The 144,179-nt window shown below is 35.9% G+C and overlaps 9 protein-coding genes and 1 pseudogene across 12 annotated transcripts in view; 7 read left to right on the plus strand and 3 right to left on the minus strand.

Moving 5' to 3' along the window:
* Positions 1-209: 209 nt before the first annotated feature.
* Positions 210-8,690, plus strand: LOC127800374 (lipoamide acyltransferase component of branched-chain alpha-keto acid dehydrogenase complex, mitochondrial). The gene is given in 9 exon segments (XM_052334956.1): positions 210-610; positions 1,335-1,481; positions 2,369-2,494; positions 2,974-3,371; positions 4,892-5,139; positions 6,276-6,364; positions 7,581-7,749; positions 7,752-7,807; positions 8,361-8,690. Coding segments are annotated over 9 exon segments (1,551 nt in total). The 5' UTR covers positions 210-406; the 3' UTR covers positions 8,475-8,690.
* A 250-nt stretch (positions 8,691-8,940) lies between these two features.
* LOC127800373 (protein GAMETE EXPRESSED 2) lies at positions 8,941-23,038 on the plus strand. 4 transcript variants are annotated; one of them, XM_052334952.1, is made up of 17 exons: positions 8,941-9,238; positions 9,330-9,653; positions 10,125-10,463; positions 10,923-11,249; positions 12,965-13,171; positions 13,256-13,341; positions 13,417-13,558; positions 14,756-15,064; positions 16,221-16,345; positions 16,809-17,026; positions 17,150-17,377; positions 18,707-18,939; positions 19,264-19,502; positions 20,686-20,842; positions 21,428-21,591; positions 21,887-21,981; positions 22,478-23,038. In XM_052334952.1, exons 1-17 carry the CDS (start codon positions 9,151-9,153, stop codon positions 22,617-22,619), a joined length of 3,423 nt encoding a protein of 1,140 aa, XP_052190912.1. In that variant the 5' UTR covers positions 8,941-9,150; the 3' UTR covers positions 22,620-23,038. The 4 variants fall into 4 exon arrangements, with proteins under 4 accessions (XP_052190912.1, XP_052190913.1, XP_052190914.1 ...); XM_052334953.1 differs by lacking the exons at positions 19,264-19,502; positions 20,686-20,842 and having other exon boundaries at positions 22,478-23,037; XM_052334955.1 differs by lacking the exons at positions 8,941-9,238; positions 9,330-9,653 and having other exon boundaries at positions 10,307-10,453; positions 22,478-23,037.
* Positions 23,039-23,540: 502 nt separating this feature from the next.
* Positions 23,541-30,987, plus strand: LOC127800532 (probable acylpyruvase FAHD1, mitochondrial). The gene is made up of 7 exons (XM_052335191.1): positions 23,541-23,809; positions 23,931-24,096; positions 26,393-26,445; positions 26,796-26,858; positions 27,438-27,488; positions 27,599-27,716; positions 30,539-30,987. Exons 1-7 carry the CDS (start codon positions 23,576-23,578, stop codon positions 30,652-30,654), a joined length of 801 nt encoding a protein of 266 aa, XP_052191151.1. The 5' UTR covers positions 23,541-23,575; the 3' UTR covers positions 30,655-30,987.
* Positions 30,988-31,084: 97 nt separating this feature from the next.
* LOC127800531 (uncharacterized) lies at positions 31,085-36,429 on the minus strand (annotated as a pseudogene).
* Positions 36,430-47,771: 11,342 nt separating this feature from the next.
* On the minus strand, positions 47,772-49,273 carry LOC127800141 (uncharacterized). Its single transcript, XM_052334589.1, has 2 exons — positions 48,745-49,273; positions 47,772-48,662 (listed from the first exon to the last, which is right to left on the minus strand). The coding sequence occupies exons 1-2, from the start codon at positions 48,829-48,831 to the stop codon at positions 48,195-48,197; spliced, it is 555 nt and encodes a 184-aa protein (XP_052190549.1). The 5' UTR covers positions 48,832-49,273; the 3' UTR covers positions 47,772-48,194.
* Positions 49,274-51,746: 2,473 nt separating this feature from the next.
* On the plus strand, positions 51,747-53,141 carry LOC127798787 (RING-H2 finger protein ATL2). The gene has a single exon (XM_052332390.1). The coding sequence runs from the start codon at positions 51,850-51,852 to the stop codon at positions 52,714-52,716; it is 867 nt and encodes a 288-aa protein (XP_052188350.1). The 5' UTR covers positions 51,747-51,849; the 3' UTR covers positions 52,717-53,141.
* A 64,676-nt stretch (positions 53,142-117,817) lies between these two features.
* On the plus strand, positions 117,818-119,827 carry LOC127800493 (exopolygalacturonase-like). The gene is made up of 5 exons (XM_052335119.1): positions 117,818-118,185; positions 118,258-118,566; positions 118,673-118,962; positions 119,191-119,410; positions 119,528-119,827. The coding sequence occupies exons 1-5, from the start codon at positions 118,009-118,011 to the stop codon at positions 119,750-119,752; spliced, it is 1,221 nt and encodes a 406-aa protein (XP_052191079.1). The 5' UTR covers positions 117,818-118,008; the 3' UTR covers positions 119,753-119,827.
* A 3,648-nt stretch (positions 119,828-123,475) lies between these two features.
* On the plus strand, positions 123,476-126,574 carry LOC127798859 (multiple organellar RNA editing factor 3, mitochondrial). Its single transcript, XM_052332495.1, has 4 exons — positions 123,476-123,896; positions 123,995-124,092; positions 125,685-125,750; positions 125,875-126,574. The coding sequence occupies exons 1-4, from the start codon at positions 123,514-123,516 to the stop codon at positions 126,147-126,149; spliced, it is 822 nt and encodes a 273-aa protein (XP_052188455.1). The 5' UTR covers positions 123,476-123,513; the 3' UTR covers positions 126,150-126,574.
* The window catches only part of LOC127798860 (ethylene-responsive transcription factor RAP2-3-like), a 69,024-nt gene continuing 49,392 nt past the window's right edge, over positions 124,548-144,179 (plus strand). Inside the window, exon 1 of the mRNA XM_052332496.1 lies at positions 124,548-124,566. The gene's annotated coding sequence lies outside the window, so the exon portion shown is untranslated. The remainder of the gene's footprint in view (positions 124,567-144,179) is intronic.
* LOC127799197 (acetylajmalan esterase-like) lies at positions 127,538-129,132 on the minus strand. Its single transcript, XM_052332993.1, has 5 exons — positions 128,865-129,132; positions 128,502-128,714; positions 128,250-128,398; positions 127,856-128,129; positions 127,538-127,755 (listed from the first exon to the last, which is right to left on the minus strand). Exons 1-5 carry the CDS (start codon positions 129,130-129,132, stop codon positions 127,538-127,540), a joined length of 1,122 nt encoding a protein of 373 aa, XP_052188953.1.

The following is a 144,179-nucleotide window of genomic DNA, read 5'->3' on the forward strand; positions in this document are numbered from 1 at the left end:
AATTGCATTACTTTTTAAAATCTAAATGTCAAAATTTATTTTAGGTGTAATTATATTGGTTGAAAAATATTTGAAAATATAATAGATTTATTATCAATTAAAATAAATATTTAATAATAAAAATAAAAATATTATTTAAAAATAAACTACATTTATTACATGCTAACAATGATTAATTTCCCTCGCGGCGCCAGCGCCATCCTTATCCTCGTCTCGCATATCTTTTTCCCTGCTGCCAAACACTGCTCTAAACTCGGAATTTCTGTTCGTTTCCTATCCCGGCGCGGTCAGTGTACTCGGACTGCATCCTCCGGCTGGAAAACGGCCCTCTCCCCTCGCCTGCTATCAACTGGAAAGCAACCGATAGTCCAAGCTCTGAAACTACGTCGCAAACGCCGGGTTGGCGATGATTTTCAGGCGGCTCTGGCGTCACGAAAAGCAATGGAACTGCGCCCGGCGCTGGTGGTTTTGCTCCTCCTCCGGCGCCGCGCCGTCTCTGCCGATGGCCTATCTCCAGAAGTCTCGGTTTCTAGGGTTTTCTTCTCAAGCAGACAACGCTAGATGGGTATCGGTGATGTTACCTTCTTATTTAGCCAATAGGCACACTGAGGCGAGTCTGAGCTCAAAAAGTTGGTTTGGATATGCAGTCTTGTTTTGTTGTTCACATGCTGTTTTGCTAGTAATTCAAACTGTGCCGAGAAAAATTTTACTCTAACAAAGAAACTTTTGTAATTGATGACAAATTTTCCAGTTTGGAGATGATGAGACCTCTGTGACCATCGGGAATACTGGAATTATATTCTTGTGCTATTTTTCTAAACTGGGGGTTACGTAACAGATCGATCTACGCCACGGGATGTTATTAAGCATTTGCTGAAAAATTTATCATACAGGTTGTGCTTGTGCAGAACCAAAAAGTGAGCTGTTATGAGAAAATTGTCTCCCTATGAAAGAATGACTTTAAAAACAAAATATACTAAAAATGCATGGTCAACCTACTCCTATCCCATTTTGAAACTTCAAACTGGCATAGTTTGCCTAGTTCAAGTTGACCATGATCACATAATATTGGAGTAGTGTTAACAAGGCGAGAAGTGCTATTAAATGGACATAAGTGCTAGTCTTAAAAATAATGGGACGTTGTTAGTTGTTTCAGAACTACATGTTCATGCTCTTCTTGTGATTTCTGAGGTTTGTCCTGCAATTATGAGAGCATGGTAACCTATTTTAAATGGTGTATAATTGGTGCACTTTACTTGGAGAGATGTCTTTGTGGATTTGTAAATTTGTAATCATGGCATGTTAGTCATAATGTTTCATTTTTACTTGTATAGTTGTACATTCCCTGTTATATGAAGCAATGTTGCTTTTCAACTCAAGCTTTGGCTGATGTACCAGTTGGCGGGATAGTTGATGTGCCTTTGGCACAAACTGGTGAAGGTATTGCTGAATGTGAACTTCTGAAGTGGTTTGTACAGGAGGTAAGTAGGCTGGTTTACTAGGTTCATCTCTACATCTACTTATGCATATTCACTGTTCCAGCCTCTTTTAAGTTTATGAACCTTTTGGTGTGTTATAGGTGTTTCCCTTTCCAAACTGCATTGCTGGATTTTCTGCCAAATACATATTTAACGGTTATTGCTTTTGCTTTCCTTTTTTTCTTTTTCTTATCATGTGGTACTTTTTAGATATAACCTTCAAAATTACCTAGATGTCCTGATATAATATTTCTTTCCTCACATTCATTGAATAGTCTGGAGAAATAATCATTCCATCTCTCTTTGATTGCCTACTAATTTACCAACACTTTCTTTGCTTCCTCTTTAACCAAACTATCCATAGTCAAATTTTCTTGTTAGGACAAGTATGCAAAGTTTTGTATATAAGCTCTCTTCACAAAGCAAGGGTAAGGTTGTGTATAAAAAACCCCCTCCCTTTATCCTTGCATATTGACAGGTGTTTTGCGTTAGGACGTCCTCACTCACTCCACCGCCATGACTCTAGTTTGGGGGTTTTCCTTTTGACTCCTTTAGAACAGTCTTTACTGTGTTTTGAATAGCAATAACCATCACACTTAACATTGAATTAGCCTCACTTTCCACAATATAATCTTTTCAGCTGCATGCTTTGATCCACCATTCAACAATGTAACAAAATTGTGTTTCTTGTAGTTCCTCTAAAATCTTCATTTGCTTGACGTAGCAGTATCACTAATAAAAAGCATTTGCCTATTATGTTAATGTACTCCATATCCTCGTAGTTTTAGTTTTTTGATGTTCTTAACATATCTGTATATTCCATAAATGAAAGGCTGGATTTATATCCTTGAGATGTAAATAGAATCGAGTAATGATGAAAATTTCAACAGGGGGATGAAGTTGAAGAGTTTCAACCACTTTGTCAAGTTCAGAGTGATAAGGCAACTATAGAAATAACAAGTCGTTACAAAGGAAAAGTTTCACAGGTTCTCCATGTTCCTGGCAACATTGTACAGGTAAATCATTCTAATCACCTTCAAAGAGGTAGTGCTTTTGAGGAATGTGATATGGCATGCAAAATTAGTTACCTCAATAATTGTTCAATGCATAGTTGCGGAATTAAGATTGAGTATGGGTGACAATGTTGCATGAGAAAGGAGGAGAATAAACTTGGATTTGGGATGGTACCTAGTCTAGGAATTATTTTAAAATCTATGTCAAATGAAATAAGGATGTCAATGTCAGTGGCAGAAGTATTGAGATGGTTTCAATTTGGGCAATTTATTTTCTACTTTTCCATTTCCCGAGTAAGATTTATCTCGTTTGTAATCATGTGACTTGGTTGAAGTTTCAAGACCTTTTTTAGTTGCTAGATAACTTTCTTTTACCTACTAATGATGTTGAAATATGTAGGAGTCGGTACTGTTACATTTGTTATTGTTTTTATTCCATTAGCTCATAGAGTGTAATACCTGCCAAGTTGATAAAATTATAGGTTGGAGAAACTCTACTTAAGATGGTTGTTGGAGATTGTTCTCTTCCAACTCAGGAAGGTGTTACTTTGGAAAAGATGAAGCCGGTGAATTCTGAATCATCCATCTCAGATGGTCAAAGTTCAGTGCTAAAGAGGAGTAATGTGGGTGGAGTTCTGTCAACACCTGCTGTTCGCAACCTTGCAAAGCAGTATGGTATATGCATAAGTGATGTCACTGGGAGTGGCAAGGATGGAAGGGTATTAAGAGAAGATGTCCTCAGATATGCTGTGGACAAAGGAATTCTTAAAGTTGCTTCACCAAGTGATACTTCTAAAGAACAGTTGCTGGGAGAAGAGGAATTCTCATATGCCTCATCTGCATATGGATGGGACTATGAAGATAAGACAATTACGTTGAGGTAATATTGAACATAAATATAAACTTGGAACAAATCAATAAAATCTAAATCTTTGTTAGGTAATCCTTTCCTGTCAGACTTGGGATATCAAAACAAATAATATGATTGATGATTGCTAGTTTGGCATATCTTATAAATGAACCATATCATGTTGTTAACAAGAATTTTAAACTTAGGGAGCCATGATGTTCTCAGCTTTTTACCCTGTTTTAATAACTTGTATTACATTGGCATTTGAGCATGAGCCGTACAGCTATGGTCTAAATTGATTTTCCATGTAAGTACAAGATTGAGGAGAAAATGGGTTTCTGTGTTATCAAGGAGGATTCTCTTAATGCCATGCATGCTGCAGACTTTATGTAATAGTAGGGTGTCACTTCCTTTCTTCTTGTAACGTGAGTGGAATATATTTTATCAGGTTCACATTCCACTGCCGGTTATAGTTGTCAGATGAACTTCCTTGTAAAAGAAGACAGGAAGTTACTATCCACATCTCATTTTATGAGGTGAAATTGAAGCTTATTCATTGGAACTGTTGGCTTCATTTGAATCTTAGCAGTTATGGAACCATGAGTGAACCTAACTGTTTGGTATATTGAAGTGTTTTATACTTCATTTACTTGAACTAAGCACAGGTACTTCCAAGAGGTGTTGTCCCATACAGAGTTCCATGTTAGATATCAGCACTTACTGGACATTCCCAAACATGCGTCACACATCTATCTTAGTGTATTCTATTATTTTTAAATTGATTTTAAGTGGAACTCTGTAAAAACACTTGGAGGCAAGTTTGCTCATGCCAACTTTTAATTGCTTTAATATACACACCAAACAATTCTAAGTTGACAACTAAAGATTCTACTGATAGAATAAGAAAATACTGGGTTGTACACCAGAATCTGTTTTCTCTTGGACTTCTTTTAACCTTTAAGATTTTTAAGACAACTTCTGAGAAATCTATCTAAAATAAATATTGCTGTTTTTTCATTCACTACATGGTTTGCAGTTTGCAGAAGAATGCAAAAAATATTTTTGTACTACTTTTGATGTAAATGTATTAATAATGAAAAAAATGAAGAGATTGTAAGATTGTAAGTTTTGTATACACATGTATGTTGCAATATATCTTTATCTTCTGTTGAGTCCTTGGCTTGCCATGTTCTAATATTTTTGAAAATTATGTGTTTGCATATTTGTGTTGGTTATTTGGCTTCCATATCCTTGCTTCCTAGTATATAATTCATATATTCCCTGTATATTTTTTAGTTTGCATATCTGCCACTTAACTTTTTAGTGGATCAACTTCTTCACTGGCAAATAATCTGCAGTGCTTCATTATGCTGCATAAGCACATATAACTTTGACTAAAATGCCTGTTATCATCTCTGATTTATTCTGAGAAATTGTTAGTGTTATGTGGTATGGTTTGTGATGCATGCACTTCATGGAGAATGCTATTCAGCACGCAAGGTTCTTCAAAGTAAGGAGCTCATAGATTCACAGATGTTCCTCTTTTACAGAGGATTCCAGCGAGCAATGGTTAAATCAATGACATTGGCTGCAAAAATTCCACATTTTCATTACGTGGAAGAGATCAACTGTGATGCACTTCTGGATCTTAAAGCATCTTTTCAGAATGAAAATTCCAATCCAGATGTCAAGCACACTTTCCTTCCGGTTTTGATAAAGTCACTCTCAATGGCATTAAGCAAATACCCCTTTTTAAACAGTTGCTTCAATGAGGAGATGCAGACAGTAACCCTAAAAGGTTTTTACTTTTTAATTCAGTCTTTTGGTGCCTCTTTGAGTTTTGTGTGGTGCTTCTCAAACTTGAGAAGCACAAAACATGTCACTAATTGCTACTTTTCTTGGTTGCTTCTTTAATACGTTATCTGCTTCAAAATGATGATGGGGAAACAGTAGGAAGAAGAAAATGATGCCAAGTAACTCTCCACCCTGCTTGGTCTTATATTTATTAATTGTTATTATTGTTGTTGTAATGGGGCTTCTTTTCTTCTTAAAAATCACAAAATGCTGCTTATTCTCTACATAGGGACTCTTACTGAAGGCTGTGGCATTATGTTACTACTTACTAATGGTGGACGCATATGTTGGCTTTTGCCTAAGTGGCACATCTAGTCATCTTCCTGCTAGTGATTGACTCCACATATGACTCCATGTGCCAGCTTTACAGTGTGGTATTAGTGGATCTACATAATCCCTTCCTTGGGGGATTGAGTGTAAATTCTAGATATCGCCATCACCACAAGGACTCTCAGGACACCTCATTAATTCAGTGGACCAAACTCTTCATCCGATGATATTTATTGGTTAGAAAATGGATGGGCGCCAGATATACAAGATTCATTATAAACCGTCTGTTTTTTGGGTAGTTTTTATTTTTGAAATTGACAGAGACAATAGACTTGTTGAACATAGAAAGTATAAAAGCTCCATGACATTTTCAAAAACATATTAGAACTCCTGGAGTGATTGAATGTTCATGGAAAGTTCGAAGGTTTACTCAAAAGTCTCATCTACTTGATAAAGGCTACTTAATGTTAGTATATCTGTAAGTTCATGGTGATGGTAATTCCTGGTTCTAAAGTGAAGCCTTTTTGAGTAGGATACAGGTTTATATCTTCTATCCCTTGTTCATATGAAATGGAAAAGAAACATAGAGGATGCTATCCACATTTGTAGGTGTTTTGCTTGAAATTTAAAAGTTTACTCGACTTACAGAAGTAAAAGGTCCTGTAGTGTTGGCCTGTTGGGTTGAATAGATGGGTTTCAGTCTTCTATTGCTCACTTGTTTTGTGTATGTTTTCATATCATAAAATAAGAAAAACAATGAAAAAGAAATACAAGAAAAAAAAACCTTATTTCTATTTATTTCTAATGTAGGTTCTCATAATATTGGTATTGCCATGGCCACTCAACATGGTCTGGTTGTACCGAGCATAAAGAAGGTTCAATCTCTATCCATCTTGGAGGTTAGTTCTTTTTACTACTGATCTGTGTATTTTCTGTTTTGTCATTGTTTAGAATTTTGGTTTATCTTGTAATCCTTTTTCTCTATTCGGAAGAAGAAAGCAAAATGAAAGTGAAGATGAATTTTATTGAATCTGCGCTTTACATAGGGCATGAAGCATTCTCTTTTCCCCAAGGCATCTTTTTCAATAGCATGTTTTGCTCGAGCCTCTAGTATCTTTAATTGCTTTAGGGGTAAGAGAGAAAACTTAGGGTTGCATTTACAGCACAGTGCTCTTGCAAGTTGCACATCATTTTGGGTGATATCTTTTTCATTGTGCTTTATTCTTTGGAGTTCTAATGAGTTTTCTGTAGAAGTGTTTCAAGAATAAAGTACTGGCTGTGGGAAAGAGAAATAGTAATAAATGCAAATTTGCTTTTGGGGTGACAATCAATCTTACACCTAGAGATTATAAACTTAATTTCCTTAACAATAATGAAGATATTGCGTTCTTCAATTTTGGCTCACTTATTGTGAAACACTTATTAATTGAGTTTACCCTGCTACATGTGTTTTAAAAGGTTTGAGAGTTCAATGTCTCTGTTTGTTAATACATGTTCATTTCATTTAATGAACTGGAGCATGATTGCTTGATTGGTGATGCGGGAAAGAAAAAGAGTTACAGAAGGTAGAAGAAGAAGAAGAAGAAGAGAGAGAGAAAACCAGAGAAAGAAGAGAGAAAAAAGTTGGTGAAATGGAGGAAGAGGAGAAGCTGAAAAGTAGGGAGTTTATGGGGAGAGAACTTTATTCAAACTGAACTGTATCAGTTGTTTACATTAACAATGCCTATTTACAGACTAAAATCCCATCAGAAAAGCTATCAAATTCAAATTACAAAAGTTCAAACAGAATCTACTAAAATCCTTTTACAAAAGCTGTCAGATTAAAAGTAGAAATTAAAATTTAAGATTCTAATACCAGAAATTAAAATTTTATAATTAAATTTTTTTATCAATTGGTTTATTGTTTGGAATGCTAATACTTTGATTTCTTACATTGCATTGGTTTCTCCCTGGACATTCTCTTACTGTAAAAGTAGATTAGCAAAATGTTGCTCTTTGTAAATACAGTCTCAGTTTTTTTACATACTTTATCCGCTCCTTTCTTCTCTCTGGGGATTATCTACATTGTCTTTGAAATGGAGGAGTTACTTTAATTGTTGTCTTTCGTGCCATTAGATTACAGAGGAACTGTATCGGCTCCAACAATTGGCTTCAGCAAACAAACTTAGTCCCAATGATGTTTCTGGCGGGACTATAACGTTGAGCAATATTGGATCAATTGGTGGAAAATTTGGTTCACCCCTCATCAACTCGCCCGAAGTTGCTATTATTGCAATTGGTAGAATCAGAAAGTTCCTCATTTTGCTGATGATGGCAATGTGTATCCATTGTCAGTGATGACTGTAAGTAGCGATTCTTTTTATTTGTCACCAGAAGATCAATAATTCAAGCTGTGAAATCAGCCTCTTTGTGAAAAAGCAAGGGGAAGGCTGTGTGCAAATACAAGCCTCACAAAGTGAGGAGCCTTTGTCCCGGGGATGCCCTATTACACACATCTTTCATATACAATTTTTCTTTTTCTTTTCCTCTTAAAGAAATAAATCAGAGTTATCTTTTTTTTTTCTTTCTTCTCAATAGAGAAGTTAAAACTATGTTTCACTGAAAAATGATATTAACATAATCGTAAAAATTCCTCAGACCCGCGCCCTCCCCCCCCCCCCCCCCAAAAAAAAAAATCCTCATTGTATGGAATCAATTATCAACTAATCTCTTCCTCCGGTATCCTCTTCGTGCCAACAATGGGTTCCATTTGTACGAGGTGACTCTGGGAGCTACTTTGGCTACTTGAAATGCAAATAAGAGAACTGGCATAATACTGTCTTCTAGTGTGCAAACCGTATGGCAAATTATCTATTAGACCACCAAGTTTTAGTGTGATTTCTTCTTTCTTTTCAGGTAAATATAGGTGCTGATCATAGGGTTTTGGATGGAGCAACGGTCGCAAGATTTTGCAATGAGTGGAAGCAATTTATTGAAAAACCAGAGCTGCTCCTGTTGCAGATGAGATGACTGGCGGTTTAGTAGTTTGGAATCAAGTTTCTGCAGTATTTGCTTTTGGCTTCTATGCCTCGTGTATCTCTCTGTTCATATGGAGGATTTTTAATGATGATAAGAAGCCCTAAATGAAATTCAACTGCCAGCAGCAGCAGCAGGCAGCAGGCAGCAGGACCTGAATACATCCCAGTAATGAATGGAAAAGAGTTGGCATTGGCAGCTTCGCCACTATAGGAAGATCACTCACCGAAGCTTTACGTTGCAAACTTGCAATGAATTTGGCATAACATCTATTTCTTTTCATCGAATTTATTGTCACTTCACAAGAATGAACTTCAAATCTATATATGGTCTGTGTCGTTATTCTTTCTAAGAAAAAAAAAAATCAAAGAAATCATCAAATGCCTCGTAAAGTTACATAAAGTGTTTGGGATAATCAAAAGGTTTAAAAATGTTTTGTATACTTATTTATTTAAAATATTTTATATACTTATTAAAAGAAAAATATGAAGATATTTATGCTTCAACCGTCAATTTACAACCGCTTTTAAGTCTCCAAATAAAAAAAAAAAAAGAAGAAAGAAATTCCATTCAAACCGTTCCCGCCTCTATACCGTTGGATCCTCCCACAACAAACCTTTCCTTCATAACTTCCCATAGAAACTGAGAAATCCATCAATGTCTCACAACAATGGCGTCTCAAATTCTCCTTTGCACGCTCATTTCACTATTACCCATGTCTCTCTCCTCACCTGTTGGCCCTAAACTCGTAAATTCAGGTATTTTGCTCTTTCTCGCTTCTAACCATTCATACGTTACACATTATTGTCCTTGAATTTGATGACACGAGCGGTTTTGTAATTTTTGCAGAAAATGTATCGATACCCAGTTTTGCTTTCGGTTGGTCCGACGAGAAAGACACGTTTGCTGCTGGTGATATCGCGACTATAAAGGTTAAAATACTGGGGAATTATGAGAGAGACAAGTATAAATATACCTTCCATCCTAATATTACGGTGAATGGGAAGATGGGCAATAGTTCATTGGTATCTGGGGTTTCTTTGAACTTTGATGGTGAGCTCAGTGACTGGAGGATTTCGTTTGTTCCGATTAAGGTTGGTTTGTTCAATGTGCTGGTTACTGATGAGCATTTCAACGTTCTGGACTCGTCGCTGCACTTTCAAGTCACGCCAGGTTTTGATCTCGTGTTCAATTACTAAAACTGATTGGTTGTAGCCACTATACTGGAGTTATTTCAGGATAGTTTGGGCCACCATTTTTGGGAGCATGTTGAAATTCAGTTTATTTAGAATGTAAATTGCGTTCCAGAACACGGCTTCAAGGTCTTAAAATTCCAATTATGTTCTCAAAATGTGTGTTCATGCAGCACCTTAAGAGTCTGACTTGGATTGGGAATTAAGTCTAAGAAAATTGGATTTGGGAAATAAGTATTCAAGTTAACTCGGTTTTGAGAATGTTAACTCTTACACAGCAATTTTATCTTTTGTTTTGTTTCTTTGATGCTTACTTTTTGAATTTATGTTCGATGAATTTCTGCTCTGGGAGTTGGTTTTCCATGCATTGGTTGTTGGTGCAATTTCTTTAAATATTTTCAACATCGAATAATGAAATGTTGTTAACCCTAATGCTGCTGCCTACTTGAAGGGAAAATATATCCAGCAGCTTGTGTTGTTTCCTGGATGGGCCAGATGGATGAGCTTGTATCTGGGACTAAAGCTACAGTTGTGATACTGCCTAAAGATGCATTTGGGAATACTATCACTTCACCTAGTGAAGAATTAAGTGCTTTAAACTTTATGGTGTCCGCATCTTATGTAAATGGTTCTAGTGCAAATGTGCTGAATATTACCCACATGGGATGGGATAAAGTTGGTTATTATAGCATTGGTCTTACTGCAGCCTCAGCTGGAAACCTCTTGCTTCATGTTGAAGAGAAAAACCAAAGCTTGAATGGCTCTCCACTGCCATTCAAGGTGAATCCAGGTGCTCTATTAAGATATTCTATGACATGCAAGGCACTAAGTTAATAGCATTAATCTCTTGATATCACACACCATATTTGTGTGCACTTTAAGAAAGTGTGGTTTTCATTTCAGGTTGTCTGCTGCATGGTTTGGTTAATCAAATATCTAGGGTTTATTTTCTCCTTTACATGCTGTTTCCCACAAATGTAGTTTCCTATGCATTCTAGTGCCTTCGTATTATCTGCCATCAATGCTTGATATCCTATTGAAATAAGGGGAAAAAAACTCATGGTTTCCATTCTGTTTCTCACAATGATACTTTTCTTAGGGACCACTCTTGTCTATAACTCATAACTGGACCTATTTCATGAAAATATTTCTTTTTTTTGTGTTGCATATTTCAGTATGATATTATGTGCCTCTGTCTTTTCTCTGGGGGTTCTAATTCCTGAAGTTCATTTTTTTTTGTTTTAAACAGGAGCTTTGGATGTCTCTAATTGTGAGGCACATTGGGATATTGACACAAAATTATTTCAATTGTTCTCTAAGATGGAATTTTTCATACACCAGCGGGATCAATATGGGAACTTTGTTCCAGGATTTTATCAATTTGATGTTGAGGTTATTGAAAAGGGGACAAATTTGTTCATGCCTGTAGCAGACTTGAGCTCCAGAGAGATAGTACCGGGCATTCAGGTGTCTTCATTCAGCCTGGAGGAGCCAGGAGACTTCATGCTCTTGATATCTGACAAGGACCAGAGCAAAGCCATATCCAACATGCCATATAATTTTACTGTCTTTATAGGTGTGAGGATTTTTGTTTGAAGCTTTTAATATTTATAATTTTCTATTTTCTAATTTCATCATTCTGAGATGATCTTATGATTAGAATTAACTGCTTCTGTTATCGAGCACAACCAAGACTGAAGCCAGGACTAAGAAGTTCATGTGTTTTTTTTTTTTGTGTTTTTGTTTTTTCAGGGAGTGTTCGAATGACAAGACTTAGTTTTGCAAGAAGTAGAAAAATATTAGAGAAGAAATACAAAAGAATGAATCAATTTCAGTGGAAAGAATAGCTTTGTGTTTTTTAGAATAAATTCAGTATTTACCCGAGTAGTCCATAACAAAAGATTATTTATTTACTTATTTATAATTTCCTGTAGAATACTTGCTTAACTAACTGCAACGTGATTTTACATTCTGACATCATTAAACATTGTTGACTACATTTCTCCAATATAAACAATCAAGTTGTCAGTCACCTGTTGATCTTCATTATGTGACCTAGTGGTTTTTATTTCAATGAAGAAAGATGAACTGACTATTTAGTGTTCTAACTATTGGAACTCTCCTAACTAATTTTGGCACTTTTCAGTCCCTAATCCAAAATATGAAGTAATCAATTTAATTTCATGGCCTTCCTCATGAAATCATGGTCAATTAGGCTGTTAGATAAATAAGAAATTAATTCTATCAGCATGTTAGGACCCTTAAAAGTTTAAAATGCTCAAAATCAAGAGTTGTGTACTGTAAGCAGTTAGTCTTTACTATTATATTTGAAAAAAAATGTCAGATTGCAGTGACACAAACCAGCGGAACAATCATTTTATTTGACTGATGGGGTCAAGAAGTTAATTCTAACAAATATAAATGTATATAAATAATTCTAAATAATAAATAAACATAATCCTCTTTTATTTGAAATGTCTACTGATCATCAACCAGCTATGTGCTTTAATATAATTATCAAGAGTAGCCTCAATTTGGAATCTCCCTACTGATGAATGGACCTGCTCTCCACTGTTGGGACATAACTGTAGCTCATGAAAGAATATAGCAACACTGCACAAGGAGGATTAACCATAAAATAGTAATCTACAAGGACTCTTTGGTTGGATTAACCATTGGCTTTAACCTTAGGTCACAAATGTGATGAGAAATTAACTGTTTAAATTGAAATTTTTATATGGAAAAGGTTATAATTTATGATTATTTTAATAGTAAGAATTTAGCAGACTTTATTTGTCAAATACCTTGCACAAAGCTTTAAAATAAAAAAGCTACTTACGGTTTTAAAAATTGATCTCAAATTTTATGTTTTCTTTTGGTATGCAATATCATTTAGTGATTTTGGAACTTCTAATATCAAATCCACAAAAGATCATTTTCTGAATTTGTATTCAGAAATGATTATAGTTGATATATTTTCCTCCTGCCAATTGTTCTGCCATTATTTGCATGAACTGGTTGCCCATAGAGTCTCAATGCTTGGCTTGTAGAGCATCTGTACTTGTGCCAAGAAATGTTACTCGAAGCTTTAACTATTACAGAATCATTATACATGAAATTTTTAATATGTTTTATTACAAATTTACAGTTTTAAATTTTGCCACTGAATGATGAGTTAAAATGGAATCCATATTGTTTTGCCAGTGGATGATGATTTATTAAGAATCTGTTTAATAATGTTTGTTATAGGTTTTATGTTTGGACTCAACTTTAATGCTTGAATTTGAATAGGTTATTGTGATGGTGTGAACAGCATCATCAGTGGATCTGGTTTAAATGATTCTGTGGCTGGTGAAGTTGGAAGGTTTTCAGTTCTTCTGAAAGATGCTTATCAGTATCCTGCTCCAATTGACTTAGAAAAGCTTCAAGTGCGGATAGTGCATGAATTTGATTCACATTTTGTACAACCAAGAATATACCCAGTGCAGAATGTAAATGGTACAAGCGTGAGCATTAATTCTGCTGTTTTGGACAATAATTTGGAGTTATTTTTAATAGGGGCATAATTGATCAAAAAAACAGGTAGTCGGTCCAGTAGAGAACTGAATTACAGTGTTCTCACCGGCTTGGAAACTGCTTCTGCACCATCTGTTGGTCCAGTTAACAATGTAGGTGATACATATGCATATTTCCTTCAGGATTATTTGATCCTGATACTAATAACACTTTCATTCAATGTTCAGTCAACCGAGCACAGGAAAAGTTGGGCTAGCTCTTTTGATATCATTTACACAGCTGAAAAAAGTGGGATATATGAAATTACTGTATTTTGTGGAAATATTGCGTTGAATGGGGGTCAGCCATTCAGAAAGGAAGTAACTGCAGGTACCTTTACGTATCACATGATTCTTTGGTAGAAGAAGTTTGATAGGCATTGCTTCAAATGTTATTGTCTCTTCCAACCATGTCCTCTTCTCCCATCAGCTGTTATACCCATATTTTCAGGGTTCATGACCTCAGCCTTGTTATGTTATAGACGAAAACATGAACACACCCATACTAAATGTACCAAAATTGACATCTATTACTGCAGTGTTGATATAAATGAAAACGAGTGAAAGGGGAAGATTGATTATAAGCTCTATTCAATGTTGGCCAGATGTTGCAACAGACTACTTTCTGTGCAACCCTTGCATTAAACTGTTCATGATTATAAGGTTTGGACTACCATATCTATGATCCATACTAATGAAATTCTCTGATATCTGTTTCAAAAATCTCTCAAACTTGTGCTGCTTATTTGCATCTGAGGAAATTTTCTGTATGCTGCACCTCGTAGTAATTCTCTATTATTTTAAAATTCATAGATTTGCGAACAATTCTCACATTCTTCCTGAAATTACTGAATTATTGTTATTCCAGACTTATGCCATAATTATGAGCCTAAATTCAAGTTGTGTTAGAGCATTTGTTTAGTCAATATATATTCAGCCTAAATACAAGGGAGCCTAAAAGTCACATAATGCCACATAAATGGTATTTTCATGGAATGAGTTTACAGTTTACTTTTTAAACAGGTAGTGAGGTTGATGTGGCCAACTTTTTTCTTTGTGCCTTGGCATTTCCTAGTGTTAAACTCAAAGGTCATTCATAATTGTTATCTAAATTTTTCCAAGATGATAGAAGAAGGAACCTAAAGCACACTGCAGCTCTATTTGTGGTTTGGCTCATTGTTCCCTTAGCTGTTCTAAGAGGGAAGCTCTTCAGTTAAAAGTAGTTCATTTTTACTGCTTCGACCAAGTCTCATGTTATTGTATCTCAAATTAGATGAAGTTTGTTAATCCTGATAGCATATTTCTGTACTCCATCTTCAGTTGATGCTTGGTAATAGATGATTGCATATATTTCTGTAGGTTCTTATTTCTGTCTTTTCATTTTCTTCTCATATGTTGTGATGCTTTTGATAGGCTGAAATTCACTGTGATGACTGCATGTGCTCTGAGTTACACACACTGCATCTCAATAATTTTAACCCCTATGTTATTGTAAAACCACACAGATAGTTTCATTAACTTTCTGCAGGTGAGGTGAATGCATCCCTTTCTGGAGTGGTGCAATATGCACCAAAAGTTCCAAAGATGATAAAGAATGAAATAGTTGTGCAACTCATGGATTCCTTTTCTAATCCCATCTTGTTCCAAGAGTCAAAGCTAAACCTAGAGATGGCTTCAATCAACAAATCCCGTTTCTCTACTTCGAAGTTCGTCAATGACACTGATGGCTTATACATTGGCTCATATTTGGCAGAGGAAATTGGTACTTATGAGATATGTGCTTCGTTTGATGGCAATCGTTTCCTGCCCTGTCCCTTTGGCGTGAATGTCTATAGTAGTAAGTTGAAATGGCTTTGAAATGTGTATAATATATTTGTTCTCCACTTGTTAGAAATGACGATCCTATGCCACTTCTTGATTGGTGGGCTTCATGAGAATCTGAAATTTGGTTCATGTTCATTGGAGCGGTATGCACTAGGTTTGTTTTTTTTTATCATAGCCTGTAGCCAATATCATGAATGCATGAAACAATTTGAGCTCCTAGGAAATTAAGAAAGTATAATATGACCATTAATCAGTTTTGGGACCATCTAACTTAGTGATGGTGTACAAGTTAAAATATGAAGTAGCTGCCCTAGTTATGACTTCATGGAAGATTGTGAGTCCTTCTCACACACTATTGAATTATGTAGTGATATTGTGAACTGCAATGACTGCAAGAATTTATCTTAACACAACTTCGATGCCACAAATAATTCTCTGGGGGAACTTGAGAATCTAACAATAGAGTGGAAGGTGCACGATTTTGTATCTCGCAGCCATAATATTTCTGTATTCATCTCAATTCATATTGTATTTTATTTTACTGACTGATCATATCTTGAGCTACCAACATTTGCTGCCAGTCTCAATCTTTGGAACATGAGGGTTTTTATGTGAAAGTCACATACAACTACATTAAACCAACAAAATCAATGTGCATGAAGGCAATTACTTGGCATGACTTGATGATCTGAATGACTGAAGGATCTGTAACTATTGACTACAAATATTGGTATAAGGAAATACAGATAAGATTATTCCTCCAAATTGAACAATTCTGTTTTTGTCCAAAGTTTTCTGTAGAATTCATCTGCTGACTACTTTAAAAGGGTGTGTACAAGCATGCTTGTATACAACACATCAGGAATTTTGTTGAGGTAGCAGCAGCTGGCATGAAGAGTTTTGTGTTTGGCAATCTAGGAACCCTGATAATGAAGTAGTCTATATCACTGAGATTCTTATGATATGTGGCCTGGTGACATGTTAACAGTTCCATTGGCCATATGGTTCGCTTTGATTCTTATTTAGTTGGACTGTGATTGTAGACAAATGAAGTAACAAAAAAGTTTCCATCTTTACATGATGTGCTTGAACTGATATATTTGATCTAGATATCCTTATTCAATTTACCCTTTTGTCTTTTGATGATTAACATTTTTTATGTTCTTCAGGTGAATATTTTCCTAAAGCCTTTGATGATTCAATATCAGTTTCGGAGGATGAGTCAATTGCGTTTGATGCTCTAGAAAATGATTACTTTGCTGGTGGCAATGCAAGTATTCTTGAATTTTCAAAAGTAAGATTAGAAGCCTGAAAATTGTCTCTAGGACCTTAATGCAAACTGCCAGATGGGGAAATTGACTAAAGCTGCATCAATAACAAGATAGAGATTCTGTCAATGTCTTAGATTAAAACTTATTTGTTCTTATTACTTGAATTTGTGTTGACTTGAAGTTACAGAAAAATTGAGGTCTTTGCACTGTGCTCACTGTTATTTATTAGAACTATATTTATAATTTAATTTTAAACCTCAAATCAAGAAATATTTTTTTAAACAAATTTATTTAGAAATACAACTATACTTCTATGACTGCCCTCAATAAATTACCACCCAAATTGGCTATAGTTTATTAGCCAAAATATTGACTCTTTTGTTAACTGCAAAGTCTATTTCTTCCCTTCACAGATAAGAGTTTACACCAATACTATGCGGAGGATTTTGTTTGGGGCATTACTCTGATATGTTATTATCTTGACAGCCAGGTCATGGTTCACTGCTGCAATACGGATGGCTCTTTAGGTATACACCATACGAAGGGTTTGCCGGAAATGATTCTTTCTCATACACGATATCTGATGCCAATTCCAATTTTGCTTCTGGTGCTGTAAATATATCTGTACTCGGCATCCCACCACAGTTTATTTCCTTTCCAAGTCAATTACAAGCAACTGAAGACATACTTAGTCCCAGGTTTGGGTAAGCTACTCTTTATACCGTATTTTGAATGATAAAATTTGGTACAAAGACATTTTTTTTTTTGAGAATTTCGTTCTGATTAACCAGGAAATTTCTTTTTTATTGTAAAAAAACTGTTTGCAGTGGCTTTCCTGGCATTGAGATAATATATTCAGATTTGATGGAAAACATTTCTGTTTCTCTCATTGCATGCTCTGGAGCTCTCTTTCTCTCTCCTATGCTGATGCAAGTTTGGCAGCCTATCTGGAGTGAGCTTTCTGTGAGCAGAGGGGAGGGGAAAGCTAAAGATCTGATATTACAGGGCCGTTTGGAAGTAATCAATTTTGCCCTTCAGTCAATCCAATACCTCGGGTATACTCACTAAATGCTTATTTTTACTGTTCTTTCAAAGAATTATAGAGATTGGCAGCCTAAGTTGTCCTGAAGTATTGGTAGTCAAATCTAAATCCAACAAATATTGTCAAAATCTTGACGACTAATTAATGTACAGACATCTAATTTATGATATTGATCCAACCCAACGTTGCTGAGTCATAATTCTTAAAGCACTGAATTTTGTCATACATCCAGCTCAATATTATGTGAAATGATTTGTTGTCTATTATTCCTAGGCCAATGGAAACTGGACCAAAGAAATTACCATGTAGTAAGAACAGGGTCTATATATAAAAGAGGAAACATGAAAGTTGTGAGACAAGTCCTAGAATTGAGTTGCCATGTAGGATGGCTCAAGCGTTTCTAGAGTGTTCTTCTGGACAACTTTACCCATGAAACCTGAAAGGAAACATGATATAAGGGATTGAATGTAAGCTAAGACAACATACTTTTTAATATATATACCACTGAAATCGGAAAGCCAAGATAATTTTTTAAAAGACAAGAAGTGAAAAGTCTAGAATAAGCATATGCTTGAATAATAAAAAAATTGGAAATAATATGGTATATGCCAAGTCAATCAAGCACAAATTGGTTGCCTCTACCCCGTTTCCTCACACTATGACTTAGTTATAAAAAAAAAACTTGAATTAAATTAAAACTCTCTCTCTCTCTCTCTCTCTTCTGGAGAATGCCCAATTTTATCTCTTAGTTTCACATGAAAGGTCTACTCTGTTCACTGGATTAGCCCTTTTTAATCTAAGCACATAATAATGTGCCATGAGATTTTTTTTTCAAAATGTTAAATCCATAGCCAAGAGGATGATTCTTGGTGTTGGTGGCAATGGCTAAGTTGTCATGGGTTCGAGTTATGAAAGTAGTGTCTTTGAAAAACAAAGGTAGAATTTCATATAAAAAGAATCCTCACCTAGACCCTCATAAGGTGGGAGCTTGTGCACTGAGACACCCGTTTTGCTCAATGCATATCGAAGTGTGAAATTGTTGAATTGATTTGTCTTTTTTGTAGTGTGATTATTTACCAAAATGTGTAGTATGACCAAAAATACCTAGAAACCAATATACCATAAGAGAAGAATAATTTGATTATTAAGCATGAACCTTTGATGGATAAACTGAAAAATTAAATCCAAGCAATTAAAAAAAATATTTCATTCTTTCCAGTAATATCCTATATCACCTTCTTATTACTTGAAAGTTATGCAATGACTCTCTCTCTCTCTTCAAAGATCCATTTGTTTGTCACCACAAATTTGTGCAGTGACTTGTTCTATTTCCATCCATCAGAAATGAGAACTTCTACGGGAATGAGACAATTCATGTTTCTACCAAGAACAAAAATGGAGTAAGCAATTTGGATATTCCACTTTTGGTGGAACCAATTAATGATCCTCCATTCATTAATGTCCCTGAGTTTATTCTCTTTGAGAAGAAGAATAATGAAGGACATCTCATCTTTGATAGACAAAGACACAGGCGTGATTTCTTGATTGGGGATCCGGATCTTCTTAACTTTCCTGGTAATTCTGTGCAATTATTTTAGCAGACTACTTGGGAGATAAAGGTTTTTGAGATTGTGCTGTCATGAAAAGCAGTTTATGGTAATGCTATTTAGCAGGAACAAAATTGGCATTCGATAAGAATCAAGTGCAACAGAGTCTATCAATGATGTCTTCTTGGTGATGATATCATTAGCTCTCTACTCATCTCTTGCTAGGACAGTTTTTTTTGTTTATATAAAATTTGACGCTTCTATTTCTTAACCTAGCCAGTCCAGATTCAGTTGGAAACTGTTAGTAACTACTCTCACGAGGCCTGGGGTCTTGTAATTGATTTTATTACAGGCAACAATTCTCACTTCTTGGTCATGTTTTCTCTGGAAGTTGATTCTGGATTTCTGTCAACCAAACTGCCAGTTGAACTCATCAGTACAACTGAGCTGAAGTTAAGGAATAGTTATCAATGGCAGCCTCTTCAGACATTTGTTACCATCTCAAAACGCTTTATGGTCAAAGCAAAAGGCATTAGATTTCGGGGAACAGTTAATGCTTGCAATAGTGTAATGCAGCAACTGCTATATTACGTGAGTACACCGTCATATCAAGCCTTAATCCCACTATCTGGGGTTGGCTATGCTATATTGCTAATATATATGCTTGACGTTTGTTAATTTATCAGTAAGTATGATTTTTGTTTTTCTTTTCATACTTCTTAGCATTTGTAGCAGTGATTAATTGGCAGTAATGATTTAATACATATACTAGGTGCAGTTAAATAATAGTTCATGTTATTATGGGATTCTGCTATATCATAACATTGTGGAGAAATCTCTGTTATAGAAGAATCATGATTTTTGGACTTCATTATGTTAACTATAAACTTGCCTGCAGTACTTTTATTTTGGCATCGCTAAAACACATCTTATCAGAAAACTATAAGACCATCTTTATTGTTGGCTCAAAATGTTGGGTAGTTAAGTATCAACATGTTCAAAATATGAACATAACTGAGATAGGATGTTCATGGATCTCCAACCATACAAGAAAAAAACAGAATTAAAAGAGATTATCTGTACCAAGGTTACAGTGGTGCTCATTGAAGATATGATGCCCAAGACGCTGTTAAAATGGTTTGGATATGTGAGAAGTCCAACAGACATGCTTGTGAGGTGAGTGGAAGGAATGGAAGAATTTTGCCGCAATGTATATCTGAATCCAGTTGGTATTGGTGCATCTGTAAAAGCAACAAGGCCTTTTTTTTTTTGTAATAGTAAATGCAATAAGGATTAACTTGAGCTTTTCTTTTCATTAGATGGGTGATTATTTTTGGCTTAACTCAAATACTTATACCAGAAGCATTGTGCTATTGCAGACTTTCAGTGCAAGTCAGTAGCAAGTAGGAAGAGTTTTGGACACTAGTGGACCTTTTTAGAAGTTTCAAAAAGATGGTTAAGTTGTATAAATGACCCTCTCCAATGGCTTTCTGAAAATGGAACTATTGTACACTATGCATCATATTTTGTGCATAGATGCTTCATTGACCTGTTAAGAGAAGAGACAAATGCATCTCTTTCTTTTTAAGCCACTGAAGGTAATTAATGAGCAAACATGGTACAGTGATGCACTCCAACTTCACTGTAGGTTTTGTAGTATAGAAAAGCACAACCAGGTTTAAATTTGGGAAAATCAGTATTGCCATTGAAACAAATTTCTAATGATGGCTTCTTATAATTTTTTTTCTTAAGTTCAACTGGATTTTGCAACCAGGGCGAAGAACATGGTGTAGTCTTAATGGTGAAAATAAGTGATATGGGAAATTACGGTTGCTATCCAGATTGTACAAAAAGGATGTCGAAGCCTCTTTTGGCTGAGGCTAAGGTGCTTTTGTTAAGGAGAAGACCAATGACTCCATTGGTAGCTCATGGTAAGTTAACACTCACTGCAGGTTTTCTTAGACTCGTTCACCACAGGTGACCTTGTCTAACTCTTCTTTAATATTCTTGAATTTTATTCTGGTTTCACCAAAATGATAAGAGTTGAAGTGTCTATATCCAAGTCCTCCTATCCTTACCCGTTTTAGCTTCAATTTACCAGTTGAATTTCCTAAAAAATGTGTATCTAAAACCTAAAATTTCTGTCATCTCAAAATTCTTCTTCTGAAATTTCTCTTTCCCATATTCAATGTTTTCACATTTTGTGAAAGAAGAAATTATTGATTTTCTGGATGTTATTTTTCAGTTTCAGCTATATCTAAAGAGAGACTTTTGTATGGTTCCATAGCCTTCCTTGTAGAAAATGTCAATGAAAACAAGTTTTCAGTGGATTCAAATTGTTACCAGACATGATCTTGGCTCTACCATATGTAATGCCGTAACCAGTAACATGACAAAGGATCTTTATCGTCATGCAAACTCTCATTTTTAGCCTTATTGGTTCCGATCAAGAGAAGCATGAGCAGAGATATGCAAATACCAGTGAACTCAAATTTGCTTCATTTTGTATGATGCAGCTCTGGGATCAGCAGTTGTGATTGAATCTATTTTGGTGTTCTCTCTTGGTGTCCTACTCTTATATTTTACGTGCAAGTGTGCAATTGTCCTGGTCAACGAAAAAAGGAGCCATATGGCTTGGGAAATTGAACTCCCTAAGGTAGAAAGATCCAGTTCCAGAAATGTAAGTACAGGATTTTTCATTGTCAATCGGTACTAGAATCTCTGTTCTTAGTAAAAATATTCTTGTTGCTTTTAATGACCATTCTTCTTGCATGAATCAGCGTCTGCTTTTTCCCCTTATTTTTCTTTTACCGAGTTCTTCCATGCCATGGCTAAAAAAAAAAAAAAAAAAACCGTAATGAGGAATCCTTTGAAATGGTAACACAAAAAATTATTCCAGCCTTGAATTTGCAGTTTATAGGTAATACTGACCAAGAAGCCAACCTTACGATGGCGTGTTATATTTTTTTGTGCAGTCAAATCCCGATTTATCTGAGAATGTAACTCACTTCACTGGATGCTGTTCAAGCACTATGCTCAAGAACCAGCCCTCTACCTTTTTCTGCCAGAGGTAAATGTTATCCATGAAATTTTCATAGTAAATAGATGTGAAGACATTCTTAATTTAAAGTGCCTTGCTTAGGTTCTGCTGGCCATTTTAGATATTCTGGAGCACGAAGAAAATGTTTGACATATCTTGCTATGAGTACTAATTGTTCAGGTTTTATCATGTTCAAGTCTTTCTTTGTAGAATGTTCCGGATATTTGTATTGGATAATCTTCTGATCAAAATCAGATTACTTCATAGGTAGGTAGGTAGATATTTGACAACAATAGGAATCAAAGATCTCTGAGAACAGAATTATGGATTTCACTTAGGTGAATGCAATTGGAAGAAATGAAATGATTTGTTGTGAGCAAACAAAGCAAATTCTGATGTCAAGGATACCAAATGAAAAACTGTAGCTTCTATATCCCAATACCATGATTTAAAATTGGAAAAGGGTATCAAACCAACTTGCTTCAAGCTTTGATTTATGATGATGGATTGCTGCAATTAACTTCAGGTCACGGGATCAATCTGGAAATGGAAACTGTAGCAAGGATGAACTTCGTTCTTCTCAATCTTCTAGCGATCACCACCAGGAGACACAGACACCTGTTTTAGGTCTTATGCCGCTTGCCTCTGAGAAGAAGGCCCAAAGCTGAATAGCCTGAGACAGTGCAGAACTGCAAACAAACTCACAGGAGGATAGTTTCAACACTAGTGTTTTTGTTTGCAACTCTTCTCACTCTCTCTCTGTGTGATAAGGTGTATTAGCTATGTTCTCCCTCTGTTAGTGATTTGTGAATGCATAACTTGACATGGTTGCAAGTACTGTGATTGCATAGATGTTCATCATCAGCTGGTTTAGTGTTTCATTGGAAATGTTATTGGAACTAACATTTCCAATACTGTGAATTACACAACAAGTTTGTCATGCTATGCTATGATATTATGATTTGGACTAGAATTTGTGTGAGAAATTAAAAGAATAAGATAATCATTTTTTTTTGAAAAAATGTGTATTAAGTCTCGGCAGTTGTTCAGAATCATCAATAATCATTAAAAAATTGAATTGGCATTATGGAAAGGGTTTAGGAATTTAGTAATGCCATTTATACATGAATTTTGTACACTATGATAAAATTTAATAATATTTTTTAAAAATTAATAATACTTTTATACATATACAAGTAAAGTTTACCAACTTCGTAGTGATCAAACTTTATGCCCCAATGGGCATAGCCTAACAGTTGGGACCATATATGTGTTAGTCTCAAAAAGTCATAGATTTAGTTGTTATATAGTCAGTGAATAGTCTCGTGTTCGAAGTCTGTCGCTGAATTTCGTGATTTAATCTCTTGCAAAAATCTTGGGGCTGAGCTGCGGGGTTCTCGAGTGAGAGATTTCATCTTTTGGTCCTAAATTTTATATATTATAAAAATATAATAATATTATTATAATACTCGTATATTAATATATTTTATTTTATTAATAGGACACAATAAAATGCGAGAATCACGATAGTACCGTAAAATAAGTATCCAAATATTATTTCCCAACTACAAATATCATTTCCGTTAGTGAATTAGGACTTTTAACTAAAGTCGGAGTCAGGGAGATGTCTCGCGTTGGCGTTGGCCTGAGCCTAGTACAGTCGCAGATAGTTGCCAATATAAAGACAAAGAATACGATCACTGCTCGGCAGAGCCACCGCCGAGATCGCCGCCTCGCAGCAACCATGGCCACTGCGTCGTCCGCTTATCAGAAGCTCCTGAGCGTCGGAACCAAGATCGTCGCCGTCGGCCGTAACTACGCCGCCCACGCCAAAGAACTCGGTAACGCTGTCCCCAAGGTCCGACTTCCTCCTCCAATTCTCTCTCTTCGTTGATCTAGGTCTTCACCGAGGCCACTAATTGCAATTGCACAACCATATGGCCAAGTGACGGAGATTCTTACGTGGTGTATTGGCGTAGGAACCGGTGTTGTTTATGAAGCCGACATCCTCGTATTTGGAAAATGGAGGGACGATAGAGATTCCGCCCCCTCTGGAGTCGCTGGATCATGAGGTGGAGCTTGCGGTGGTGATCAGCCAGAAGGCTCGGGACGTTCCTGAGGCTACTGCTATGGACTATGTTGGAGGTCTGTGTTTATAATTGACTGAATTTCTCATTCATTATTAAAAGTTGCTTCCTGAATTTATTCTGTGGCGCAGTAGCCTTGTATTTGTGTATGCACAATTAGCTGCTGTTTCTTAGTTGATCCCTCTTAGACTGCAAAAGTTGCGGTGCTTATAAGTGAAACATATGCATGGAAGTAATGGTAAAGTGAATTTCCAATGTTGATGTGTTTGCAACTAGGAGTTATTAGGGTAAACGGAAAACAGACGAAAAGAAAATGAAATGATGAATATGCTTCCTGTGGATGATCAACCAATAAATGATCTTTTGACCAATACCGTTCTTGGATTTTTTTAGCACAATTCCAAAGAGAAAAAAGAAGAAGAAGAAGAAATAAAGAAAGAATGAAAACCAAATAAATGTAGCTTAAAATCCTAGTTTTGAACACTGCTTGGGGGGATGCCATGATTTGAACTTGCCTGCAAACTCCCCTAAGCTAGGATCAACTCTTTGAGTGAAATGCATGTCACACCCTAGGGTTGGGCTAGGGTTTAGAAAGGGAATTGAGAAGATTATGAAAGTGAGAGAGCAGAATTGGGAGGGAGAACTCAGTCAGATGGAAGGAAGGGAAACAGCAAGAAGAGGGAGAATGTTAGAGAGAAAGGTAACAGAAAGTGAGAGAGATAACAGAAAAGATTCAATTCATTTCTCAACATGCCTTCCCATCCTCTAGCCGTGGCTTATTTATGGCCTCACAGCCCATGCACCCATGTGCAGTACAATCGGTAAGTATAACTGCCTATAGCTAAGGACAAATATCTATAACAGAAAGGAAAAGAAAATTACAATTACTGCCCTTGGAATGTGACAATGCATTGGTTGTTGGTTCCATTTGAATGGAGGTAGAATGCTTGGTTGAGGGTCTTGTACGACGTAGACTGCCTAGAATTGGAAGTGGGAGCTGAATGGATAAGAGACAGGTGTGAGCAGCTAAATGTGATAGAAGGACAAGATGGTCGCTTCTTCAAAGGAGCTGCTTCACAGAGCAACAGATATTTAGATCTTCCAAAAAGTGGAGGACCTGTATCTGGAAAAGTTTAGATGGTTTCTTCGATTAACACAACAGAATGAAGAGGGATTTATATTCTTTCAAACCCTAAGAACAAGAAGAACCAAAATCACCCTACTCTGATGGACAAGTTGGTTTTGTTTTTAGAGAATTCGGTTCAACACATGCTTTAAGAAAGGAGACGATCTTCAAAGTAGAAGTTGAGAATTAGTTATCCTTGCATTTTCAGCAAAGATTCTAATGTTGACTGGTGCAGCATGCTCAGCATCAGGGCCTATTCCCACATTGATAGTCTACTAGAGAGGTCTTGGGTAATATTACTTGGTCCTATGAACTCGGGAGTCGCCTTCAGCCTGGACTTTGGAGCAAGGATCCATGGTGTTATATTGGTATCAAAGCTACCCCAGGACTAGTACCAAGTGGGTGTAGGTTAGAAAAGTGTTTGAGATTGACTTGGGTCAAATTGAGATGTGGAATTTCTGGCTTGACAATGCTAAGAATTAAAGGATATGAGTTTGTTAAGCCAATCCCACATCAGCAGTTTACTGGGGTTTGGTTTTGGGTAGATTTCTTGGTCATGTAAACTCAAGAGTCACCTTCAACTAGCACTTTTAGGTGAGGATCCAGGATGTTACACTCAGAATTTCATAAATAGAACAACACTAGCTGGGGATAGAGATTTTGCGTTTGTGCAAAGGTTTTGTCTTATCATTTCCAACCCTTGCTCACTTCATCTTCTTCTATGAGTTTTCTGAAGCTGCCATTTTACTTTTCCTGGGGATTTTTCTGGCTGATGGCTCTCATTCTCATTTTTGTAATTGGAGGAGAAACAATAACAACAAGAAGAAGAATCCTAACCCTTAATCCCATTAGGAAGGATTAGTTACATGGATTCTAACTTTCCAACTATTTCTATCCACGGACGTATTTTAAGTAAGATTGTTATACCCCATGTTATGTTTAGGATTGTTTGTCAGATTTTCTTTGGTCTTTCTCTACCTCTTTTCTATCTAGAATCATGATATAAGGTTTGACGATATTTTGGTCTGGCACTCCTTTTTGTGCGTTTGGGATCAATTGTGAATAGGCGAGAACACTAGAAATTCTTGAGGGGATTACTTAACCCACAGGAGGAGAAGGGCAAATATTTTGCAGTGACTATAATAGCTTTGGTAAATGGAGTTATTTTTCAAAATTTTCAGAAATTATAGTTAACTGATATGGTATCTCATAATACCTAAATCTGCAGGTTATGCACTTGCACTGGATATGACTGCAAGGGAAATTCAGGCTTCCGCAAAGGTGACAATTTTTCTTCCTTTGGCTTTCCTACAAAAGTTCATCAGATAGGAATCTTTTTCCTAAAGTGTTGTCAATTTGAGTATAGCCAACACTTACATTGTGTTCATTTTTTGTTTTAATTGACTGTCTTTTGCCTTGTATGAATACACCAACTTCAAATATATCCAAAAATCTAGTATAGACTTCATTTCTGTTTTAAACCTGGTTTTCCATAAAGGATCTTTTGTTTATTTATTTATTTTTTAATTTTCTAGAAACAACTATAGTAGTCTTTTCTTGTTTCTGTCGTTTTTGATTAATCATTCTTTTCTGTTTTGATAATGGGTTTCCTTTTTCTTGTTATATGCCAGTCTGCAGGTCTTCCTTGGACTGTAGCTAAAGGGCAGGACACTTTCACACCAATTAGCTCTGTTGTAAGGATCAAGTTATAATATTGTGTAGTCTTATCTCTTTGCTTATACTGCTCCAGTTTCATTTTGAAGATTGATTGCCGAGACACTGAATTAGACTTGTTGGTGCATATAGTGCACATTCAAATGGGTATCTACTTTTCAGAAGTTCAGGCAGAATGGGGGTGGTTGAGGCTGGTGGGAATTAAATGGTTGGCCACATTTTTATTTTATAAATATGGTTTATCTTACTTCAAATTAATAGTTATGGTGTTATGTTTATGGGCTGGATGAAGGGGAATGAGGGCAACTTTGAAGCAAGATGAAACATTTGGTTGGCATTTCTTCTCTTCAGTTTTATATATGTTATAATCAAGCTAGCCTTTATTTTTTCTATTTCACATCTAGGTGGAAACAATAGGTCTTTAGCCAATTAGTTTAAGTCAAGGTGTGAAACATTAGTAAAGTGGATGTATCAGGAAATAATGAACATGAATAAACTGTCATAGTCATCTTGTTTCACAGTTATTCTTTGCTTCTATTTAGTGTGGTGACAGTTTTTATTTAGTCTTCCAACTTGATAGCTGGGAATTCTTTCTGCAGCTACCCAGATCAATTGTGCCAGACCCACATGACTTAGAATTGTGGTTAAAGGTATAATTTGTCAATTTTCTTTTCTTTTCTTTTTCTTTCTATTAGTGTTCCTTGCATTTTCCTAAGCAGGTATTTCACTTCAATTACTGAGTACATATTTTTCCTCTCAGGTAGATGGAGAAATTCGACAGAAAGGTTCAACCCAGGATATGATTTTTAAGATCCCTTATTTGATTAGCCACATAAGCTCTATCATGACACTTCTGGAAGGAGATGTTATTCTAACAGGTATTATTTCACTTCTTGCCTAGTAAATTTAGATGTTCCACAGTATTTTTCCTAGGCACACTTTTTAAGTCATAAAACTTGGCACATTCTTAAAATTTGCAAAAGCAATGAATCTACGATTTCTGGGAATTCAAGGGCAGGACCTAAAGACAGAAAATTAGGCATAAATCTATCCAATTTTAAATGTGTGGTTGTTGGACTGAATGCAAGAAGCACACCTGGGTAGAGTTCAAGTAATTGCTTTGCTTACCCATCCTCCTCCTTTGTGGGCGTGATAGAAAGACACAAGCCACCTACTAACTGATGTTTTTGTTATTGTAGCTGCATGAGGAATCTGGGGCCATAATAGTTCTTTAGGAGTGCTATTCTTTCTCATTTCTCCCCCCTCCCCTTGCCTGAAGGAGCCTGCTATACTATCCCTTTTTTGACCTTTTAAGGGAAGGATAAATTTGTGAAGAGGGTACCAAGGTTTATTGCCCATCTACAAAAGAAAAGGATAAAAAGTACACCTATATCCTGTACATAGTCATCTCCAAAAAGGCTCTAAAAACCAAGAGTCTGTCATTTATTTGTGCGTTTCATTATCTATAACCTAGTCATGGTTTTGAAGCATCTTTTGTACATCTAATTCAGAGAATTCCTTTCAATCAAAATTTCCTATATTTACATTTTATGGACAATTTTGGAAAAACTTTAATCCTTTCAATTATTTTTTATTGATTATGCTGAGGTTCAGCTGAAATTTTTAAAATGACTCCAATATGGTCGATATTAGTTTGAAATTCGAAGGCTATCTTTTCTTGGGATCTGATTTTCATTTCTCAATAAACAAAATCTCAAAATTTATCTATTTTGAGATTAGAAGGCTATATTTCATAATAAATATTTATGAAATATTTATCTCTTATATGATATTTTAATCTCTTATATTTTATGAAATATTTTTCTAACATGTAACATAACAAAGCATAGAAATAGAATAGATTATTAAAAGAAGCAGTGGAATGGATGTAAAATTCGGTTCATCTTCGTTGCACTTCCCTCCAATAACACTTTTGCTTGTTCTGCTTTTGGAATTGGCTTTTTGACTTGGCTTGGAGATCAACGCTACGCTTTCTTTTTTCCCAGTTTCTCCTTCTCCTTCTAAGTATTGCATTTGTCCACGTACATGGCCTTGGCCATTGAATCTAATAAGAAAGTGGGTAGAAATTTCTTGGGTTTCTTTTCTAGAGTCTCCACTCTTGCAAATTGCAACTAGTTGGATTCCAGTTAATTTCTGCAGGGAATTTGGAAACGTATCTTCACTACTTCATTTGCATGCATGCATGCATTAAATTTGAGGGATTAAAGAAGAGCAACCACAATCAGTCGAATTATTATGGGTTGAAAAGTGATGCATTGATCATATCTAAAGCACCTTCATCAAATCACTGTATGAATTATGGGTTGAATAGGACAGGCTTATGTCTATCTCTATTTGGGTTGGAACAGGATTATTTATGTTTCTGTTTTTGATTAGGAGACTGTTTCCTTTCTTATTACTCTTAGGAGAATTTATTTTCAGTTGAATTAAGAGTCTTTGTTTCAATTAGTTACTACTTGAAGCATCTTTTGTACATCTAATTCAGAGAATTCCTTTCAATCAAAATTTCCTATATTTACATTTTATGGACAATTTTGGAAAAACTTTAATCCGTTCAATTATTTTTTATTGATTATGCTGAGGTTCAGGTGAAATTTTTAAAATGACTCCAATATGGTCCATATAAGTTTGAAATTATAAGGCTATCTTTTCTTGGGATCTGATTTTGCATTTCTCAATAAACAAAATCTCAAAATTTATTTGGTTTATTTTTTTTAAATCTGAATTTCGATGTATTTAAACTTGGCCAATTAACACTAACAAAATTTTGCAAGTATATTCTGAAACTTAAAAATCCTGAAACTAAAGGAAAAATTGAGTTTTGGCCTGTGGATATTCCATTGAGCTTGTTTCTTCTTCTTCTTCCTCCCTCTCACTTTATTTTTTTATTGTATTGTTGATATCTATTGAAATTTGTTTTTTTTTTTTTAATCTGAACAAGCAAATATTTAGTACTGCAAATCCAGGAGGGATCTGTTCCAGTTATACTTCTCTTCCCTGGCAGGCAAATCTATTGTCACAATTTTTTTTTTTTTTCTGTTCTTTATCTATCCAATAATAATTTTGCCGAGGCATACCATTTAGAATCATGCTAGATGTACATCCATTTTGTACATCTTGGGCTACATAAGGGGGTATTATGACCAAAATACCCTACGCCTCACATGCGCCTCATGAGGAGTTTTTTTGTCATAATACTCCCTTATGTAGCCTAAGATGTACAAAATGAGTGTACCAATAGCATTTTCCTACCATTTAACTTTTTCTCGTCTTCTAGATTAGAAGCTTCTCCGAACAACTACTGGTTGAACAAATCCTGTTGCTTTAATTAATAAGATGGGATATATTCCAATTCTGCTGCTTCTGTCCATTTATTTTTCTTTTGTGAGAAGGTCTAAAAATTGGAGCAAGAATTCCATTTGAGTTCCTGTAACTGTGGAAACCTAGTTATAAATAGGCATTTTTTAGTTATACCCATGGCAACATGGAAGAAGCAAAGAAGCATCAGAATGGGCATGCATCTGAATGCAGCCATTTAGCAATTTATTTTGGTGCAAAAACAAGACATCTGAGAGTTGAGGCCTAAAGTTGATAGTTGTCCAGCCATGAGCCTATCTCAAAAAATAAATGGTTGTTTGTCCTCTGTTAACTCATATTACGTTGTAATCTGTTTGTGCAGGCACGCCTCAAGGCGTTGGCCCTGTCAAAGCAGGCCAGAAGATAACTGCTGGCATAACAGACCTACTGGACGTTCACTTTGATGTTGGGATCCGCGAAAGATCCCACAGAAATTGAGCTGAAGCTAGGCACTAAATGCCGTATTAATGAAATCACGTTTTCTGGTATGTGGCCGGTGGCCACCCTCCCTACAGAGTCAACATGGTGATTTTGACAGATTGTTGTCTGAACCTTGTTCGATTAAGTTAAACTGAGGTACCCATTTAAGGCAACGTCAGATGAACATGTTGGGTTGATTGTCAATTGTACCTTAGGTTACCGATGGAGTTAAAAGATTTTCCCACAAACTGTGGATTAAATGTCACCATTGCATGGTAAAATAAGAATTTATAGTCCTGCAACGGGCTCGTGTAATAATAAATAAGATCAGGCTCAGAAGCCATTTATTAACTTGTGATGTCACTGGGAAACACGCAGTTTACGTAAGAAGAAACAGAAGAGCCATGCACAGAGATGCAGATGCAGTAGCACGCAAGAAAAAAGGGTCCTAAGAAACCGAACATGAAGAAGATGAAAACTGGTTGAAGAAGTGAAGAATGTGATTGTTGATCTTATCAGGCTTTTCTTCATGGAGAAAATGGCCTACTCCTTCCATGACCACTACTTCCTGCAGGAATGGGACATCTTTTTTGAAGCCTCCCTTGTGTATATAATCCTTGACACCAGGGGCATTGTAGGTCAGATCGAGGTCTCCTACTATAAATTTAACCGGCACCTTCACCTGCGCCCTGCTCCATGGTGCCGTGAGTTCCCAGTTTCTGCAACAGGGGTCAACATATTAATTGCATCGGCTTTAAATGTTAGAGATGGAGGTAGATAACTTGGAAAACAAGACCCCACCAAACAAGAATGGAAACAGAGAGTTGTTAGGTACTTATTGGCACTTGTTAGAAATGGTTCTAGCACAGAAATCAGGAGGAGGACATAGATGTTTAGTGTGGTCTCTCGGGTGTAAATCTTACATTCGTAATCCCACAATAATGAGAAAAATCCACTATTACCTTCTCATTGACATAGTTTTCGCGTGGATGAAACTGAAAATCCTCCTCCTCCGGATAACTAATCACTCATTCTGAGATGAGATGACATTGATTGTCGAGTTATGGCACAATTCATGAAACACACAACCTTGGTGTGATAGTGGTGGGTCTCTATTTATTGGCAACAAATCTCTTTGGGTATCCATCCTATTCCCACCTAGAGTAGCTTCCCGATGCATACATAGATTTAATTTTGCTAAAAATCCTGGTCTCACCCAAGATTGAAATTCCAAGAGTTCCCTATCAAAAGCCAAGAAAATGCATGAAACAAAATGTACGAATGGTGCCTTGAGATTTCAGAAGAATTCCCCAAACTTGAGCAATTAATTAATCCATCAACCCAACCCATATGTATAGGTATGTACTTACAGGTCGAGAGCTCGGTAATAGTTCAAACCACCGGTGAAGCCAGAGTCGTGATATTTGGCGGTATAGTAATCAAGATCCTCTTCGGAGAGCCAAGAGGGAAGAGAACAGGAGCATCTGGTTTATCTCCAAAGCCAATGCCCTTTGGTAGAAGAAGGGGAGCTGGATTTCGGTACGTGAGGAAGTTTCTCAGAACTCTTCTGGTTCCCATGTCGTCAAATTCAGCTTCTATTTCTCCAGGTTTCTGCAACCACCAACCACCAGCTTCTAATTAAGGGTGATGATATATATATATATATATATAATAAATATAATATGATCTGCCTGTAATTTATTTATTTATGAATTTCTACACAAACATACCACTCATTAATATCTATTTTCTTAATTAAAAGAGACTTATTATGAATTTTACAAAACTACAAAATTCTTGTCAACATAAATTATACAAAATAATGTGACCTATAGATCAGGACAGAAGCTCAAATGTTTCTCTCTCTCTCTCTCTCTCTCTCTCTCTTTTATATTTTTATTTTTTATGTTAGACCCGAGCTGTGAAAAATAAAAGTAAGCCATGGTCCTTTGGGATACCAATAGTGAAATAATAAGAGCTTTGTAGGATTCATTGATTAGTTGATTTATTAATAGAAGTAGCTATTTCAAAAATAAGTTCTCTCCTTTGAGTGCGTTTGACATTCTTTATAATAAATTTTACGTATTATTTTTGAAATTTATTTAAATTACACTGATCACTTTTGTATTTCTCAAAGTCACATATACCTCCATTGAACACATTCTATTGCCATTAATTAAAGAGAATTAATTTTATAAAAAAATTCAAACTACCCTTCCCTCTCTATTCTAATTTTTTTTTTTTTTTCTAAAAAAAAAATCTTAGCTAAACAAACCCACTAGCATTGGGTTTCACCGAACTCAGCGATGGGTTTGCCTGTTGGATTGGAACCCACCACCATAGCAGTGGGTGCGACTGGCAAACCCACTACAATTGTGGATTCCAATGCCAAAACCCACTACAATAACAGGTTCCTCCATTCGTAGGAACCCCCCATTATGAGGTTTCGCATATGCATGGGTTAGTTTGTTAAAAAAAAAGAAAAGGAAAGGAGATAAAGAGGAGAGGAGAAAGAAAGAGACAGTAGTAACATTGGTTCCACAGTGGCTATAGTTATCGATCTGTTGTCATTAACAAGAGCTGGTCTATTATGTTGCATAACACCCCCGTGGGGCCCACACCTTCCCTCTCAATTTGCTCACATTGACAAATTGTATGTTACCCGACGCAGGTAAGAGAATTTTTTAAAAAATAAGAGATAGAGGAGAGAAAATGTGAGAGAAAGGGAAGAGAGGTAATATAAATATAAAGAATAAAATAGTCAATTTTTAGAATCTATTGTGATTAAGAAAACTTGTGTTACGAAATTATTACGTTATTCATGTCGGATAACATAAAATTTGTCTGATGCAGGCAAAATCAAGGGGGGCGTGGGCAAATTTGACGCAGATAATAGAACGGAGCTGAATTGTGTTATTTGGATGCAGTTTAAATAAACTTTAGAGGCAGTGTTGGAAATTTATCTTTTTTATTGGTTTAGTATTAAAAGAAATATATTTATTAACATAAATGCAACTAATAAAAATTATTTAGATAAAAAATACATTTAATGTAGCTTATCACAGATCCTAGTGACTGACGCGTGATAAAAAAATTCTTTAAACAAATTATAAGACCTAAAATATTAAAACAAGTGAGAGGAAGAATATATGTAAAAATAACCTAATTAAAAAGGGTTTAATGCAATTTTTTACTCCCTAAACTAATAAAAAAAATGATTTTAAGGATATCAATTAAATTGTACTCACTATTCATCCATCAATAAAAATAATTTTATATACTTTTAGTCCATGACTTAATCGACGTTAACTGAGACGTTAATTTTACCTCGTCACGCTACCATGTTACTGAAACGTCACTATCACGTCACTCATAATATCTACGTCTGTCGTCCATATTTTTATAAATAAAAAAAAAAGTCTACACACACCTAGACATGGCTGCCGGTGGCCATGGCTCCCTTCTTCCCCCTTCTCCCTCTTTCCTCGTTTTGGACTGTTCTTACCTCTACACCCGTAGTCAATTCAACCATTGACGTTTGTCTCGGACACAACAGTAGTGTGATCGCCATCGTCGTTCGCCTCTACGACCTTTGTCATCCTCGTCGTCGCCTTGCCATTTGACTGTCCACATCGTTTCTTGTTCTCAAATTTGCAACTCGCGATTTCATCCACCAACCGCCGCTGCTTCTTGTCTCCGTCGGCAACCATCGTCAGCGATGGTGGTCACACTGCTATTGCGTCCGAGGCGAACGGCAATGGCTGAATTGATGACGGATGTAAAGGCAAGAACGGTCTAGAACGAGGAGAGAGGGAGAATGGGAAAGAAGGGCTCCCCATGGTAGTCGGCAGTCATGGCTGGGTGTGTGTAGATATTGTTATTTTTTTTTAAATAAAAATATGGACAGTAAATGTAGATATTAATTATGAGTAACGTGGTAGTGACGTGACAACGTGATAATGTAAAGTTAACGTCTCAGTTAACGTCAATTAAGTCAAGAACTAAAAGTGAATAAAATTATTTTGTTCAGAAATAAATAGTAAGCACAATTTAATTAATATCCTTAAAATTATTTTTTTAATTAGTCCAAAAACTTAAAAATACATTAAGCCAATTAAAAAGTAAAAACCCATCTATTGCTGGGTAGAATTAATCCGATTATTTTATTTGTATATATATAAAGGTTTATAAAGATAGGAAAAATGTTGGGAAGCAGCGGTTCCTAAAGTATTTTAAATTTACAATAACACCCCCACATTAATTAATTATCCTGAAATATTAATTAAAATAGATAGATGGCTAAAGTACAACATTGAAATGGCACAAATGACACGGACGAGACGTCTGTTTATTGCAGTTTAAAATCTGTAATTTTTAACTTTTAATTTTAAAAAAATTGAGATATAGTATTTATTTTAACTTATAGAATTCTAACTTAGTTTTTACTAGCTTTTAGAAGGGGGTAAAAGTTGACTTTTTCAAATCTGGGGTACTCCAGCTTTTATAATTTCTGCTTAAATAATTATATTTTTGTGATAATTTTGTCCTTATTTTTAATAAATAATTATCCTATTGTCTACGCAATCATAAGTTTTTCTTCTCCACCACCATCTCTATTTTCAGATCTCTTCATCTCTCTTACCATCTTCATCTCTCTCTATACTCTAATTAATTTTTTTATAACACTTAAAACTTATACATATACACTAATTAATTTTTAAATTATCATTTTATAACTACTAAGGGTATTATGGATAATAATATAAAAATAAGTTATTTTACAGCTTATGATATCAAACACCAGAACTACTTAACTACATTTTTTAAGAAGTTACAACAAACAGATCCACAATTTATTCTAAGTTTTATAAACTATAATCTAAAAGGTTAGAAACTATAATTTTTTTAATTAATCTGTAATAAACGGGTCAAAATCTCACATGGATGCATCGTGCATCATGCATGCCAGAGATTATTATGAGTTTAATTAGAGAGACGAGGAATTAATTTTAAATTTTTAAGAACCTGAAATCTGCAAATATAGTAGTCGTCGCCATAGGCGGCGCACAAGGCGTCGAGCGGCTTCCACTTGGCGCTCCTCTGAGTGAAAACCACGCTCATGTTCACCACAGCCTTCACTTTGTCCGGCCGGTACAGGCTCAGAGCCCAAGCCATAATGGCCCCCCAGTCGTGCCCCACCACGAACACCTTCCCCTGCTCCGGCGCCACCGCCTCCAGCAGCGCCACCAGGTCCCCCACCACGTGGAGGCTGGTGTATGCGGCGGCGCCGGCGGGGGCCCCGGTGGTACTGTCGCCGTAGCCGCGGAGGTCCGGGGCGACGGCTCGGTATCCGTGGGAGGCCACGTAGGTCATCTGGTGGCGCCACGTGTACCAGAGCTCCGGGAAACCATGGATGAATAGGATCACGGGGCCTTGCCCTATTTCCGCCACGTGCATGTTTATGCCGTTCACGCCCACTGTCTTGTGCTCTATTATTGCCTCCATGAATTGTCTCTCCCCTCTGGAACTGGAACCCTGTTGATTTTGGAAATGGCGTCGTTGATTCAAGGTTGAAGACGAGACGGGGTTGGCCGCTTTCAGGTTCTGCAGTAAGTAGCCAGCCAGGGATTAAGAAGGCGGCTTTTTGTTTTGGGAAGGAATCTGAATTCTGGAAAGATGCTGGAACAAAGAGTGGTTATTATTGTTTAATATATAGGACCCTTCATCTTTACAGCAAAGTATCTTGCAGGGATATTGTTGGGTCGGATGTCATTGTCAGTTTAATCGTATATATATATAAGAACAGTAATTTTAGCCATTCTAATTTATAAGTTTTAACTTATGTGAATGGATTGTTGTTTTCCATCTTACGCCCGCAGTTAATTCTTTTTACATATTTTGGGATTTAGAGTTTAAGATACTATTCTAATTAATTAATTAATTAAATGTTAGACCCACAGACCTTTTAAAATCTTATAGAATAATTACAAGCTAAGCATATTTTAATATTTAATTAAGGAGAAGTTAATATAATTTTGTAAGATGCAATAAGTAAAACAACCGAGGTGGGAAGCTGGAAGTTGAAACTTGAAAGTATTAATGAATGATTAAAGCACTAAAGCCTGGGGGTTGGGGATTGGGGAAGCAACAACCATAAAGTATTACTTCTTAAAGCACTCAATCGGAGCACAGATTGATATTCTCAAGTATAGCCTTCAAAGCATCAAACTTTAATCTATAAAGTATTACTTCTTTTTTAAAGTAAGATTTCTTATCTTATTAATCTTTGCTTGGATCATGCCGGCCCAATCTCAGCTCTCAGTCCACGTCTCAATCATAGCTAAATCACGACCCAATCTCAATTCACAGTCCAATTTTGACCCAATCTTAGTTCTACAGCAGTTTGTAGCAAACATTATCTATATAATAAGGGAGAACAGTTTTTAAATTGTCTTAAATGTATAGACATTTTAATGATTGAGATTATTTTTAGATAAATTGATGACTGAGATTAAAAATTTTCCCGCCCAACAGCAATCATTAAAAATCTCACTCTCTCTCCCTCTGTCTTTCTCTCTCTCCCTTCCACCCACTCATCCCCGTCTCCAGGCCCCCCTCTCTCTTTCTCTCTCTCTCTCTCCCACCCACCCATCCTTCTTTCATACACATAGGCAGACTTCCTCTATCTATCTCTATATAAATACAGTACAGAAAGCAATGGAGCCTGAAGCATGTAGCGAGCTGGATGCGACGGTCAGAGGCACGACCAATGGTGATCAGATGCGGCGAACAGCGATGGCGGTTTGTGCGCGTAGGCAGAGGCGCGGGAGGTGCCCCACGGCGGCGAACGGCTAGCGACGACGGTGGGGTGTTGGCCGCGGAGGCCAAGCCAGCGGGCGGTGGCCGTGTGTTGCAAGAAGAAAAAGTGGGAGGAAGAAGATGAAGGGAGAAGGAGAAAAAAATAAAAGGAAAGAAAAGAAATGCTGTGCTTAAAATACTTAATAGAACGAACTTAGTTGATTATAATTTCGAGTTAATGTGCTGAAAATTCTGTTGGAAGCTTCAGAATTTGGTCAATGTCTCATTGAAAAGAGAGAATGAAAGATCCTGAAATGAAAAGTTGGTTTGTGGTTTATGTATGTATATGTTTTAAATTTGGGTTTGGGTCTAATTGAATGGTTGATCCATGGAGGCTTCAGTATTCATTCATCCTTTGGGTTTAGGTTGCATTTTGTTGTAGGGAAATGAGCCCGCTGCATGTCAATGCATTCTGAAGTCATTCCTCTCAAAGATGGAATTGAAATTTTTTTGGGTTTTTGATTTTTAACAGCAATGTTGGTATTGCAGCAAGCAAGCACACGTGATCACTCAATATGATAGTTAAAATTTATATAATTGATTATAATGGAAGAATTGAAGAGTTAAAATTTTTTATTTTAAAGACATAATTAAGTTATTAAGAGTAATTATATGTATTTTTATTTCTTTGCTCATTCATTATTTTTATATTTTAAATAAGTCTTCACTAAAGTATAAAAATGCATAAATTCATTTTATATAGAATTTGGGTGGTAGTAAATATTATATTGGATAAATGTATTATATATAAATTTTTTAGAATTTTATTTTCAAAATAAAGATAAATGATGTCTTTTCTTAGAATTATATTTTTATTAAATTCAAAATAAAGATAAATATAGTTATAATGACTTATTTATATATATATATATATATATATACTAGCGTATACTCTTGCCTAAAGACACGGTGTAAATAATATTAACGGTGGGGGAGGCGGCCATCAACAGCGGGCAAGGGGGGAGGGGCGTTGGTGGCTGCCCATGACGGTCATTGGGTTCGAGGAACGTTGATGGGTGAGGGGGGGTTGGTGGTGGCCATCAGCGGCTGACGGGCGGGGGGAGGGGGCGTTGGTGACCGCCCATGGCGGACGTTGGGTTCGGGGAATCTCGAAAGTCATGTAGGACGATTGTAAACAACTAAAAACAGTCTTATTTTTTTATTTATGTAAAACGATTTCTTATTTTAAAATGTCACTATATTCTATGAAATTTTCTGTAATTATCTATCCTCATATACTTTAAAAACTTCAAGCCCAAAATCAAGCAAATCATTTGCCTAGAATATATTAGTGATAAAGCACAGAAAATGAGTATGGCACTGATTAAATTTATCATATAGGACGATTGTAAATAACTAAAAATAGTCTTTTCATATAATAAAGATAAAATTAAATAAAAAACCCTTATAATTTATCTAGGACGATTTCTCTATTTTTTGATTTCTTATTTCAAAATTATTAAAATTATTATTATAATTATCATCTATATAATAAAGCAGGAGAATATTTAAAAATATGTAAAGTAGCGCAGAGACACATTTTAATGGTTGAGATGAATTTTAAATATATATTAATGGTTGAGATTGGCTGAGATGAATGATGTTCCCACCCATTCACTCCCTCACTCACTACCCCTCTCTCTCCCTTTGTCTTTCTCTCTCTCACAGATCCACCCACCCACCCCTCACTATCTCTCTTTATCCCCCTCTCTTTCTCTCTCTCACAAACTCATCCGCCCATGCCATTGGCAGGTGCAACAATGGTGAAGGGAAGAGAGGGTCGACTGTGGGTGAAGGGTCGATGGGTACGACAACCACTCACTCCCTCAATTATTGCCTTTCTCTCTCCCTCTTTCTTTCTCTTTCTCATAGACCTACTTACCCACCCCATCGGTAGGTGCGACAGCGGTGGAGGAATGGAGGGTTGACAACGGGTGGGGGGCGGGCAAGTGCGATGGCAGTAAGAGGGGTAGGAAGGACGACGGCAAGTGGGGGGCCTACGGGTGCAACGACCACTCACTCACTGCTTCTCTTTCCCATTCTATTGCACCATTTCTCCCTACTCCCTCACTCATTGCCCCTCTCTCTCTCTCACACACACATACCCACTCACCCACGCCATCAGTAGGTGCGATAGCGTAAGGGGGGAAAAAAGGGTCGACGACGGGTGAGAGGGCATGCGGATGGGGGTGAGGCGTTGTGAAGGTTAATAGGGGTGCGATGGCTGTCCGAGATGACTTGCACGCCCCCAACCGGTCGCTGTTGGGGGCTCCAAAAGTCCCCGACGATCGACGATGGCTGACATGTATTGTTTAATATTTAATTTTTAATTTAATTTATTCGGTAGAGCACTTACTGATGTGTTTTATTATATAGATTTAGTAATTTTTTTTTATTATAAAACATTAATAAGTATATAATAATTTTAATTTCTATTTTTTGTTCAATGTTTATAATTTTTTTTATAATATTAATAAATATTATTATATTTTAATTTTAATATTATTTACACCGTGCCTTTAGGCACGGGTATATACTAGTTACTCTATATGCTACGCTTGCTCCAAATATCATCCCATCAATGAGAATCTCATTCTTATTAATAATAGATCTCCTCCATATTTAGTGAAGGTTCCGTTGGTACCATGTCACTGTTAGGGAGCTCTTTTGATGTCGGATATCCAGTTTCATCACCCTACATCGCCTAATACATGTATGCATGGGATCTCTCATCTTCTTATATAAACCAGTTCTATCAAAGAGTCAATGTATGCTCTTTTCTACCCTAACAATACTCTGCCACTTTATTCTTTTACTTATTTGATCGTCGAAATGTTTATAGGTGCCATCTATTTCCCGACGAATCGATTGTCGGAGCCCATTCTTTGTTGCTGCAAGCTCACGTCTGACCATCGATTTGAGTAGGAAAGAACAATGTTAAATTGAAATCTCTCTGTAAATAATAAGATAAATATATATATATATATATTTCTCTTTTGTAGAAATTTTATTGTCGCCTTACTCTATTCTCATGTATTATTAATGTAGTTAGTTAGTAATGACTCAATAAATAAGTTTTATTTATTTAAAATTAAAATAAATTTTAAAAATTATGATTTTAATATATAAACAAAAAATATATATTTTAAACATTTATTCAATAGATATAAATAAACTGACTTATTATCATCTCTAGTGACAATATGAATATCTTACACTAAATATTTCTCTGTCTTGGTTCAAAAGCAACCAGAGATGACATGATTGCGTGGTTTGCTCTAGAAAGACACTCATGGAAAGTGTTCCTTTTAATTATAAATTACAATTCTTCCTTTTAACTCTTCCCAACGGGTATCAACAGCCATTAGACCATAATTGTTAAGGTCACTTGCTACCAACACTATGGTAGTTATTTAATGACGCATTATGTAGTGTGTGAAAAAAATATATCAAAATAAATTTTTGAAAGAATAAATTTTAATGGTCGAAACTTAACTTTTAAGAAGACGTAAAAATAAGACTATTTTGTTAAAAAAACTCAAATATGTTACTGAAATTTGATTGAGAAAAACTTGATTACAATATCTAACTTCTAGGTATATTTATAGTGTTTGGCTAATTCAAATTCATCTAATATTTGTAACTAAAATTCAACTAGAATCCTAATAAAAATAAATTCTAAGTAAAAGTCAACAAGAATCATAATAAAAATAAAACCTAATTAAATATGAAGTATAATTCTAAATCAAATAGAATAATGGGGTAAAATCATAAATCAAATAGAATTCTAAAACTTAAGTATTAAAATATTGTTCTGGCGTGGTTGAGTTGGCTTTAGACCGAGTCTTAATCAATGACCATATCATTCACCTTCACTTAAGAAGAATTCATCCTCGAATTATGATTCAGGTATGACAACTCAATATCTGACAAATATAAAGAAAGATTAGCAACATTGAATGTTTTGCAAATACCCATATGATTAGGCAAATCCACAACATAAGTATTATTATTGATTTTCTTTGTAATCTTATAAGGACTATAATTTTTTAGCTTGAGCTTGTTTTACTTTCTTGCTAGAATCCGTTCATTCTTTAAGAATATCATGACTTTATTTCCAACCTCAAATACCTTGTGTTTCCTATACTTGTTAGTTGTCGCCTTGTACTTTTTATTTGTGCAACTTTTACTTGGCATCTTCTTGAACCGCTTGAACTTTTCTACTAAGGAAACATGAGCAAAGACATTCCTTCCCCTCTTAACCCTATCTTCGTTGGCATAGGTCCAACCATCACCATATTTGTTGTCATTTGCCTCCATTTTATTATTATTTTTATATTGACGATGCTGAACATTCCATCTTGAACGCTTCTCTAATCTGGTAGACCTTATCACATGTTTTTTTTCTCCCATAAACTTGATTTTGACTCCTCAATAGCTTTTAAATTCATTCGTAGATTTTTCTTGTCTGGAGAAATATTCTTTTGCAACTGTTTCTAATAGAAGTTGTCACAAATCGATTTCTAAATAAGTAATGACCGACACCAATCCTTAGGCCCAACAGCCCCACCGTGGATTAGTAAGCCTTTTTCTCTAGCTCGATATGCTAAAAGCATTAATACTATTGATAAAATAAAGAACATGGAGTAAAATACTATTTCACCTTCTATAATAACATTTCAATATTCCATATACAGTAACTGTACAAAAATAAGAATATCAATCACACTACTGTCATAAATACGTATACAGTCCCATATCTCTGGCCCTTGGCACAATTATGTGCCACAAAAATAAAAGGCAAATGATCAAACTCAACAGTATGTGTATGTCTTTACAGAGCATCCTATATCACATCAGGAGTCAAAAGGGAGTCTGATATCATACCAGAAGATCTGCTGGACCAATATTCAAAAATGAGAATTCCCTAAAAATATTTTAATAAAAGGGGTGAGTCTTGTGAACTCGCGAGTATAAGGTATGTCATGCCCACTAGGAGAGTATGCAATAAAAATGCTAAGATGAGTATCTTGGATACAATAATATATAATAGTAAGACGAACAACGAGTAAATGTAGTATAAGTTACTTAATTTGAGATTCAAAAGAAAAACATAGTGTAGGAAAAATAGGTGCCTAAAAACAACCCCCATAAGTTGTTCCCGAACCACCTAAGTCCCTTATACTTTTATATGAGATACATGCACTGATTTTAAGGACACACTAGTAGAAACTGGTCTAACGCCTATACACACATGCACTCAAGTATATATACTGGCACATACGTCATCATCACTATAATATCATAATGGCCCATATGATAGTAGTGCTGAAACATACTATCCGTATCTCTCATGGCCTCAGCATGCCAAGCCTCACAGTACCATGATCTTTTCCTACTGTGAGTCACTAGGGAATCTACTAGATAGTCCTCTAATAATAATGCAAGTGATACCTTATTTAAAGCACAAGTCATAATCATTTATCATTTCATGTGGTGCCTAAAATACACCATATCATTCAATATTTCACATTCTTAAGACAAGAAATCAGTTAAGGTATCTTTCAACTTATGTCTCTCCCAGTAGGATGAAAATATTTCATGCAAGTTAGAAACATTTAAAAATATTTTTCTATGATCCGCATATAAAAATCATGTACAAGTTATGCATATAAAAATCAGTACAAGTTTATAATCTTTATGTATGAAATAGTATATACGTGCATTATATAAGGTAAACATAACATATTATGTCTACTCGCTTGGAAAACGATGATTCAAGTCTGAGTCTGGGGAGTAGATCAAACAAAATTCTGGGAATCCAAGCCGACAATAAATAGAATGGGATGGTCACATTTGGGAAATAAAAATAACGACGTAATAAAATTATGGAAGATCCTAACTATTGCCTAACACCCTAAATCAGTTATTTTATACCTTGGCCCGTGCAATATTCGAATTTGGCGTCATGAAATTCGTCGAGCTTAGCCATCGACTACGTCATCATGCCTCACCTTGCATGTTACGCGTAAGTGTATAGTGGAACTACACACCCACTTATAGGCTATAATAAATTAGTATATATATATGTATTTCTGTATTCACCCATAAACTAGTTTTCTTTTAATATAGATAATATATTTTTATTTAAATTTCTCATTTTTTTTTCAAAAAAATATATATATTTATATTTATAACTCAATTGATAAATTTTTAAAACAGAATAATTAATTAATTAATAATTTAATAAATGACTTAAAAGAAATAAATTGCAATATTCTAGCCTCAGAATAAAATGAATCCATCAGAAATCAAGATTCGGGATAAACCCACGTTATCATCATAGGCTAGCCTAGAATGCACTCGGGGGTCAGTCTTGCTCGGCCTTGAGTCATTTAATAGAGCTTTGTCCTTAGGATTCTGACAACAAAATGACTTGCCAATCACATCGCCAATTCCAGGAGACCTAAAGAGAACCCAAATTAGATTGACGTCGATATCCTGAGTAGGGCCAATCTAACCAAGTTATCTTAGGTCCACGGACAAGCAACAAGAAGGGAGAACAAGCCGAGTGGGCCAGCCCAAGGGCTGCCACAACTGGGTCAAGCCATGCCCATCACATTGGGCCATCCTATAACCCAATCGGGCCCTGCCATCATAGTCTAAAACCTAACCTGACATGCCCAATCCCAAAAGCCTTCATTTTCTTTTTCATTATATTTTATTTATTTTTATTTTCTTTTATTTTCTTCTTTTTCTTTTCTTTTCTTTTCTTTCTTCCCAACAATCTGTTGCCGCCGGCGACCACCACCGACCGGCGAAAAACGACTGACTAGCATACCGATTCGAAGCCTTCGCCACGAACAACAACATATCTCAAAATGAGACCCATTGGACGGTTGGATCTTAACAGATATAAAAATTAATTTTTGGCTAAATAGGGACGCATTCTGGCCATCGTCGTTGGCTAATTACCGGCCATTTTTTTGACGATCGGAGGCTACCACAAGGTGCGCAGCCAGGGGCGGAGCCAGCATAGGCCCAGTGCAGGCCATGGCCCTCACTGGGCTTTTGCCCTCCATTAATTTGGCCCACACTGGGCCTTGGCCCTCCATTAACCTTGGCCCTCCATTAATTTGGCCCTCACTGGGCCTTGGCCCTCCATTAATGATGAGAAAATTTTGATCGGCTTTGTGGTTTATACTAATTTTTAATATATTTATATTATTTATTATTTTTTTCTTTAAATAAATTTTGCCCTCACTGAAAATATCTTTTGGCTCCGCCTCTGTGCGCAGCACCAAGGGGACCAACATACCAAAAAATGAGAAAGATCGAACGGCTAGATTTTCATAGATCTAGGGTCGAACTCTCGGCCATAATAACAAAGCTCACTGCTAGTCACCGCCGGCCAACATGGCCAGCGATTTCCTACGATCGGAGACCGTCATTCAACACCCTCAAGACATCCGACCAACATATCCCAAAACCAAAGAAATCCAACGGTCGAATCTTTGTAGATCTGACCTTAAACAACTGGCCAAAAACCTACATCGCGCTTCAATACACACACACACACCCCCTTGAAACAGCAAGAAAAACCGTCAAGATTAAGCCAAAACGCTTACCACTTTGTAGATCAGGGGCACTTAAACAGTAGAAATGAAGTCGGATCAAAGATCGAACGGCCGGATCGCGAGGAATCGACAAGAATCTGAGAGGAAATAAGAGAGATAATAAGAATGAGAGAGAAAAGGAGAGATGATTTGGGGGGGGGGGGGCTGCGCGCCTCCTTTTTCCTTTTATATTTTCATTTTTTTATTATGTATTATTTATTATTATTATTATTTTATTTTGTTTTTTGGATCTTTACAAAGGCTTATTCTATGACTTCTAGTAGTCTCTCCATCACTTAAAATATTGATGTTTGAATCCTCATTTGATCTAAGCACTTGATAAGCTATAGCAACAGTTGCTACAACATTCTTAGTTTCAAAATCTAATTTCAGATTAATACCGAAAGCAGTCGTACTACCCGAGTTAACTAGCTTGTGAGATCCAACACCCCTATCCACAAAGAGACCCCTGTGACCATCTTGCTTTTGTAATCGCACAGGTGAATATGTTCCTATTGCTTTTGACTCAACCATGCCAAAGCTTTAATAAATTGTAGAAGGACCTGCTACCATGGCCTCCATCTCATTTATAGTTGCACGTCGATCAGAAGAAACATCACCATCCTTGGATAGGGAAGCAATGCTTGAGCTCTCGGGACTAGAAAATACCCTAATATGAGTCAATAATCTTGGAGTTTTTGTCATGTTAGCAGCATAAATTAGACATGAGTTTGCAAACTTTGAGGTTGCTGGGACAACATAATGTTCAAGATCAAGCTCCAAACTCATCAAATAACCATTATTTAGTTTATACTTATCGTTTCTCGAATAGTTGTGTTGATGTGTATTCTTCCTAACCTATTTACCACTAAGGTTGGCTATCATACGATCAAGATCATCCTCATTGTCACTATCATCCATCATTGGTCTTCTAGGATTAATGAGGACATGATTAATGACTGGTTTTCCAGATTTACATAGCCGGCTTGATTTATGCCATTAGTTCGGTTCCGATTATCCTTAACTCGTTGTAAAATGTCCAATTGGTTGCGGATTCGCTCCAATTGCTGTTTCATTGTACAAGTTATTTCCCATTGTTCTGTGATTACTCTCCAAACCACGGGCAGCCCTCGATCACCGTCACGAGGTTGGTTGCTACCTTTACCTTCAAGATTGGCCATCTGATTAGTTGATTAATCGCTTTGATACCACTTAACGCAACGTGTAGCGCATGTGTGAAAAAATACACCAAAATAAACCCTTGAAAGAACAAACTTCAATAGTTGAAACTTGACTTTCAAGAAGACGCAAAAATAATACTGTTTTGCTAAGAAAACTCAAATAGATTGTTGAAATTTGATTGAAAACAACTTGATTACAATTCCTAACTTTTAAGTATATTGATAATGTTTGGCTAATCTAAATCCATCTAATATTTATAACTAAAATTCAACTAGAATTCTAATAGAAATAAATCTAAGTAAAAGTCAACTAGAATCATAATAAAAATAAAATCATAATCAAATATGAAGTAGAATTCTAAATCAAATAGAAACATGAAATAGAATTTTAAATCAAGTAAAATTCTAAAACTTAAGAAGTATTAAAATATAGTTCCGACGTGATCAGGTCGACTTTGAGCCTAGTCTTGATAAGTGATCGCATCATTTAATGAATGTATAGTAAGTATTAGCGAGCCTCTTATTCTTTATAAACTTTAGAAGCTATCTAGAATTTAATATAACCTCCCGTTGTTACCGCACAAGGGCTAACACAAAAAGCAACCGAATTGGGTTGGTAAAAAGACCGTTCTTCCATTGAACTGTCGAACAGATCCCGGCAATGACACTGCGCATTTGAGGTTTTTTTACTCCTTTCTCACTCGCCTAAAAGCCAAAAAGTCACTTGCACACATTACTCACAATGGACAGATGACAGACGACAGATAGAGATGTTAATGAAGCTGGTTCCAGGGCTGACCAAGAAGACAATTGGAAAGGCCCCCTCTGTACAAGTATAAGCGGCACTGAAGTAGCAGCATGTTTTCATTTGGCTGATGGCGGAAGAAGACGTGGGCTGGGCGCCGTGCCCGACGACACAAAAACCAAAAAGCCAGAGAGCAGCGCATGAGCCGGGGCCTTGGCTACTTGTCGCATAGCCAGCCAGCCCGCCAACCAGCCATACGCCACCGCCGCTCCTGTTTTGGACACTTCCCCGATCAAGACAACTCCCCATCCTCAGGCGCCCACTACTACTTTTTGGACTGTCACCTATTTAAAAATTTAATCTCGAAAAATAATTCACACGTAAATTTTAATAAGATTATGAACCCCTTCACCGAATGACGAAGGTAAAGGTAATCTTGTTAATCATCTTAAACAAAGAACCACTCTGAGATGATTCCACCTAAACACTGTTTAAAACCAATGGAGCTACCACTCAGATGATTCAACCTATGCTGCTTTTGTAATTTAGTTCGCTGTCGTTGGATCCAATCCAATGAAAAATCTACACTTGTGACGAGGAATATTTGTAACGGTAACTTGGCTTATATGGGGCCGCCTAACGTCTAGGGATACCGAACCGAAACAAACCCGTTCCGACTAATCCGGTTGGGGCCCCAATGTACCGCAAAACTAGATCATAACAATAAGCAAGTATCAGGGACCCAGAAATATCAGTGCCATCTTTAGAAGATCAAATCAAAACGTCGGCGTATCATCTGTTCCCTCCTTTTGTGCCTTGGCACTTGACAGTGGCCACCATCTCGGGACATCATTGGGAAAATGCAAAGGAAAGAAAAAAAAAAAAAAAAAGCCTAGTGGGTCAAACCCCGATTTGCTAGTTGCAGATAGCAGTGAAGAGGAGAGAGAAAGCATAAAGTTTTCTTCATTTTCCTCCATTGGCTCAAAGCGCCTTTTGCAAGCAAATTTGCACAGAAAAGGCACCTCCTCTCTAATCAAAGCGGAAAACAAACACTTAAAAATCAAATCAAACCCAGATCACTTGGGCTGAACTGCTGACTAAAAGTTAAAAAAAAAAAAAAAATTAGTAGTCACCATGATACTGGATTGAGTTTATAATTCACGTGACCAGGTATATGGGCATGGCAGCAGAGGTTGAGATCCTATGCGGCGGCGGCTCCACGTTAAGGTCCCGGAGGCTGATGTACGGAACCTCCACCTCGCCCCTCCTCGTCGGCGTCAAGGTCCCCGCGAGGGGCCCCGACGACGGCCGGCTGGTGGTGCGGTAAGGCGAGGGCGACCCGCTTCGGCTCTCAGTGATGTACACGGGCCCGGATATTGATTCCCTGCAGCAGGCGCGACCACGGCGGGGCGACCCAATGCCGTCATCGTCGTGATGATTGGCGCGGCTGTGGGCGTGGGTCCAGCGGCGGCTGAAGAAGAGGAGAGCGGCTCTCCACCAGCGGCGCTTGCTCTTCTTGACCCGCTTCGAGTCCTCTTTGGAAATGGGTTTCTGGAGCTTGAAGTGGAGCGGGTCTATGGATCTCGACGAGGTCTCTCGCTTGTGCTTCCTTGCTTCCTCCAGCACCTGCATTTTCACAAGGGCGGGCTTGAAGTGAATCAATGGGAAGTGGATAAAACAGGCAGATATAAGCAAGTAGAAACCAAACCTGGAAGTAATCGATTTGAGGATCAAAGCCATAGTCGCTGAAGTGGTGAGGATCTGGGATAGGAAACACTGGGGACTTGTTTGACATGCTTTTGTGTTTTGTATATATCTCTCTATTCTTCTGTCTCTCTCCCTCTCTGTCTCTCTCTGGTGTATGGTTGGTTTGGATGAATTTAATGTCTGGGTCGTGGTCCTGTTGCTTGAGGGAAAGGGCGAAGATTAATTTGAAGGTTCTGCAGTGGAAAAGGAAAAGGGTAGAGAGAGAGAGAGAGAGAGAGAGTTTGGAGGCTCAAGGGTGGGCGTGGCGTTGGTACTAGGGAACCCTAGTAAATGCAGTCACATTCTTTTTCAGGATTCCAATGGAATGAAAACCCACGCCTGTGTTTTTAAATGCATTTATGATCTCACATGGACATGGCTGAGTGAGGCTGCAGGAAATCTGGGAAAGGGGATTGGGATTTACTGCTGCTAGCTACTGGCCGGGTTAATGAATTACCTCCTCAAGCTCCAAACAGCGAATAGGCCTTGGACTTGGGGATTGTCTTGTTTTGTTTTGTTTTGTGGGACACATGAGATAGATATCCTTCTCCGTTGTTAAGGGTCCACCATTACCGATGGTTGTTGTTACATTTAGAAACGTATCAACTAAAAAAGAAAGTGATCAACGACTTTCAACTTGCCTCCTCATTTTATTGATCACATCGTTGACTGCAGGCTAATTTCTTAGCAAATTTAGTGTTACATTTCATTTAGATGTGTTTCAGACTTGTTAATTGCTTTTATTTCTCAATGATTATATTATTATTATGCAACTAAAAGAGTTTTGCCTCCAAATGAAGTATCCTATATTTAGTTTTGTGGGCGAAGATATGCTTCAATCAATATAACCGCATATAAACAAAATATATATATATATATCTATCTTTAAATACATAAAATATTCCTTATCTTTTAGATTAGTTGAATAATAATAATAATAATATAAAGAGAGCCCAAACCCAAAGGTCTTTAATTCACATTGCTTTCTGTCCAGTGTTTTACCTAACTTTGCCGAAAAAACGCAGCTTTAGGAGGAAAGTAGCATCAAGACATCAGACAGATTGCTTGGGATGAAAGGGCTGTGGCGATGATTGATTGACCAACCAATAATCAAAATGATCGGTTCACCCAGCTTATCTGTCCCACCGTCCAGTCATCAGAGTATAATGCAACACTACAAATGCCAATGATGTGATAACAAAATTAACTGCAGTGGGACTTTTAAGGATAGAAGAAGGCAAAGGCACCAATTGCAGCTTGAGGTTGATCAGGGCTTGATCAGGCAGGCACGTTAGAAATTCTAATTCCTCACCTCACCTTCATTCTTTAACTCGATCTTTTCCCATACTTAAAGATGACTTCTTGTAGTTAATTATTTTGGATCACTAATTTTATTGAAGAAAAAATATCTCATGAGTGGGGAATTGATATCACTCCTTCTTAGCTTATACTTAGCTTCAAATAATATTTATTTAATTATTTTTATATGTAATCATTTTTTTTATTTATTTATCAATTAACGATAGAATAAGAGATCAATTATCATGACTTTGAAACTTCCATACCACTACTTGAGATTTTAGATTAGTTCACATATTAAATAGTGTATTATATAGTTTTCCTTTTCTTTGTAAATAATAGTGTATTATTGTTAAATTCGTTTTAAATTTTTATTAATTTAATTTGGAAACTTATGATTATAATTAAATAAACATAAAAATGTATACACATAAATTTAGTCTAAAAATATATGAATCACAAAGTTTTGATTTCATCATGTATAAGGAAAGGGGTGTGAAATGATGAATTTAAAGATGTAAGCATTTGAATGGAGTTGGAATTTTTTATTAGGAAGGTGAGAGAGGCTGTTGACAGACACTTGATGACGACTAAAAAGGAAGGGTGGGGGTGAAATAATAATAATGAATTACCAAGAAAAACTTGTGATCTCAACTCATCTAATGATTGTCTTAATCTATGGTGAAGAAAGACCATCACCATGATCAGTCTTTCCCCATGTTATGTCGGGCTAGGTGCGAGGAGCGACTGAGATAAACGATTTTATCTTTTGAACCAAGAAAGACAACCACCACACTCCATACTTATCACGTGACTTAGTCCTATCTCGTTTCAATTCTTTTTCTCTCTCACTTAAATATTTATGTATTTTTAATTTCTTTTCTTTACTTAAGCCACGCCACCTAGTCTTATTCTCCAAATCCCTGGACGAGGTGGACCTTGGACCTTTTGTTGGGTTCTGGTCCAAAAGTAAGTTTTGAGGCAGGCGGCCTAATTTCCAGGCCTTACCCTACGCTCCCGGGCCATCAAAGTTGCTGATGAGTAGGTGCTGTCCAGTCAAGTGGTAAGTGGATCCGTTGGGTTATAATAATAATAAGTATACCCCCAACAACAACAACAACAAATTTCAGCAGTGGCGCAGTTGATGAAACTAGTATAATTTGCCAACTATCCCACGAGCCCTCTAATAATTGCACTCACTAATACAGGTAAATATTTTCAAAGGGCATATATACATCATATTTTGTATTTGTTGTCAAATCCCATAATCGTATTTTGTTTTCCCTATTTCTTTCTGCTGCTAAATTACGACTATAATGTTGTTTATTGAAAAAATAAATGAACAAATAAGTATATATATGGACATATATGACATTGATATGAGAGGTCGGGTCGGCTGCTGCTGCTTAGCCTAATACAACGGAACCAATCCACAACAATAATCAATAAAAAGAAGGTAACACGGAATTTAAACATGTGAAAAGCCGGAGGGTATACAAGTCATTTCGTCAACCCCGCGTCACGCTCGGCGTCTATTAGACTGCGAGCAGTGCTAATCGCAGACCTAAGCGCAACTACTCAGAAACCATCAAGAACCTTCCCCCGCACCCCCCCCCCCCCCCCCCCCCCCTTCCTTCTCTCCTTTCTCTCTCTCTCCCCCGCCCGCCCCCCGCCTCAAATACCAATTCTATCTATCTCACACCACAATTCTCACTCTCCAGCTCTCTCTCTCTCTCCCTCTCTCTCTGTTCAACATTCTCAGACCAAAATGGGTCGTCCAAAGGGGCCTGTTACGAACTCCTCGCCGGACAACGGTAACTTTGCGCTCAGTGGCAGGATAATGCTCAGCGCAATCGTGATTCTCTTCGCCGTGGTGGTTTTAATGATCTGCCTCCACATCTACGCCCGCTGGTACCTCCTCCGCACCCGCCAACGCCAACGCCTCCGCCGCCGCAGCCGACGCCGCACCCACCTGATCTTCTACGTCGAGCCCAACGCCCCCGCCGCCTCCCGTGGCCTCGACGGCTCCGTCCTCAGCTCCCTCCCGGTCTTCGTCTACTCCGCCGCCGCCCAGCCCGATGCGCTAGAATGCGCCGTGTGCTTGTGCGAGTTCGAAGAGAATGAGAAGGCCCGTTTATTGCCCAAATGCAAACACAGCTTCCACACGGAGTGCATTGACATGTGGTTTCATTCCCATTCCACTTGCCCCCTTTGCCGGTCGTCGGTGGAGGCGGTGCCGGAGTGCGGCTCCAACGTTGTTGTTTCGGTCGGCGAACCAGATGGTGCCGAAGCGGCTTCGAGTTCCAGTCCTTGTGCCGCGTGCCGGCAGCAGGAAGATGCTTCGTCCTCATCGTTGGCTGATCGAAGGAAGGCGTTCGAGCCGGCAAACGTGAGGATCGATGTGCCGAGTAGGTCCGAGTTGGTGGATGAGTTGGGGCTGAGTTCGCCGGCGAGTCATGGTACCAAATCGCCGTCGAGTCGTTTGCTGTCGCTTAGGAGAATCCTGAGCATGAACAGGAAGGGGCCGGCGGTTTCTCCGTCTTCAGAGCTGGGAACGAGTTGCGGGGTTGGCACGGCTGAGTTGGAAACGGAGTGTGGAGGGCACGAGTCGAGTCGGCATCAGACACCGAGGTGAGGCCGACAATCCGAAAGGGAACGTAATTTGAGTCACGCGATTGATGAAACATTCGACGACGAATTGTGTGTCTGTAAAGGCGCATGGCCATTTGCCGGCCTTTCACGGCATAATAATAATGAATTAGTATTGACGTGGCAGAAGACGAAGAGTGGTGGATTAGTATTAGTAATAGTAGTAGTAATAATAATAGAGTAACAGTACGCAGTCTTTGCGGACTCGGAATAGTCAGTGGCGCTCGTCCAGTCCAGTATACATGGGATGGGAGCAGGAACGAATCATTTTATTTGATTTTTTATCTTTTATGTATTCTGGTTGGTTTACTTTACTAGTGGTGTAAAAAGAAAGATAGATAGACAGATAGGAGGAGGAGTTCTTCTTGTGAACATAATAATAATAATCTTAAAAAATATGTTTCTTTGTTTGCTTGCTGTGCTACTACTTCACGTCCCATTTCAAATAATCTCTCTTTCATTTATTTAATAAATAAAAGAGATAAGAAATTTTTATCCCAATTTAAATTCAGTTACCGAATTTATAGTATCATCCAGACCAGAGTTAAAAAGGTTTATATATATTTAATTCAAAATTCAAGGACTGACAGATTAGAGACCCCACGCATATATATGTATATTACCGAAATGGAATTTGACATTAATTATTATTATGGTGTAGTTTAAAAAATATCAAGAGTTATTTGGGATGAGATTTTGGGTTTAAGTATTAATTATGGGATTTGTTTTTGTGTTCCATTTATTCTCGTCAAATGATATCAATTCAATACGGCATAAAAAAAATATAGAAATGAAAAATAAATATAATATGAAATAAAAATAATATTTTCTAAAAATAGTAAAAAAATACAAAATACATAAATAAAAATATATGTGAATCTTTTTGTAAATATAATTTTTAATTAAAAAAATAGTTATTCAATTTAAAAGTATACATAAATTCTATTCTATAATAAATTAAAGAAATAAATTTTTTAAGTTAGAGACAATTAGAGATAGAATTTTTTCAATTTTTAATTTTTTTGAGATAAAAATATCTTTTTGATATTTTTATAATATTACGAAACGATTCTAAATTTATAAAAAGGCCCACAAACATTTTTTTTTTTTGCCGTTTTTAGTATTTTTGAAATGCCCTCGAGATGTTACTGTGCATCAAAGTTCAATACTAAAAAGTGATATTAATATTTCCTTTTTTAATAAAAAAAAATTGATATCAAAGTTAGTTACCTAACAATTTTTAATACTAAAAAAAATGAATATTAATAATAAATTAGAAAATGACCCTTTCCATTACTTAATAAAAACATAAGAAATTTGCATGATTAAGAAAAAGGTATAATAAAAAATTTAACGGTGCATTTGAGAAGGTGAAAATGTAAGTCGGATTCATTATTCATTCAAATTTTAAGAAATTTTATCAAATAATTTTTTTAATAAAATTTGAAAAGTAATTTTTTTTTTTAAATCAAAAAATTAAAAACCTTAACGAATGATGTGAGAATTAAAATTTCATAAAATAAAAATTCTGTCATACTTTTGACTCCCAATCAAACACACGGTAAAGCTAGAATGATGTTCAAATATTGAATGTCTTAAACATAAATGAAGCCGTTAAAGAGTATTATACAATGTTAAGCCTTGAGCGTTATAATAATAAATAAATAATGGCAGGGTATTAAGGAAAATAAGTATTTAAGACGAGGGTAGAAAGGGAAAATGCAAATGGGAAAGAAAAAAAGGGCTGTAGATATTATTATAATGGGTAGACTTTGACTCTTACTCTCTGGCATAATAATAGTCTTTGCAATTGAGTTGAGTTGATGTGGAGTGGTGGCGAAAGTCCTTAAACCCGACGAGAAACGTGACGGAAGCGTCTTTGCAATTGCAAGGCCATGGCAACACGGCATCAGAATTTAGGAGGGAGGGAGGAAGAATCTTCTTTGAAACGCAATGTTAGACTTAGAAGTTGACAGTCCCCCCTCTCTCTCTCTCTCTCGCCACTATTTCCACACGCTTTCTTCCCTTTTGCATTTTGTCGTGACAAAAAATATTATTATTGTATGATAAATAAAGTCTTGAAAGAAAGAAACATCGGGGATTAAGGTTAACGCTCACTGATTGTCTGATTGATTACCACTTGTCTATATGTTACCAGCTACTTACCAAATTGTTATTATTAATTGAAATACAAGAAGGGAAGGGAAGGAGAGAGAGAGAGAGATGGTGGTTTGTCAACCTATCTATAGATAAGGTTGTATGTACAAGTAGCAAAATCTGGTTGGGTTTTCCTTGTTGATAATGAATTTTGTGTTCCCCTTATTGATAATAATTTTAAATAATAAATAACTGCATCTTATATTTAAATATTATGTATTTATATATTGTATTTTGTTTTTTAATTAATTAAATAAATTATTTAAAACATGATATATTTATTATCAACTAATAAAATTGTTTAATTATTATAAATAAAATATGATTAATCTAAAAATAAGATACATTTATTGCTATTTAATCATTTCCCTAAAAACACTAGTTGTTATTATTATTGTTTTTCGATAAGATATATTTATTATATCTCTTTTTTAATACAACAACAACAACAACATATCTAGCCTTTATCCCACTATGTGGGGTCGGCTACATGAATTCTAGACTTCCATGTATTTCTGTCTTTTGTCATATCCTCATTTAGATCTATATATTTCATATCAAATTTTAATGTTTCTCCCAAAGTCTTTTTGGGTCTACCTCTACCTCTTTTTGTGACTAATTGTTCTATTTCATCAACTCTCCTCACATGAGCGTCTCTTAGTCTCTTTCTCACATGACCAAACCATCTTAGTCTAGTCTCTCTCATCTTCTCCTCGATTGGCACTACTCCTACCTTATTACGAATAACTTCATTTTTAATTTTATTATTTCTTGTATGTCCGCACATCCATCTTAACATCCTCATCTCCGCTACACTCGTCTTTTGCTCATGCTGGTATTTGACTGCCCAACATTCTGAGCCATACAACAAAACTGGTCTTATAGCTGTCATATAGAATTTTCTTTTCAATTTTAATGGAATTTTACCATCACATAACACCCCCGATGCATTTCTCTATTTTAGCCAACCTGCCTTAATTCTATGTGCGACATCCTCGTGGATTTCTCCATCTTTTTGAATCACTGATCCCAAATATCGAAAATAGTCATTTCTTTGTAAGATTTGGTCTTCTAATTTTATTATAACATCATCCACTCTTGCATTTTTACTAAATTTGCATTCCATATATTCTGTTTTCTTTCTACTTAATTTAAATCCCTTAGATTCTAAATTGTTTCTCCACAACTCAACCTTAGTGTTCACTCCTTCTTTTGTTTCATCCACCAACACTATGTCGTCTACAAATAGCATACACCATGGCACATCTGTCTGAATATCTTTAGTGAGTTCATCCATTACTAGGGCAAATAAGTATGAGCTTAGTGCAGAACCTTGATGCAGTCATATTGTAGTTGTAAATGGTTCAGTATCCCCTCCGCATGTTCTGAGCATTGTCTCTACACCATGAAACATGTCCTTAAGGACTTGTATATAGGCTATTTTGACTCCTTTCTTCTCTAAAACCCTCCATAATACTTTTCTAGGGACCCTATCATAGGCCTTTTCTAGATCTATAAACACCATATGTAGGTCCTTCTGATGATCTCGATACCTTTCCATTAGACGCCTCAGTAAATATATAGCTTCCATTGTTGACTTACCAGGCATGAAACCAAACTGATTTTCTGACACCTTTGTTTTCTTTCTGAGCCTCTGCTCTATTACTCTCTCCCAGAGTTTCATGGTATGACTCATTAACTCAATTAATTAAATTATTTAAAATATGACACATTTATCATCAACCAATAAGATTGTTTGGTTATTGAAAATAAAATATAATAAATATATTTTATTCAAAAATAAAGTGCATTTATTGTTATTTAACCATTGTTATTGGTATTTCCCGTATTACCTCTTATGGGTTAGGCTTGATCCAACAAGTTGGTCCAATCGCCTAAAACCTAGTAAGCCCAAGCTGAGCTCGTTAAGACAAGTTTACACATCGCTAAAACCCGAGCTCGGATCGCGAAACAAAGTGAGCTCTCAGCGATATGCTCAACGAGGTCCTAGTAATTCTTCCAACTTGCTAGCCTAGCCGTTCAAACTATTTAGTTCGCATAACAACATTGTTGCTGAATAATCGAAGGCAGGGATCGATCTACTTTATCCGATGCAAATCAAATCCCTTATAATACGGAGCCGCACTCCCGATTTTATTGAATGGATAAAGACATCTTGTTCCTATGATGTTATTTTTTCACTCTTGTATTTTATGCAACTGTAAATACTTCTTACTATAAATAGGGGTCGAAAATACCATTGTAGGGGAAAGGACAACAAGAATAATATACTGTTACTCTGACAAAATATCCAGAGAACAGTCATGGAATATGCATCATTCTGGTCTAATCACGTAAAAATTTATTGTATCCATTTTATTTTATTCTTCCTTCTTGTGTTTCAACTTATTTATTCATTACGGAACTACAAATTACAGTCGGCTGGTTTTGAACATGGACAACCATAATCTTAAATCAATAGTTAATATTACTTACAAAGTAATGTTTATATATTAATCAAGATATAAATTAAAAAAATATAAAATATGAAAAATATTCTAAATTTATGTAGAGAGTTAAGTTTTAGAGGTTTCATTTTTCAGTTTTTAAAGGAAGACAACTTTATTGAATTTGCCATGGTATATAATAGGAGGCAAAAATATAAATGATTTAATGAATTGGCCTTGAATTTGGCATTTTCCTGGGTTAGACGCCCTTTGTTTGCAAAGCCTGAAACCACCAAACGATGGGTTTTTGGTGGGGGCAGCAATTTGACCAACAAAAAGAAGACTTGTCCCACATCGTCGATTGACATCCGAAAATTTTTCTTTATAATGGATGACTAAGAGGAGTGCATCACGCCGAGCTAGGTTGCGTTAGCTTGTGACCCAGGCGGGGGCATTAGAGTGGCTGGACAATGGCTTGATCCATCGTGGCAGGGCTTGCGGACTGCAGTTCCCGGTCTGCCCGGTCCAAGTAGGGAGCTGGGCCATGCGGCCCGGGCGAAGGCCCGAGCCTCATGACTCCTAGAGAGGAGGGCAAAGCGTGAGGCTGGCTTCACAGAGCAGCGACAACTTCCCGCTCTCGACGGTGGAAGAATAACAGGCCGGAGCACTTCCGGCCCATATTGTCACATGGGTCTTCTCAATTGGACAGCCACCTTTTTCTTTAAAGAATGCTTGAGCCGTGTCATTTGTCTAGCACTTTTGACATATTAAAATATTCGTTTGTTGGGAGTAAAATTGAACACAATAATAATGCTAGTGATACAACACAATTATTTTCTTGTTAAACCCACAATTAGCTTAGGGGAGAGAATCTGGAAAATTTTTGCTTATTTATGGTATTTAAATTGGTCTCTTTATTAAGAATAATCTACTTACCTCTCTAATATAGTCAGGCCACACTCAAGTAGCCTTTGTTTTATATTTTGCATTGACTTATCTTTGAAAGCTCCAAACAGAACAACTCCAATTTTGCATGGAAGAGTCTTCCTAAGCAGGCTTTGGTTTAGACATTAAAGAGTTTTTCTATCACCCACCCGTTTAGTGGTGGTTATAAACACCTGGACCATTATCACACAGAATGAATCAAAATCTCATTCCAATTATGTCCAATCCAAACAACACCCTTTGAAATTCCAGCAACATCTCACACGTTTCTTTTCAAGCACCATGACAAGATGAAATACCTTAAAACTAAAATAGACAACAAATAGTAATAATAATTGTTGTTAAGAGTTGTCACTATCACGAATGCAGCCTGATGCCGCAAAGCAAAGGAAAACATCCATTTCTGTGATAATCAAAGATGCCTTGTTTAACTGCTTTGCCTAGAAAAAGCTTAATATCCCAGTAGTATAAGTAGTTGGGAAAATCATTCACCATGTGGTAGTTGAGTGATAATGGCCCCTACATTTAAAAGTTCATGTATTTGTAGGATAACAGTACCTTCCCCCCCCCCCCCCCACAAAAAAAAAAAAAAAAAAAAAAAATTCGTATCATAAGAATGTCAAGATAACTAACCCGAAAGTTTTCAAAGCATCCTATTTGATAAATAAAACAAAATCAAAGCTCAGATAGGTCATACATAACAACAACATGCATATGTTTGTTTACTTATCCCACATCGCGTATCTATAACAGAGCATACTTCCTTATAATAGACACGGGAAATTCCATCATGTCGCCGAGCTAAGTAGCGTTAGCTTGTGACCCGGACGGGGGCATTAAGATGACTTGGACAATGGCTTGGCCCATTGTGGCAGGGCCTGGGCCAGCAAATGCTGGCCTGCCCGCTCCAAGTTGGGAGTTGGGTCATGCAGCCCGGGCGAAGGCCCGAGCCTCATGGCTCCTAAAGAGGAGGGCAATGCGTGAGGCTGGCTTCACAGAGCAGCGTTAACTTCCCGCTCTGGACAGTGGACGGATAGCGGGCCGTCGCACCCCTGGCCCATATTGCCTCATGGATCGGGTCAATTGCACGGCCACCCTTTTTTTCTGGCAATCGTAGAGATTCCTTTTGATTAAAGCACCCTGTTTGAACTTGAAGGGTAAACTAGTGGAAGAAGCAGACTGGATGCGAGTCTTGTCTCTCTCATGGGAGAATAAAGATTAAAGATGTTCAACGTTATCCTCAAGTCGTCGTTGTTTTCATTTTGGGTCAAGTGACTTAGGGAGTAAGATAAAAATATTTTCTTAAATATCCAAGAGAATCTAATCTAATTAAAGACCACGTAAAGTTAACCAACAACATGTTATAAATATTTTCATCTCTCACAAGTATGCATAATTATGGTTTTTTCACTAATTAATTGTCTCTGTGTTAAACGCCAAAGTTAACCAACAACATGTGTGTACATTTATATATATATATATATATATCAAGCCTCAGTCCATCAAAATAGGTTATATATCAGTATAAATATTAGATTTGAAGCTTCTAATAATGTAAAGCTTAGTTTAAGAATTAGAGAAATAAGATGTCTTTGGCACAATATGATCGAGTAGGTGGGATAAGAAGAAAATATTCATTGAACGCCAAGTGGAGCACAATTTCTGACTTGATATTTTGATCCAGCACAGCGCCCAATTGATGATAAGGATATATACGCTTTTGCCATGCAACAAATTAAATGTTTGGAATGGCCGATATATATATATTGATCATATCCACTGCCACTCGACTTTATACGATGAGAATCCACAAAAAAAGAGAAAGTCCATGGTTATCTGATTGCTATATATAAAAGGGCTTCTAGCCTTATAACAAACCAAAAACCAAACCAAATACACTTAAGCTCAGATTTGTACACTGTGAGCCAAGTTCCAATATGGCACCACAGGCAGACCTCTCTACGATTGCGCAGGAAGGCTTCGGTCTCATCGAAGAATACCATGGCCGGACGACTAGCAGGAAGAAGCCTGCGGCCGCTCCTCCGCCTCCCCATCATCATCATCATCAAGAGCCTCTACTTCATCAGCAGCAGAAAGCATATTCATACTTGAGGTCTATGCCTATGGTTCACCCCACGGCCGATCCAATTATTTGTCGATACAAGGGAGCCCAAACTTATGATGTGGTTTTCATTACAGAAACTATAGTTACACATAGTATGGTCTGCTCAAGCAAGCTCTTCTAATGTTTTCTTAACTTCCCTTTTTTCCTTTTTTTTTCTTGTTTTCTTGGATTTTCTTCTTCTTTTCTTTTTTCTTCTTGTGTATGTTTGGGATACATACTCCTCTCAGTAGTGTCAGAAACCGACATGCATGTAGAGAAAAGAACCCTCCTCCCCCCTACCCACAAAGAAAGAAAAAAAAAGAAAGGTAAATGGAAGAGTGATAGATCTGCTCTCCTTGTAGAATAATGGAGCTTTGATATGTTAGCTATATGTAATGTAGCTATTTAGACTTGCTAGAAGTTTCAGAAAGTAAAAGAAAAAGCTTTATGTTCACCGACTCTATTCACTTCGTCTCTCTCTCTCTCTCTCTCTCTCTCTCCCTCTCTCGCTTCTGCAGAGTAGGTTGTGTGCTATGTATATATCTTGAATAGGCAGGCAACACACAACACACTCTAATTAAGTGTTCTCTTATTATGGTGGAGCTGTTAAATATGAGCATTAAACCAAAATCTATGTAATTAGTCTATCTTGAAAAAAAAAAAAAAAAGTATCCCATGTGATATCGCCAAAAAGAATTATACAATATACTATTGGTTTTAATAGTATCAAAAAGTTTTGAGGTTTAGAATTTAGACTGGGTGGTTAGTTTTGCAACATACGATTAGTTTTAATAGTATAAAAAAGTTTAAGATTTAGAATTTAGAATGGGCGGTTAGTTTTGCAATATATGATTGGTTTATGTATACATTATGATGTCGAAAAATTAATTCTATTTACAGATTAATATATCTAATTTCTCTAATATAATAGGACGGGCGTGACTGTTAATCTTGATTCTTGGTTTCGTTTTTGGAAGATTCATTTGGATAGGTACTTGTCCCAGGACATCTAGGATTGGCTATCCTTAATTTATCTTAAATTCCTGTAAATTAGCTTCCCCAGTTCACAAGCTAAAACCAAATTCTTGATCTTTGTGGCAGTATTTAAAAGATTTGGAAGCATAAAAACTCAAGAATCAAGTGTGGGTCTTATCATTTAAATTTGCTCCAGATTAACACATCAAAAGCATAAAATGGATTCACAAGTGGAAGCTTGAGAGTGGTGCCCGCCAAATGTACAGGAAGAACATACATATTCAACTTTGAGATGATATCTACCGGTCTGAGAATCCTATCTCTTTATGGTCACTGTCTAGAAATCATTAATGTATTATTCAGCTCAGTCTACCAACAGTGCTCAAAATGGGATTGATCAATTTTGTTAGTCAACTTATCAGAAACCAAATGAACCAGATTTAGTGCAAATCAAGGCTAGCATGGATTTGCAGATAAAACTATTTGATCTACAAGAGTAATGTATCAAATCTCAAATCTTCCTGAGTTTGGTTGGTGGATGGCTATATGAATTGTAACTAGTGATCATCCATGATGATCTTGTGATTGAGAACAATAATAAGACATTAGAAGTTGTGTTTAAGGTCAAGGATATATAAGGTTTTCCTCAAGGCCAAGAGACTTGAGAAGTAAGATTGGAACCTTCCTTTTCCCATAACACAGGGGTATCTAAATAAAGAAAACCAAACAAATAGTATTGTGCTTTGCTTGCTTTATTCTGTTAGTATAATAACATGTTTGAGTCCCGCAGATGATAAGCCCCTTCAAGTAAAAGAAAATGGCACTTATAGAGGATTTTTATATAAAAGAATAATATATAGAAATAATATTTTGTATGATTGTAATATTCACTTTGACAAAGACTTTTTATTTAATATACAGATAATAATAAGTTATATTATTTTATATAAAGATTTTGTATAAAATTTCTGTTTGTAACATATTATTACCCCCAAGTACGTGAAAGGAAAATTAAAAAGACTTAGAAAAATATTCTTATACAAAATTTTCATAAAAAAAAATCATAAAGAATGATGGAGAAGTACGTACGTATCACATATAACTCGAGTAAGTGCCCTGTGTGAATGAACATTTACTCTTTTACCATATTTCTATTTGATTATCCCAAACCTCTAAAGGCAATAAACTTATCTTACTAACTAAGCAGCACTAGATATGCATGGAGAGGATCCCACCATAAGGTGGGAATGTTAATTAATTAAAAGCCTGCCTTGACCCAGATATATATATATATATATATATATGGTTCTAGCTGCAGCAAATCTCATCACCATCTATATACAGGAAGCTTAATTAATCTTCTTCTGGTTGCAGTGGTCTTCTTCATCAAAGGGCAGCCGCATGATGATGATGATGATGAGGAGGAGGAGGAGGAGGTTGGAATAATGGAAGCCATTGAAGTGCCGCCAAAAAGAAAGATGATGGTTAAGGCTGCTATGAAACAGAGGTTGTTAAGGCTGCTTTGGCCAGGGAATAATATGGTTGTTAAGGATGCTGCTGCTGGCCGAGGATTAATCCTTGGCTCCGACAAAAAACCGAGGTGGTTGTTTTCTGGTAGATTACAAGAAGAAGCAGCATCGTGTTCGCGCTGTGCCCCTACAGAGAACAGCGTCGGAGATTGGGATACAATTGAGTCATGGTATACTGTCATAATTAATAATATATGTCCTATATATGGTGTAGCTTAATTATGTGGTGGAATAATGTTGTTTCTATATATGACCTAAAATTACTGGCTTTTTATATTACAGTAGCAGCCTCTGCTGTTGCTGTTCTAAATTTGATGCTATCCCTGGGTCTGGGGTTTAGTGGTGTTGATGCTTCACGTAGAATTAATTAATTCAAGGGTTTGGAGAATAGGCATGTTGATCTTCTTTCCTGCCAGGGGCGGATCTGGATCTAGGGGCCTCAGCCCTCCCAACAAATTTGTCCTGAAATTTGGACCATTTGAAAGGGGAGAGGGGCTATAATGAATGATGGATCTGCGGCCAGCCCTCCCGCAGATCCATCTCTGAATCCACTTCTGTTCCTACCTTAACCTCCAAGGTCTAACACAAGCAATATTACAATAGAAGGCCACATAGGGCCCTACATACAATATCTATAGCCTAGCTATTATCATATGCTATTACCTAAAATCCTTTCACTTACCATAAGAAAATTGATGAACTAGATCGAAGTGAACCGAATCATGCATTTTGGATTGATTTTATGGTTCAAATGTTAGGTTAGAATTTTAAAAAAATTAAGAACTGATATATTTGGTTTGGTTACTAATTTTTTTTTTTTTTCAAATCGTGATTCAAACTGAACTAGAACTGATATTATACTTATATATATTATAATATTTTGAAAGAGAAATGTGTTGATGTTGCTATTGAATTTTTTGTGCTGTTGTTAAGAATTTGAGTGTTTGACTTGCAAGGAATACTTTCTGATGCTGCTGCCGGAGGTAGTGGGAACTTTGTTTTGATTATGTTACTTCAATTTTAATTTGTTAGTTTTTGTTTATTTCTTTTTTGTTGCTAGTTACTTTTATTTATGAACTCTTTTATTTCTAGACTTTTATGCGCTATTGCTATACTAAATAGTCGATGCAATCTCATTTGATGAGATAGTCTATGAATTATTTTGTTCTACTTTTATTTCAAGACTTGAAATATTAATGAAATGATAGGTTTATTTTAATTAACAAATTTGTTTGTAATTTCATATTTTGCGAAAATATTTAGAAGCTAAATGTTAAATGGATAGAATCGAAATCGATCCGATATGACGGATTAGTCACAGTTTGGTTTTATATATATAATGATTCGGTTACGATTCTTATTTTTTTGGAACTGTTAAAAATGGTTCAGCTATTGAATTCTTATAGAATCGGACCAATCCGAACTATTGACACCTTTACATAACATAATAGGGTTGTTAATGACTTGGATCTATGCATAGAATAGAGTCCATTTACATATGGAATCAGCCTAGATCCAAGAAAGACTAGAATTTCCAAATCCATTTATAATTAGGATCGATATACAGATCTATATCAACCAACCAATCAAAGATGGCATCAAACTAAAGCTATTACTTTAAAGACTTCATTGCAAACAAAGTCCCCTATTTTTATATTTATTATTTGAATTTTTTTTTTTTGCTTAAAAGATATCTTATGTAAAAAATGTTGTAAAATAATATCGGATTATAGAGCTAATAATTTGAGAAAAAAATAAAATAATAAAAACAAATTAAACACACTGAATTTTATGCGAAAACCTCCCAAACAAATCAAAGTTAATATTTTTCTCTAAAATTACAAGTAGATAAGAATACCAATCTCTTTCGAAAATAGAAGAAAACACCTAGGCTGCATTCATTTTTGTGTTTCAGTTTTCAGCTTTCAATTTTGAATTAATTTTTAGTTTTGTGTTGAGATTTTTGAAAACGTGTTTTTTTTATCATTATGAAAAATTGTTTCTTAAGACAAAAAACTAGAAAGCACGTTTATTTTGAAATTTTGAAAAAAAATTATTTTATGATATTTTATTTAATGAATTTAATTATTAAATAATAAAATTAACTCTTTTTAATAAAACTAATGGTAAACCTGTGCGATGCACGGGAGAGTTTAATTTACAAATAAAAGATTAAACTTGTTATTTTAAATAACTCTAACATAACTAATAATTATAGTGTTTTTTTTCTTTTAATACTCAATTTTTTTATCAAAATTTAAGTTTAATTAATTATTCACTATTTAATATGTTAATGGAGAACACTCTTAATTCAATATACCACCATTCAATGTGCTAAAAAATAATTAACACATTAAGTAGGTCACTTGGAAAAATACTTATAAATTTTTTTGTATTATATTATATTTATTTATAAACAAATATTATAAAATTTAAAATATATCCATTCAAAGATGTTCGTTATTTTTTATTTATTATATTATATTTATTTATAAATATAAATTAAAACTCTTAAATGTGAGGAAAAATAAGTTTTTCAATACATGAGTTTTTCAAGGATAACAAAACTTTAAAATTATGGATTTTGATTTCTTCCATAGTATTAAAAATGTGATACCTTAAATATCAATTAGTATTGAAAAACCCAATCATTTGACAACCTTAAATATCAATTAGTATTGAAAAACCCAATCATTTGACAACCTTAAATATTTTTTTATGAATTTGTTAAGATATCACATTTTCAAGACTATAATATAATTATTAAAATAAAATTAATAATTAATTAATCACTACATTTGATTTAATGCAAATTTTGGAGGGAAAAAATTCACCATTAATTTACATTTGGCAAAATACTTTGCCTGACTATCCTACTTTAATATTATATATATATATATATAAGATAAAGATATAAAGATAAGCTTTTATACAAATGGACAATTTTTTCTCACTTAATTAATAGTTCAAGTTATCTATTAATATTTTTCAGAAAATCCATGCAAATTTAATACAAATTTTAAAAGCAAAAAACAGTTTGACAGATTTTTGGAGTGAAAAAAATTTGCAAACTATTCTACTTTAATATATTAATATATATTAACATATATATATATATTATATAAAGATAAGATTTTATATAAATAGACAATTTTATGTGACTTAATTAATAGTTTAAGTGTCTATTCATATTCCTCATAAATAATATTTATTTTTGATTATTTTTAACTTTTTCCTGATGACTATCATTTTTTTTAAATATATAAAGATAAAGATTAAGATTAAGATTAAGATTAAGATTAAGATATAAAGATATAAATATAAGATTTTATATAAATAGATGATTTTCTATGACTTAATTAATAGTTTAATTTGTTTATTCATATTCATTCGAAATAATATTTAATTTTGATTGATTGATGGATTAATTGATGAGAAGATGATAGAAAATATTTATTTTTGATTAATTAATAGTATTGGAAAACACATGCAAATTTAATACAAATTTTAGAGGTAAAAAACAGTTTGAAGGAAAAAGTTGTTGACTTTTTCCTGATGACTGTTTTTCTTTTATATATATATATAATGATATTAACTCAATATTTAATATACAAATAATAATGCATTGGAAAACTTATAAGTAGTATTGAAAAACTCATGTATTGAAAAATTCATTATTAATTTTATAGTAATTATTAATTAATACTATTTTTAGTAATAATAATTTAATTATTATTAATGCAAGTTTTGGAGAAAAAAATTCTTTTGCAAACTATCTTACTTTTATATATATAAAGATAAAGATTCTACTATTAAAATAAAATAATAAATTTAATTAATGAATTATTGACATCCGAAAAATAATTTATATTAAATATTATTATACATAATATGTATAATATACTTAATAATATACTATATGTTATCCTATATTTTTAATTATAATATAGATATACTACATTTTTAAAATTTTAAATAAATATATAATTTTTTTTTTTCAAAATTTAGGAATAATTTTTTTTCTTTTTTCCCCTTCTTTTCTTTTTTTTTCCCTTCTATTCTCTCTGGCACCGCCGACCACCGCTGACTGAAGATTCACATGATTAGAACCTACCATTAGAAACGTCAAGCCAAGAGGGTTAACATACACAAAAATGAGCCGGATTTAACGGTTGGATTTTCATAGATTTGATTTTTAATTTTTTGTCAAAATTAAAAAATGCATTGTCAGTTGCCACCGGCCATTGTAGCTAGTGGTTTCCAGCTATCAGAGGCAACCACCCAACACCCTCATTCCCATTAATTGACCAACATACCAAAAAATCAGCAACATTCAACGACTGAATTTCTATAGATCTAAACTTAAATCTTTGGCCAAACCCATTTCTGCGCCGTAAACACATTGGCAGTTGCCACCGGCCACTGTGGTTGGTGATTTTCTGAGATCAGATCCAACCACCAGACACCCTTATCCCCATCAATCAACATATACAAAAACTAGCAAGAGAAGGAAGAGAAAAGAAGAAAGATGAGACAAAAACCAACAAGAGAAGAAAGACATGAGGCAGTCAACATCGGCTCGCGGTGGTGATGGCAGTGGTGGGCGTGATCGACCGTGACTCGTGGTTATGATGGCGATAGCAGGCACGGTTGACGGTTGAACCTTGAGAAAAAAGAGAGGAAAGGAAAAAAGAGAAAAGAGATGAGAGAAACGAGAGATGTTGTTATGTGCTAGATTGGGGTGAAGGGAGGAGGGAGGAGGGGGTTGGGAGTAGTGTTTTCCATATTTTGGTGTTTTCTATGTGTTTTGGCTTAAAACACCCAAAACAAGGTTTTATTTATAAAAAATTTTCTTATTTTCAAAAATGCGTTTTTGAAAATAGTAAAGTAAATGCGTTTTTAGTATTTTGAAAAATTAAAAACCCAAAACAAGCTAAAAATAACAAAGAGAATGCAATCTTAATATTTCTAACTCTCTATTTTTCTCTCTCTGACAATGAGATATTTAGGATAGAAAACAATTGAGTTGAGGAGGCCTATTTATAGATCTCCCTTATGCATTTAAAATGTGCGCCACCTAAAATTCAAATTGTCAAAATTGCAACCGGTGCTTTAATTGCGACTACTGTACGAAATGAGGATGCTAGGTTCTTCTAACTTCTTCTTTCAATTTGTTTTCTTTGTTTATTTTGTGGTTGGCCACCTTTTCCTCTTTTTGCCTTTTCAACAGAAAATGGTTTCATATTAAAGAATAGAATGGTGAGATTTTAATTTTGATCTGAAAAGAAAAAATGATTTACCAACATTTTCTAAGGTTTTTTCATTTTGAATATATGGATATAAAATGGTTATCCAATTTTTTTACATGATTGTTTTTGTTTGTTTTTACAAAAATAATGATTGTCTAGGTTGATTCCTAGATGCAGTCTTATTGTGCGTTGATGAGGTGAGACCTATCCAATTTACATATTCAGGGTACTGTTGGTGCATGCAGCTTACTAGGCAAACAGAGAGGAATTTGTTATCTTATATTCGTACTCTTAACTCGTTCCCCAATAATCAATGTTTTTGCAATTTCTTGTTAAATAATTTAAAGCTGGAACATGAAGAATCGAGTGGGTCTTATGACGTAAATTTGCTCCAAATTAACACATCAAAAGTACAAGATGCATTCACAAGTGGTGTCCGCCAAATGGACAGGAAGAACATATTCAACTTTGAGATGGTATCTACGACTGGTTCGAAAATCCCGTCCCTTTATATATATATGCCCAAAAATTGTCTACCTAGAAATAATTAATGCATTAGAAGTTCAGTGAACCAACAGGCAACAGTAGCTCAAAATGCGATTAATTAATTATCTCTTTGTCAAGCTCACAAACCAAATTAAGCTGTGTAGTTTTGTTGCAATTTAAAGGCTACCATGGATTTGCAGAAGAAGTCTTTGATTGTGACAACAATTGTAATGACCCAGTATTTTGGCAAAAGAATAAATGGAAGGGAATAAGTTAATTAATTATATATTGATTTAATTGTGACTCGTAAGCTATTTATGGGCTAGGAGAAAGATTACATGTGAAGTTTGAGAAATGAAGTAACTAAACTTAATGTTGGAAGTTCAAAGTTTAAGGTGAGAAGAGATATATAAAAACCAAGCAAAGGGAATTATAAAGAAGTGGAAAGTTGTTTAATCAAAGTCAAATTTGGGGTAGTTGGAAGAAAGGGTAGTCAAGTGTGTGGTGTATGTGAGTGATTGGATGTGGAGATAGTGTATATGGGTTTGAGGGGTGACAAATTGAGGTAGAAGGCAGCATAGTGAGAGGAGGAAGCTGTTGGCCATCGCTAGATTGGTGCAAAGGGTTTTGTTTGTTGACAGATGGTGTTGGATCTGTCAACAGATTGCAGGGAAAAGAAAGAATATGTCGACAGATGGAAGCAGATCTGTTGACAGATTGTGAAGGAATGTTTCTGATAGTTGATAGATGCCTTTGAAATTGTTAACTGATTGTGGCTGGGCATGATTTTTTAGGTCATTTGGTATATAAATTCAAGAGGGATGAGAGAAACTAAGGAAGGTCGATGGAAGCTTGTAGAATGAGAGAGGGAGCCAAGAGGCTGTGGGTCTTCTTCTTTTTCTCCTTTTCTTCTCTCGTTTTCTTCTTCAAGCTTTTCTTCCGTTTTTCTATTCTATTCTCTTCTTCTCTTGATTTATAAAGTTTCAAGTATGAGGGATATCAAGGCTGGTGGGTTGCATCTTTGGTCCAACCATCCGAGGAAGAAATCAAAGCAATCTTTACTTCCTTTTCCTTTTTGTTTTATAAGCAAGTTCTTTCATCATTCTTTTCATTAAAGAAGCAAGATTTTGTGTTGGATTGGTCTTTATGAGAAGTTTTTTCTCATATGAGACAAGCCTATTTTGTGGGGGGTGGTTGTGAATCTTGTATTTCTTTCATGCTTAGACTTTTGGTGTTGTTTTCCTTGAGATTTGATGGGAGGAAATCCCTATTTTGAGGAAAAGGGATACATATTTGCTATATACATAGAGAGCTTGTAAATCTCTCTCGTCTCTGGTCAGTTTATATTAAACTCTTTGTAGGTCTCAAATAGGGTCTTGTATCGCTCTATAATTCTTGTGGAATGATGGCTAACCATGTGAGATAGGTTCCTAGAGAGTATGAAAGTGTTGTGTATGTATTTAAAAGTGTGAGTTATAAGAGTTGTTGACTGGTTGGGCTAAACTGTAAACCGTTTGGCTGTTTTGTGGGAGGAAATTGTCCACTGGCTCGGAGAAGCTGTTGGCTGATTTTCCCAAAATCACAAACTATTGATCGATGGTTGGCAATTGTTGATCGATTCTGCCAAAGATGGTTATCCAGCATTGGGCTTGGGATTGCATTTCTGGTGGATAATTTGTTATGTGTACTTGGGAACAAGCATGGTAGGGTGATTAGGAGCACTAGCATTGCATTGGGTGTGATTTCCTATGTAATACCCCATGTTCGTATAAAGTTGCCACGTAATTTCGATGAGTTTAGGATACCGAAAAATTTGATTTTATAGCAATTTCAGGTACCAAATTATCTGCAGGGAATGTCTCGGAGTGAAATTATCTAAAGAAAATCATACGACATTGATGAGCATCCCAAGATATGATTTATGGTGTCGAGAGAAATTGGATCGGGAACAGTTTTCGGTACAACTAAAATACAACTGCCATTTAGGCTGAAAAACCGAATCGTTGTAGGAGGCTCCCGAAAAATCAATGGACCCCTAGGGGGGCTTCGGTTTTGCATAGTGAGTAACCCTTCAGTGGTTTTAGGATGAAACGATAGACCGGTGAGGACGCAAAGGCAAAATCATCTATATCGAGTAAAATTTAAGTTATTAATTGTGGATTTTTAGTATTGTAATGTAAATTTATTTGAGGTTTAAGGGCATAATTATAATAAAAGAATTTCCCTAGTGATATTATGAGAAAATTAAGGATTAATAAGCAATTTTCTATATATAAGTGGCATAGCAGTGCGCGTGATGGCTAGCTTCTGTGAAACTTTAATGGCTGCGATTTTGGGTTGCAAATTGGAAGATAATGGCAGCCGAATTTGCGAAAGATAGTTGCAGTTGGATTTAAGGGATATGGCAGCCGAATTTGTGAGATTGTGCAATTATTGTGATGTATATATATATATATATATATATATACACGCCATTGGAGAGCAAGCAATGGCTGCCTATAAATAGGTAGGGGATTTGGCTGATTGAAAAGCACCAAGAGGAGAGCCGAGAGAGAAGGTGAGAGAGAAAGAGAGAGCTTGAGAGCATTGGCGCAAGGAAAGAGAAGGCCGAATTCAGCCATGGCAGTGAGCTGAAACAGCCATGGCCGTGACCTGCAAGACACGCAAAAGAAGGCGAGCCAGCGAGCAGGGGCGGAGTAGCAACACGGAGGCGGTCGGAGGCCCGGGATGGCTGGTTTTAGCCATGGCAGCCGCAAAGCTGCGTTGTAGCAGTTGGGCCGCAGCGCAGCCGGTGTCGATAGGGCTATATAGCAGCCTCCGAATGGGCTGAGAGAGGCCGTCGTGGGCGACTGTGGTCGAAGGAGGCAGTGGCAGGGCCAATAACGAGGCGATGCGGTGGCTGGGCGAAGCTCGCCATGCGTCCATGGCGGAAGAAAAAGAAACAGAGGAGGGAAGAAGAAGAAGAAGAAGAAGAAAGGAAGGAAGGAAGGAAGGAGAAGAAAGAAAGAAAGAAGAAGAAGAAAAGAAGAAAGAGGAAAGAGGGAGTTGCAGGAGTAGGGGAGACGGGAGGGAGAAGAAGAAGGAGGAAGAAGAAGAGAAGAAAAAAGAAAAAGAAAAAAAAAAGAAAAGAAAAGAAGAGAAATAGGAAAAAATATAAAAAAAATGTCAAAAAAATAGGAAATAGTGGTTTACTAATATCCCGGAGCTTTTGGCGAGAAAAACGGCTCGGGCACGCGTTTCAGGTATATGGCACGCATACCAAGGAAGTCGGGGAGGCTAAGTCAAGATAAGTAAAATTCCCTAAAAATTTTAGAAATTCAAGAATATTATTTTATGAATTGTCGTAGAAGAATATTTGAGAAAATATTTTAGAAATATTTAGTTTGGATTTATTGAGGAAAATTAGGAAGAAAATCAAAGAAAATGCCAAAAATTATAGAAAAATAGGTTTTAATATTTATTTAAATAATTATGATGATTAGGATACTTTGAGGTTGAAGTTGAAGAGACTCGTGCAAATTTTGAGGTTGGCATGTAAATCGAGACAAGACACGGATATCGAGATAGCCCGATAAGCTTGAGAAGGTAAGTGGTACTTCCCAATTAAAGTTAGTTTTATGGAAAATGCTTTCATCATATTGACATACTTTGATATGTACTCATCACGTAGACTGCATACATGACATGACTATGAATGCATAAATACACGTTGATATCATTGATCACTCACATTTGAGGCCGTTGGGAGTACGAACTGGCATCGCTACTTTACCAAGGGTGCACCCATACACCTCGGCTTCGATAGAGGGGGCCGCAAAAATGGTAGGTAGCATGAGGGGTGCAGTTGACACCTACGAGGTAAGACATTGCATTCATACACGAAATATGTTTTCTATACCCTTACTTAGATGATTCATCATCTAACTTGGGCTTTGCCCCTGAAATATTCAAACGTTCCAGATGGAGATTGTAACAGATACGAGGATGAACAAGGCATGAAATGGCATTTAGCAGAGTGCATGATAAATGAAATGTACGTAACGTAGCCCATGTATTTAAGTTCTGCTCTTTAGATTTTGAACGTTTTGAGAAATGTTGAAGATGTAAGAATTTATTTATGATTAATGTTAAGATATTAGGTTTCGATCATTGCTTCCGCATTTGATGTGTATAGTGATTATCTTTTAAGAAAAATGATTGGGAATTCTAGGTCGGATTCGAGGTATGATGTGATTTAGAATTAAGTTTGAAAGAAAAAAAAAATTTATTGTCCTGGAATTGTCCCAATTTATAACGCTCCCGAGAAAGCGGGGCGTTACATCCTATGTGGGCGAAGGATGGCCTAATACCTAATTTTATGGGGGCCTTGTATCACATTTATGCTTATATCGCCATGCATTTTCTATGTGTTGCATTGCATAGTTATTGATGTGCGAGGCGAATTTATCTGCAGGGTACTGACTGCACTCTCACCCTGCAATTAAAACACAATAAAAACAAATCATAATAAAACTTTTATATTTTTTTTTATTTTAGTGAGAGGTTTATACTCGCCAGTGTACGAGTGCAGTTATAGTCCAAATTTAAATTTATATTTTCTGGATGAATCCAGGTCGTCCACTGAGAGATTTATTTATGGCAAAAGAAAAAGAATGTCACACACACGCACACGCATTTGGACAAATTGGCAACAAGGTTTTTTTTATGGGTTTTTTTTAGACAACAAATACTAGAAAATAAAGTAAGGCAGAAATTGAAATAAACATTAAACGTAAAAATATGAATTTGGATAGTGCTTGAGTTAAGATAATTTCAGTACCAACCCGTTGATTCCCAAATTTTAGCATAAAAAATTAGCAACATTAATTTAATTTCAGATATGAGGGTTTGTTATTAAATGCAATTAGAGATGATGATAGTTCTAGGTTAAGCAATCCCCATACATGATATACGAGATTCTAATTTAAGCAACCACCATAAATCCAATTACAATTAATACACAAAACAACTAAATTAATCATCTGGGTTTAGGTATGATAGCGTTTCCAGTTCTAGTAACTCTCATACATGGCATGAAAGCTCTAAGTTAGGCTTACGCTCCAATCCAAACCTAGTGATTTTTCAATAATTAATACACACTCATACTGAAATTTAAATTAATGTTACTTATTTAAAACGCAGCTTTCTTTGGGAATCATTGGCGTTGGACACTGTCCTTGCCTTAACCCAAGATTAGATTTAACTACTCATTTTTATTTGAAAGTTAATTGACAGAAATTTAAATGACGTAATTTAAATAACAGAATTTAAATGACAAGAAATTTAAAGGCATAAACTAACCGGCCATTTAGGCGGTGGATAATTAAATGACAAGAATTAAAATTGCAGAAATTTAAAAGCATAAACTAACCGACCATTTAGGCGGTGAATAATTAAATAACAAGAATTAAAATTGCAGAAATTTAAAGGCATAAATTAACCGGCTATTTAGGCGGTGAATAATAAAGTAATAATAAATGACATAAGAATTTAAAAGAAGAAAGAAAAAAAATAAGATTATAAGAGAAAGTACTAAAGAAAATGAGAAAGAACAATTCTCAATTCTCAAAGAGAGAATTATAAGGAAACAACTAAACTTTTATTCAAGAATAATAATCACACTTACAAATGCAATTAAGTGATCTATTTATAGGCCACAAGATGCAATACAAACCACACAATTTCAATTATTCAACTAGACATAATTATATCTAATGGGCACTCACACACTTAAAGTTAAATGGATTTTAGCTATAATACACACCTAATATTAAATGGATTTTAGCTAAAATACATACCTAATAAAGCACTCATAAAGTTAAATGGATTTTAGCTATAATATCCACCTAATAGTTAAATGGATTTTAACTAAAAAACACACATAATAAAGCTCTCACATAAAAAATAAAAATAGATTTCTATAAATTGGTTTTTAATCTTCATTAGGATTAAAAATAATCCTTGGGCCTTTTCCAAATAATATCTTCCATGGGTTGCTCAAATTGGGCCTTAATTCTTCATGGGCTTGAATTCTTCATGGACTTTAATTTTTCATGGGCTTGATTTCTTCATAAGTTTGATTTCTTCATGGATTTGAATTCTTCATGGACTTGATTTCTTCATGGATTTGAATTCTTCATGGACTTTAAGTCTTCATGGGCTTGAATTCTTCATGCCTAAAAAAAAAAATAAAAATAATTTAATGTTATTAATAAATGATATATTATATATATGTATTACACATGGCACATATATATATTAGATTATATTATATATATATATATATTACATGCATGCATATAATGATGTATATGTATTATATATAATTTTATATATTATTATTATTTACTTTAGAACTTCATTTCATTCATCTTTCAATTTAAACTTGCATATAACCATAAAATATATATTAATATCTAATTTAAACCATTTTTAAGATCAAAAGAAGGGTATAATTATAACAAATTTTTTATAAAATTAACCACTAATCATACCCCCCAACTTAAACATTGCTAGTCCTTTAGCAATCAGACTATACACATGCCAAACTGTATGAATGTAAAAATTTCAAATTCGAAACCGAAATGCATAAAATTGAATAAATAATTTAGCATTCTAAATCAGATTTTTTTGGTTAAAGGTCATACAATCTCAGGAATGGAAATTAGGATAACCAACACACAGACTTACTCCCTCGAAGTTTTGACTTCAAATCTTACTATGGATTTTCTCTCCAATAAAAAGGATTCTTCAGGTGTACACACAAGGGGGTGCACCGTTATAAGAGTAAATGCAGAACAAGTTCAAAACTCGGTGTCATCCCAAATACAAGGAACGTATTTTCATGAAAGAATAGGGAAATTGACATAGCTTCATGATTGGAATAATGCTCTAGACGAGTAACTTCTGAATTTAAACATGATTCCCTACTCCAAACTCGAATTCTGAGATCACATGATTTATAGCATCAAAAAGGACCAGACTGGGGCTATAAGGTTAATACGGGTTGTCAAAGAAAAGGTAGAGTGTGAAAAGGGTGTGTCGGGATTTTTTTTTTTTTTTTTAGAATTTATTTTGAAACAGTTATGCTGAATAGCTAAGAGAATTTGCCCATTTTTTTCACTTTTTTTTTTCTTCCTTTTTTTTTTCTTTTTCTCTTTAAATATGAAAATAGATAAACAGACTAATTCCCAAAATCTCACCAGGTTGGATAAAATTCATATGGTTATGGGTTAAACAAGGGTAATGAAAGAAGTTGTACTACAAATGGCTCAAATGGGCTAACAAGAGGTTGATTTAAAGAAAGAAATAGGCTCAAAATGAAAGAAATTGATCCCCCTATCATGCTTCTCAGTCATCTAATTCATAGTTTGAAACTAGTCAAATTCATCCGCTATCATACTAGACATTCAAAACGAATTGATATTTTGAAGCCATTGAAAAGATAAGATAAACAAGAGAGCATATTTAGAGTAAGTGTTATTTCACTCAGAATTAACGGTTATTAGGCTCAAACACTTACTTGGGTAATAGTCTCCACTTCTGTTGAGGGATCATACAATGTACTAATCAGCTAATTACTGTTACCTTTGACTTTATGACCGATAACCAATTTTTAAATTTTGAATCCCCGATGAATGCAAATTACTTATTCTAATGCACATACGTTTTCAAATAAGAAATCAATGCATTCATGTTTCGTATTGCAAATTTAACTGGCTATCAGTGCATAACTTCAAAACTTTAGGAATAGCATTATTTAAAACACAATTTTTTTTTTTAATAAGAGCAGATAAAGATAATCAATTCACACAAGACTACAAACTAGCAATAGCAAACTCACAGTTAAATATGAACCAAATAATTCATAACTAAACCTTACACCCCCAACTTGAATTGCAGTAATAAATTAGGGTTGTTAAGAATACCTGTAACTCCACAAGTCCATAGATTTGCTGTGAACTGCTAAAACTTAAACAACAAATGAACACACCATATATATATATATATTTATATTTTCACACCAAAATAAAAATTTCATGCAAGTCATAAGATAAGCAAAATGCGTCTCAAGAGTACAAAAAGTACTCCTTACTCAACCACCTTATCAAAGACTTTGCTAACAACATTCCACAGTTTTTTTTTTTTTTTTTTTTAAAGAACACAACCAAGAAAAATCCTGCAAGGTGTACAATAACTAGATGCGTCTCAAGAGTACAAAAAGTACTCCTTACTCAGCCATCTTAATAAAGAGCATTTCTCACAGTGATAAATCTAAATTAATCGGACCCCTTTGGCGCTTGTTACTAATTGCCTTAGACCAGTCTATCCGAGGCTCATGAGGATCGTACTGTGGAACATAAGCATATAATTTCTCTAGCAACTTATCAATGGTGGATGCAGAAATGAGAATCTTTCTTGCTGAACGAGAAATGAACTGTTGGTCCACAACCTGATCAAGAAAAGAGAGTAACCCATCGAAAAAATGGTTAACATTTAAAAGTCCAATGGGTTTGGTATGGAGATTACTCTTGGCCCAGGAGATTATACAAAAGATTTCTTCAAGTGTTCCAAAACCTCCTGGTAAAGCAATGAAGGCATTTGACTGATAAATCTTACAAGCCATGCGCTCAGACATAGAAGTCGTTTCTATAAGTTGACCGCGTGTAATCCCGAAAATATGTGGTTCAGCTAAAGGGATTGGCATTACACCTACCACAGATGAATTTCCAAGATGTACAGCTTGTGAAACATAACCATTCAATCCACGACTTCCCCCTCCATATACCAAATTAATTTTTTTCTCTCCTAATTTTTTACCAAGTTCGCTCGCTGCAAGTGCGTAACAAATATCGCTCCCAAGTTGAGAGCCACAAAGTACACATATGGTATTGATTCGACGAACTAACTGGCCTTCCATGTTTGTTCCTTTTGTATGTCCTGAAAAGAAGTTTGGCGATCAAAAGTAGCTATACAACAATTCAACAAGAAATAAATACAAACAAAAATCATGCGTATGTATAAGTAGTTGTGATTGTGGCTCACATTTTCCTCTGATTTTATGTCCAGAAACGGCTTAAACACTTTCTATGAAGCGGGGATAAGCTTCCCATCCAATTTTCTTATAGATTGGCAAACAGGGTCGTTTTTAGTCAGATTTCCAAGACTATAGCGTTGGTGGTCACTTCTGAACTGGGTCCATAAAGCAAGAAGTTTTGTCTCATGGTGGTTGCGGTGTTGATGGATGTGATATGGGGTGGGTATGGTGTTGATGGATGTGGTATGAGGGTTTTGGCTCATGTGATTGATGTGTTAGCTAGTACATGACTGCAGACAGATTTGTAAACAAAACTTTGGGTGATAGTGTGTATTTTATGTGGGCCTCTCAGTTCATTATATGTGTGCATTGATGTGTTTACAACTGGTGGGTCAAGTAGTGATTCATGGCATGACATGACTTGTGTGTGGTGTTTGGGGAATGCTATGTTCAATACGATTTACCTTTGTTCCATTATATTCTTACAAAGTCTTATGAATCACTCTTACTTCATATCATTCCATATAAGAACGAAGGGTATATATGTCGAGGGTGGGTCCAACTATGTCTGATTCTTCATGGATAGATGACGTGTACAGAGATTCCCTGATCAAAAGATGCCTGGGTGATTTTGTGTGTTGTGTCCAAAGAGAGCACTGTCATATCTTGTTAAATTATTTTATTTTGTATCTTATGGACATATGAGCCCGAATATTATGTAAAAGAGTTGGGAGTATGTTATGTCATGATAGGGTCTTTACAACAATAATGTATCAAATCTTAATTTCTCTAAATCTGATCGGCCATATGAAAATGTAACTCATCCATGTGATCTCTTGACTAAGAAAATTATTACAAGTTATGTTTGAGGTTGAGGATATATAAGAATTTCCTCAGAGTCAAAAAACTTGTCAAGTAAGTTTAGGACCTTTTCTTTTCGCAAAATAGAGAATCTAATGAAGAAAACCAAGCAGTATTTTGCCTGCTTTATTCCGTTAGTATAGTATATAATAGTTCAGGCAATCGGGTTCCCACCGTCAATGATAAGTGATGATACTGGACCGATTACCGAGGTCTGTCTCGAAGCAAGTACCTACAAGGGCAGGGCCTTTAATCCCCTGGGAGAACTCCGACGCCAAAATCAGTAGAAGAAAAATACTCGAAATAGAAAGTCACACAGTCGTTAGATGATCCATACCTGTAGAAGTTGACCTTTATTTAAAGATGGCGTTGAGAATACTCTGAATAGATAAGATAACCTCTGAGTAAGACGTTGGAGATAATCTCGGTTGACCGAATCAGCCTCGTTCAAAATCAAATATGGGATGAAAATCTAGATGACACGTGGCGTTTCTTGAGACAGGCACGTGGCGGCACCGGGTTAGTAGTCTACGAGGGTAGTATAGTAATTTTGCCCTTAGTAAAATACCCCCTCATCATTTGCCCCCCAACTCCTTGAGCTGTGAGTGTGAGGGGCTCGGGACTCTCTAAACTTTTTTGCTTTCCTATAAAAAAAGAGTTTTGCAAAAAATAAATAAGATTAATGATCTCCATTATTGGCTCGCTTTCCAACTCAAAGTCCCATTACCCTTCACATGGCCCTCCAAGGACTCTATAAAAAGGGATGTGGGCATGGTCCCCTCCTCCTAAGAATTATTGGAGTGAGAGCATTCTTGGAGTTGAGTAAAAAGGTATGAGGTCTCCCATCTCTTCTTCTTTTTTATTTTATTTTATTTTATTTTTTGTTGTTTGTTATTTTTTATTATTATTTTTTTTAATTAGTTGTGTGGCTGGTGGGGGCCGCGGTGGCCTCGACCGCGCTCGGGTCCTGCTGCCCCCCCCTTTTTTTTGGGGGGGGGGGCTTGAGGCTTCTCTCCCTCTTTTTTTTTTTTTGGGGTGGGATCTCTTAACCCCTATCTCTAATTGCTCTTTCTTGGCTGATTTTTTCGCACAGGCTTTTCACAGGGTGCGGGAGACTCTGAGCAGCGCCTTCAAGTTCAATAGGGGACGGATTGGCTCCCTCCTAAGGGTTCTCTCGTGCATCTCCCTTTCATCTCTGGAATTCTTCTCCTCAGCCGGTATTCCTTTGCCTCTCTTCTCTTATTTTTTGTGGTTTTTCGTTGTCTCTCTTCCCCATGTCACGTTGCTTTAGTAAGTCGATCTCCATGACCTCCTATAGTAACTCGTGTGGGAATAGCTAGGACTCTTTTAGCTCCTCTTCCCAATCTGGTATGCAAATAGGAGACGCTGGGACCTCCCGGCCCCATCCTGATGCGTCCTCTTTTGATAACGATACTGACCTAGAGTTAGAGCTCTATCATAGTGGTCTCCTTGTCCGAGGATGAGATCTCTGGACTCGCCCAAAAATATCATCTCCCTATCACAGGCTACTGGTACTCTACACCCTCCAACCTTAGAGCCCATCAATCCCCTCTTGGGGGTTTAACCATCTATGAAGCCTCTCTTGAAGCCGGGTGTCGGTTCCCTTTCGAAGGCACCTTAGCTGAGATCTTCTGCCTCGTAGGGTTATCTCCTTCTCAGCTAGTGCCCAACGGGTGGAGGAACTTAGTCTCTTTCGTTATATGTTGTCGGGAGAGAGGTATCGTCCTTAAAGCTGAGCTCTTCTTAAAATTATTTCGCCTTGTATGCGTTGATAAGTCCGAATTTCTCTACTCCTTCATGCATATCATGGCTGTAAGTTCCTCGTAGACACCCCGTCCTCTTTGAAAGGTTAGAAAAATCGGTATTTTTTCATGGGATCTTCCTCCGTTACCATGGGTGTGCCCACCGCCTGGCGTCGGCCTCCCTGTACAAATTTTTCACGTGAAATGTCCCATTTAGAGAGGAGGGATGCTGAGTTGTTGATGGGTTTGGAGCACGTCAATACCGCCAGATTGATTAACGAGCAAACTCTATCTCTCGGGGGTGTGTGTCGATACCCCTGCCCAGCAGCCGACATTCCGTTAGGTTGATTTTTTTCAAATCCTCTCATTTCGCTTCATATCTCCCATTTATGTGTACTTCTTTATCCTAACACTTGATCTTATTTTGTTATATTTTGTAGCTAAGATGATTGACAACACGAAGCTGTGGGGGACCGATAAGCAGGCCACTGAATAGGCCAAATGGGCTCGAAAGAATGACAAGAGACATACCAAAGACTCTCGGCTCCCACCTCAGCACAAAAAATCGAAGGCCATTGGGTCTCGTTCTTCTTTGCCCCGAGCTGAGGTAGGGGGTTCCCAAGGCACCGAGCCTCTTTCTGACATGATCGAGGGAGAGGCGTCCATTCCTGCCCGGGCTCTTCATCGACTAGATTGGAATGTTCATGAGTCAGACCACAGCAATGAGGCTTGGGTGGAGACTTAGCTTATTCAGGGTCTACTAACTCAGGCGGACATTGAGGGGGCTGCAGATCTGACTTTGGAGACCTTGGAGTCGTGCTACTGCCAGGGCTTGGTTCAGGTTAGTCTCTTGGTCCTTTATCATGGAGAACTTTTGTTTCCCCCATATTATAATTTTTGCTATTTGCACACAGAGTATTGTTTCTTAGAATGAGCTCCAGAGGCGAATGACGAGGAACTCCCGTAAAATACTTGAGTTGGATAATGCCTTTGCTGAGTGCCATAGGACCATTGAGCAGCGGGACGAGAATCTGAGGGCTCAGCATCAACAATCTGCGGAGCTGGAGGAGCACCTCCAAAGCCTTGAGATTAGCCGCCATGCAACGGAGGGAGAGTGGGGCAGTTTAAAAAGCGTGTTCGGGAGCTAGAAGAGAGATATGCAGACCCCACCCAGCTCCCCGAGGTGAAAGGGTTTATCAGATAGGAGTTGCAGGGTGTCTGGAAGAAAGGCTTCCTTCGAAGCAAGGAGAAAGTGCAACAAACCTACCCCGACCTCGATTTCTCCCCCGTCAGACCTATGGAGGACGTGATCGTAGAGCTGACCCGGGCATTATTCTTCAAAGCCTTTGCCATTGATTCTGAGGAGTCCGAAGAAGAAACCTAGTTGTTAGTTCTAGGTTCATATGTACCTTCTTGCCATGATCATGAGTTGTACTAGACCTTTGATCCTTTGCTAAATAAAATGCCTCGAAGTTATGTTTTTTTGCAATAGTTCGAGTTAGGTGGTCTCTGTTATCTGATTTCTTGCACCTCTTATCGTAATTCTCATGTTGACGTGGTGGTGGATGTCGTTCTACTTGGTTCCTTTTTATTAGGGGTGGTCCCCTGGGTCATATCTGCCCCTATTATTTTTAGCCCTCTTTAACTCCGGTATGGAAGTGAGGCCTTAGGAATCTCCTCCGGGACCCCTTAAGTCAGCTTCTTTAGGGGTCGTTTCCACCATCCTTAGCCTTTCTTTCCTTTTTATTTTAAGGGTGGTCCCCTAGGGCCATATCTGGTCCCTTGCTCTTCCTTTTTTTATCTTAGGGGTGGTCCCCTAGGACCATATCTGGTCCATTGCTTTTTCTTCGTCCTCGCTATCTTTGATGACGAAAGGACTCAAGAAATCTCTTTGGAGCTTTTTGAGGTAAGGGGAAAACAATTCCTTCCCCTTCACCTTTTTTTTTTGTTTTATATTCTGTAGGATAAAAAATCTGCACATGTAAAAAGAAACATAATGAGATTTTATTGAGAAAAATACACAGCTCCAAATTCCTTGGGGTAAACCCCTCATTGATAAAATTTTCTCAAATTCTAAATATTCCAAGTATTCTTTATGGGAGTGCTGTCCATGGTCTCGAGCCGGTATGCCCCAGGGCTGAGGGTCTCGGTAACCCGGTAGGGGCCTTCCCATGTTGGCGACAATTTGTTAGAGTATCGGAGATTGCTAACACTTGCTCGTCGAAGAACCAGATCGCCAGGTAGAAAATTTCGAGCTTTCACCCTTCGGTTGTAGTACCTCTCAATCCGCTGATTATAAACTGCCTGGCGGACCCTTGCTTCATCTCGAAGCTCCTCCACGGTATCTAAGTTATTCCTCAAGCCTTACTCATTGGACTCTGGGTCAAAATGCTCCACTCTAAAGTTGGGATCCCGATTTCTACCAGAATAAGGACCTATGAGCCATAACATAAGCTGAATGGGGTCTCCCCGGTAGACCCCCTTCTCGTGGTCCGATAAGACCAAATGATGCTTGGTAACTCGTCCACCCAACTTGGTTCTAGGTCGAGACATAGCTGCTCCACCATCTCGTCAATGCTTCTTTGGGGTAGTGTCGATAAAAATCTGTCTGGAATTGGTTGGGAAAGAAGCCAACGCGATCCGGGATAAAGCGTCTGCTTCCACATTCTGGGATCGAGGCACATGCTCAATTTTCACAGATTGAAAACAACTCATCAATTCCTGAACGAAAACCAAATATTTGGACATGTGATCCTCCCTGGCCTCGTATTCTCCCTTCACCTGCTGAACCATAAGATTAGAATCAGACTGTACGTTGAGATGCCTCGCCCCAAGCTGTGCGGCGAGCCTCAACCCCGCTATGAAGGCCTCGTATTCTGCCTCATTATTAGACACCCGAAACTCAAAATGCAGAGCATATAACCAGGATTGGCCCTCAGGGCTCTTAATCATCAGCCCAGCTCCTCCACCCCCAAGGTTTGAGCTGCCATCTACTGCCAACATCCATGGTCCTAGGCTATCTTTTGGAGATCCGTTGAGCCCAAATCCTTTGGCGATGAAGTCTGCTAAGGCTTGGGCCTTAATAGCTGAACGGGGCTTGTACTCTATGTCGAATGTTGTGAGCTCCATCGACCACTTAAGCATTCTCCCTGAGAGCTCCGGCTTTCCCAGAACCTATCTTAGAGGCTAGTTAGTAAGCACGATGATAGAGTGCGCTTGGAAGTAGGGTCGCAACTTCCTCGCTGAAACGACCAGGGCAAACGCTAATTTCTCCATGGGAGAATACCGAGCCTCTACCACAGACAATCGTTTGCTTGGGTAGTATATTGGCCTCTGCTTCTTATTCTCTTCGCGCACCAGTACTGAGCTTACTGCCTCTTCTACTATGGCTAAGTAAAGGTAGAGCGGCTCGCCCATTCGTGGCTTGGTGAGGACTGGTGGTGAGGCCAGACATACCTTGAGCTCATTGAAGGCCTCCTGGCACTTGTCGTCCCAGACAAATTCCTTGGTCCTGGATAGGGCTTTGAAGAAAGGGAGGCCATTTTTCTGCCGACCGGGAGAGGAATCTCCCTAGAGTCGCTATCCTACCCGTGAGCTGCTGGACCTTCTTAATGCTTCTTGGGGTCGGCATTTCTAATATCGCTTTAATTTTCTCAGGATTCACCTCGATCCCACGATGATGCACAATGTACCCGAGGAATTTCCCTGCAGAGACACCAAAAGCGCACTTAGAAGGATTAAGTTTCAACTGGAATCTGCGCAAGGTTTTGAAACACTCTTCCAGGTCTGTCGGATGCTCCTCTGCCAGTAGGCTTTTTACTAGCATGTCATCCATGTAAGCCTCCATGTTGCGTCCTAACTGGTCCTGAAAGAGCCTATTTACAAGCCATTGGTATGTAGCTCCTACATTCTTCAAACTAAAAGGCATAATAGTATAACAATAGGTGCCCCAGTCTGTAACCAATGCCGTCTTCTCCTGATCCTCTTTATGTAACGGGATCTGATGATATCCCTGAAAAGCATCTAAAAAACTCATAAGGTGGCATCTGGTCGTGCTATCAATTAGGGCATTAATCCGGGGAAGTGGGTAACTATCTTTTGGACAGGTCTTGTTTAGGTCAGTGAAATCAATACATAACCTCCACTTACCTTCTCCCTTAGGGACCAGAACCACATTGGCGAGCCACTCTGGATAATCGACCTCCCGAATATACCGTGTTGCCATCAATTTTTCCACCTCGGCCTCTATAGCCCTTGCCCTATCTGGGGTAAAATTCCTCTTCTTCTGTATGACGGATCGGTAGCCCCGCTTTATTCCCAAACAGTGTGTCATCACTTCCTGGTCTATGCCAGGAATGTCGTGGACTGACCATGCGAAAATATCTGCATATTGGCGAATAAGCGATACAATCCGAGCTCGAAAAGGGTCTTTCAATTGGGCACTCACCCTCACGCATCTGTCGAGTCGGTCTAGGTCCAGTGGTACCTCTACAAGCTCATCCACCGGCTCAGCAGTCTTCGGGTCTTCTAGGCCCTCCAACAAAAAACTGACAGTGGCAAAAAGGGAGATTCCGACCTCTCTCCCCTTGGGGCCCTGTCCTCGTCCTGAATCCTCATGGAGTTCTGACTGCTCCTACACGATACCCCTAGCAGTGTTAATGGATGCCATGTAGCACTCTCGGGCGAACCTTAGGTCTCCTCTGACTTCGCCAACCCACGCAGCAGTAGGGAACTTAAGCATCATGTGGTAAGTGCTCGGCACAGCTCGGAGAGCATTTAACCCCGATCTCCCCAAGATCATATTGTAGGCCGAGGGGACGTCTGCTACCAAAATGTCTGACATGACCTGGGCAGACTGAGAACCCTTTCCAAGAGTTAATGAGAGCTGAAACATACCGTCTACATACACCACTTCCCCGTCGAATCCAATCAAAGGGATATGAGCTGGCTTCAACTGTTCCATCTTGTATCCCATGCCTAAGAAGGCCTGTCGATATAAAACCTCAGATGAGCTCCCTGGGTCCACGAGGATTCGTCGAAGCTCCCATTTTCCCAACTTTGCTGTGATGACCAACGGATCATTAAAAACCAGATACCCGGGTAAGCCGTTATCCGTAAAAGAGATAACGTCCCCTGGCCGAGCCCTCTTGACTTCAACGTGTCGATGTAGATAAGAACTTTCTCCCGACTCCTTGCCTGGCACCATCCCAACTGCTAAAGTGTGAAAAATTAAATGTTGTGGAAGACTTCCCTCCCTCTGGCGACTCTCTCTCCTGGGCGGAGTTTTGGTCTTGCGCCTTTCCTAGGATCTACCATATCTACGGGGAGGGCTTCTTGATCTCCGACGTTCGCCCCTTTGTGGCTCAGTATCCTTAGCCACGAACCTCCTTAGGAAACCCCAATTGATGAGCTCCTAAATCTCTTCTTTCAGCTAATGGCACTCATCCGTGTCATGTCCATGATCTCGATGGAATCGACAATACTTGTCTTTATTCCTTTTGTTAGCCAGGGCCTTCATAGGTCTCAGTTTTTTCAAGTAATCCTTATTCTCAATTGTAGCCAGGATCTCTGCCTGAGGAGTATTAAGCAGAGTGAACTGACCGGACTCCATCGGGGGCCCAACCTTTTCCCCCGACGACCTGGTTTATCTTCCGGCTTCTGCTCCCTGTTCTGACTTTTCTTCTCTTTCTTATCCGAGTATTCAATTCTCTTGGCCCGCATTACCTCCTCAGCATTAATGTACTTGGTGGCTCGGCTCAGGATCTCCGTGAACATCTGGGGAGGCCTCTTAGCCAGTGACTGGGTAAAAGGGCCAGCCCTCAAGGCATTCTAAAAGGCCACCATGGCAATACTCTGATCAAGATTCTCAATGCTCAATGCCTCCATATTAAATCTAGCTACAAAATCTATTAATGACTCCCCTTGGTTCTGCTTGAGATTCACAAGGGTCATGGTTGACCTTCGGTGCCTTCGAAGGGGAGCGAAATGTGCCAAGAACTTGTTTCGAAATTGTCTAAAATTAGCAATCGACCGGTGTGCCAGGCTTGAATACCAGGCGCATGCATGTTCTTCCAAAGTGGCCGGGAAGACTCTACACCACATAGCATCAGGTGCCGCCTGGACCATCATGTGAGAGGCGAAGAGATTCAAGTGGTCAGTAGGGTCGGTTGTGCCTCCATATGGCTTGATGGAAGGGATTCAGAGGCGCTCAGATGGAATAATCGCCATGATCTCCTGACTTAATGGCTGATTGGAAACAATATCATGTGGCTCTTCCTCCTTCCGCCTCAACTCTACAACCTCCCTCTCCAAATGCCGCAAACGCCTTTCTCGTTGAGCCCCTCTGGCTTGGGAATAATCGGGACTAGATGACTCCTCCTCCTCTGAGCTCAGCCTACCATACTCGTCCCGCCTGGAGGGTCCACTCCGTCTCTCGTCTCGATGGGACTCCCTCCCAGCACGAGGGGATCCACCACCTTGGAATCTAGAGCGGCAGTCTCCCTAGTGTCGACTATCGTGGTTGGAGTGCTCCTCTTGCCTCACCTTTGGAGACTGCTGTTGGGTCAAAAAAGGTGTTGAGTAACTCCGTCAAGCGTTGGACCTGTCCCTCTAACTGGGCGACACGATCTTGTAATGGTGAGAGATCTGGGGGATGACCCCCTACGGGTCCACTCTCCGGTGGTTGGTGTTGACTTTGATCTGGGATAGGTTGGGTACTAGCAGCTCGCGGTGGATTTCTTCTTGTCACCATAACGGGGGGAACTTGAGCTCGTCTAAGGTACTTGACAAACAAGAGCAAATAAAGCAACCGGCCCCACGGTGGGCGCCAAATGATGATACTAGACCGATCACCGAGGTCTGCCTCGAAGCAAGTACCTATAAGGGTGGGGCCTTTAATCTCCCGGGAGAACTCCGACACTCAAATCAGTAGAAGAAAAATACCTGAAATGGAAAGTCACACAGTCGTCAGATGATCCATACATGTAGAAGTTGACCTCTATTTAAAGATGGTGTTGAGCATACTCTGAATAGATAAGATAATCTTTGAGTAAGACGTTGGAGATAATCTCAGTTGACCGAGTCAGCCTCATTCAAAATCAAATATGGGATGAAAATCTAGATGACACATGACGCTTCCTGAGACAGGCAAGTGGTGGCACCGGGTTGGTAGTCTCCGAGAGTAGTATAGTAATTTTGCTCTTAGTAAAATATCCTCTCATCAATAAGTAAAAGAAAATAGCAAGCACTTTCAGAGATTTTTCTACAAAAATTATATAATACTTTAATAGTTATTTGAATTGCTATAATCACTTTAACAAGTAATGAATATGTGATCGTTAATGAGATATTTTTTATTTTATAATAATAAATCAGCTAATTTTTATATTAATTATTAGATGTCTGGAGGGAATCCCATTCCAACAAGAAGGTGGGGATGTTAATTAATTAAAGGCCTAATTGCCAGATCATGTGTTCCTTGCTAGCTTGAACAGCTAATATCTCTCTCTGCTTGTCTATGTTGTTCTTCATGCACAGCTAGCAAGATTGGAGCAAAAATCCACACACACAGACACAATTATATATATAAATGAGAGGAAGCTTAATTAATAATCTTCTGGTTGCAGTCGTCTTCATCAAATTAATGGTGGGCACTGGGCGGTTGTTAAGGCTCTGGAATGGAAGGCTTTGCAGTGCTGAATTATGAATATATGATTACGGATTACAAAAAGGAAAGCCGCCCGCTCAACATGCTGCTTGTTAGACATTGGTGGAAGAGAAATCGAGAGACTTTTCTTATTGAAAGAAGTCGTATATAAACAATACATCAAACCAGCTATATAAATAGCTACAACAAAAATAACTAGAAACACAGTTACACCTGCCAGCTATATAACTAACCTTCAAATCAACGCAAAATAGCAAAATATGTACAATAGCTAATACTGCTGCTGCTGCTCAACTTCGAGTTCGTCCTTTCGCAGCCTCCAAAGAAACACGACTTCCCCAACACGGTCAAGTTGTGGCCAATTACAATCAGATGCGGCGCCGTATTCATGGTCGTCGTCCAATGCTGTGCTCTTACGAAGAACGGGCTTGGTTACACCGGCACCTACTCGTGCGAGTAATAAAAGGTTACTGTATCGATCGTGATGATGATGATGGAGATGGTGTAGCTTAATCGTGTGGTGGAATAATGTTGCTAATCTGAACTAATTAAGATTCATTAATTACTAGCCCTTCAAATCAGTAATTAGCCAGCAGCTTCTGCTAGCTGCTGTTCGAATTTGATGTGCCTGCGTTGAGTGCGGAATCTGTATCTTTCAAAATCAGGTGTGGTTAATTAAATAATTAAATCAATTATGCATGACAAGGGCAACGGTTGAACAGAACTGTGAGATGTATTTTCTCCGAACAAATTAGTAATTAAAAGGATTGATTATAACAAGTAATTGCAAGAGCTCTTTTTCGTTTTAGAGCATATATAGAAGTTGATAGAAGGCAACAAATTAAGGTGCTTTCCATTTCCATACAATACATGGCCTAATATCATATGCTATATATTACCAATTTAAAATCCTTTTGTTGCCTTATTAGTAGTGTTGTTTAAGGGATTGGATTTATCTGAATAATTCAACTCATAAAACACACAGTCCATTAATCTAATCTAAATTCAACCCATAAAATACAGTCCATTTACATATTAGTAGGGTTGTTTAAACTTCACCTACTCCATAAATAAAGGTGGGAAAATTAAGGACCCAGTTTAATCATAGCAGTGGGTAATCTCACTTGAGTTTTTAAAAATTACGTACCACTCTTTTTCCCTTAAAAAAATCGACCAGATAAACGCCAACTGTATCCTTTCCAAAGACCCATGTCAGTGTTAATCTACTTCAAGTTTAAGTTTAAGGTGAATATATAAGCATCACATTCATTGCTACGTATACTTACATTAATGCTAAGAAAAGAATATATATCGAGAGACTTTAATCATGTAGTGCTTTAAATGGTATATATCCTTCATGTATATACATCCCCCTTCCTAATCCAAAAGCTCAGTCGGAAGGAAAGAACCAATAAAAATTCTTGATAATTTCTTTTTGAAGCGGTCAAAAAGGGAAAAGAAAAAAGAAAATCATGCAACTTTAGAAAACTTTATTAATTTCTTATAGGAATCTAATCCCATGCTGAAAATGGAATCTAGAATCATAATTGTCGAAAGCTCTATTAGTTTCTGTTTTATTTGATACTAATATATAGGTCCATCAATTATGACGTTAAATGACTAATTGGGTGCTCTTCTGTCAGCAGATGACATCATCTGCTTAATTACCACTCAGAATTATCATTAATAAACTTCCTGAGTTTATGGTTTACATGTTAACAGGTTGGTCTGATAGAAAAAATAAACATGAAAATGAATTAGGTATGGGGCTGATGAAAACTAGAAGAAAATTTATATAAATATTTTTTAAAAATAACGTTCAAATGACACTTTATAGTTACAAGTCAGTTGATTAATATATATATATATATATATAGTTTTAAACATCACTGAGCAATACAATTATGCAATATGTTCCATAATTTTTTTATTTCCATCGTTGGCAGAAATGAAAAAGTAAAAATAACAGTTTTGCTATATGCATTACAACAAATTTTAGATTAAGAGACATTTAAAAATGCCTTAATAAATAATTTATTGAGACATTTTAATTATTAGAACATTAATCATAATATCACATGTAACTGTGCCCCAAAAACGTATTGAACCACTTACAAATACCTTAAAAATAACTATAAATTTAAGTTTGTTGTGACACTTAAAAATGTCTTAAAAATCACTATAAATTTATATTTCACATTCCATGTAAGGTCTTCTCTTAACTCCTACGTACCCCTCACATCAGCTTGAATCCTGAACATTTCCTTCTTCTTGCATGCGTATGATCACCTATTTGTCTATTAGGACACTTCATCAAAGTGTCTTATTAGAATTATTTTAATAGAACATTTCAAAATTTCTATCCTTATTAGATTTGTCTATTAGGGCACTTAGATTTGTCTATTAAGATATGCCATCGTTGTGCCTCGTTAGAATTATTTTGTTGTGGTACTTTTTTAAATTGAGGCTTAAAATGGTATTTTATAAGGCATTTAAGCATTTAGATTTATCTATTAGGGCACTTAATTATTATATCTCATTAAAGTTATTGTATTGGGGCACTTTTTTAGATTGTGTCTTAAAATGATATTTTAGAGAACACTTTTTAAAAAATATCCTAAAAAATATGTCTCAACAAATCATTTTTGTTGTAGTTTATGAATGTTAGTTGCGATAATTAGGACAAAATGTCAGATGTCCCAAATGACAAGAAATTATATCAAGGGTTCTTCTACAGAGGCAGAGAGGGTGATAAAGAGGCTTCCAGAATGAAGGCAAAAAGACGAAATTACCCTCGCCCACTTTACAAATTTGCAAAGTAGGCCACTGCCATTCTCTCTCATTTTCCCTCCTATGGTCACCGCTTCGCCACCACGCCTTACTGCCATGTCGCCATCACTTCGCTACCCTCACCTCGTCTTTGTCGCCTCGTTGCCATCGCCGACCGTCGTTGCATCTTCAAGTTGCAGTGACGGAGGTGAGGCACAACAGCGAGGTAACGACCATGGGAGGCAAAAGAAGAAAGCAGAGTAGGGAGAGGAGAGGAGAGAAGGAGGCAATTTAGTCTTTTTGCCCCCTTTTTGTAAGCTTGTCAGTAAGATTGTCTGGCTTTCAAGCATTTTCCTTATATGAGTGATGGTTACATGGATACTATAACTAAATATGATATTTAAAAATTATATGAGACTTATAAACAATAAAGAATTAGAAATGGTGTGTTTGGTTCTTTATTCACTATAAAAATACGTTTATCATTTTGTTTTTTTTTCTTCCCTTACCACATTTCTCATTAGGGTTGATAATGGTTTAATTTGGTTTCAATCTTTACTAAAACTATAACTAAACCAAACTTAAACTATTAAAATCAAACCAAACTATTACCCATTAGTTTTAAAAATTAAAAATCATAATCAAACCATTCAGTTTAGGTTTTAACCATAATTTTTTTAATTTGATCCACTACAAGAAAATTTAAATTTAGTGACGGATTTAGTGACAGACACCCGTCACTAAAAAAATTTAAGGTTAGTTTTACATAAAATTTAAGATTTAGTGATGGTGTTGATAGCCCCGTCACTAAATTCACTGTTTAGTGAGGGGGTTGTTAGCCCCCTCATTAAACGACTTTAAAATTCTGCTCTCCCTCTTTTCTCCTGACACTGTTTTCTTCTTTCCCATCTCCCTCTGCAATTTCTCTCTTCTTTCCCATCTCCCTTTATATTTCTCTCTTCTTCCCCATCTCTCTCCGCGCTGTTTTCTTCATCTGCTGCTGCCTCTCACCGATACTGTCTCTATGCCATTACTATTGCTTTTTGAATCTTTTGGAGGTAATTTAATTTAAAGTTAGTTTTATTATTCAGTTAATAGTTATTTTATGTTAGTTTAATTTTAATTATTCTGTGTTGTTTAGTTATTCTATATTGTTAGTTTAGTTTAGTTTAATTATTTAAAGTTAGTTATTTTTTGTTAGTTTAATTTTAGTTATTTTGTGTTGTTAGTTTAGTTTAGTTTAATTGTTTAAAGTTAGTTATTTTGTGTTGTTAGTTTAGTTTAGTTTAATTGTTTAAAGTTAGTTATTTTGTGTTAGTTTAATTTTAGTTATTTTGTGTAGTTTAGTTTTAGTTTAATTGTTTATATTATTTGTTATATTTAGAAACTAAAATGTAAAATTTATTGATTGTTATTTAGTAGTCATAGTATAAATGTATCCTATTTTGTTATGTAATTATATTAATAAATATTATTTTTATTTTTTATTTAAAACAGTAAAAGTTTTCAATTTCAAATTTTTAATATTTTCTTTTTAATGTTAATTTTTAATTATTTCTATAATTAATTTTAAATTTTTATTTATAATATATAATTTAAAATTTTAAAAATGTTTCTTGTTATTTATCAAATTTTTATTTTTTTTATTATTTTTATTTTAAAATTTTATTTTTTTAATTTTTTAAAAAGATCTGTGAGGGACACGTCTAGTGATGGGAAATTCCCGTCACAGATCTGTGACGAGTTGCAGAGCCGTCACAGTAGAGCTGTCATAGATCTGTGATGGCTCTGCAACTCGTCACTAGACGTGTCTCGTCACAGATTTGTGACAAGATATCTTCTATGACAGGATTGAAAAATTCATCACTAAAATTTAGTGATGCCCACTTTAGTGACGAATTCCTTATCCGTCACTAAAAAATTTAGTGACGGAATTTCTATTATTAGTGACGGATTTTTTCGTCACTAAAAATAAATTTTCTTGTAGTAAACCATACCCAACAAATAAAGATAAACTCTTGCAAATAACATTTATAAAATTTTTTAATAACTCCACAATAAATAAAGACAAACTCTAAGAGCAATTTCAAGAAATACACCATTTTGGTGTTGGGCACAATTTTCAATCACCAAATTTGGTGTTGAGTGAATAGTATAACATCAATATTTAGTGTTATACTATTCATCAACGCAATTTTATTTTTTATTTTATTTTCAATTTTACCCCTCTTTGTATAATTTCAAAATAACCTATTCCCTTTATATCCTTTATTATTTTTATTATATTTGTATACTTTGATTAATAATTAGAAATATAAATTAAATTGTTATAAAAAATATATATCGATGTAAATATTTTATTAAGATGTATAAAATGAGTATAATATTGAATATATTTTAAAATATTTAATATATTTTATAAATGCCATGTTAATATAAAATGAACTATTTTTCTTTATGTATATGAAAGTTTTTTATTTTAATAATTACTTAATAAAAAGAAAATATTCTTAATGCAAAAACTCAATAATATAATAAAAAAACAATAACATTTCCATTAACTTAAATTAAAAATACATGATGAAAATATAAAAACAGTTTAAAATAAAAACAACAACAACATGGCTTAAAAATAAAATGCTTTCTATTATTATATTATGCTAAGTTAAATAAATTAATTAACATTTATTAAATATTTATTTATAAAATATTCTTTAAAGATTCTCTTTTACACTAATTTGGTGTTATACATTAAAGACAACACCAATTTGATGTTAAAAATTTTGATGTAAAACACTATTGGACACCAAATTAGCTTTGGATTTGGTGTCCAACGTTAGAATTGCTCTAATAAAGTTACTTTTTTCTTACATAAAGTTAAAAATTAACTTCAAACGCCTTGGATATAATTATTTGATTGATAAAAATAAAATAATTTAATATTAGATTTTATTTTTATATGTTAATTACTTTATAAATATTAAATATTTTATATATTTGTAATGCATTAGTCAATATATATTATGTGTATATATAATATATTAAATAAATAAATATCTATTATATATATATATATATTCGGTTTGGTTTGGTTCAGTTTGATTCGATTATCCACACATTTAGTTCGGTTTCGGTTCGGATTTTGATTTGAATTTAACGAAAACTATAACTAAACCATACCTATTGAAATAGTGTTCGATTTTTCTCTAAACCAAATCATTATCCAATCAAACAATTTTTAACCGCGTTGACTGATTCGATTCCCCCACAATTTCGATTCCAATTGTCATTCTTGTTTGAGGCAATTTGATATCGTTGAAAAGTGGCCTATGGAAGCCCCCCCTCATTTGTTGCCAACCCTCAGAGCTGGCCTTATAGTAAGGCTAGCAAGGCGGTTGTCTTAGGCCCCAAAATTTAAAAAAATATTATTTATATATATTTTTATTTTTTAATAATAAATATTTTATTAAAAAATTAAATATAAAATACAATTTGATGAAAATATCAATGATGATAAAACAAAATCTGTTGAAAAATCCTTTAGAGTTTCTTATTTTATGTACACGATTGATCAAGTCATTTCTTCACTGCCAAATAAGTTTGAGTAATTTGGAATATATGAAAAAAAAATTAGATTTCTATGTAATTATAAGAAATTAAAATCAATGGATAAAGATGTTTTAAAAGGATATTGTTTGAATCTTAAAAATGTTCTTAGATTTGATGGACTTTCTGATATAGATGGTTTAGATTTATTTTTAGAATTAAAAGTGTTAAGAGAAACTTTTTAAGAGAAAAAAAAATAGTATATTAAAAATTCTTCACTACATCAAAATAGTTGATTATTTTTCAAATGCATATATTGTTGCTTATAGAATATTATTCACAATTCCAGTTTCAGTGGCTTCTGCTATAAAAAAAAATTCAAAATTAAAAATGATAAAGTCATATTTGAGGTCAACTATGTCGCAAGAAATATTAAAAAGATTAGCTATATTATCTATTGAAAATGGTTTATTAGATAAACTTAATTATAGAGATTTAATCAACGATTTTGTATCTCAAAAGACAAGAAAAATTAATTTTACATAAAACTGAATATAATTCAACGCATATTTGTAGAATAAAATTTGCTCATTATTGATGAACTTTACCTTTAATGTTATCAGTTTAATGCTTTATTTTGTCTTCTTTTATAGGAAAATCAGGAATGTATAGTTTTTTACTCGAGTTGCACTGACTTTTTTAGAGTTTCAAGAAAAAATTAGTTTTATTTTTTCTTTGTTTATTGTAGTAGTTTGTTTAGTATTTTTTAATCTCTGAGATATTATATTTTAGTTAAAAATTTATTATTTTTAAGAAATTATCAGATTTTGTAGTTGATTTAACTTCAACTTTTTTTTTTTAATTTAATGAAATAATAAAAAATTTTAGTAAAAAATATATTATTTATTTTTTATAAAAAAATTAATACTTACCTTGTTAAATTTTTGTCGCCTAGAGCCCCCAAATTGGTTTGGGCGGCTCTGCCAACTCTTAGAGGTTCAATCCTTCAATCCATAAATGTGAATTTATGAGCCTCGATAGCATGTATATATATATATATATACATACACGTATGTTAGGTCATGCATCATGTAACAATTTAACACAAGGTTAAGAATTCAGATATATTAATCTGTAAATAAAGTTAATTTGTCAATATCGACAATGAACATATAATTGAGATAATTACTGAACTACATATTTAATTAGCCTATTTAAATAGATTTTCAGTAATAATTAGCAGCCCCAGGTTCCAGCATAATATAAGAGAACATTTATACTTCATTGTACAAGTATAAAAGTACCACATGCATATATTATATAAAAGCTTCAGCTTCAGGTTACATATATATATATGTATATATATATATTTTGGCATCAACATTTTGCAAGTCTAAACCATAGCTATATAGTAAGCGCCACCCTAGACCATACTACTACTACTATTACAAGGTGAGCAAACATATCAATCTACACCCGAAAGTTTGAGCAGACCATATGATGTGCAACTTTAGTTTCTGTAATGACAAGCACATCATAAGTTTGGGCTCCCCGGTATCGACAAATAATTGGATCGGCAGTAGGTTGAACCATAGGCATAGGCCTCAAGTAGGAGTATGCTTTCTGCTGCTGAAGAAGTAGAGGCTGTTGATGATAATGGGGAGGTGGAGGATCGGCGGCAGCCTTCTTCCAGCTGGTCGTCCGGCCGTAGCGTTCGTCGATGAGAGCGAAGCCTTCCCGCCCAATCTTAGCGAGGTCCGCATGACTGCGTGCCATAATAATATAATTATAATTGGGATTAAGTCACTAATTCAGAGTAGTGAACAGATATTCTAGCACAACCACACAAATTAAGGTATGCAGGTAGCTGTCGGTTTGGTTGAGGACGTTATGAAGCTAGAAGGCACTTTATATAGCAATCAGATAGAAACCACAGTCTTTTCGTAGAGATTATCATCGTATAATTAAAGTAGGCTGAGTGAGTGGCACCGGATATGTGAGCCCATGTGTACCAAACTTTTTATTCTGTTCCATGGCAAAAGCATGTATCCTTTATATGTCAGGAGGCAAAAGCATGTCCCTGGAGCTCAGGAAACCGGAATCATGCAAATCTTCAAATGCGATGAATATAATTAATTGGGCTCCAGTGGACCTGGGAAAATCCCTTACTTGACTTAAGCGAAGACCTTATGTTTCAACATTGGATAACGCTGAACATCTTTATCTCGAAGCAAAAAGGATGGCTGTCCAATTGCGTGGGACCATGTGGCAATATGAGCCACGAGTGCACCGACCTCTTCTCCGTTCGAATAATTCTATTCATCTAGAGACAAAGATAACACATTTTTATCGGATAATAAAAATATGCATATATTAACACTTATATATTTTTATTAATTAAAGATAAATTTTCAGTTTAAATGAATTGTAATACTTTATTCGTCCACCTCCCCCTCTGCAAAGCTTCACCCTTGCCCTTCTCCCTTTCTTGCTTTCGCTGATTCGTTTGCTGCCCTGCCTTTCTCGTTCCATCACTCCCTCCATTGCTTTCGCTCTCGCACCTCGCACTTGCCCTTGCCCACGCCTTCACTCTCGCCTATCGCTACTCCGTTGCTTGCTGTCTCTCTCTCCTCTCGCCCTCACTTTCACTGTCTCTCTCTCACTCCGTCATTTCGAGCCTTCATCACAGTTTCGCACCCTTGTCGTCTCGCTCTTGTGGCCGATGGCTCAGTCTTGCCTCTTGCTTCGTTGCTCGCTGTCCCTAGAGGCTCACTGTCTTAGGGCTCCAAAATCTTAGGTACGACACTGATATGAGCCAAGAGTACACCCACCTATTATTCGTCCGAATAATACTATTCATTTAGATTGAAGATGAAAATCATACATTTTTATTAGACAATGAAAATTTACAAATATCAATATTTATTATGTACATTTTCATTGCTCAATAAAAATATATCACCTAAACTGAAAATGAATCTCTAACCTAAATGAATAGCAATACTCTACCCATCTACTGCAACGACAACTTCCGGCTCTCGACGGTGGACGGATAATAAGCCAGCACATTCTTGGTCCATATTGTAATACACTAAGAGCTTAAAAAAATATAGTATATATCGAGAATAAGTAAGAAAAAAAATAATATTAGCTGGATACCTTTTAGTCTGAATGTAGGCAAAGAACTTTCGGGTTAAGCGTGCTTGAGCTTGGGCTTAAGGATGGGTGACCCCCCTAGAAAGTTTGTGTAGGCTCATCAAGGTAAATTATTCCGGTTCTTCCTATCGCTTGATGCGGGATGTTACATGTGGTATTAAAATTGACCTTTGGTGAAAGCAGTCTGATGAGGACGGGGAATGACGCTGGGGTTTGAAGGCTTGAACAATGAGCAGCTCTTGACAGATTTCTAGGATGGTAGCCACCAAAAAGGAAAAGATTTGAGACTAGTTGTAAGATCACGTGACGAGGACATCATGTACTCAAGGGGGAGAATGTAATATCCTAAGAGGCTAAAAAATTGTAGTATATATCGATGATAAGTAAGAAAGAAAATAACATGAGCTAGATATTTTTTGAACTAAATATAGATAAAAAACTATCAAATTAAATATACTTAAGCTAAAAAAGTTCAAGAATATATGACCTCATAGAAAATTCGTTCAAGAATATATGACCTCATAGAAAATTCGAGTAAACCTCTTAGAGATAAGTTATTTTAATCCTTCTCATCACTGAACGCAAGATGATGCTACAGATATTGCCCACATGGGCCACTCTCATTTGGATAGCCACTTTTGCCTTTTAATTTGTACTACTACAACCTTTCCAACCGAGAATTCTTTTTATAAATTATAATTTGTTGTAAGTACAGAAAACGAGAATTCTTAAAAAGTATCCAATCCAAGTGAAAGAATGATAAAAATTACAATATATAAAATATTCACAACTTTGCCTATCACCTTTTTTATGTTAAAATAATTATAGATAACGATCCCCGAAAAGATTTAAATTCATAATTTTTTATTTATCATAAAAGATTAATCATTGCTTGAGTTATTTTTAAATATTGTGTTCTTTCCCTAACACTTTGACATGATGTTAAAATATTGTCTTTGTTGGGGTGGAATTAAACATAATAATAAAATATTACATGAACGAGGAACATTCTATTTAAGTTTTCTTTAAACATTTTGGATAAATAAACAATTCATGGTAATAATCATTTTCTTGTTAAAGGATATAACCTACAACTTAGGGGAATAAACACTTTTAGTCCGAATATAACACAATATAATATATATTTGATAAAATTATATTATTAATGTTTAAATTTTGTAATTTATAATAAATTAATTACTATATTTTAATTTTTATAAGCCTGAACTTTAATTTTTATTGTAATTCAATTTAATTATATTTTAATTTTTCATCAAATTTTGTTATAGTAGAATAGTATAATATATAGTATAATAGTATGTAAATATTTCTTTCCTCCAAAAATCTACCAAACTATTTTTTACATCTAAAATTTTTATTAAACTTGCATAAATTTTTCAATGCTATTAATTAATCAAAAATAAATATTATTTATGACAAATATGAATAAACACTTAAAATATTAACTAAGTCACGAAAAATTATTTATTAAATAAAATTTTATTTTTTGTATAATATAATAATATATAATATATTATATTAAAGTAGAATAGTTTGCAAATTTTTGTTCCCTCCAAAAATCTGTCAAGTTAGTTTTTGTCTCTAAAATTTGTATTAAATTTGAATGGATTTTATGAGAAATATTAATAGACAACTTAAACTATCAATTAAGTAATAGAAAATTGTCTATTTATTTAAAATATTATCTTTATAACTTTATTCTATATATATTTATATAATATTAAAATATGATAGTCAAACAAAATATTTTGTCAAGTGTCAATCAATGGTGAATTTTTTTTCTCTCAAAAACTTGCATTAAATCAAATGTAGTGATTAATTAATTATTAATTAATTTAATAATTATATTATAATCTTGAAAATGTGATATCTTAACAAATTTATAAAAAATTATTTAAAGTTGTCAAATGTTAGGGTTTTTCAATACTAATTAATATTTAAGGTATCACATTTTTAAGACTATGGAAGAAATCAAAATTCTTATTTTTAAAATTTTGTTATTATTGAAAAAACTTATTCTTACAGAGTTTTAATTTATATTTATAATTATAATATAATAAATAGAAAATAACGAACGTGTTTGAGTGAATATATTATAGATTTTATAATATTTATTTATAAATAATATAATATTATAAATAAAAAAATTTATAAATATTTTATCAAGTGACTTACTTAATATGTTAATTATTCTTTAGCACATTGAATAACAGTACATATTGAATAATAAATAATTAATTAAACTTAAACTTTGATAAATAATTAAAAATTAAAAATATTATAATTATCAATTCTATTAAAATAATAATTTTTTTTTATTTTTAAATTAAATTCTTCCATTTATCACACGAGTTCACCATTAGTTAAGTATTAAAGGATCTTATTATCATGTAGTGCTTTAAATGATATATATCCTTCATATATACATCTCCCCTTCCTAATCCAAAAGCTCAGTCGGAAGAAAGAAATCAACAAAAATTCTTGATAATTTCTTTTTGAGCCGTTCAAAAAGGGAAAAGGAAAAAGAAAAAGAAAGTCATGCAACTTTAGAAAGCTTTATTAATTTCTTATAGGAATCTAATCCCATGCTGAAAATGAAATCTAGAATCATAATTGTCGAAAGCTCTATTAGTTTCTGTTTTATTTGATGCTAATATATTGGTCACTTAATTATGACGTTGGATGACTAATTGGGTGCGCTTCTGCCAGCAGATGACATCATCTTCTTAATTACCACTCAGAATTATCATTAATAAACTTCCTGGGTTTATGGTTTACATGTTAACAGGTTGGTCTGATAGAAAAAAAAAAAATGAAAATGAATTAGGTATGGGGCCGATGAAAACTAGAAGAAAATTTATATAAATATTTTTTAAAAATAACGTTCAAATGACACTTTATATATAGTTACAAGTCAGTTGATTAATATATATATATATATAGTTTTAAACATTACTGAGCAATACAATTATGCAATATGTTCCATAATTTTTTTATTTCCATCGTTGGCAGAAATGAAAGACAAAAAATAACAGTTTTGCTATATGTTGGTCTGTGGGTGCCAGTTGCGGTGATTAGGACAAAATGTCAGATGTCCCAAATAACAAGAAATTATATCAGTGATGGTTACATGGGTACTATAACTAAATATGATATTTAAAAATTATATGAGACTTATAAACAATAAAGAATTAGAAATGGTGTGTTTGGTTCTTTATTCACTGTAAAAATATGTTTACGATTTTGTTTTTTTTCTTCCCTTACCACATTTCTCACCAGGGGCAGTTTGATATCGTTGAAAAGTGGCCTATGGAAGCCCCCCTCATTTGCTGCCAACTCTTAGAGGTTCAATCCATAAATGTGAATTAATGAGCCTGGATAGCATGTATATATATATATATATATATACACATACGTATGTTAGGTCATGCATGCGACAATTTAACACAAGGTTAAGAAATAAGGATTCAGATATATTAATCTGTAAATAAAGTTAATTTGTCAATATCACAATGAACATATAATTGAGATAATTACCGAACTATTTAATTAGTCTATTTAAATAGATTTTCAGTTTAGTTTATGATTACACTAATAATTAGCAGCCCCACTGATGATTATTTTTGGGATCGACCACCACGTGCTACCTCTGTGAGTGGATTTCGGGAATCGAATATCGGACTTGGCAATGTCGGACCTCGGTAATAGAGCTTGTAAAACAACGGAGTGGCGGGGCTAGGGTCTCCCGGGGTGGACTCCGACGCTCAAATCAATAGAATAAATGCAAATAGTCATAAATGTGAGAACTGTAGAGCTTTTTATACCTGATGAGAACCGGCCCAGATCTTTCAAACTCCGCACAAGATTATTGACTTACCACGTGTCAACCTCTCGGGTAATCCATGTGGCGAGCGAGGCCACTAGTGCGTAGGGGTATTCTTGTAATTTTAGATAGTGCCACGTTACTTGCCCCCCATTCCTTGAGCTGAGTTGAGAATCACGCTGGGTCGAAGAGTAGCTTAATTTCTGAGGTTATTTGACTGTTAATTTTTCTCAAGGTGCATAAGAGTATTTCTAAGTATGAGACAACTAAATCCCAAACTCTTGAGGTTAATTTTTTCCTCTCTTTTCTTTTTTTTTTTTTTTCCTTCCTTTGCTTTTTCTATTTATATTATTTTTATTTTATTTTATTATTTTTTGCTTTTATCTTTCTTTTTTTATTTTTTTTTAAAATTGCATCTTTTTCCTTGGCCAGGCAAAGGTCTACTTGGCCGAGGTCGGCCTTGGCCAGGCTCGGCCTCGCCAGATCTCGGCATGGCCGAGCTCGGCCTCGGCCACGCCTTGGCCAAGCTCGGCTATGGCTGAGGCGCGGCTAGGACTAACCTGGCCGCCCTCAGCCAGGGCTGGCCTGGCCGAGATCGGCCATGGCCGGCCTCCTTTGGGGTGCTTGCCCCCTGCTCGCTTTACTTTCTTTTTTTTTTAATATATAAATATATATACATATATAGATATATTGGGTCGGCCATGGCCGACCCTTGGGGCTTTTGCCCTCTTCCTTACTTTTTTATTTGCTACTTGTGTTTTTTTTTTTTAATATATATATATATATATTTGTAAATAACAACAAGATAAGTTTTAAACTAACCTGTTTCTTTTGGATTTTTTACTGCAGGCAGGGCTTGAGATTTCCCAAGGTAGGTCGTGCCTATTGAGCTCCATTTGGCTTGTGCCTAGCTGTGGTTTTCCTTCCCTGAGCTTCTACATTTCTTTAGTTCGAGAACGGTCTAGGGCTCTTGACCCTTAGACTTTAGCGACTTCCGTGAAAGTGTGATTTCTTTCTAGCCATTAGTCCACCTTCGTCTTGGGGACGGTCTAGGGCTCTTGACCCTTGGATTGTCGCCATTCCCACGCGAAGGAGGGTGTTGAGTTTCTTCCGGCCATTAGTCCATCTTTGGCTTGTGGACGGCCTATGGCACTTGACCTTTGAATTTTCGTCACTTCCTCGCCGAGGAGGGCATTGAGTTTCTTTCGGCTATTAGTCCACCTTTGGCTTGTGGACGGCCTAGGGCACTTGACCCTTGGATTTTTGTCACTCCCTCGCCGAAGAGTGCATTGAGTTTCTTCCGACCATTAGTCTATCTTTGGCTTGTGGACGGCCTAGGGCTCTCACTCCCACGCGAAGAAAGGTGTTGGGCTCTAAATTTTTTCCTTGGCCATTAGTCCATCTTCGGCTTGTGGACGGCCTAGGGCTCGTGATCCTTGGATTTTAGCCACTCTCTCGCAGAGAAGGGTGTTGGGCTAGAGTTTTTCCTTGGCCATTAGTCCATCTTCGGCTTGTGGACGGCCTAGGGCTCGTGACCCTTGGATTTTAGCCACTCCCTCACGGAGGAGGGTGTTAGGCTAGAGTTTTTCCTTGGCCATTAGTCTATCTTCGGCTTGTGGACGGCCTAGGGCTCGTGACCCTAGGATGAGTTTTTTCGTGGCCATTAGTCCACCTTTGGGGACGGCCTAGGGCTCGTAACCCTTGAATTTTTCTTTGGCGAAGTGTTGGCCTTCATGAGATTGCAATTAGATGGAGAGAATCCGAAGTCTTGCCATTAGTCGCAAAAAAAAAAAAGTACAAAGAGGTTCGAGGAATTTCCCTCCTCATTGAAAAAACTTCCTTAACTTTTAGACATTCCTGGTATGCTTCAAGGACTTGCTTTCCATGTCTTTTAGTCGATATGCCCCCTGGACTTAAGGATTCTATCACCTGGTACGGTCCTTCCCAATTTGGAGTTAGTTTATTCGCGTCTCGAGGATGGCTCATGTCAAACCGTCGCAATACAAGATCTCATGGCATGAAACTCCTAGCGTGGACTCATCGGATATAGTACATAGTAATGCGGCTTTTCGGATTTGCGACAGGTCTCGGAGCTCATCTATCCCCAACGGGCTGTTTTCCTTCTCTCCGGGACGGTGTCCAACTTCACTCTCGGAAGCGATCCCGAGTAGGAGACCTTCTCCTATTATCCGACTTGGACTTTGTAACGCCCCGTTTTCCCACAACGAGCGTTAACTCGAGATTTCGGGAATATATATATATATATTTTCAACACACAACATAAGTCCCTCGATACCTTCATCATAATCGTTTCCCGACAATCCCTATCGTACCTTCTTAGCATATCAAAATTTAATAATAAACTAAGACAGGTATCAACAATCACATCAGCGGAAGCAAGATCGAAACCTCAATGATATATAACCGACAATTCCTTTACAATAACCAAATCGATGTTTCACATGAAGATATCAAAATATTACATAACCTCTGAACATCGTAATCATGGACAAAACCTACGAAAACTAAACATAGCCACTACATCTCGATGATATTCTTTCCCTTGGCGCCACTGCTTTCACCTGGAACGTTTGAATATTCCAGGGACATAGTCCAAATTAGATGCTGAATCATCTAAGTGAGAGTTCAAAAACGTTTTCATGCAGATATGAAAAATCATATACAAAATCGATAAATCCCGACATGCACCAGCCTAAAAGAATCCCACATAGCACTTAACCCTAACCGGGGAAAATGCAATCTCTCTAAAGGCGACACAACCACTTCGGCCCATTGGCAAACAATCCTGCTTAAGAGGGACAACCTCGACATATGAACCCGGGAATCACCCCATTGTCATTGTTAGGCTTTACGCTCCAACTCAAAAGCAATCCAAAACCCAACGCAACCCTAGCCCCAGGAGTGCCACATCAGCACTATCCTCGGAATCGACGTCACCTCAGCATTAATGCTATTGCTCAAAGGAACCTGGGGTGGTGTCCACTCGCAGCCCCGCCACTTGAGCCAACAACCGGGGTGGTGTCCACTCTCAGCCCCGCCACTTGGGTCCCGTAGGGTGAAGTCCGTCTCAGCCCCGTCCTAAGTGGGTCACCTAGCATTAATCCTAGGTACGCATCCTGAGTGCTGTCACTCTGGGCTACGTCACAAGTTACCAACCCACGTCCCACATGGACAACACAGAACAAGCCAATGCCGAAAAATCATAACATGCATAAAAATCAACATCTCAATGTATGTAATTTACTGTACGAAATTCAATGCATGTGTAAATAACTGTTTGGACAACCATAATACACCAAGCCATAGGGATGAGCATTCACAGTAAACCATTCACATGTCACTCAAGGTCCCTTCGGGTAGAACCACTCATAAGTCAAAACAAAGTTGGGGGAGAACACTCACCTTTGGCGATAATTCGGTATGCCTCGATTTGCGTGCCTGCCTCGATTTGTGTGCCTTCTTCGATCTTCGCACGAGTCACTTCGTCTCAAGCCTCAAGGCACCCTAATCATCACATTTATCCAACAATTATAATTTTTCTTAATTTTCTCATAATTTTTCCTATTTTTCTCCCATTTTCTTTTCTAATAATCCAAAATAAATATCTAAACAACTACTTTATCAAATATTTATACATAATAATTCATAAGACAATATTTATAAGCCTCTGGGATTTTCTGGAAATTTTCCAGATTTTTCTCCTATTTTCTCAAATTTCCATAATTACTTTTCCTTGAGAAAATTTATTTCTCATCGATTTACTTCGAATATACTTCAAGACAAATCACCAAAACTCATAAAATAAATTCCTTATACTTCTGGAATTTTTTCAGAATTTCCTAAAAATTCATCCTATTTATTTTCTATTTACATTTCCTTTCAAAAATCAAAAATAATTATTTCCCCAAGAAATTTCCAAGATAAAAATTCATCAAAATAAACTATTCATCTTTATATAATTTCTGGATATTTTTCCAGAATTTTAATTCCTTTAATTCTATTTTTTATCGAATTTTCTATATTTTCAGTATTTAAAAAAATATAAAAAAATACCTCCGGTCATCTTCTCCGGCGACGGTACACCGTAAAATTGAAGCGACGACACCAGGCTGATCCTCTCCCTTAGTCGATCCCAATGGTACCAATCTTGCTCAGAAAAGACCACCGGAATCCTTCCGATTTGGCCAAAAACAGTCGGCCGAAGCTATCCCGCCATCGAACTCCGGCGAATCAAATTGACCCTCGATTCGAACTCCGATTGGCACGAAATTTTCCAGATCAGTTACCCATCACCTTGCGAACAAAATCCCCTTATTAGATCGCTCGATCGATCACTCTACAACCCGATTTGGTATTTCACGCAAAATATATATATATATACGACCGAATGTATATATATGCTAAACACCCTCTATACTACCCCAAAAATTCCCAAAATCTCCAGAAATGATCCCCTTCCCTCAAGGATCAAAAGCCCCTTATTGGTTTCCCTCGATTTGCTCTCAAAACCGAGCAATTTGATGCTTCATTTTCGGCCGAAACCCTTGGCTATTTATAGCCAAATTCGACCCCCACGTGGCCGATTTCCGGCCAAAACTCCTCCTACACGCCACCAGGACAGTCCTTGGCCATGCCCTGATGATCCTAGGCTGCCAAATGGCCGGATTTTTTGGCCAAATCTATGGCCAAATCGGCCATGCTTGTACAATTTTCTGAAAATTGCACTTTGGTCCTTTGAAATTTCTCTTTTGCATTTTGGCCCTTACCCTCAAGCCCCTGATCTCTTTAGCACCCTCACTAAGACCCTCAAGATTAGGACTTCTCATTTCTCCCTTGAAATTTTCAAAAATTTACCGTTTTGACCTCCCTCGGGCATTTTTAGAAAATTACACTTAGGCCCGACTGATTTATTTGACCTCAAATCCACTCGATTCAACCTGAAACCACTTAAGGGTTGTTCTATACATCGAATAATAGTCCTTGACACTCTCTGTTGACTTTTTGGACGTCGTTTACAGCAATTCGGTAATACGACCTAATTGGCAGCTGTATTTTTGCTGTACCGAAAACTGTTCCCGATCTCATTTCTTTCATCACTAAAAATCATAATTTTAATTGCTCGTCGATACTATACCATTTTCCTTGGCTATCTAGGGTCCGAGGTACTCCCTCTGATTAATTCGGTCGTCCAAAGCTGTGTTAGTGTGCCCTATAGTCCTATTTTTCCCAAAATTCCAATTATGCCGTTTATCAAACATCATTTTTATCCTCAAAATTATTCTCGGGTGTTACAGACTCAACTCTGCCCGAACTCACGCCTTCTTGGCCAACGAAATCTCGGAGGTAACCCCGGTTGATAAACTCCTGAATCTCTTCTTTTAACTGGATGCAGTCCTCTGTAACATGACCATGGTCACGATGGAAACGATAATACTTCCTTTTGCTTCGAGTGTTGGGTGGAGACCTCAGCAGTGGAGGACGCCGCAGATAATCCTTATCCTTTAATGTCACCGGGCTGCCATGGGCGCCCCCAAAGCCCAGGCAATTCTGGGTTCGAGAGGGGCGATAGTCTGTCTTCTGTTCCATCATTGGCATTTTCTTTTCCTTTTCTATTTCTTTCTTATTAGGTTGTTCAGCTCGCTTCACCTTCATCACCTCTTCCGCATTAATATACTTATTAGCCCGTGTAAGGGCTTCTATGAAAATACTAGGTGGAATCTTGGCCAAGGACTGAGCGAATGGTCCCACCCTCAAGCCATTCTGGAGAGCCACCATTGCGATCCGCTGATCGAACTCATCAATGCTCAATGCCTCCTCATTGAATCTAGCCACGAAATCCTTTAGGGATTCACCCTGGTTTTGCTTGATGTTCACCAGAGCCATGGAAGACTTCCGGTGGCGCTTCAAGGGAGCGTAATGGGCTAGGAAGCAGGTCTTTAGCTCTTCCCAGCAGTTGATGGAACGATGGGGAAGACATGAGTACCAAGTCCAGGCATGGCCTCCCAAAGTAGCTGAAAATGCCCGGCACCACATCGCATCGGACCCCGATTGCACCAGCATGTGAGAGGAGAAAAGTTCTACGTGATCATAGGGGTCTGTGCTTCCATCATAGAGCTTGATGGATGGGATACGAAACCTTTATGGTGGAACCTTCGACATGATGCCCTTGCTCAAGGGTTGGTTAGAGCCAAGGTGGGCCAGCTCTTCCTTTCCCTTTTTTAGTTCCTGGACTTGCCTCTCTAGGAAACGCAATTGCCTCTCCTACGAAGTCCCTCCTTCTCGTGAGGGGGAAGAAGTAGATCCTGCCGCCTCAGAGGGGTGGATTTCCTGGCCCGACTGGTGGGATTGACGAGGCTCCTAAGTAGGAGAAGCGACTGGTGCTCCGCCCTCTGAGAGGGCATGTGAGGACGATGTTGTTCATTTTGGTGTAAATAACCAATCAACAACTCTGTTAACTGTTGGACCTGATTCTCCAGCCTGGTGAGTCGGTCCTCTGGCATTGGATTGGCCAGAAGTGGTGGATTCTCCTCTTGCGGCGGGGCCTCTAGATTGGCACCAGCTTGGCTACGAGTCACATCCCTTCGAGGAGCCATGTAGTTAATTATGGCCAGGAGCGAAAGTCGTGTGATACTTGTGGAAAGACCGAGGTTCGAGGTGAGGAGTTGAAGTCCGAATCACGAGGTAGGGAAAGAAGAGGTTGGCGAGTCTGGACGTCGGCCCCACGGTGGGCGCCAAATGATGATGATTTTTGGGAACGACCACCACGTGCCACCTCTGTGAATGGACCTCGGGAATCGAACCTCGGACTTGGCGATGTCAGACCTCAGTAATAGGACCTGCAAGACAACGGAGTGGCGGGGCTAGGGTCCCCCGGAGTGGACTCCGACGCTCAAATCAGTAGAATAAATACAAGTAGTAATAACTGTGAGAACTGTAGAGCTTGGTCATACCTGGTAAGAACTCTTGTCTTTTATATGCAGACCCGTTATGGTGTACCCAAGATAAACCCGTGATGAGCGGGGGGGGGGACGACTCCCGAGGATCTCGGTCAAGTTGGAACGGGTCTTCTGGCCCAACCCAGATTTTTCGGCCTCCGCTCCGGATTGTAGACTTGCCACGTGTCAGTCTCTCATGCGATCCACGTGGCGCGTAGGGGTATTTTGGTAATTTTAGGTGGTGTCACATCACTTGCTCGGCTATGGCCGAGGTCGGCCAGGGCCAGGGAGGCTCAGCCCCGCCAGATCTTAGCGGGGCCAACCTCAGCCATGGCCAAGCCAGGGTCCTCGGCCAGGAAGCAGCCTCGGCCATGGCCGAGGCCGCTTGCGCAGGCCGACCTCGGCCAGGCAGGCCTCTGCCTGGTCGAGGGAGAAGATGGATTTAAAAAAGAAAAAAAAAAACAAAGGAGAAAAACACAAGCAGTAAAAGAAAAAAAAAAAATCAAAGCAAAGGAGGGAGAGAAAGATTAACCTCAAAGGATTGGGAGCTTGTCTTGAAGTGATGAGTGTGGGGTGGGGCCTTAGGGCTTATATAGAGGGGCCCAAGACCTCAAACCAAACACCCATTAAAAATTCAAAACAACGAATGTTTCCCTCCAACGAATGTTTCGCTCCAACCAAAGACCCCTTGTAATTTCAAGGTAATAAATGAGGTTGTTAAGCATTAATCTCATGTTTAAAACACCCTTATGCGTCTTAGAGAGAATTTACGATCAAATAACCCCAGAAATTAAGCTACTCCTCGACCCAGCAAGAGTCTCAGCTCGGCTCAAAGAGTGGGGGGCAAGTGATGTGGCACCACCTAAAATTACCAAAATACACCTACGCGCCAATAGTCTTACTCGCCACGTGGATCGCTTGAGAGACTGACATGTGGCAAGTCTACAATCCGGAGCAGAGGCCGAAAAATCCGGGCCGGGCCGCAAGACCCGTTCCAACTTAACTGAGATCCTCTGGAGTCGTGCCCCCCGTTCATCACGGGTTTATCTCGGGTACACCATAATGAGTCTGCATATAAAAGACAAGAGTGCTCACTAGATATGACCAAGCTCTATAGCTCTCACGGTTATTACTTCTTGTATTTATTCTACTGATTTGAGCGTCGGAGTCCATCCCGGGGGACCCTAGCCCGCCACTCCATTGTCTTGCAGGTCCTATCACTGAGGTCTGACATCACCAAGTCCGAGGTTCGATTCCCGAGATCCATTCACAGAGGTGGCATGTGGTGATCGGTCCCAAAAACCATCATCGCCCAAGTTCCAGCATAATACAAGAGAACATTTATACTTCATTGTACAAGTATAAGAGGTTGTTTGGCTTACCTATTTTTTTCATAGCTTTTAAGGTATTTAGCTTTCTAAGTTAAAAGTTAGGTAGTATTTAAGTTGATAAAGTGCTTTTAAGCTATCAATTAATAATTATATATTTAGTTTGAAAGAAATGATAAGTTATTAAAACTTGACAAAAAGACCAAAATAGACATGATGTTGAATGATATAAAATTTTATTATTAAATATTAATAAATTATATATAATTATTAAAATATATTAATACAATATTACTATATATATTATATATACATATAATATATATTATGTTTATTATTGTTGTTTTATATATATATATATATATACGCTGCATGTAGAGATAAATAATAGTGGCTGATGGCTGACGGTTGCGCGATGGCGTGACCCACCAACTCGATAGCAGCTTGTAGCAGCCCAACTGGACGACAGCAACGGCGGATCTGGAGAAGGGGCGACAACGGAGCTTGTTTGGAGGAGGGGCAACGGTAGGAACGACATCGACAATGGCAATAATCTTCGCTTCTAATGATGGGAGAAGAGTACAAGGGAGGAGAAGAAGATGTAACTTGAGGGCAGAATAGTATTTTTGTAGGTCAACTATGTAGCGTTTTTTGCCAAAACTAGGGACACCAACTTTTGTAAAACGCTATTACAATCGTTTTTAAACTACATAGCTTTTTTAGCTAATTGTTATTGCCAAACACTTTATTATAAAATGTCATATAACTTATACGCTGCATAAATAACTTATAAGCCGTCAAACCACTCAGCCAAAGAGTCTCTAAATGTACCACATGCATATATATATATAAAGCTTCAGCTTCAGGTTACATATATATATATATATATATATTGGCATCAATATTTTGCAAGTCTAAACCTTAGCTATATAGTAAGCGCCACCCTATATACTACTATTACAAGGTGAGGAAACATATCAATCTACACCCGAAAGTTTGAGCAGACCATATGATGTGCAACTTTAGTTTCTGTAATGACAAGCACATCATAAGTTTGGGCTCCCCTGTATCGACAAATAATTGGATCGGCAGTGGGGTGAACCATAGGCATAGACCTCAAGTATGAGTATGCTTTCTGCTGCTGAAGAAGTAGAGGCTGTTGATGATAATGGGGAGGTGGAGGATCGGCGGCAGCCTTCTTCCTGCTAGTCGTCCGGCCGTAGCGTTCGTCGATGAGAGCGAAGCCATCCCGCCCAATCTTAGCGAGGTCCGCATGACTGCGTGCCATAATAATATAATTATAATTGGAATTAAGTCACTAATTCAGAGTAGTGAACAGATATTGTAGCACAACCACACAAATTAAGGTATGTAGGTAGCTGTCGGTTTGGTTGAGGACGTTATGAAGCTAGAAGGCACTTTATATAGCAATCAGATAGAAACCACTGTCTTTTCTTAGAGATTATCATCGTATAATTAAAGTAGGCTAAGTGAGTGGCACCGGATATGTGAGCCCACGTGTACCAAACTTTTTATTTTGTTCCAAGGCAAGAGCATGTATCCTTTATCAGGAGAAACTACTGGGATGTCCCTGGAGCCCAGGAAACCGGAATCATGCAAATCTTCAAATGCGATGAATATAATTAATTGGGTTCCGGTGCATGTGGGAAAATCCCTTACTTGACTTAAGCGAAGACCTTATCTTTCAACATTGGATAACGCTGAACATCTTTATCTCGAAGCAAAAAGGATGGCTGTCCAATTGAGTGGAACCACGTGGCAATATGAGCCACGAGTGCACCAACCTCTTATTCGTTCGAATAATATTGTTCGAATAATGCTATTTATCTAAATTAGAAATAAAAATAATACATTTTTATCGAGCATGCATATATTGACACTTGTACATTTTTATTAACCAATAAAAATGTATTATTCAGATTAAAGATAAATCTCCCGTTTAAATGAATTGCAATACTCTATCCGTCCATCTCTCCCCCTCTACAAAGCTACGCCCTTGCCCTTCTCCCTCTCTTGCTTTCGTTGATTCATTTGGTGCCCTGCCTTTCTCACTCCGTCACTCTCTCCATCGCCTTCGCCTCTCGCACTCGCCCTTGCCATCGCCCACGCTTTCGCTCTCGCCTCTCGTTGCTCCATTGCTTATTGTCTCTCTCTCCTCTCGCTACTTTGTCACCTTTCGCCCTCGCCCTCTCTCTCACTGCCTTTCTCTCGCTCCGTCGTTTCGAGCCTTCATCACAGTTTCGCACCCTTATCGTCTCGCCCTTGTGGTCGCTCGCTCACTCTTGCCTCTTACTCCGTCGCTCGTTGTCGTTGGTGGCTCACTGCCTCAAGGTTCCAAAATCTCAAGTACGACACTAATATGAGCCAGGAGTACACTCGTCTGTTAACCGTCCGAATAATGCTATTCATTTAGACTGAAGATGAAAATGATACATTTTTATTAGACAATAAAAAGTTACAAATATCAATATTTATTATGTACATTTTCATTGCTCAATAAAAATGTCACCTAAACTGAAAATGAATCTCTAACTTAAATGAATAACAATACTCTACCCGTCTACTGGAGCGACAACTTCCGACTCTCGACGGTGGATGGATAATAAGCTGGCACACTCTCGGTTCATATTGTAATATCCCAAGAGTCTAGAGAAGGGTAATATATATCGATAATATATAAAAAAAGAAATAACACCAACTGGATACCTTTTGATCTGAATGTAGGCAAAGAATTTCCGAGTTAAGCATGCTTGAGCTTGGACACAAGGATAGGTGACCACTTAGGAAGTTTGCGTAGGCTCATCAGGGTAAATTGTTTCAATTTTTCCTATCGCTCGATGCTGGATATATTACATGAGATATTAGAGTTGACCCTTGGTGAAAGCAGTCCGATGAGGGCAAGGGGTGGCACCGGGGCTCGAGGGCTTGAACAATGAGCAGCTCCTGGCAGGCTTCTAGGATGGAAGCCACCAAAAGGGAAAAGATCTGAAACCAATTATAAGATCACATAAAGAGAACGTCATGTACTCAAGGGAGAGAATGTAATACCCCAAGAGCTCAGAAAATAAAAATACATATCGAGAATAAGTAAGAAAGAAAATAACATGAGTTGGATATCTTTTGAGTTAAATGTAGACAAAGAACTCCCGAGTTAAACATACTTGAGCTGGAAAAGTTAAAAAATATGTGACCCCATGAGAAATTTATATAGATCGATCAAAATAAGTTATTCCAATCATTACTATCACTTTTTGTGGGATGTTAACATATTGCCGAGATGCACCTTTCTCAATTGGACAGCCACTTTTGCCTTTTAATTTGTACTACTACAACCTTTCCAACCGAGAATTCTTTTTATAAATTATAATTTGTTGTAAATACAGAAAACGAGAATTCTTAAAAAATATCCAATCCAAGTGAAAGAATGATAAAAATTACAATATATAAAATATTCACAACTTTGCCTATATATCACCTTTTTTATGTTAAAACAATTATAGATGACGATCCCCGAAAAGATTTAAATTCATAATTTTTTATTTATCATAAAAGATTAATCATTGCTTGAGTTATTTTTAAATATTGTGTTCTTTCCCTAACACTTTGACATGTTAAAATATTGTCTTTGTTGGGGTGAAATTAAACATAATAATAAAATATTACATGAACGAGGAACATTCTAGTTAAGTTTTCTTTAAACATTTTGGATAAATAAACAATTCATGGTAATAATTATTTTCTTGTTAAAGGATATAACCTACAACTTAGGGGGAATAAACACTTTTAGTCCGAATATAACACAATATAATATATATTTGATAAAATTATATTATTAATGTTTAAATTTTGTAATTTATAATAAATTAATTACTATATTTTAATTTTTATAAGCCTGAACTTTAATTTTTATTGTAATTCAATTTAATTATATTTTAATTTTTCATCAAATTTTGTTAAAGAAACTAATTATAATATACATTAATATAAACTCAAAAATCACTTAATTTTGAAATTTATTATGTTATTTTGATTAACACGAGAAATGAAAAGAGAGATTGAGTTATAACAAAAATTAAAATTTAGTGACAATGATGATAAAAATTAAAATATAATAACTAATTTAGTATGAAATATAAAGTTAAAAAATTTAGTGTAATTTGCTAGGAAAAAGAATATGACCAGACTTTTATTTTAAAAAAGGAATATGCAAACATTTAGTACTCTTTTATAGTAACAAAAGAGTATAATGGTATCGCGCCGAGTGCTTTAACGAACTCTGCACCTCCTTTTCCCAGATGCTTGTGCTTATTCTCATAGCCTTGTTAAAATGCAACATTCTCACGTGTCTAAGATGCCATGGATTAGATGGAGATGGCGGCATCCACTTATAAGGTCAGTCAATAATCAACAAATGCTCAATCCGGTCTTATATTCTATTATTATTATTATTTTGCTTTTGCTTTTGGTGCCTAACTAATTACTCACACTTGTTCTCTTGGAATATTTACTTTTGAAGGGGTGGATCCAAAAAGGGGGGAAAAAAGAAAGAAGAAAAATCACGCAACTATGAGAAGCCTTTATGTAATGTGTTGTTTTCCAAATATACAACGATGTTCAATATAAGATAATATCGTATATGAACGTTATGAAAATTATTATCAATGGAAGTATAGGATTGAACCTAAAATACTAAATAGTTATATAACTAGGATTTCTACTATATAGTTGTGAAACATAAATCCTCAAATTTCAACAAATAAACCTCTAGTATCAACACAGATTCCTTATACAATATCCATAGTACATCATTTGAGATATGTACATATTAATACAAATATAATCGTGGTACGCAATCTCAAAGTAATGAAACCCATAAAGGTAGCTCCTTTAATTACAATATCTAATTCTAAGAAATGACAGAAAAATTCAACAATTTACAATAGCTCTTTTATACAAAAATCTGTAATACACGAACATCAGAATGTAAGCTAAACTTCGACCATCTCTTTGCCTTTTCTCTTACTTGACTCCATGATACCCTGCATGTTTGATATATCTGGAACGTTGAATATTTTAGGGGTATGAAATACCCAAGTTAAATAATTATATCTAAGTGAGATGGTTTATGAAAGAAGATACATATGTGTATATACAAATATGTCAAATGTCATGAAATCATTTCCATCTATGGAAGCCCTATCCAGTAATCACTCCCGCGTTAACATGTCCAAACACCTCAGCCCACTGCATGCCCACATGGTCCCCAACCACACATATTGACACACAAGCTTGCCACAACCATAAATGTTATGATATATGAAAAATAAAAATAATATGCTTAAAATAAAGGAAACATGAGATGTAAGTCACAAACCACACATAAATAAAACTAAGAATGATCAAGATATAACAAAAACATGCATGAACCACTCACCTTGCTATTTTACATTTCGAATACACTCTTCACAGTTTGTTGGGTTTAGGTTTTCTATAGAAAACACAAGTTTTTGTAACACAAACACCTAATATTTTTACATAAATATTTTTTTAATTATTTTAAGCTATTTTTATGGAAAATTGCATAGGAAAATAAGGCCTCACACGCCTTGGGAAGAGAGTCTATGTGCCTGCATGCACAACCTTCCCTGATGCGTGGACTGCACACGTCACCATATTTTTCGGCGACGACACGACAGTCTCTCAGTTTTTTGGCCATTTCTCTCTCGTTTTAGGTCCGATTCGATTTTCGTTTGAACCTACGAGTTCATCTCTTTTCCCTCTACAAAAATATAGGATTAAACGAAACTTACCTCGCTGTTTTTTGGCAACTTCGACCCAAATTCCGGCGAAGCTTTGAAAACTTCAATGAGGCTTGGTTCTTTTTCGTTTCACCATTGATTTCACTCATCCTTTTTGCAAAACCTTCATCCCTCTCTAAAGAACACAATCCTTACCTCAAATGGGCAAAAATCTAGCCTAAATTCCAACTCGAATACTTTGTTCTTCATCTCCAATACCTTATTTATAGTTTTTCGAGCCAATTATCTTCTCCCAAATATCTTGCCACCTAGCACTATAATTATTACATTGCCACTTGTCTCTGTCATCTCATGCTTCATTTTGCGTGTCTCATAAATACTTCCAATGGTTAATTGATTTAGTTCGTTACTTGGTCTAGTTTTGAGGTTTCAATAATCATACATTGGTCTGATCTTTTTAGATAATTGCACTTAGACCCCTTACCACTTAGTCCCTGGGCCATCCTTAAATTTCTCTTATGTCTCTAGAAAAAGAATTTATTACACCTATACCCCTAAGTTTTAGTAAATTATACTTGTGTCCTAAGTTTTATTGAAACTGTACTTTAATCCTAATTCAAAAATTACACTTTTACCTTAAAACTTTCATAATCTTTTAAGAAATATTCTATTTCCTCAAATATATAATTTTATAAAATTATCTAGTATTACACTTTATTATTGATTCAATCCCAACGTTGAAAATGAAATCTAAGAATGAATTGTTCAAAACGAGCAATTAATAACCGTTCATCAGAAGATGACGTCATTTGATTTACTCATTCAAATAATTATGGGTGGGTTATGATGATCCATTGGGTCTGGTCACTAGATTTAAGTTTAGTTTGGCAAGCAAATGGTTAATTTTAAAACATAAATAATGTTTAAGATAAGAAAAATCATTACAATAATATTGGGAATTAATTGTTAATTCTTTATTAGTTTGTTACTATTGCAATATATTTATATAAAAAAAAAGTCACATAGTGCAAAAAACTTAGCATGATGATGACTTAATAATAAAGTTAAGGTTGCATTGAATATTTTTCTTTGAAAACATGAAACTTATCCAAAATGGAATTTGCTTGAATAATTATATACTAAAAATGAAAATGCTAATAAGAATAACTTATATTTGAAATAATATAACATTCATATTCATGTTTCGATGAAGATAGTGAATGCGATTTAAATAAAATTCTTATAAAAAAAATAAAAAGATTTATTCATGCATCTATACTATACATGAACATGAACAAGAACAAGAAATAATACTTACTAAAATGAATCACCATTAATTGTATGAAATCCCACTGCCACGTGATGTTGGTGACACTTGGTAGTTTCTAATTCTATACACAAATTTTAATTTTGTGTAAATTTGTGAAACAGAGGGGGTGACAAGTGTAATTTACTATATTTTGCTTTTGCACTCGCCACTCGCTTATAAAAGGGGGTTGAGGGCGGCCATATCTAATCATCGATAAGAAAAAGAGCAACAAATACTAAAAGAGCGCTTTCTTTTGCAGTGTGCCTTGTTTGTTTATCTGTCTGGAAATGGCAAACCGTAGAGACGACGGCCGGCTTGCTAAGATTGGGAAGGAAGCGTTCGCCATCCTGGAGCAGGGATTGACTCATCAGAAGCTTTCTGCTCATCAACACAGACCGTTCTGCTCACCAGCACAAGTACCCACTTCCAGATGGGACCGGGAGGCTCCACGCCACATGGTAGCCCAAACATACGGCTGGTTCTTGCTCGGGGATTACGCCATTAAGGCGTCCCCTCATGCTGATCACCCCGTTGCTACACCCTCCTATTTCTCTAGCTAGAAAAGCCTAGAACTAGGAAGAACTAAATCTACAATATATATATGTATACATATTACTGCGTGTACCAGCTCTTAGGAATAACTAAATCTGCAATATATATATATATATATATTACTGCGTGTACCAGCTCTTAGGAAGAGTGTGAGTACCACTACCAGCACTTAGGAAGAACTAAATCTACAATACATATGTATGTATGTATACATATATATATTTATATTACTGCGTGTACCATCTGTGAGTCCTTATCTCTTAGTTACAGTTTTGTGATGTTTTAATCATTATACACATATCTGTGGGTGCCTATTTGCTTCCCCGCTGGAGAAATCATGAAAACGAATTGCAGAGTTTTTTTTTTTTTTTTAAATTCCCCTGGAGACTGCAAGATATTGGGCATATGGGACAGATGAAAACTAAAAAGAAATTAAAATAATAATTTTAAAAAGTTTAAATAGAATTTAGCGCAGCAGAGAATTTAAACCCAAACACAGGGACTGCTAAATATGGGGGGTGGGGGGGGGGGGGGGGGGGGGGGGGGTGCGCGGGCGGCGGGCAATCAAGAATGAAGCAGCAATGCCGAATAATCATCCAACCCATATATACAAACAGAGGCCGATATTTGCTTTCAACTGGGAATTCGGTTCGACGAGAGGCCCATAAAAGGGGAGCTCTCTCCCACCGTCAAAAGGGAAAAAAACAGTTGCCATTTAGCATCAAAAGAACATGCAATAAAACCAGGCACCATTGTTTGTGCAGCCCAGTGCTTTTTGCAATGGCCTGCATGAGAAGAGCTGCTGCAGCGGCGGTTCTTGTGTCCTGTTTAGCCCTGTTCTCTTCCCAGGCCGAGGTCAAGGCTCTCCCGCGCGGCCCCTCGGCCCCTATATTCGACAAAGACTTCAATGTGTTGCAGTTCGGTGCCAAATCTGGAGGAGAACACGACTGCACCGAGGTAATCAGAAATGACTGAGACGCTGTAATTCATGTTATTAAATCTATAAAAAGACATGATATGTTATTGTAGGCTTTCATGAAAACATGGGTTGCAGCATGCCAATTCAAAGGAAGAGCCAGAGTGGTTGTCCCTCCAGGGATTTTCAAAGCTTCATCGGTTTTGTTTGGAGGGCCATGCTCGTTCCCTATAACATTTGAAATCTCTGGAACAATGAAAGCGGACACAGACCTTTCTAACTACCCCAACGAGGGCTGGATCGTGTTTGACGACATCGACGGCTTGGTGGTCACCGGCGGCGGCACCTTCCACGGACAGGGCGAGAAAGTATGGCAATACAACGACTGCAAGGCTAATCCCAGCTGTACCCACCTTAATCCGGTAAAGATATTGTAACCAAAATCCAGATCCAATCACCGTTATTACTATTGTCATTCTTTTTGTTCCCGGCAAGAACCGATAATCACTACTCTTGCTTGCTGTGCAGTCGATATATATTAATAACGTGGCGAACGCGAAATTCCAAGGAATCCATTCGGTAAACAGCATGGGATTTCACATGCATATCACGAATTGCAATAACATTAGGCTACAGGGCCTTTCTCTGACTGCCCCGAAAGACAGCCCCAACACCGACGGAATCCACATAAGTAGATCCCTGTTAGTGAAAATAGGGAAAAGCATAATCGCCACCGGAGATGACTGCGTTTCCATAGGGCAAGGATCAATGAATGTGAGTGTCAACAAGGTAGTCTGTGGCCCTGGACACGGTATTAGGTACTTCATTAACACCAAACCGTTAAATTCTTTCTCCTTAATAAATCTTGTATTCAGTTGCATATATATTATGTATAATTAAACAACAAAAAAATGGCTTTCAATTGAAACATTATATATAGATTGCAAGTCTTGCAACCTTGTTTCAGTTACTACTTAATTCTAATTTTCCTGTACAGCCCTTATAATTAGCTTTGTGCCTCAATTTCATGTGTTGGACTTGGACAGCATCGGCAGCCTTGGCAAGTTGCCTAACGAGAAGGATGTGAGAGGTGTCATCGTCAAGAACTGCACGTTGACAGAAACAACAAACGGAATTAGGATCAAAACATGGTCGGGATCCGAACCGAGCAGCGCCACAGGCTTCCTCTTCACCGGCATCACCATGAAAAATGTCAAAAACCCCATCATCATAGACCAAGAATATGGCAGTCGATCCAGGAACAAGGTGCGTATAAATTATGAGGAACGACCACATCATATCAAGCTTTTTATCTCGCTAGCTATGTGCGGATTCCGATCGAACTTGGATTAAGCTTTGGTTTTGCCAATGAATTTTGTGCAGGCATCGCAGGTAAAGATCAGCAACGTTGTATATCAGAACATTGAGGGAACAACTGGGTCACCAGTTGCAGTGAAACTTGTGTGCAGCAAGAAGGTTCCTTGTGAGAATTTGAGCTTCAGCAACATCCATTTGAAGCCGAACAGAACCAACATCCGGCTCAGCTCCACATGCGTTAATGTGCGAGCCGGCTACAGCGGCGTGCAATTTCCAGCGCCGTGCAGTTAGCGGCTTAATGTGTATCTATTACTCATTGATTAATTGACTAATTTGATTATAAGAAAATATATAATATGTATACCGATCGAGTGGTGGCAAATGTGAATTAAATGGATTGAAATTACACTTGCTCTGTTGACCAGTACTTGACCATATATTGTGTATATTTTGTACTATATGTGACGAAACAAGCTCATTTTTTATATTATTAAACATATATCTTTCAATCTATACATGAACAGACAATCATTCATTCAATTATATATTAGTACTAGCCCCAGGGGCTATCCCGACTTGATTATTAATTTTCTATAATTACTGTAGTAGTAGTACTAAGTAAAATCAATAATAGCTTACTAGCAAATAAACCAAAAAAATAAACATTTTCTTTTGGTCTCAACTCAACCAACTTCTTAGTAAGAGTATTTTAAGTTTTTTTTTTTTTTTTTTTCAGGGAGTAAATTAACTGGCAAATGAAGAATCGTTGGGGTGTTGCTCTTTAGGCTCCCAGGTTCCGTGTTCAAACTCTGACTAAGAGATAGTTTAGGAGACAAAGAACGACCCTGAAAAATGAAAAATGCTTGTCGCTCTCACGTTTGCAGTTGTACTAGGGTCGAAACTTGTCTGCTGAGTTTCTTGATTTACCTCTCTTGCTGAAATCATAAGACCGAACAACAAGAGCGCTCGTAATGGTACGTTAACCAAAAAGTTCTTTTGGTCTCAAAAAAATAAATAATTTTTTTTCTGTCCCCCATAATACAGGTTAAGTAGTTGAGATATGATAAGCTGTGATTCATATTTATAACGCCCCGTTTTCCAAGAGCATTAAAATTCAAGACAAATCTGAGATAATAATTTTTTTTTCCTAAAAATTATTGCTAAACCATATCATTTCTCATATCCATCCCAAAATTTTCATGCATCTATGTCGAAAGAGAATCATCATAAACATCATATGCGGAAGCTAGAATCGAACCTAACATCTTAACATTAATCATAAATCAGTTCTTACATCATCATTAACCATAGGGTTATATATCATCATTCATCAAAACATTCATAATTCAAAGTAACAAAACTTTAATACATGGGCTACATAACATACATTCAATTAATCATCATTCAATTCATAATGCACTTTGTTAAGTGGCATTGCATGTCTCATTCATCCTCGTTTCTGCTACAATCTTCATCTGGAATGTTTGAATATTCCAGGGGCAAAACCTAAGTTAGATGATAAATCATCTAAATAAAGGAACAATAAACATATTTTGTATATGGATGTAAAATATCATTTTCCATATTATTTCGATTTGAATCGACCATACTTTATTGCTACTCCCTATTTTTACAGCTTCCTTACCAGGCGATGTATGGGTACACTCTTGGAAGAGCAGCGATCACGGCCTGTACTCTCAAACTCTTATGCAAATGCATGATCAACAATATCTTCGTATACATATACATATTTCATCATCAATACATATAAATGTAATTTACATGAATATATTTACATCAAAACATGACAACATGATAAAATCATTTATTAAAAATCAGGTTTTTGGTAGAACCATTTATAAACTAAGCATTTTCATAAAATTAAATCCAGTTGGAAAGTACACTTACTTTCTCAAGCTTATCGGGCTACCTCGATATTAGCATATTGCCTCGAAATACGTGCATGATTTGAATTTGCGTACCAACCTCAAAATTCGCACAAGTCACTTCAATTTAAACCTCAAAGCATCATAATCATCATATTTAGGTAAATAAGTATTAAAACATATTTTTTCATAATTTCTTGCATTTTCTCTATTTTTCTTTCTATTTTTTCCTCAATAAATCTAACTAAATAATTCTCAAATATTTCACTATAAGAATTCATAAAATAACATTCCTGAATTTTTAAAATTTTCTAAGAAATTTTACTCACCTTAACTTAGCTTCTCAGGCTTTCTCGGTATGCGTGCCTTGACCTCAAAACGTGTACTTAATCAATTTTTTGGCTTCGGACATGCTTCTCAAAGCCCAAATTAATTCCTAGATCTTTCTAGAATTCTTCTACAATTTTTTCATTTTTTCCATAATTTTTCTTCTATTTTTTTTATTTTTATTTATTTATTTTTTCTTTTTTTCCTTTTTTTCTTTCCTCTCATCCTTTTTCTTTTTCCCTTCTTCTTCCTACGACCTGCATGCATGAGCCCCACGGCCACTTGCCACCCACCTCCACCTCTGCCACCCGTTGTTGTGGTCAGCACTGTTGCCTACCTCGCCGCCCATCATCGCAACTGGCTCCGCCACGCTTGCTGCCCGCAACCATGGCCGTGCCTCTGGCCTCTTCGGTCGTCGTACCGGCCTTTTCCGCTCCACCTTGCGCCACTACATACTTGCCGTGCTGTTGCTCCGCTGACCTCCCCTACTCATCGCGGTGTTGCCATGGCTGCTGCAACAGCAACTTTGCGGCTGCCATGGCCACGCCTCCATTCATCTATCTCAATCTTCATTCTCGGCTTCTCTCTCAAGCTCTGCTCTTTGATCCCTCGACCAAGCTTTCTCTCTTTCATTGTTTCACTCAGCTAAGCTCTTTGCCAGACGCCCACAGTTCACACACACACACACACACATATATATATATATATTATATAGTTACCATCCTATCTCATCTCAGATTCCCTAGCCTATCTGCTCTGGATTTTCCTCCTCAATCACTCCAAATTTCCTCATCCCAATGCCCTCAATTGGGGCAAAGTTTGTCCCCAAGCCTCACAGCCTAATGCGCTTAAATGCTGGAAAGTTGCCCTCGTGACTCACACGGATGCATATATATGTGGAAATTTACTCATTAATCCCTATATTTCACCTTAATTACTCTTGAGAATTTCTTAAAACGCAAATACTCATTCTGATATCCAATTAATTTGCGTTACGATACAATAAATCCAAAATTAAAAATTCCAAACTTACTCGATAAGGACGATTTCGTCCATGCGCCATCACCGGACATTTGTTTTGTCTCTAAACCATCACAGGATTGACAAATCGGAGCTTCCCTAGGGTTCCGTTGACTTTCTAGAAGTTTTCTACAATCATTCGTTTTTCAATCAAAATCGAAACTGTATTTTAGTTGTACCGAAAACTGTCTCAATCTTAATTTCTTTTAACATTATAAATTCTATTTCGGGACACTCATCGAAAACATATAATTTTCCTTAGACAATTACATTCTGGGGCATTTCCTTTAGTTAATTCAACACTTATAACTGTAAGAAATTACACTTAAGTCCTTAATCTTTTGATAATTTCACCTATGACCTATATTAAAATTATTCTTGAGCCCTTTAGAAAATTTGGGATATTACAATAGTAATAGGTCATGGGTTCTGATTCTTTGCTCTGCATAATTAGATAAAATCTCCACGTATAATTTACCTTATCTATCAAAATTAAAAGCACGAGCAACAGATGACCATATAAGGACAATAATCCCAAGAGTATTTAAAGTTTTGATCCTTATTATATTCACAACTAAGTCACAAATGTAAAAATCAATGACATTAATTAATTTAGTGAAAATAGTATGTGTAATATTCTTAGTTTAAGGGTGTTGAGTGTAAAGAATTATAATTAAGGGGTGTCGTATGCAATTAACCGGTCAAAGGGTTTCTGGTCTGACAGACCCGAACGACGTCGTAGCAATGTAGCCTCCTGCGCAGATATGGTCACGCTCACGCTTAGAGTAAACACGCTAATCCAGAGCAGCTTCTTCATCCATGGCGGCGGCGATGTTCCACACCCGGCGCACTTTAGCCTCCTTCCTCTCTCGCGCTCTCTCTTCGTCCCCATTATCATCGCCATCTCCTCTGCTACGCACTTCTCGTTCTCGCTTCTCTCTCGCGCTCTTAAACCGCCATCCTCAACTCGCTCCAGACTTGGCTACGATTCCGACTCGGTGCAAGACTACCGGATCGGGCTACTCGCCTCTCAACGACCCGTCCCCGAACTGGAGTAACCGACCCCCCAAGGAGACGATTCTTCTCGATGGCTGCGATTACGAGCACTGGCTCATCGTAATGGAGTTCCCCACCGACCCCAAACCCTCTGAAGGCGAAATGATAGACGCCTACGTCAAAACCCTTGCCCAAGTCGTTGGAAGGTAATTTAGGCTTCCGGTTTATGCGCATTTTCGTGCGAATTTTGTGCGGTTTGGTATCTTTAGATGTATTGTGTATTGGAATTATTGTTTGGTTTCAGTGAAGAGGAGGCGAAGAAGAAAATCTATTCGGTTTGCACGACGACTTATACTGGGTTTGGTGCTTTGATCTCCGAAGAGCTTTCTTACAAAGTTAAAGGTATTCGGTTCAAATGTCCTTTATGCCATTTCTGCTTCCTTTTTTTGGGGCAAAATTTATATATATATCAGTTTCTCGAATGGAATGGAAAAGGATCGAGATAAGAGAAATGAAAAATAGTAGAATGATAAGTCAAATATTTTCTTATTGTTTGGGTGAGTAGGGATGGAAAATTATGTGAAATACTTTCTCTTGGTTTGGGAGAGTAGTGAAAATGGATTGAACAAAAAAAAAAATATTGGAGGATCTGTAACAATTATGCCATTCAATGGATAGATAGAATTTTATTGTTAAGGTTAGTGTTAACCTTCACAATAGAGTTCTCTCCATTTCCATTTCATTCATTTTTTCCCAATTCACGGGAAAGAAGAAATAGGGCTTCAGAGGAGATTGGATAGAAACACTTCCTATCAATTTCAATTTCATTCAATTATTATTACCTTCCAAAGGGAGAGAAATCCTATCCACCCCTCTGCCAAACACTTAAGGTTTGGTTTTATAGTTGTTTTATGGCTTTTTCTCTAATTTTTATCAAATTTCAGATTTTTTGGGGGGTTTTAAGATTTAATGGTTGTGTGTGACTTTATTTGATTAAATTTCAGATATTTTCTCGTTAATAGCGTAGGTTTAGTTTTTTAACTTGGGTTTCATGATCCACACACATTAGGTTTTAACAAAAAAAGTTTTGTTTCAAATATTGGTTTTTAATGTAATGCAGCTGTGCTGCTGGGGATTTAGGCTCTTACTCTGGATATATAGTTTCGAGAGAAATCCTATCCACCTCTCTGCCAAACACTTAAGGTTTGGTTTTATAGTTGTTTTATGGCTTTTTCTCTAATTTCAGATTTTTTTTGGGGTTTTAAGATTTAATTGTTGTGTGTGACTTTATTTTATTAAATTTCAGATATTTTCTCATTAATAGCGTAGGTTTATTTTTTTAACTTGGGTTTCATGATCCATACACATTAGGTTTTAACAAAAAAAGTTTTGTTTCAAATATTGGTTTTTAATGTAATGCAGCCGTGCTGCTGGGGATTTAGGCTCTTACTCTGGATATATAGTTTCAATCGAACTATTGATCCATGCATTGATGACACATTCGAGAATAGTGCTTCCTAGTTCGAAGTTCAATGAGAGAAATATGTAATCCTGAGATGAGAAAAATGGCCTATTATTTCACAATAATATAATTTTTTGATCTTTTTTATTGTTTTGAAAATATCAGACTTTATTTAACAATATTGATTTATGTGTGCTGTACGTGGGCTACCTAGTACCTTCCTGCATTTGCATTAGTCTTGATCAATAATTTTCTTTCCTTTTTTATTTGATAATGTAGTCATGCTAACTGTTAAGAGATAATTGACGAGTTAGATTCCATATAATCGATACCATTAACTGGGATTAAAGCTGGGTTGTTGCAGTTTTGGTAATTATTATTATTTGAGTTGATGCGTAAAGTTGCCGTGTTCAGCCATTTTGTTCTGCTTGATGGTGATTTAGAATCATGTGGCAGATGTTTATTTAATCCTCTGCATTTTGCTGAGTGTTGTTCTGATCTTCTTTAATTGTGACTGGCTTCTGATGGACAGGCCTTCCTGGAGTGTTGTGGGTTCTACCTGATTCATATCTCGATGTTCCTAACAAAGATTATGGAGGTGGGTTTTAATAACCTCTGTCTGTAGATAGTCCTGGACCCTGGTTCAGTACTTTGGTTTTGCCTGTCCTCATCTATTTGTACATAGCATAATTTTCCTTCTTATTCGTTTTGATTGTTTATAGGAGATCTGTTCGTTGACGGGAAAGTCATCCATAGGCCACAATATTGGTATAACCAAAGCCAACAAACCAGGACCAGGCCTCGGCCACGGTATGACAGGCGTCAGAAGACAACGCAGACTGAAAGGAGAGAGCCATTACAACGAGGGACCTGGGCTCAAGATCAGAGAGGTCCTATGCAGCAGTCAGTATCAACGGATGGCCAGAACGTGTCTCAGACTGGTGGAGGTCATTCTATGAATCAGGGAGGCTCTCCTGTGGCTAGGCCTGATAACTAATCAGCTACCGACGGATTCCAAACTTGGAAGAATCAAGTAAAGGTCGGGTTTCTCTTATCTTAAGAACTCAGCTTCCATCACCTGCGTCATTATGTATGTTCAATGTGGCATGCATGATTTTTGCGTAGCCTTGTGAAAATTCAACTGCGATTAGTGATATAATTCTCTGGATTTAGGGCAATGTGGGTCTCTTCAATTTTTTCTATTATAGTCTCAGCAGCCGTTTTTGCTCTTCAGAATAGTTATTCCTTTTCTCAGTACCGGTTGCTGCAACAAATACCTATGGCATTAACCTCGGTGTTGCTGCCTATCGGGAGTGGGTTGTTAAGGTCTTAATACCATTGCCAGTTCTGTATTTGCTCTTTGGAAGACCATATAATTACTTCTGAATATATATATAAGGGAAAGGTATATTGATTTTGTCATGTTTAGAATTGAATATTTTCTTTCCAGTCAAGCTGGTTTGGGATTTCCACTTCTAAAGCTAGACATCTCGAGTGTTTTAATGTTTGATGAAGCATATCCAATCGAGAAATTTTGAGGTCTCATCCATGCACCGCTGAGTCTTTCTAACTGTTTCAAGAATGGTTGGCCGGAGGTTCCCGAGGACAAATTTCTTCTCCAATTGTGGATTTGATACAATTGGATTTTTCGTTATGACATAGGTTTGTTGGGTTGAAGATTTGAGGTTACCAAGAAGAAGAAGAAAACTTGTTTTTGTGGGGGAATCCTTCATCTTCTTTGATCTAAGAGTCGTTAGTTTTTCTGAATTCAAGGGTTCTATTCTTTCAGGGTTAAAGTTGTTTTCGACCGCTGGTCAATTGGAACTTGATTGCTCCATTGTCATTCTTTCTATTTTTAGTGAATTGATTTATCAACAAAATCTTTTTTGTTCTTTGTCAGCAAAATCATATGAAAAATGTAATAATTCATATAATTTAAAGTTTTTATTTTTGAAAAGTATCAGGACAAATAAAACATAATTCAAAATTAGAGACTATGGACTCATAAAGAATATTTTGTAGCACAGATTCTCTTGTTAACACAGGTGACAGGCTGCCTTCAAAAAGAAATTATTTTAAAATAAAGCTTTTGAGTGAATGGTCGGCCGTTGCATGGAGGGGGAGAAGGGGGAGAAGCAAGCACTGGGTTAGAAGCCATTCTTTTGGAAAAGAGAAAGCAGATTACTAACTTTGCTCGAGACAAAAAAAAAAAAAAAGTAAATAAACAAAAGTGTGGGCATAATTATCCCTCTTATATACAACTCACAATTGCCTAATCCTGCTAGGTCTATGAATCCAAAATACATAGATTAACTACCTAAAAAACTTAATAAAAAACATAAACTAATTATTTTTACTTAGCAACAGCCAAAATAAATAGCTTAACTAAACCCCACAATGCAGTTCCGGTAACATTTTACGAAGCATCCTATAAGCCATGAGTTTATATGCTCTTTGCGTCGAGTGAATTCCATCCCAGCTAATATATTGATCCGGATTTGAACAAATTGGAACATCCTGCTCTCCACACATCTTATCGAGATTGAAATTGTAGTCTCCTCCAGTTCCACAACATGATTTTTGGATCCACTTTAAATCAAATCCTGCATGCAACAAAGAAAAAAGGGCGCTAAAGATTTAATACTTGTTAAGAGGTGTGTATCTTTTTTAATTTTTATGTGCAACTTGAAGTGATCAACTCACCGAAAATAGCAAAATTCTTGAGAAGCCACTTGTACGCATTGTAGTAGTCCCCATACACAATATTTACATGAGAGAATTCTTTTCTTAACTCTTCAATGGCTTCTTGTAGATGATTATTGTGATACTTTGCAAAATCGTTTAGTCGCCTAAGACAACGGTGTTCATCATAGGCTTGAGTAGCATTGGTGTTAAATGCCGTCAAGTAAATTGGAAGACAACCTATTGGAAAATTACCCGGAACAATGATTCTAACGGCTCCATGACTAATAACTCTCTGTATATAAGATGACAATTTTAGAATTAAAGTTGAATAGATAAGCATTTACTCAAATTAAACATAAAAAACTATATATAACAGCTATGCTAATTAAAAAATGCATCATAAAAAAAATACCTTTATTGCATCGGTTATTTCTTGGACAATCTCGGGTACCATACTCATCACTTGTTCAATACTTTTACCTTGGAGTAGTGCGTAATTGTAATCATTTCCTCCTATTTCCCCAACCATGAATAGAGAATTTTTAAGTTTTTCTACACAATCTGTCAGCCAAAAAAAAAAGGTAAATAAGTAAAATAAGAACATAAATATTGAAAGTGAAGTTTCGATCCTTTATGTAAATTTTGAATTATGCCAATATTCTACCCCTTTCTGAGTAGCAAATTGAACTAAAATGGGAAGTCATCCAATCCAGTTGAATGCCAAGAGAGCTTGTAGTTACTGGAGACACAATATTTTTGCTTGCAAGATGTTCTGTTGATAATGCAGTAGAACCAGCTACAGCAAAGTTCACTCCGTGTCTAAAATTGGCATCCATATTTTTGTAGGGATTGAGGAGTGGAAGTCCAGCTGCATTTGCTGTAAATAAAAATACAAAAAGATATGATATAAGTAATTAACTCAAGAATGTTAAAACTAGTCATTCCTTGAAATTTTCATTCACCATTTACGAATCACATATAGATATTGGAAAAACACGTCGTAAACGCTTAATAGATAAATACATACCAATATAATCAATCATGAGAAGACCATTGGAGCAGCGGCCGGTTGCTTTTTTGAAGAAGGTCATGCCGTATGGAAGTTTTGCAAAGGGAGTGGTAGATCCAAAAGGTTCGCGTATTAAGTTTCCAGTATCAGATATAGAATCTCCAAGTTGGTAAATCTGGTCGAGGTGACAAGCTTTGAGTGAATGGGCGTTGGATGAAGGAGAGAGAAGGAAGAAGAAAGAGAAGGCTATGAGAAGCGTAATAGAAAACAATCGGGTGGAAGCCATGATTGCAGAAGATAGGGCAGATTAGAATGTAGAATGTAGAATGAATGTCTCAGATGACATGAGACCGCTCGACTTATAATACAGAATAAGGGCCTCTCATAAACCTATCAGATTTGTGAATCTAAAATGGATTGGAATATGGTTTCCTAATTAAATCCACCAGGGTTTATGAATTCATCCACAAAATCCAAAACCATATTTCTTATCAATCAAACATCTAGATACATTTGGATTTGGAGATATGGCCGTAAATTATTTGAATTATCAAATTTTGAAATTAATATCTCTCTATCTATCTATCTATAAAACTCTTTTAATTCAGATTCAGTAGGAATGATGATTCCGATCCATATTTACGATCGAACCTCAAATAATTTCACCGCCGGAAAATGCGGAAACAATGCCAGAACTGCAGCTGCTCATCTTCTCCTCCGACAAAAGATCTATCATTTTTTTCCTCTCTTTCTGAGTCCTTCTCGTTTGTGGCCTCAACAGAAGAAAAGATGCCTTTTTATACACTACAAAAAAATTAGCAGTGATGGAAAAATAGGTCGTTAAGGTTTCAAATTCCGTTGATAAATAATTTAGCGACTAATTTAGTGATTGACAAAAATCCGTCACTAAAATTGGAGTCGATAAATTTTAGCGACGAAAATTAGCGATAGAGCAATTTAGTGAATAAATCAGTGGTGGAATTAACTTCATCACTAAACAGCAACGGAATGTTCCCCATTGTTTGTTGTTTAGTGACGGAATTTCTGCCACTAACGAAATTAATTCTGTCACAAAACAGCGACAGAACAAATTCCATCCCTATTCAGTAACGGAAATTCCATCATTGATTCAGCAACTGGAAAAAAATAAAAGCAAGACCCGCGCTCTCATCGTATCATGCAAGCACTGTGTGGCCTCGCTTCTACTCGCCACTTGGCGAGCATTTTATTCTTGTGTTTTCCAGGGATTCAACCATGGACCTCCCAACCTCCAAAGACTTACCCCCGCGCACGCGACCAACTGATCTAAAATCTCCTTGATTTACTATGAGCATAAAATATTTTTATAATATTTTTGTTTAAATTTTTCATAATTACATTTGGACCCCAAAATTTTTCAAAACTTATTTTCAAAATATTCCATCACTCATTTTGAATTTAATTTGTAATTTTATGTTTTATTAATTTGTAACTTAATAACGGAATATTTCGTCACTAATTTTGAATTTAATTAAATTTTTTATAAATTCTACATTTAACTATGAAAATTTTTATTATCAAATCAGATTTTAAATTTAATTTAAATATTTTATGAATTTAAAATTAAATTTTTATAAATGTTTTGTTAAAGGTTATTTTCAGCAACATTACAAAGTTTCTGTGTAAATTCCTGAATTATATAGCGTGTGTAATGTCCCATAAATAGTAATTTAATTTAATTTTAGAATTTTTTGGCATGAGAAGTGATCAGGTACGTGGGTAAAAATTAGTAGAAGCATATTATGTTTAAATTATAAATTTTACGCGATTTAAATTAATTAATTTAAGTCTCGATTGTGTTATTTGCTAGGAAATGAATTAATTTGCCTCGGGAGCTTGAGAGAAGTTAGAATCAGCTAGTTTCAGACAAGTTCCTAACCCTTTCTTCGTATTCCTTAATTCCCGTGAGAAACCCTGTGATTTCTCGTATTTTATACCCTCCATTCGTTTGTTTCAGCCCGTTTATTACTTATGGAATTTTGAGTCGTTTGATTTAAATTTAAATTATTAAACTGGTTTCGAGGATTTTATTAGCGTGATTTAATTTAAAATAAATGAGGCTTATTGGGATTTTAGTGTGGTGCGCTTACGAGGGATTTTAGACGATTAAATTATTAATATTACACGGTAGATTTATTTAATTAAAGCTGCGATTTTATTTATTGCCAGCGAACGTTTTACTTCGCAGCAGGTGCGCAAGAAAAGCAAGGAACGGCCATGTAAAGGCAAGCTCTTAACCCTCTCTTCCTGATCTTTAATTCCCATGAAAGACCCTGTGATTTCCTGTATTTTATCACCTCCCTTACTCTAATTCGGCACCTAACCTTATTTGTTAAATTATTATTTATTTGTTTTAATTTAAATTAAATCCGAGACTTCTAGAGTTTTATTTATTGTGTGCCTACAGGGGTTTGTATCGCCCCCACTCCTTTCGAGAATGATGCTGAACCAGTTTGGGGACTAGGTTCCTAGACGCGAGGGTTTATTTACGATTTTATTAGGTTTATTTACAGTTTTTCTCAGATTTATTTATGGTTCGGTTAGAGCTATCGAGCAGTGGGGCAAGGGTCGGTTGTTGGTGACGTTGGGATAGACTATGGTACGACCCTGATGTGGACCGTCGGGTGGACACCCCTAGTCACTGGCCATTAACCGGTGCCGGGCACTGCTGACTAGCTCTGCCGGTATGTGATTTACTGTATGATTAGATACATTGTATTACTGTTCATGATTTGATGTGCACATGGGTACGGGCTGCATGTTGGGATTATCATGATTTGGTTATGCTTAATCACAATCATTCTAGTTAGCTAGGTTGCATTCAGCACGGGCATATGCATCGCGTGTGATTTACTATGTGAGCGGAGCATGGCCTGATGCCTGGATGTATAGGCGCCTTGTATCATGTTGATGCTCATTACACCATTGCATTTTATGTGCATTGCATGGATACTGGTAATATTTAGTTCTCGGACGGGAGTACCATTTCGAGGGAGCCTTTGGCTCGGCTATCGGGAGTACCGGCAGGGATACGGGTGACGGGAGTACCGACCCGGGACAGTGCGCACAGGCTTATGGAGATATATGTTGCCTTTCAGGGCAACGGCAGGTTGGTATGGGACTTGGGTGCTAGGTGTCTTATGTGGGCCCCAAGGACCGGTATGTGCTTTTATTACGCGGCACTATTGTTTGGTTGCGTCACATGGCTTGTGTGTACATGTGGGTTTATATTTGGGGTGATCTTTTCTTCGATTCATGTTATAGCCTTCCTTTTCATATAAACTTGTTGAGTCTTGCGACTCACCTTGCTTTCCATCATTCCAAGTAAGGGTAAAACGAAGGCCGAGGGCGAGGATCGCGCCACCTAACAGCCAGCCGTGTTGGTAAGGTGTACAGTTAGCTGCTCCCGTCATCTCTGATGTTTTGCTAGAGTCGCTATCTTTTATTTTTGACTGTGCTAGGTTGTCATTTGTACCTCATATTGTTGGCACAGGGTCTGTATGTATTTTTATATACTCCATGACCGCTGTATCAACGGGGTACTTGTGGGCATACATGTTTACCGTTTTGCTTTCGCTGTTAAATTTCTTATTTATGCATGCCAGGGTATTTTTGTTTTTTGTCTATTCCTCTTCCCTTCTGTGAGCGCACTCGTTCGGATAGACCGGGTGGTTGGGATATCCGAGCGGGGGTGCTTACAGCGTGATATCATCTAATTAATGATGAAATTTAAAAAAAGTGAAACGTATCATCTCAACGTTGTGGATATTAGAAATTTTATCTGCATATTATTCAATTAAAAATATGGATATCCGCTAAAGGACAACATATTACTCAATAACGAAGATCAATATCTTTAAAAAATGTATGCATATTAGGCAAATCTAGATTTTTATTTATGTACTTCCACATTTTTTTTTTTTTTGTACAATCACTCAAATTTTTTGTTATTTAATTCACTTCTTTATTAATAATTTAAAGTTAATTTAATTTATATATATGTATTTTTTAATCAATTTAACTAATTTACTTTGGTGTGTAAAAACAAAAAAATGGAAATTGTAAAAAACGCCCCAACACAAATACAAACTTCGTTTTTAGCCATTTTTTTACAAAAAAACGTTTTTACCCCTTACAAATGAATAGTTTCAAAAAATAGTCATTTTATCACTTTTGACTCCATTTTTTATTGTTCAACTCCCCACTTTAATTAAAAATTAAGAATAAAAATAAAGACAATAAATTACCAAACTACCTTCAATACAAAACAAACAAAAGGGTTAAATTTATATTTAACCCCACAAACAAACTCGAAAAATCCCTCATAATTATAACAATAAATTTTTAATTATTAAAGTATTATTATTATTTCTCAATACTAATTTTTATTTTTTAATAATTTAATAACTAATTGGGTCTTCAACCCACGGGGTGCCCCACCCCTTTTTTATTATTAAATATATATCTATTATCACATATATAATGAATAAAATTAATTAAATAATAATTGAAAATTTTAAATATTTATGTATTATTAAATAAATAATTAAAAAATTGTTATTCAATGATTATTATTTTATTTTTCAAGTGTAATAATAATTGCAAATCATAATTATGATAATAAATTTTTTACTATTAAATTATTATTATTTTCTAATAATTACTATTATTTTTTAATAATTTAATAACAAATTGGGTCTCGAACCCACGCTCCGTTCCCCCCTCCATTTTTTTATTATTAAATATATATGTAATAATATTACATATATAATAAATAAAATTAATTACATAATAATTGAAAATTTGAAATATATATGTATTATTAAATCATTGAAAAATTGTTATTCAGTTATTTTTATTATTTTATTTTTCAATTATAATAATAATTGTTCAACTATTAAGTTATTATTATGTTTCAATAATAATTATTTTTTTGATAATTTAATAACTGGATAATCGGGTTTGGTTGCTTGCAAAATTTGATTTTTTATTAAAATGGCTTTTTTCGATCTTCTCTTTTCTTTTCTTGACCATGAGATTTTTCCAAGTTATCCAATAGACCCAAAAATAAATTATTACTTAAAAATTATATTTTCATTTTTGATTAATTTTATAATCATTGCATCAACTTAATCCAATGTTGTTAGTAGTTAGAACACTTGATCATGTATTGGCTGTATTTTATCATCATTCCATTGTTATTTATTGTGAATTCTTAATTCGGTTGAGTCGAAAAATATAAAAAGATATCATTTTCTATTGGGCAACTTTGAAAAATCACATGGCCCCCCCAAAAAAAAAAGATAAAAAAAACCATTTTAGAAAAAAAATTGGGTTTTGTGGGCCACAAAACCCGGAGCCGAATTTGGTTGCCCACGAAACTTAGAGCCGAGTTTTGTGGCCCACAAAATTTTGTTTTTATTAAAATAATTTTTTTGATTTTTTTTCTTTTCTTGGCCATCGGATTTTTTCAACTTATCCAATAGTCTCAAAAATAAATTATTATTTAAAAATTATACTTTTATTTTTAGATAAATTTTATAATCATTACATCTGTCACGATCCAGAAATGTTTTTCCTCAAATCTTAAATTGCAATTCAACCAAAGTCATACAACACACCACAACAGCAGAAGCTAGATAAATACGGAATAAACCACTTAGGGGCTTAATTATACATAACAACATCACAACCAATCAAATCAATCAATCCAAAATATCCGAGCCCCCGAACACAATTCACACCTCACCGATCTTTTAGTCGGGATAGCCCTGTACACACAATTATCTGCAACTGACACGCCAATAGTTTAGCCACTGCGTCAACTCCTACACCTGGAATGATGGTAAAAACAAGATGAGCCACAAGGCTTAGCAAGCATAACAAAATAATGGAGGTAAGGCTAGCCATAGATCTCCCACACTGGAGTGCATCCCACTAATACAGGTAAGACAAACCAAACCCGAAATAGCCATACTCAACATACACCTCACTAGACAATGATAAACCAGAAATAAACCACAATAGAGCACACATCGCTACATAATAACAACAAAGCTGGGAATACATCCTTCACCCAGAACACACCCACACAAAGTGCAATGCAGTATATGAACATGCCATGTCATATCGTGCAACAGAGAATTCAGTACTCCACATAAATATAACATTGCACACAACAGTCCTTGGGGCCCACATAAGAAATGCACATCCTGGCACGCACCCAACTCTCAGCATACCAACCTGCCACGTCCATGAATTGGCTGGCATAAAGTCCACGAGCCCGAAGCTCCCACAACAAGATCCATACGAGCCTGAAGCTCTCATCACAGTCACATACCGGAGTCCCCGAATCATAGCTATCTGGAGCCTAGCATCCACTCATAGCTATCAAGGGTCAACTCCATACCACAATCCTCAATCATAACCAAATCAACGATAACCACGCGATGCAACAGATAATAAATGCAATGGCTCTTGCAGCATTAACGTGATGTCAAAGCCCCCATAAGCCAAGCATCAGGCCATGCTACGCCCATATAAGAATTCCACACATGCAAAATGCTCTCAATGCATATGCGCGCCTATCGTACCCAAATTGGCACTTAACAGGCCAACCGGGTTATGCCAATGAGCACACTTCCCCGTACATACAAAGCATGACCCCCAATGGATGTGAGCCCAATCCCATGCAATGTAATGCCATGCAATATGTCACATATTGGCAGAGCCGGTCGACAGTGACCAGGTACCAGTCGACAACCCGTGACTAGGAACAACCAGTCAACAGCCGCCCTCGGCCCGACGACAGTTCGCTCCAGTGTCACAAACAGTCAACGTTACCTCACCAGACGATAGCTCACGTCGCCTATTATTACCACCCATACCCACAAAATAAAACCATAACCACAACATGACAGGCACACACTAATGGTGGGTGTTCGGCGATACCAGCTTACCCGACTTGTCTATAGTCTATCGCAACAGCTGATAATTAACGTCCATACGTCCAGCCATCAACTGTCACGACCCAACGATCGACGGTCAGTAGCTGTATATCCCACACCCTACAACTCACACAAATAAAACCCCAAGACTCTCGATTACAACAACTCATCCCAGAGGGTATCCACAACCACCACTGACTCATTAAGAACCTAACCCCAATCAGGTTCAACATCATTCCCAATGAAGTAGGGGCGATACAAGCATTTGCAGAATTAAACCCCGAAAGTTTTCTATTTAATTTAATTTAATAACATTCAGATAATAATTAACTATAACGGTCACAGTTAATTTCTATAACCAAATCGGGTTGAGGGAGAATATAGAATTCATAAATTGAATGAGAATCATGAAAGGAGTAAAGAACTTGCATTAATTCAACTAATTTCGGTGATTAAATGCCCATACACTGCTAAATTATTATGCGCTGCAAAATAAGATATAAACTTCTAAAATTAATGGAATCGCATCCAAAATTAATTTCAAACCGTACAAATTTATTTAGATAAATTACTTTACTTACCTATTTATTTAAATCCCAATTAACCTGAATTTCCCATAATTTTTCCTGAATTTTTCCTTCATTTTCTCTCTCGGAGCGCTGCTTCTTCTTCCTTGAATTTCTCTTACTGTTGCTGTTAATTTTTCCCCCCGAAACCCACTGTAATCGACCTTAAAAAGGCAAGGAAATGAAGCACCAAACGCTGCTGCGTGGCAGCCCAGCGCACCACCGCCTCAGCCTCAAAACGGCGCTGTTTTGGGCGCATGAGGCTTGATAAAATCCAACAAAATTCCTCCACAGCGCGCATGCTCCCAACCCAGCTCGATCCCTCGTCTCTCGCCTGGCCACGCGCGCGACCGCCCGCGCTGGGAGACTAAATTAGTTTTAAGGTGATCCCACAGCTGATCCGAAAATTACATTTAAACCCCCATACTTTCACAAGTTTCTCACATACACCCCATATAAAAATATCTCTTATATCCCCACTTCCCAAATACAAAATAATTTAATATCTTCTTTTAATACAATTTAAATTAATATTTCCTTTAAACTTATAACCATTTAATAATCACTTGAATTACGATAATTAATAATTATTAACCATTCCCAATTTAAATTAATAATTATCAGTTGTTTCCAATTAAATTAATAGTTACTAATTATTCTTAAATTACTGAGATGTTACAACATCAACTTAATTCAATGTTACTAGTAGTTAGAACGCTTGATCATGTATTAGTTGTGTTATATTATCATTCTATTGTTTATTGTGAATTCTAAATTCAATTAAGCAGAAAAATGCAAAAACAAAATCATTTTCTATTAGTTAACATTGAAAAATCCTATTGCCCAAAAAAAAAAGGGATTAAAAAAGCCATTTTAGTAAAAATATACTAAAATGGTTTGGTTGCCCGTCGAGTTTTGAGGCCCACAAAACCTTATTTTCTTTTTATTAAAATGGTTTTTTCTATCTTTTTTTTTTCTTGGCCATTGGATTTTTTTCAAGTTTCCAATAGTCCCAAAAATAAATTATTGTTTAAAAATTATACTTTTATTTTTAGATAAATTTTAAAATAATTACATCAATTTAATCCAATGTTATTAGTAGATAGAACACTTGATCATGTATTGGTTATGTTTTATTATTATTTGATTGTTGTTTATTGTGAATTCTAAATTCAATTAAACCAAAAAATGTAAAAGAACATCATTTTCTATTGGGTGACTTTCAAAAATCCTATGGCAAAAAAAACAAAAAAGATAAAAAAAAACCCATTTTAGTAAAAAATCGAGTTTTGTGGGCCACAAAACCCGGAGCCGGTTTGGCTGCCCACAAAACCCGATTTTTTTTTATTAAAATGATTTTTATGATCTTTTTTTTTTCTTAGCCATTGAATTTTTCCAAGTTATTCAATAGTCCCAAAGATAAATTATTGTTTAGAAATTATACTTTTATTCTTGGGTACATTCTATAATAATTACATCAACTTAATCCAATATTGTTAGTAGTTAGAACACTTGAGTATTGGTTGTGTTTTATTATCATTCCATTGTTGTTTATTGTGAATTCTAAATTCAATTAAAGCGAAAAATGTAAAAAGATATTATTTTATATTGGGTAACTTTGAAAAATTCCATGACCCAAAAAGAAAAAGGATCAAAAAATTCATTTTAGTAAAAAATAGGGTTTTGTGAGCCACAAAACCCGGAACAGGGTTTGGTTGCCCACAAAACCCGGAGCTGGATTTTGTGGCAAACAAAACCCAATTTTTTTTATTAAAATGGTTTTTTCTATTTTTTTTTCTTTTCTTGGCCATGGAATTTTTCCAAATTATCCAATAGTCTCAAAAATAAATTATTTTTTAAAAATTATACTTTTATTTTTGCTTAAATTTTATAATCATTACATCAACTTAATCCATTGCCTTTAGTAGTTAGAATTGAAAAATGTTAAAAAGACATCATGTTCTATTGGTAACTTTGAAAAATCCAATATCCAAAAAAAAAAAAAAAAAAAATCAAAAAGTCATTTTAGTACAAAATAATGTTTTGTGGGACACAAAACTCGGAGCCGGGTATGGTTGCCCACAAAACTTGGATTTTTTTTTATTAAAATTGTTATTTTGATTTTTTTTCTTTCCTTTGCCATGGGATTTTTCCATTTTATCCAATAGTTCCAAAAATAAATTATTGTTTGAAAATTAAACTTTTATTTTTTGGATAAATTTTATAATCATTACATCAATTTAATCCAATGTTATTTGTAGTTAAAATAGTTGATCATGTATTGGTTGTATTTGATTATCATTCTATTATTGTTTATTGTGAATTTTAAATTCAATTAAATCGAAAAATGTAAAAAGATATCATTTTCTATTGGGTAACTTTGAAAATTCCCATGGCTAAAAAAAAAATAGATTAAAAAATCCAATTTAGTAAAAAAATTGGGTTTCCTAGAGCCGGGTTTGGTTGCACACAAAACCCAATTTTTTTTTATTAAAATAGTTTTTTCGATCTTTTTTTTTCCTGGCCATGGGATTTTTCGAAGTTATCCAATAGTCCCAAAGATAAAATATTGTTTAAAAATTATACTTTTATTTTTTGATACATTTTATAATCATTAGATCAACTTAATCCAATGTTGTTAATAGTTAGAACATTTGATTATGTATTGGTTGTGTTTTATTATCATTCAATTGTTGTTTATTGTGAATTCTAAATTCAGTTAAAGCGAGAAATGTAAAAGGACATCATTTTCTATTGGATAACTTTGAAAAATCCCATAGCCCCCCCCCCCCCCCCAAAAAAAAAGGATCAAAAAAGCTATTTTAGAAACAAATTGGGTTTTGTAGGCCACAAAACCCAGAGACGAGTTTGGTTGCCCACAAAACCTGATTTTTCTTATTAAAATGATTTTTCTGATCTTTTTTTTTTTTCTTGGCCATTGGATTTTTCCAAGTTATCCAATAGTCCCAAAGATAAATTATTGTTTAAAAATTATACTTTTATTGTTGGGTACAATCTATAATCTTTACATCAACTTAATCTAGTGTTGTTAGTAGTTAGAACACTTGATTGTGTATTGGTTGTGTTTTATTATCATTTCAACGTTGTTTATTGTGAATTCTAAATTGAGTTAAATCAAAAAATGTAAAAATACATCATTTTCTATTGGGTAAATTTGAAAAATCCTATGGCCCAAAAAATTAAAAAAAAAATCAAAAAAGTTATTTTAGTAAAAAATAGTGTTTTGTGGGACACAAACCCAGAGCCGAGTTTTGTGGCCCACAAAACCTGGAATTTTTTTTTATTAAAATGGTTTTTTTCATTTTCCTTCTTTTCTTGGCTATGGAATTTTTTCAAGTTATCCAATGACCCCAAAAATAAATTATTGTTTAAAAATTATACTTTTATTTATGGGTAAATTTTATAATCGTTACATCAATTTAATCCAATGTTGTTTGTAGTTAGAACACTTGATCATGTATTGGTTGTGTTTTATTATCATTCAATTATTATTTATTGTGAATTTTAAATTCAGTTAAGCAAAAAAATGTAAAAAAATATCATTTTCTATTTGGTAACTTTCAAAAATCCCATGCCTAAAAAAAAAAAAGGATCAAAAAAGCCATTTTAGTAAAAAAAATTGGTTTTGTGGCCAAAATTTGGTTTTGTGGTCCATAAAACCTGATTTTTTTTATTAAAATAGTTTTTTGATCTTTTTTTTTCTTGGCCATGGGATTTTTTCAAGTTATCCAATAGTCCCAAAGATAAATTATTGTTTAAAAGTTATACTTTTAATTTTTGGTATATTTTATAATCATTACATCAACTTAATCCAATGTTGTTAGTAGTTAGAACACTTGATTATGTATTGGTTGTGTTTTATTATTATTCCATTGTTGTTTATTATGAATTCTAAATTCAGTTAAATCAAAAAATGTAAAAAAATATAATTTTCTATTGGGTAACTTTAAAAAATCCCGTGGCCCAAAAAAAAAAAAAAAAGAAAGATCAAAAAAGTCATTTTAGTAAAAAATCAGGTTTTGTGGGCCATAAAACCCGGAGTCGGGTATTGTTGCCCAGAAAACCCGAAGCCGGGTTTTGTTGCTCACAATACCCGATTTTTTTTTATTAAAATAATTTTTTTGATCTTTTTTTTTTCTTGGCCATGAGATTTTTTCAAGTTATCCAATAGTCCCAAAAATAAATTATTATTTAAAAATTATTTTCTTATTTTTGGGTAAATTTTATAATCATTACATTAACTTAATCCAAATGTTGTTAGTATTTAGAACACTTGATCATGTATTAGTTGTGTTATATTATCATTCCATTGTTATTTATTGTGAATTCTAAATTCAATTAAGCCAAAAAAATATAAAAAAAAACATGATTTTCTATTGGGTAACTTTGAAAAATCCCATGGCAAAAAAAAAAAAAAGTATCAAAAAAGCCATTTTAGTAAAAAATCGAGTTTTGTGGGCCACAAAACTCAGAGTCAGATTTTGTGGCCCAGAAAACCCAATTTTTTTTATTAAAATGGTTTTTTTTATCTTTTTTTTTTCTTTTCTTTGCCATGAGATTTTTTCAAATTATTCAATAGTCCCAAAAATAAATTATTTTTTAAAAATTATACTTTTATTTTTGTTTAAAGTTTATAATCATTGCATCAACTTAATCCAATGTTGTTAGTAGTTAGAACACTATCATGTATTGGTTGTGTTTTATTATCATTCCATTGTTATTTATTATGAATTATTAATTCAATTAAGTCGAAAAATATAAAAAGACATCTTTTTTTATTGGGTAACTTTGAAAAATCCCATGGCAAAAAAAAAAAATATCAAAAAAGCCATTTTAGTAAAAAATTGAGTTTTGTGGCTCGCAAAACCCAAAGCAAGATTTTGTGGCCCACAAAACTCGATTTTTTTTTTAAATGGTTTTTTGGATCTTTTTTTTTTCTTTTCTCTGCCATGAGATTTTTTCAAGTTATCCAATAGTCCCAAAAATAAATTATTTTTTTAAAAATTATACTTTTATTTTTGTTTAAAGTTTATAATCATTACATCAACTTAATCCAATCTTGTTAGTAGTTAGAACACTATCATGTATTAGTTGTGTTTTATTATCATTTCATTGTTATTTATTGTGAATTCAAAATTCAATTAAGCCAAAAAATATAAAAAGACATAATTTTTTATTGGGTAACTTTGAAAAATTTCATGGCAAAAAAAAAGTATCAAAAAAGCGATTTTAGTAAAAAATCGAGTTTTGTAGGCCACAAAACCCGATTTTTTGTTATTAAAATGGTTTTTTGGATCCTTTTTTTTTTCTTTTCTCTGCCATGAAATTTTTCCAAGTTATCCAATAGTCCCAAAAATAAATTATTTTTTAAAAATTATACTTTTATTTTTGTTTAAAGTTTATAATCATTGCATCAACTTAATCCAATGTTGTTAGTAGTTAGAACACTATCATGTATTGGTTGTGTTTTATTATCATTCCATTGTTATTTATTATGAATTCAAAATTCAATTAAGCTAAAAAATGTAAAAAGACATAATTTTTTATTGGGTAACTTTGAAAAATTTCATGGCAAAAAAAAAAAATATATCAAAAAAGCGATTTTAGTAAAAAATCGAGTTTTGTGGGCCACAAAACCCGAAGTCGGGTTTTGTGGCCCTCAAAACCCGGAGTCGAGTTTTGTGGCCCTCAAAACCCGATTTTTTGTTATTAAAATGGTTTTTTTTAACTTTTTTTTTTCTTTTCTCAGCTATGGGATTTTTCCAAGTTATCCAATAGTCCAAAAAATAAATTATTGTTTAAAAATTATACTTTTATTTTTAGGTAAATTTTATAATCATTACATCAATTTAATCAAATATTATTAATAGTTATAACACATTATCATGTATTGGTTGTGTTTTATTATTATACCATTGTTATTTGTTGTGAATTCTAAATTCAATTAACCTGAAAAATGTAAAAGGACATCATTTTCTATTTGGTAACTTTGAAAAATCCAATGCCCCCCCCCCCCCCCCCCCAAAAAAAAAGGGATCATAAAAGCTATTTTAGTAAAAAATGGGTTTTGTGGGCCACAAAACCCGATAACGATGTGCAGTTTTGAAAAATTATTTTTTCATGAAAATAGTATAAATCTGGAATGATATCTACCAAAATATGTTATATTAACAACCACAATCATACTACCCAGCTTTAATAAGCAATGTGAACAAAAAACAAAACAAATAGAAATCAAATCAATTCTTAGAGATTGAGTGAGTGAAATTGTTTGTTGGAGAGAAAGAATCTTGTTGAATGAGATTTCAATGAGGTCGATGTGATTGATGAAAAAGGTTGAATGACCCAATAAGCAAAAAAATTGAATGTATGATGAATGACTGAGTTTTGATGGTTTGACAAAGGAAAGAAAGAGAGTAACGTAAATGTTAGAAGATGAGAGATAGGGGAAAGACAATATGAAAGAGACAATGGTATTTTGGTAAATGAGGCTAAGAGCAATGTGGACTTTCTATTTTAAAATCTCATTAATGGTATTTTTGATATTTTACATAAAAGTAATTACTTTGTTTAAATGATTAAAAACGTTTTTTTTTCTATAAAATGGATGAAAACGATTTTATACATTTGACTCAGGTTAATTATGAATTTCTCAAAAAAAAAAAAAAGATAAATACAAGAACATAAATGTAATCAAAATAACAAAAAGTTTAAGGTATCACAAGGAAATAGAGTATATTTAATTAAATTAAGTCAAAAATATAAATTTAGTTCCTTAAATGTGAAATTAAAGTATGAATTTCACATTTCATAAATTTAGTTGATAAAATATATATTTTTTTCTTTTTTTAGCGATGGATTTGTTCAATCGCTAATGTTTTAAATTTTTAATTTATTTTTTTGCTAACATTTTTAATTTTTTTTTTTTCTTAGTCGTCGCTAACATTTTAACTTTTTAATTTATTTTTTTTCTATTTTAGAGACGTCTATCACTAAAGTTTTAACTTTTTAATTTATCTTTTTCTTCTTTAGCGATGGATATCATCCGTCGCTAAACTTTTAACTATTTAATTTAATTTTTTTTAGCGATGGATAATTTCATCACTAAAGTTTCTAATTTTTAATTTTTTTCATTCTTAGCGACGGATATCTTCTGTGGCTAAAGTTTTAACTTTTTTAATTTATTTTCCTTCTTTTTTAGCTATGAATATCTTTCGTTGCTAAAGTTTTAACTATTTAATTTATTTTTTTTAACAACGGATAATATTCGTTGCTAAAGTTTTTAATTTTTAATTTAATTTTTTTCTTTTTTAGCTATAGATTTCTTTTATTGCTAAAGTTTTTATTTTTATTTTATTTTTTTCTTTTTTAGTGACTGATATTTTCTATCCCTAAATTTTTTAATTTTTAATTTATTGTTTTTGCAATCGATTTTTTCATCGCAAAAGTTTTAAATTATTTATTTATATATTTATATTTTTTAGTGAAGAATTTTTTCATCCCTAAATTTAAAAATTTATTAAAAATATAACAAATTATTTAGTGAAGGAATAAATTATTTAGTTTCCATCTCTAAATTGAAAAAATATTAGCGATGGAATAAAGTGTCGCAAATTCGTTGCAAAAATTTAGCTACGGATATCCATTGTTAATTAGGGACAGAATAATTCCGTCACTAAAATTTGTCGTTAAAAACTATTTTTCTTGTAGTAATATAGGTGATCTTTGGCAACCCAAAAACGTAACATGAGTCCATTTGA

Source organism: Diospyros lotus, chromosome 4 (assembly GCF_014633365.1).
Source record: "Diospyros lotus cultivar Yz01 chromosome 4, ASM1463336v1, whole genome shotgun sequence".
In the NCBI taxonomy this organism is placed as follows: Eukaryota; Viridiplantae; Streptophyta; class Magnoliopsida; order Ericales; family Ebenaceae; genus Diospyros; species Diospyros lotus.

Excerpts from the sequence above, each read along its gene's own strand:
- LOC127800141 (XM_052334589.1), bottom strand. The coding sequence starts at position 48,831 with ATGTCAAACAAGTCCCCAGTGTTTCCTATCCCAGATCCTCACCACTTC. Across the intron at positions 48,663-48,744 it reads CTCAAATCGATTACTTCCAG|GTGCTGGAGGAAGCAAGGAA; the intron begins GTTTGGTTTCTA and ends GTGAAAATGCAG.
- LOC127798787 (XM_052332390.1), top strand. The coding sequence starts at position 51,850 with ATGGGTCGTCCAAAGGGGCCTGTTACGAACTCCTCGCCGGACAACGGT.
- LOC127798859 (XM_052332495.1), top strand. The coding sequence starts at position 123,514 with ATGGCGGCGGCGATGTTCCACACCCGGCGCACTTTAGCCTCCTTCCTC. Across the intron at positions 123,897-123,994 it reads CTTGCCCAAGTCGTTGGAAG|TGAAGAGGAGGCGAAGAAGA; the intron begins GTAATTTAGGCT and ends GTTTGGTTTCAG. Across the intron at positions 125,751-125,874 it reads TCCTAACAAAGATTATGGAG|GAGATCTGTTCGTTGACGGG; the intron begins GTGGGTTTTAAT and ends GATTGTTTATAG.
- LOC127800493 (XM_052335119.1), top strand. The coding sequence starts at position 118,009 with ATGGCCTGCATGAGAAGAGCTGCTGCAGCGGCGGTTCTTGTGTCCTGT. Across the intron at positions 118,567-118,672 it reads GCTGTACCCACCTTAATCCG|TCGATATATATTAATAACGT; the intron begins GTAAAGATATTG and ends CTTGCTGTGCAG. Across the intron at positions 119,411-119,527 it reads GCAGTCGATCCAGGAACAAG|GCATCGCAGGTAAAGATCAG; the intron begins GTGCGTATAAAT and ends AATTTTGTGCAG.
- LOC127800373 (XM_052334952.1), top strand. The coding sequence starts at position 9,151 with ATGGCGTCTCAAATTCTCCTTTGCACGCTCATTTCACTATTACCCATG. Across the intron at positions 10,464-10,922 it reads GCCATTCAAGGTGAATCCAG|GAGCTTTGGATGTCTCTAAT; the intron begins GTGCTCTATTAA and ends TGTTTTAAACAG. Across the intron at positions 17,378-18,706 it reads CAGTCAATCCAATACCTCGG|AAATGAGAACTTCTACGGGA; the intron begins GTATACTCACTA and ends TCCATCCATCAG.
- LOC127800532 (XM_052335191.1), top strand. The coding sequence starts at position 23,576 with ATGTCTCGCGTTGGCGTTGGCCTGAGCCTAGTACAGTCGCAGATAGTT. Across the intron at positions 24,097-26,392 it reads TGCTATGGACTATGTTGGAG|GTTATGCACTTGCACTGGAT; the intron begins GTCTGTGTTTAT and ends CTAAATCTGCAG. Across the intron at positions 26,446-26,795 it reads AAATTCAGGCTTCCGCAAAG|TCTGCAGGTCTTCCTTGGAC; the intron begins GTGACAATTTTT and ends GTTATATGCCAG.
- LOC127799197 (XM_052332993.1), bottom strand. The coding sequence starts at position 129,132 with ATGGCTTCCACCCGATTGTTTTCTATTACGCTTCTCATAGCCTTCTCT. Across the intron at positions 128,130-128,249 it reads AAATAACCGATGCAATAAAG|AGAGTTATTAGTCATGGAGC; the intron begins GTATTTTTTTTA and ends TCTTATATACAG. Across the intron at positions 127,756-127,855 it reads CAAGAATTTTGCTATTTTCG|GATTTGATTTAAAGTGGATC; the intron begins GTGAGTTGATCA and ends TGTTGCATGCAG.